Source organism: Saccoglossus kowalevskii, chromosome 20 (assembly GCF_978046115.1).
Source record: "Saccoglossus kowalevskii chromosome 20, keSacKowa6.1, whole genome shotgun sequence".
In the NCBI taxonomy this organism is placed as follows: domain Eukaryota; kingdom Metazoa; phylum Hemichordata; class Enteropneusta; family Harrimaniidae; genus Saccoglossus; species Saccoglossus kowalevskii.
The window spans coordinates 19803642-19947820 of NC_140660.1; the positions used below are offsets into that span (position 1 = coordinate 19803642).

At 36.3% G+C, this 144179-nt stretch overlaps 7 protein-coding genes and 2 non-coding genes across 14 annotated transcripts; 4 read left to right on the forward strand and 5 right to left on the reverse strand.

Moving 5' to 3' along the window:
- Positions 1-2183: 2183 nt before the first annotated feature.
- LOC102806876 (E3 ubiquitin-protein ligase TRIM56-like) lies at positions 2184-5017 on the reverse strand. Its single transcript, XM_006811773.3, has 2 exons — positions 4781-5017; positions 2184-3196 (listed from the first exon to the last, which is right to left on the reverse strand). Exon 2 carries the CDS (start codon positions 3160-3162, stop codon positions 2272-2274), a length of 891 nt encoding a protein of 296 aa, XP_006811836.2. The 5' UTR covers positions 3163-3196; positions 4781-5017; the 3' UTR covers positions 2184-2271.
- An 8174-nt stretch (positions 5018-13191) lies between these two features.
- LOC146730103 (tripartite motif-containing protein 2-like) lies at positions 13192-26656 on the reverse strand. 2 transcript variants are annotated; one of them, XM_085494253.1, is made up of 3 exons: positions 26272-26656; positions 25979-26150; positions 13192-15640 (listed from the first exon to the last, which is right to left on the reverse strand). In XM_085494253.1, exon 3 carries the CDS (start codon positions 15577-15579, stop codon positions 13399-13401), a length of 2181 nt encoding a protein of 726 aa, XP_085350379.1. In that variant the 5' UTR covers positions 15580-15640; positions 25979-26150; positions 26272-26656; the 3' UTR covers positions 13192-13398. The 2 variants fall into 2 exon arrangements, with proteins under 2 accessions (XP_085350379.1, XP_085350380.1); XM_085494254.1 differs by lacking the exon at positions 13192-15640 and adding an exon at positions 19831-23097 and having other exon boundaries at positions 26272-26652.
- A 12963-nt stretch (positions 26657-39619) lies between these two features.
- LOC100368256 (coatomer subunit zeta-1-like) lies at positions 39620-58943 on the reverse strand. Of its 4 annotated transcripts, none has more exons than XM_085494575.1 (8): positions 58867-58943; positions 58574-58642; positions 56371-56452; positions 53002-53149; positions 49377-49454; positions 48653-48743; positions 46438-46458; positions 39620-39921 (listed from the first exon to the last, which is right to left on the reverse strand). In XM_085494575.1, exons 1-8 carry the CDS (start codon positions 58882-58884, stop codon positions 39874-39876), a joined length of 555 nt encoding a protein of 184 aa, XP_085350701.1. In that variant the 5' UTR covers positions 58885-58943; the 3' UTR covers positions 39620-39873. The 4 variants fall into 4 exon arrangements, with proteins under 4 accessions (XP_085350701.1, XP_085350703.1, XP_085350700.1 ...); XM_085494574.1 differs by lacking the exon at positions 39620-39921 and adding an exon at positions 42330-43053; XM_085494576.1 differs by lacking the exon at positions 39620-39921 and adding an exon at positions 44735-44795.
- A 2335-nt stretch (positions 58944-61278) lies between these two features.
- LOC100369481 (endoplasmic reticulum membrane sensor NFE2L1-like) lies at positions 61279-71524 on the forward strand. Of its 2 annotated transcripts, XM_002737074.4 has the most exons (5): positions 61279-61359; positions 61475-61618; positions 64960-65869; positions 66504-66653; positions 67789-71524. In XM_002737074.4, the coding sequence occupies exons 2-5, from the start codon at positions 61583-61585 to the stop codon at positions 68481-68483; spliced, it is 1791 nt and encodes a 596-aa protein (XP_002737120.1). In that variant the 5' UTR covers positions 61279-61359; positions 61475-61582; the 3' UTR covers positions 68484-71524. The 2 variants fall into 2 exon arrangements, with proteins under 2 accessions (XP_002737120.1, XP_006819429.1); XM_006819366.3 differs by lacking the exons at positions 61279-61359; positions 61475-61618 and adding an exon at positions 62022-62992.
- Positions 71525-77745: 6221 nt separating this feature from the next.
- On the reverse strand, positions 77746-113155 carry LOC102809874 (uncharacterized). The gene is made up of 22 exons (XM_085494427.1): positions 112942-113155; positions 110339-111635; positions 109382-109527; positions 108076-108239; positions 107085-107165; positions 103608-103760; positions 101687-101816; positions 100716-100913; positions 98322-98570; positions 95899-96127; positions 94950-95106; positions 92334-94555; positions 90814-91027; positions 88316-88443; positions 87333-87439; positions 86917-87039; positions 86391-86549; positions 84728-84922; positions 83296-83519; positions 81579-81662; positions 80703-80870; positions 77746-80360 (listed from the first exon to the last, which is right to left on the reverse strand). The coding sequence occupies exons 1-22, from the start codon at positions 113011-113013 to the stop codon at positions 80153-80155; spliced, it is 6708 nt and encodes a 2235-aa protein (XP_085350553.1). The 5' UTR covers positions 113014-113155; the 3' UTR covers positions 77746-80152.
- A 294-nt stretch (positions 113156-113449) lies between these two features.
- Positions 113450-121659, forward strand: LOC102809978 (cilia- and flagella-associated protein 410-like). Its single transcript, XM_006819368.3, has 7 exons — positions 113450-113534; positions 114628-114722; positions 115181-115199; positions 116693-116963; positions 118925-119117; positions 120250-120346; positions 121318-121659. The coding sequence occupies exons 2-7, from the start codon at positions 114643-114645 to the stop codon at positions 121420-121422; spliced, it is 765 nt and encodes a 254-aa protein (XP_006819431.1). The 5' UTR covers positions 113450-113534; positions 114628-114642; the 3' UTR covers positions 121423-121659.
- A 4304-nt stretch (positions 121660-125963) lies between these two features.
- Positions 125964-139801, reverse strand: LOC100369628 (guanine deaminase-like). Its single transcript, XM_085494178.1, has 13 exons — positions 139530-139801; positions 137748-137836; positions 137140-137311; positions 136920-137007; positions 135971-136085; positions 133331-133466; positions 132958-133065; positions 132084-132178; positions 131849-131916; positions 129652-129801; positions 128874-129007; positions 127848-127875; positions 125964-126495 (listed from the first exon to the last, which is right to left on the reverse strand). The coding sequence occupies exons 1-13, from the start codon at positions 139626-139628 to the stop codon at positions 126368-126370; spliced, it is 1410 nt and encodes a 469-aa protein (XP_085350304.1). The 5' UTR covers positions 139629-139801; the 3' UTR covers positions 125964-126367.
- Positions 134794-134921, forward strand: LOC146730104 (U4atac minor spliceosomal RNA). Its single transcript, XR_014927994.1, has one exon. It is a non-coding gene; the product is annotated as a U4atac minor spliceosomal RNA (small nuclear RNA).
- Positions 135369-135496, forward strand: LOC144356514 (U4atac minor spliceosomal RNA). Its single transcript, XR_013421442.1, has one exon. It is a non-coding gene; the product is annotated as a U4atac minor spliceosomal RNA (small nuclear RNA).
- Positions 139802-144179: the final 4378 nt, after the last annotated feature.

The window sequence follows — 144179 nt, forward strand, 5'->3', positions numbered from 1 at the left end:
GTCACCTGCGCACACACGGGAATTGAGTCCCAAGCGACGATAACAACACATGTTATGGCCATCTGACGCATGCGCAGGTGACGACTCCCTCGCTTTAAGAATTAATATCGATTTTAGATGAAATGGAGTAAGAACGAGGCAACTCCAAATAAATCTTACTGTGCTGGTGAGCAACATGTCTATTGTAAAATAACAACCTAGTGTGGATTTGTTTGGAATAAATATTTGATGTCAGCCTGCAATGCACTAGATGGATCTGTGAAAACATGCCACACAAGACCGCAATGAATTCGAAAATTAGTCCCCAGCTGGAGAAGAAACGTCTCGAGCTGCAGAAAAAAATCTCACTCGAGTCACGAAAATAGATACGATGTACAACAGGGTATTCGCCAGCCATCAGTCCACCCACTAAACGGACTGGCAATTTTTTTTTCAAATTTTTATGTTTTTTCCTATTGTTCTTTGATAATTTTATCAAAATATATCCAAAACCATCTACATTTCATGAAGTTGAATTGATTGGGACTGGCAGTTGCAAATTCTTGGCTAATAGCCCGACGTGCAATATAGAGACTAATAAATACAGACGATATAAACATTTTTTTATTTGTGTATTCACCCTAAAATGAGCATGAACTTCTGGTAAGTCTAAAGTTTATCAATTATCTGTTGGAATGCACATTAAAGGTCAAAAATCCTCTGAAACTGAAAAAAAAATCATTCCATAATCTACCGTGTGCGGCGCACTTTAACGTCACGCAAATGTGACCAATTATTATATATTTTACTTAGTCGTATATTATTTGTAGCTGATGTGTAATTTTTTACTGTGCATAATGAACACATGCAATGTCATCACTTTTTGTTCCGAGAGATATAATTTTCCATTTGAACAATTGGGTGTGAAAGTCAGGTAAATCAGCTTTTGTGGTTAACATAGCGTTTACCAATTATCACATTGTGATTATTATACATTGCCAGTTATTCGAATACAATCACTGACGACCACATGACCCAATCAGTAACAAACACCTTGCACGGATCGTCACGTGACACAGTGACACGATGAGGTCTAAATGTCGTACCCCGGTATATATCACACAGTATCTTTCCATCAGAGTTCAGCTTCCGCAGACAATTCCGATCACTTGCGTAGATATTATTATGCCTATCTATTGCGATAGAGTTGTACGATTCGTTGAGGTTAAGCATCAAAATATGGTTGCCTTCTGGACTAAAAGTGCGCAGAGACTCGCCGTAGTGAACGAGCACATTCCCTTTATTGTTGACAGTCAGGGATTTGATGTGACTCGATTGGTCATCTGATACTACAACCGACTTGATGTGATCGTCATTTGCATATGCAAATATTTCCATGTTTCCTTGATCAGCTACATAAATGAATCCCTTGTTCTCGTTTAATGCAATCGCACTTGGGTTGTGCAGCTTATCCTGGCCAAAGTACCTGACTCTGGTGTCACAGACAACAACTTGGTGGTTGCTATCATCAATTATAATGTATGAATTATGCTTAGTAATTGCCACTTCAATGGGCGAGAACGGTTTGTCAAATCCAACCAGTTGGATATCTTCTTTATACACGCCTTTTCGGTCTAAAATAACAATTTTATGATTCCGGGGGTCGGTAATTACAATGTTACCTTGGTAATCGATGTTTACACTACCTACATTGACGTCATCTACGATGTTGATTTGGTCCGTTTGTCTCCACCGTGGATGGACATCAATGCAATGAGGTGAGCCCTGGATGTGACGTCCAGCTAAGGTCACAGACAGTCGATGCCTGCCTTCAGAGCTACATTTGAACTCGCCAGTTAATCTTCTGTGTTCGCCGTTTGTCTCAAATGAGCTACTTATTTTCATTTTCGTAATGTTGTAGTCGGATAATTCAATCACTTCGGCTTTCATGCTCTTCAAAACTACAACCCTTCCCTTGTTATGCTTCGCCTCTGTAATATATATATGGACCGTTTCGTCTGCCTTGATTAGTTCTGGTAGCAACTCAGTGTCTAAATGCAGTTCCCCGGGATCTACACATGTTTCCTCGCCCAAGTCAGTTTGCAAATCGTTGTAGCCGACAACTCCCAAATGACCAGTCAGCATCACATCACCCAATGTAAAATAGGGAAGCTGGTTTTCTGTATCTTCTTCATCTTCAAAGATTTTCTGTACTCTACGTTGATAATTGAAATTGTCCGTCATTATTGGTTTATCTCCTGATTGTAACAACCCCTCGATTGCTCGTCTACGTCATTTTAAATGTTTATATTCTGATTGCAGGTCTGTTATTTTCATTTTAGCATCAGTCTCAGCCAGCTTACATTTTGTGTTGAAATCATCTAAGAGAGATTGCTCCTCGTCATCCAATTTCTTGGTAATTTCCATACATGTTCTCGTCTTCTGTTGTGCAATCAGGTGTTTCTGATCTTCAGACAGATGCTTTAACCTGAAAAGTGCTTGCCTAGCTTGATTGTCACTTTCTTTTAAACGTACTTCCTCCATTTGCAAATGTTCCACTTGTTTCTTTAATGAAATACATGAGTGTCCTTGTGATGCATGATGTTCATCTTTACATCCACTACACACAGGTGTTGAGCATTGCGTGCAATAATATTCCAATGGCATTCCATCATGCACAGTACACGTGATATCAGGAGGCACCAGGCTTTCATTCTCATCTCTCACTATAACATACTCTTCGAGGTCAAGCACACGATGACCTGCAATGGCGGGTATGTTTGCATGCGCTCTAGCACATGTTTTGCAAATGTTCCTAGTGCAGTCCACACATCTGTGTTCCTGTTTGCATTTCTGACAAATTTCACATTTGGAATAGTCTGTTTTTTTATCCGGACAACTGCTCTGGCTGTCTTTTTCTCTCATTTCAATAATGTCGATGATCCCATTGATTTGCGCACAAGACGGAAATGAAGTGACTCCCCCAGGGGGAATTTTGCACTGATGCTTACAGAGAGGACAGGAAAAGACTGGGTCGTCATCAACATATGTAGTCAGACAAGGTTCGCAAAATGAATGATAACATGGCAGAATTTTAGCGTTTTTGTATCGCTCCATACAAATCGTACAGTTCAAATAACGATCTGCTATTTCATTTTGCGTGTCCTGTAACATGGTAGCCATTTTTTTCAATCTTTGCTGGTGGTCTTAGTCGGATCTGAAAAATAAAATAATAATAATAAAATTATTGATCTATGACCCAATTAGATAATTGTTTTAATCTAATAGTTTGTTTTAATTTAATTTAATTTAGATCTCGTTGTCCGGAAATTCCAATTAAGCCTCCGCATTTAATTAAATGAAAGTAACATAACTTCAAGTATCTGTGCTCCTTTTACTTTTCTACGTCTAGAACCGACGGTCGTCTTTATACTCGTCCATGCAAATTTATTCAAATACGGCTACAAATCTGACAAATGAGTGGCAACCATTACTCTTATGTGTTGTCTCACAATTTCGAGAAGAGCATGAATTATAGCGTGCAGAATTTTTCATAACATTCAGTCGCTCGCACCACTCACTTTCTTTTCTTTTTATTCTCCGGGTACAGAGCATGCCCGGCGGGGCACTTGTCATGTCGAGACGGGCGCATGTGCGTTCACAATTTTGTGAAGAAATTGATATATTTGTTGACGTTTCTGCTGAAAACCCAAACTGAACTGAAAAAATGGTGCAAAATCACAAAGCTTTCCATAAGACTTGAATGAAAACTGAATTTATTATCTGGAATTTTGGCCAAATTGGGACGGCAACACTGTAAACATGAGTTCTGTTAAGGAAAGTAAAGCCCAGTAAAGAAAAAAGTCTGATCAACGTGTTCCTGGTTTTGAAGTGCATGTTATCGGAACCAAATAATTTATGTTTATTAGGGGGGGTTCAGTTTGTTAAGAAATACTGTAAAACATGTCTTTTATCTTGCATGCTATTTTAGCTAATTTAGCTAATTCGCAATTTCGCTAATTAGAATGAAGTATATTCTCACAATGAGACTGTTGGCACTTTAGCTGAATCATAAGATTCGGTTAATTCATACATTGAGTCAAATTCGCCAAAATGGTATGTAGCTATTTCATAGTGTTTTACAGTAAATTCAGTGTTCCTCTAAAAACGTTTTTGATCTCTCAAAATCCGCATTTTATAGAAAATAGGTAATTTTGTATTTGAAAATGATAGGGGTTGTTTTGATATCGCGTATCACGGATATAGCCTACTTATACTAGTCAAGTACACCCCACCCCAGGAGAGCATGCCTATAAAAAATGTACTCGGAGGTAACCTCTCGAGTACAGTTTATATTTATATACCAGCCACATTGAATCAGACCATTGTTTTGCAAACATTGCATACCGGCTACCATAACGCCCCTGCATAACAATTGACTATACCAACATATAACAGGCGAAGTGAAAGTCAAATCGGCAAACTAATTGTTTATGTTACGTCCAGGAGCAACCGCATACAACTTAATCAAAATAAAGGTTACGTTAATTACTGTACAATGGATATAGCCCTGAGCCGGGGGGAGAGGGGGGGGGGGTAAGCGTATTCATCTCGTGTCAGCCACTTTTTGAATGAGGCCACCGAGGTATTCATGTCGTCAGTACGTGCGATACAATGTTCTATTTAGGTAAGGATATGGCAGTCGAAATCGAAATCCTTCTTAATAATGGTGCATTTGACAATAATACACGGTATTTTACTACTGTGAATACGGAATACTGCACAGAACAATCGTACGTACCTGGTTGCAATCCGGTATGTCAGGTTGTCGAAGAGGGTTGCGATAGTTCGTTCACCTTTTCACGCCGGATCGTGTCATATACGGAAAAGTGACTTGGTGACTTGTCTACATTGCCTTCGTGCAAATATATGAAAGTACAAAGTATGCTGGTCCTCAGCGGTACTGCAGGCCATCGAATGAAAAGAGCGACTGTCGGTGTTGAAGCCTACGCGTTGTTAACCAGGGGGTGCGTTGACCTCGTTTGAGGTCACGTGGCATAGTGACTTGACCTCCTTCGATGAACGTGTGCAAAAGGCTTTTCAGTAGTGTAACATTTTTCAAGTGAGTGCGTTCACATAATTACTGCGTTAAAATGTTGCTATACTATATATACATTATTTATTTATTTATTTATTTATTTATTTATTTATTTATTTATTTATTTATTTATTTATTTATTTATTTATTTATTTATTTATTTATTTTAATCATATAGTCGTCTAATCAGAATTCTCTAACGCTCATATGTTTCGTTTGAATTGAAATCTAAATTCATGAATAGTTACCAACAGTAACAGTTAACATCATTCACTGGTTGTCCGAAATAAATGCACGGTATTAAGTTGATTTCTAAAGACATGACACCGATATATAAAGAAGCATTTCGTGAATTGTTTATTCTTAATTATATCGTTATGCAATAATTAACTGTATATGTATTGAAAGCTGGGCAACAATCTGAATGTGGCGTAGATTTAATAACATAGTGCTTGTGAAATCGTACACTGTGTTCAGATTTTTTTAGACATTGGTGTTACGTTGTCAGCGTCCTGACATATCAAAAACATGTACCGAGTCCAAACAATCCATGAACAGGGTCGGCATTTAAGTTCGGGTGGCAGACTTCATTTTTATACCCTCCGCCGGATTATGACATAAATACCCTTATTGATACTACTGTGTATAACGTATTGGTTACTGACACTGCTATGAATAAGTCCGTTATCAATGTTATTACGTATTGGTTACTGACACTGCTATGAATAAGTCCGTTATCAATGTTATAACGTATTGGTTACTGACACTGCTATGAATAAGTCCGTTATCAATGGTGTAACGTATTTATTACTGACACTGCTATGAATACGTCCGTTATCAATGGTATAACGTATTGGTTACTGATACTGCTATGAATAAGTCCGTTATCAATGGTGTAACGTATTGGTTATTGACACTGCTATGAATAAACCCGTTATCAATGGTATAACGTATTGGTTACTGACACTGCTATGAATAAGTCCGTTATCAATGGTGTAACGTATTTATTACTGACACTGCTATGAATACGTCCGTTATCAATGGTATAACGTATTGGTTACTGATACTGCTATGAATAAGTCCGTTATCAATGGTGTAACGTATTAGTTATTGACACTGCTATGAATAAGTCCGTTATCAATGGTGTAACGTATTGGTTACTGATACTGCTATGAATAAGTCCGTTATCAATGGTGTAACGTATTGGTTATTGACACTGCTATGAATAAGCCCGTTATCAATGGTATAACGTATTGGTTACTGACAATGCTATGAATAAGTCCGTTATTAATGGTGTAACGTATTTATTACTGACACTGCCATGAATACGTCCGTTATCAATGGTATAACGTATTGGTTACTGACAATGCTATGAATAAGTCCGTTGTCAATGGTATAACGTATTGGTTACTGACACTGCTATGAATAAGCCCTTTATCAATGTTATATCGTATTGGTTACTGACACTGCTATGAATACGTCCGTTATCAATGGTATAACGTATTGGTTACTGACACTGCTATGAATAAGCCCTTTATCAATGTTATATCGTATTGGTTACTGACACTGCTATGAATACGTCCGTTATCAATGGTATAACGTATTGGTTACTGATACTGCTATGAATAAGTCCGTTGTCAATGGTATAACATATTGGTTACTGACACTGCTATGAATAAGCCCTTTATCAATGTTATATCGTATTGGTTACTGACACTGCTATGAATACGTCCGTTATCAATGGTATAACGTACGTACTGACACTGCTATGAATAAGTCCGTTATCAATGTTATTACGTATTGGTTACTGACACTGCTATGATTAAGTCCGTTATCAATAGTGTAACGTATTGGTTACTGACACTGCTATGAATAAGTCCATTATCAATAGTGTAACGTATTGGTTACAGACACTGCTATGAATAAGCCCGTTATCAATAGTGTAACGTATTGGTTACTGACACTGCTATGAATAAGCCCTTTATCAATGTTATATCGTATTGGTTACTGACACTGCTATGAATACGTCCGTTATCAATGGTATAACGTATTGGTTACTGACACTGCTATGAATAAGCCCTTTATCAATGTTATAACGTATTGGTTACTGGTACTTCTATGAATAAGTCCGTTATCAATGTTATTACGTATTGGTTACTGACACTGCTATGATTAAGTCCGTTATCAATAGTGTAACGTATTGGTTACTGACACTGCTATGAATAAGTCCGTTATCAATAGTGTAACGTATTGGTTACTGACACTGCTATGAATAAGCCCGTTATCAATAGTGTAACGTATTGGTTACTGACACTGCTATGAATAAGCCCTTTATCAATGTTATAACGTATTGGTTACTGGTACTTCTATGAATAAGTCCGTTATCAATGTTATTACGTATTGGTTACTGACACTGCTATGATTAAGTCCGTTTTCAATGGTATAACGTATTGGTTACTGACACTGCTATGAATAAGCCCGTTATCAATAGTGTAACGTATTGGTTACTGACACTTCTATGAATAAGTCCGGTATCAATGTTATTACGTATTGGTTACTGACACTGCTATGATTAAGTCTGTTATCAATGGTGTAACGTATCGGTTACTGACACTGCTATGAATACGTCCGTTATCAATGGTATAACGTATTGGTTACTGATACTGCTATGAATAAGTCCGTTGTCAATGGTATAACGTATTGGTTACTGACACTGCTATGAATAAGCCCTTTATCAATGTTATATCGTATTGGTTACTGACACTGCTATGAATACGTCCGTTATCAATGGTATAACGTACGTACTGACACTGCTATGAATAAGCCCTTTATCAATGTTATAACGTATTGGTTACTGGTACTTCTATGAATAAGTCCGTTATCAATGTTATTACGTATTGGTTACTGACACTGCTATGATTAAGTCCGTTATCAATAGTGTAACGTATTGGTTACTGACACTGCTATGAATAAGTCCATTATCAATAGTGTAACGTATTGGTTACAGACACTGCTATGAATAAGCCCGTTATCAATAGTGTAACGTATTGGTTACTGACACTGCTATGAATAAGCCCTTTATCAATGTTATATCGTATTGGTTACTGACACTGCTATGAATACGTCCGTTATCAATGGTGTAACGTATTGGTTACTGACACTGCTATGAATAAGCCCTTTATCAATGTTATAACGTATTGGTTACTGGTACTTCTATGAATAAGTCCGTTATCAATGTTATTACGTATTGGTTACTGACACTGCTATGAATAAGTCCGTTATCAATAGTGTAACGTATTGGTTACTGACACTGCTATGAATAAGCCCGTTATCAATAGTGTAACGTATTGGTTACTGACACTGCTATGAATAAGCTCTTTATCAATGTTATAACGTATTGGTTACTGGTACTTCTATGAATAAGTCCGTTATCAATGTTATTACGTATTGGTTACTGACACTGCTATGATTAAGTCCGTTTTCAATGGTATAACGTATTGGTTACTGACACTGCTATGAATAAGCCCGTTATCAATAGTGTAACGTATTGGTTACTGACACTTCTATGAATAAGTCCGTTATCAATGTTATTACGTATTGGTTACTGACACTGCTATGATTAAGTCTGTTATCAATGGTGTAACGTATCGGTTACTGACACTGCTATGAATAAGTCCGTTATCAATGGTATAACGTATTGGTTACTGACACTGATATGAATAAGTCCGTTATCAATGGTATAACGTATTGGTTACTGACACTGCTATGAATAAGCCCGTTATCAATAGTGTAACGTATTGGTTACTGACACTGCTATGAATAAGTCCGTTATCAATGTTATTACGTATTGGTTACTGACACTGCTATGATTAAGTCCGTTATCAATGGTGTAACGTATTGGTTAATGACACTGCTATGAATAAGTCCGTTATCAATGGTATAACGTATTGGTTACTGACACTGCTATGAATAAGTCCGTTATCAATGGTATAACGTATTGGTTACTGATACTTCTATGAATAAGCCCGTTATCAATAGTGTAACGTATTGGTTACTGACACTGCTATGAATAAGTCCGTTATCAATGGTATAACGTATTGGTTACTGACACTGCTATGAATAAGTCCGTCATCAATGGTATAACGTATTGGTTACTGACACTGCTATGAATAAGTCCGTTATCAATGGTATAACGTATTGGTCACTGATACTGATATGAATAAGCTCGTTATCAATGATGTAACGTAGTGTTTACTGACACTGTTATGAATAAGTCCGTTATCAATGGTATAACGTATTTGTCACTGATACTGCTATGAATAAGCTCGTTATCAATGATGTAACGTAGTGGTTACTGACACTGTTATGAATAAGTCCGTTATCAATGGTATAACGTATTGGTCACTGATACTGATATGAATAAGCTCGTTATCAATGATGTAACGTAGTGGTTACTGACACTGTTATGAATAAGTCCGTTATTAATGGTATAACGTATTTGTCACTGATACTGCTATGAATAAGCTCGTTATCAATGATGTAACGTGGTGGTTACTGACACTGCTATGAATAAGTCCGTTATCAATGGTATAACGTATTGGTCACTGATACTGATATGAATAAGCTTGTTATCAATGATGTAACGTAGTGGTTACTGACACTGTTATGAATAAGTCCGTTATTAATGGTATAACGTATTGGTCACTGATACTGATATGAATAAGCTCGTTATCAATGATGTAACGTAGTGGTTACTGACACTGTTATGAATAAGTCCTTTATCAATGGTATAACGTATTTGTCACTGACACTGCTATGAATAAGCTCGTTATCAATGATGTAACGTAGTGGTTACTGACACTGATATGAATAAGTCCGTTATCAATGGTATAACGTATTGGTTACTGACACTGCTATGAATAAGCCCGTTATCAATAGTGTAACGTATTGGTTACTGACACTGCTATGAATAAGTCCGTTATCAATGTTATTACGTATTGGTTACTGACACTGCTATGATTAAGTCCGTTATCAATGGTGTAACGTATTGGTTAATGACACTGCTATGAATAAGTCCGTTATCAATGGTATAACGTATTGGTTACTGACACTGCTATGAATAAGTCAGTTATCAATGGTATAACGTATTGGTTACTGATACTTCTATGAATAAGCCCGTTATCAATAGTGTAACGTATTGGTTACTGACACTGCTATGAATAAGTCCGTTATCAATGGTATAACGTATTGGTTACTGACACTGCTATGAATAAGTCCGTCATCAATGGTATAACGTATTGGTTACTGACACTGCTATGAATAAGTCCGTTATCAATGGTATAACGTATTGGTCACTGATACTGATATGAATAAGCTCGTTATCAATGATGTAACGTAGTGTTTACTGACACTGTTATGAATAAGTCCGTTATCAATGGTATAACGTATTTGTCACTGATACTGCTATGAATAAGCTCGTTATCAATGATGTAACGTAGTGTTTACTGACACTGTTATGAATAAGTCCGTTATCAATGGTATAACGTATTGGTCACTGATACTGATATGAATAAGCTCGTTATCAATGATGTAACGTAGTGGTTACTGACACTGTTATGAATAAGTCCGTTATTAATGGTATAACGTATTTGTCACTGATACTGCTATGAATAAGCTCGTTATCAATGATGTAACGTAGTGGTTACTGACACTGCTATGAATAAGTCCGTTATCAATGGTATAACGTATTGGTCACTGATACTGATATGAATAAGCTCGTTATCAATGATGTAACGTAGTGGTTACTGACACTGTTATGAATAAGTCCGTTATTAATGGTATAACGTATTGGTCACTGATACTGATATGAATAAGCTCGTTATCAATGATGTAACGTAGTGGTTACTGACACTGTTATGAATAAGTCCTTTATCAATGGTATAACGTATTTGTCACTGATACTGCTATGAATAAGCTCGTTATCAATGATGTAACGTAGTGGTTACTGACACTGTTATGAATAAGTCCGTTATCAATGTTATAACGTATTGGTCACTGATACTGCTATGCATAAGTCTGTTATCAATGATGTAACGTATTGGTTACTGAGACTGCTATGAATAAGTCCGTTATCAATGGTATAACGTATTGGTTACTGACACTGCTATGAATAAGTCCGTTATCAATGGTATAACGTATTTGTTACTGAAACTGCTATGAATAAGTCCGTTATCAATGGTATAACGTATTTGTTACTGACACTGATATGAATAAGTCCGTTATCAATGGTATAACGTATTGGTTACTGACACTGTTATGAATACGTTCGTTATCAATAGTGTTCACCCGTGAAAGTACACCGCATCACTCGTGTAAATAACTTCCATACGCAACGAAAGCCACGGGGAGGGTGTGGGGTTCTATTATAGTACGTGTTAACGTTGTCATGCAATATTATTATGTCTTTACATTCTGATCACCTAGAGTTAACATTCCAATGTGGCATTCTACGTATGATGTCATAATGAATGTTCTGCATTCTTTCGTTGTAAGTTAAAGAGTTCTAACCAATCATATTAACGGATCGTCATAGTGCCGCTACGTCACGTGGTTGCATGGACTGGGATACTATATATATATTTATTAAATTATTTTTTTTAGAGATATAATATCTAAAGAAAAAGCAAATTGTGCAAACAATCTTTTTTTGTTATTAATCGGTGGTTGATGCTTGCGTGCCGGGCCACATAACGTATCAACACAACTTTCCCAATTATTACATTGGCGTCGTATTTTTGTGCAGCAGTCAACGTATTAGACATACCAGTATCAATCTCTAAATATACAATTTATGGACATTAACATGCCATTGTCATTATAATAATTATTACTTGTTTGATCACACCAAATGTTCACACAAATGTTACTTCAAACAAATGCAATTAATTGTATTACGTCATACCACTTAAACGTGCATAACCCAATGTATAATTGGTCCAGGGCAATATAATAAACAAAGTTTATACAATAAAGTATTACTATTGACCAGTTTTATTATTACTTATATCATGATCAAATAAATTCTAAATAAAATTGAAAATAATACAAATCAAGCACTAGAATGTTCTTGAAATATGTATACAGTACGTTGGTAATACAAAAAAATACTTGTTACACCTCCAACGGCAATGAAATTTAACATTACGAAAATAAACAGTAGTTACGTATTTGCTTTATTGTTGTTGCATAGGCTCTGATACATTACACTCGTGTGTCCAAGAAAGTTGCATTTTACTAATTCATATACAATACATGTAACTGTTTATATGCGTTGATATTTGAAAACATGAATTATTGTGGCAATTATTCGTGTAGAGAACAATAGAAAACAATATAATGCACATATTTATGAACCGCTCAAATTTTTGACTATGAGGGCGCTGCACATTATAACATTATACTGAGTTAAACGTATTCACCATTGTAACTTCCCTGGGAACACACAGTGATTCGTGTTTGCGTTAAACTAATAAGCTTGAAATAAAATGTACAAATTAATTTTACAAATCAACTCAATAATATTAATGTTCTTCTTATTCTCATACTGGAAAATTGTATGTGGTTATGTGTTTATAAATGTTAACATAGTGTGACATAGCATCTTGTTTTGAAATAAAACAGGAACAACAACGAGTGCGGAAAAAAAAAAAATTTGAATTTTTAAAGACAATGAAATTCAAATGAAAAAGCAACAATACTCACACGCAAATTCCGGGCGGTACTGTCTCTTATTGACATATATAATATAACAAATAAGTCACGTGGCTAATATATAGATGTAAAATAAAGAAAAGTTAAATCTTAGTCTCAGTCACCGTTTGGTTGTATACCTCGGCGTCCATATAATATCTTACTGATTAGAGAAAGTTTTCCAATACCTTTTCCCAAGTTTAAGATATTGAAGTATAGAACAAATAATATTAGATAAATATAGATAAAAAGGATTCTAATGATTTCGCAAAAAAACCCTTCATTATTGATTACAAATGTACTTCTAATAAATTGATTGAATTGAACAGCAGAGTCTGTTAAATTTCATCCAAACTTAACCCAATCTATTCAGCTTTCCATTCAACGTATTTATAATTATTCTGAATTATGCGTGCATATTTAATTATACACAATCAATTTCGATTCTTCAAGAACAATTACTTTGCATGGGGTGTCCTTTGTGATGACTATGGCTTTGACTATAGGAACGGGATCTCTAGTTTTTATGGAATATAGAACACAGACACTTTCTTCTCGGTCATTGAACTTCTTTAATGTATAAGTCGTAGTGTTTTTTTGGGGGGGGGGTAATATAATACGCCATGACTTTCTTCTGTGATATCATACACCATGTCAGTGAGATACATATTGTTATACTTATCGATCCCAATGTACATTGAACGAATATGATCCGAAGTATTATTTAGATTTACCTTGGACAGATACTCCCCATATTTATCAAATCGTTGTACGAATTTACTAAAACAAATAAGTACCACCCCTTGGCTGTCAATTGCCAATGAAGAAATATTGACAAGACCTTTAGAAGAAAAAGTAACCGATTTTATATGACTACCATCCGCATATCTAAAAATCTCCATCTTATCTTTTTTCGGTCGTGGTTTATCAACAACATAAACATAACCCACATTCTCATTTAAAGCAATTATGGAGGGCGCACTAAGCTTATACTCTCCAAAACATCTCACACTCTTCCCAAGTACAACGACTTGATGATTAGCTTCATCTGTGAATAAGTACGTGTTATCATTTGTTACAGCTGTTGCTGTTGGTGTGAAAGGTTTGTTAAAACCGAATAATAGAATATCTTCTTTATGATTGCCTTTGATATCTAACACTTCGACTTTGTTCTTTTGTGGGTGAGCAAGTAAGATGTTACCTAACTTGTCCACAGACACATTGGTAATTTCTTTATCAACTTTGATGCTTTGGATTTGTTTCCATTCGGGAAGTATATTTAAAGTGTATGGCGATCCATGAATATGAATGCCATTAACACACACGCTTATTGTATGATTCCCTGCTTGTTTACATTGAAAATTTGCCCACAGTGTTCGATATTTACCTTGTGACTCAAATGAATTACTTATTTGAATGTGCTCCTTCTTACATAGATTTTTATACGTTTCATTCACGATGCCTTTTAAGCCTTTGGCAACTACAATATTTCTTTTGCCGTCCCTTCTTTCTCTAATTGAAAAGTAAACTGTTTCACCTACTCTGTATTCTTCAGTCAATGAGGTTGTATCAAGCATAAGTTCACAGGCGTCAAGGACATTCTCCGAAACAGCAGTTGATGAGACATTATTAGTATTACATTGTACATACCCCAAACTGCCATGCACGGTCAGTTCGTCGGGATAAAATGCTGGTGGTTCAATTGTCGGCATTTGAATGGGTGTAGCTGTTATAACAGGAGCAGCTACTACATTTGGCTTGTCTGCAGCTGGTACATCAGCTTTTGTGTTTCCCTTGCTTGGCATGAACGACTGAAGTGCACTCACACGAGCTTTGCTCATTTTTATTTTTGACTGTAACTTGTTGATTTCCTGCTGTATGCTCAATTCAGATTGCTTTTGCCTCGACTTCAACGTATCCAGCAAGACCTTTTCCTCTTTGTCCACGTGATCGGACAGTTTTTTACGCATTGTAGATGCGTACGTTCGTATCTTTCGCGCCTGCTCGCAACATTTGCTGGCAATTGTTGACAGTTGTCGGTGAAGCATAGTTTCTTGCCGACTCAAAGCATTTCTATCTGCATCTAACTTCTCGAGTTGTGTGCATAATGTCACTGAAATATGTCCAGGTCTTGCATGGCCATCGTTTAGACAGACACTACATACAGGTACTTCACACACAGTACAATAGTGTGTCAAAACTACATTAGAGTGCGTCTCACAGAAACACGTCTTCGGAATAAGGCTAGTGTCATTGTCTTTTATATACTCATATTCTTCAATATTGAGCAGTCGATGGTGAATGGTCGCAGGTATAATCCCATGTGCTTTAGAACATACCTTACAGATGCATAATGCACATTCAATACATCTATTTATTTGAACCCCTTCAAGACAACTTTCACATGATTTTAATCCTGTTGTTGAGCGTGTACACTGTATATCTTCAGTACTCGCTTCTTCATTGTCGGATTTTGTAGAAGGTGTATCGTTATTTTTCATAAGTTCAATAATACCATTAATTGTAACTGAAGGTTTAAATGTACTTACACCTCCCACTGGAACGCAGCATTCCTCTGCACATAGTGGGCAAGCGAATACTTGTTCTTGTCCCACGTGCTTTACCAAACATTCTTCACAGAATGAATGACTGCATGGCAAGAGTCTGGCATTTCTGTATTGTTCCATACAAATACTGCAATTCAAAAACTGTTCTGTTATTTTGTCCTGTGTTTCTGGGAACCGAGCGGCCATGGTCTCTACAGTGTTGTGTTCCTTGATTGTTGGTTGATTTCAGTGTCAATTTACTTCAATCCTGTGAGCGAGTAAAATAAAAGTCAAATAATATCGTATACCAATATGATGAAATGAAGAATACTATATATAAAACATAGGTAATGAATGACCCAGTGAGTAAACATTTTTTCAAATCATTATGCCAGAGAATAAAATGTAGGCAAACGTGTATCGACCAAATAAAAGAATATTTTTATAATTTATTTCTTAAATATAATTGTCCAATGAGATTATTCCAAGTTTATAACAAAAAAACAACAACAAATACTTGTCTTCAGTTATTTTGGGTTGAAATGCGCATTTATCATAACTATCAGTTACAAATAAAGCACTATTTGAACAATGTTCTAATAAAATTAATAATTTGGTGACATTCCATGTTTTAAAAGATTGTATGGGTAATTTTAATTGTTTTAGAATTGGCAGGAAACACAAAAAATATGGTCACAATTATGGTATGGACCATGGATCTTCAAACACTGAATTAAAGGCACCAGTGTAATCACATGACTTATTAATCACATATAAAACAGAATAAATATTGTTGTTTGGCGCATACTACTCGACGCATGTTATACTGTTTAAGGTTTATTACTATACAAATGTACATCCCAACAGAGGTAGGCATACAGTTTTAGTGACCCGAAGAGCTCATTGTCAATGGGCTCTGAGGGTCTATAAAACTGTATGTATACCAAATAAAACTTAAAACATAAATTATGGCACTCGTCATGGCAAACTTCAGTTCACGCTTGTAGATCTGAATGCCTGTATAAACACAAATATACAAGTTGAAAGAGTTCAAGAGCAGTGATTGAATTCTATTAAGTTTTATCAAGAACGTCTTTTTACTTGTATGGTAGTTTTGATAAACTTAATTTCAACAGCTTCAGTCTGACAAAGAATTGATTTTTGCAACAACATCCTGCGCCATTCTGTGCGCAGCTATACGCTACATTGCGTCCCAGTTCGCATTACATGTAGAACACTGAAACGAGCTGCACACGGAGCTGAACACTGCTCGAGTATAGGTTTATGTCAACACCATTCTCTTTCAACAAATACATTGTACATAATGTGTCAATATACTGTCAAAACACACAAAATACGCAACAAATCAAACAAAACGATGCCGTCACACGGCAGAGCCAACGACTCTCAGATTATTAAGGTTGACGCAATCGCAATCGCAGTTCGAATGTCTCAAAGCGCGTAGCTGAGCGCGCTGGCGAACGCACGACAAGCATGACTAAAAATCATGTGAAATCGCTACAAAATCCTAGTTTTTATTTCCAATAAGATAGTCAAATAGTGAACGTAAACCTGGCAAACCAATCAGTTCACAAATACTGCCGCGTATCGTGTTCTCTTAACAAGTTATCGGCGTAAATCAGGTAAATTGAGGAGGAAGGTAGACATACAAAAATGTTAAACTTTAATACGGTAATCTGATTGGTTGTCATGGTCATGAGGTATAATAATGATAAATTTCAAAGCAAATGGATCAAACCTCTAGGTTATAGTAGCACGTGGTTATGAAATAATTCCTAAACCAGTTAAAAAGTCAATATAGAGGAAATGCTAATGTCCACAGAAACAGTATTTTTACATTTTTTACATTATTATAGATGTAGAAAATGATATATTTAAATACTGATTTATATGAACCGCGATAGTCTTCCTGTAAAATTTGTTTTGGTGATATTCTGTTATTTCCCCCTTCCTCACAGGTGTCGATGTTAACTAATTTTCAGCAAAAACGTCGTGTCTTAAAGTCGTATACAGAATATGTGTGAGGGGAAAGTTATACATTGTGGCACAGTTCTTGCAAGATGCCAGCATATCTTGCACATGTGTCAAATTGACAAAAATTTATTTATCCGCAACCCCCACACCTCACAACAATAACCCAGTGGCAATCACAGGACCGAGATATTTTCTAAAAAGGGACATTCAAAGTCATTCAAAGCGTTTCAATTACGCAGCGTGTCGGTTACTGTTTTGGGTAACAATCGTCGTCATATTGGTTACTAAGCACCTTTGTGTGGGTGTTGTGCAATAGTCCATGCAAAAGCAATGGCTCTGTCGCAATATATCAATTTGACAAAGCAATGATTTTATCACTACTCCCACTACAACCCCCCCCCCCCGTGGCAAGCACGATCTTTGACTCCTTTGCGCCAGTCAATGCGTTTCAATCACCAGTAGCGTCCCTGTTGTGTTTGTAGTAATCTGGGTAACAACTGAAATCCGCCATATTGGTTACTATGAACTATTGTTTGTGAGAATAGAACACATATCTCGTGCATACGTAGCGCGACGACGAAGGCACCTCTCATTAATAAAACATGGACTATTGTGACTCGAGCTAGATCGTACGATGGAGGCGCCATTGTGTACTGCGACTGATTGGTCACAGAAAACAAATGCAGTGAATACTGTAGCATATACCTTGTAAGTGGATTAATAGTAAATGTGAATGCAATTTAAGCAGATAATGACATCCTACTTATAAATAAACGAATAAACAAGGAGATCGTGGCATTGCTAAAACTTACCAGACAGGAACTTGAATTCCTTCCTATTCAGTGAAATTCGCGTATTTAACAAATACCATTAGAGTACTACTGGAGACTGAATGGAGTTTTGCGATACAGACCAGTTCCTTAGTTACGTTCGTTGGAACATCAAAAAGTGAACAAAAAGTACAGCCTCGTTTTGGTATATTTCAAATTAATGACTTCTGCTAAACGGTGAGAAATTCCTTGAAAGGGTGAGTCATGAACAGTGCCCTCAGTGTCAACTGTCAAGATGTTTTTGTAGCAGCAGGGATGAAAGATCCGAAATAGACAGCGAACGTGCCAGAATGGATACTAAGTAAGATACTGTTTAAGGTATTTTTTATATGATGCAAAAATGTACGGCAAAGCCGCCACTGAAACGTCGCAGCCGGATTCGCTGCGGCGCATTTTACGCTGTAAGCATTTTTAAGCATTCCACGCCGATGCTAACCAAAAGCGCTCAAAAGCTGTGTTTCTTGTGAATAGGTGTGGTTCTTTAGTGAGAAATAATCTCACTTCCACTACACTCTGACATTTTTATCTGGCGAGTGATTAAATAACTTGCGTTTGTGAATTTCTCAATTATTTCGAAAATGTTATTCTCGGTATATTGAGTGATTCACACTGCTGAAACACGGTTACTAAAAAGAGTATCCGTGGCTGAAAATAGCATTTACTGAGTGTATTTTGCAGTTTTTTTCAGCAAACAATTATGTATGTTATTGAGTAATGTAAAACTTGTTATAATAGATAAAATAAAATATTGCATACTTCAAATATAAGTGTTGTTATTTTGTGGGAGAGCGGGTGTAGGTGGTGTATGGTAGCTGTGGTTGTCATGGTGGATGTCCGTTCGATGTGATGAAATAAATAACACGTGGTTATTCGAGCATAACCATAATATTGATGATGCCCTCGCCTCGGCTCTGGCATCATCAATATTATTATCATGACCACCATCTCTTGGGCAGGCAACAAATCGTGATATTACTCTCACAAGCATGTGTTATTATTTAACGGTATTACTAGAGCATGGACATTAGGCACTGGATGAAAGGATACACTAGGCGAATTACATAGAGATGAGATGGTTATACTAATTCGTGATATAAGTTGCCTCTTCGCTGGCGATCTCAGGAATGGAATCTCTAGGAAGCCTCTATATACCCCTGCACTTACGCGAGCGCAACTGTCGCCCAGTAGTCATGAACTCGTCGTGAACTGCTCGTGTCACCAATGCGTGAAGTACACGTGACCGTATAAGTGAAAAGGCACCAATTCGTGAACATGTCGTGAACTACTCGCGAACTCGACGTGAGCTGTTCGTGAATTATTCGTGGCAGTTCGTGGCAGTCGTGGCATGGCGCGCGCTGCCACGCATCGTCCCGACGAGTTCACGAACAGTTTGCGCATAGTTCACGACCGGTTGCTAAATTTGTAGTGACCACAATTTTGAACATTTCAAAATTCTCGTCAGTTTATTACCAGAATGTGTGAGGACTAAATTATTAATTGTGAACGGAATAAAGCACAGCCAGCAATTCCAGGTCTGTGTCACCCTGCAGTATTTGATGTAACGGGTCATGTACAAATTGTAACCACGCATGTAATGTAATGTTATATTGACACATTATTGACGAGAAATGTGTTATTTCAGGTGAGTCGGGTATTTATTCTCTCGAGTTTCATTTTCAACAATCTTCCTGCGTCGATAACAATATTAACGTCGGGCATAATCAGAATACCTAATAAGCTAATTTACAATCATGACGTAACGCGATTTTCAAATAAGTAACAATGCTGTATCTTGCAAAAAACATGCAAGGTTTCTGTACAAAATAATTTATAATACTTACAATATTGAAATTTGATAATCACACGAAAACAAAATTGGTGTACAGCACAACCATTTAATCAGATAATCGAGTGAAAGCTCTAAGTAAACCATTCATTTAAGCTTGGAAGTCAATAATAGCAAACTATGACATACAACTACTGGAATGAAAATCTCAATTTGCCATTTTACCTTTATGGTTTAACTAAACACATTTTACCTGGAAAAAAATCATACGTTTTAATAAAAGATCTGATTAGTATCAAGTTTCTCTTATCAAGTGAAATGAAAGTATAATATATGCACACATCACCATACAAAGCCAAACAAGAAAACATCTCTTATGAGACGATATCAGTATCGCTTGGAGTCAAAGTGAGATAAAAAAAACAAATATTTGATTTGCATATCAGAAGATGCGGTTTAATTTTAAAGAGTTATTTTCTATATCTATTTAATTTTGATTGTCACATTTGAACATATAGTCAAACTTTTGGATTAAATTAAACACCATCATACAATTACTATAATTAACCAATTAATTATACACTATAACAATAAATCTCTGATAAATATACTAATAACTGATCAATAAATCAAATCAACAAGATTGAAATAATTTTTAAATCATATGGAAAACATGTAGCAATATGCCAATATGTTATAAATTTATAAATGATCCAACCACAATAAGCAGCGGTAATACCCGCATAGCTATGCAATATATGCAGATTTAAATGTACTAAGTGCACTGATTAAACTATATACTTTAATGTTCTACCAGTGATAAAACTATAATTATGGATACATATTCTGCTCCTTGAATAAAACAACACTAAGACAAAAGTGATTCTTTTTATAATACGTTATGTCAATCATTTCTTGCTTTATATTTACATAAATATCTCCCCTAATAAACTGTCGAAATTTTGCTTAGCTGCAATAATTTTGCAATTATCCTCGTCTGTGACATATAGTAAATAAGGACTGCTGTTGTTGTAGTAGTAGCTGCCCCTAATCGTACATATTGGCTTATTGTGTGGATTACATTTAAGAATCTCATAATTCTTAGTAAAATACATGTCATTATTCTTATCGAGTGCCAAATATGTATAAGCATAATCCAATGAGATATTAGATAGTCTTGTATGATCAGAGCTGTATTTACTAACTGTGTTGCCATTGAGGACATATAATACCCCGTCACTGTTAACAGTCAATGTGTTGATTGTATCATACACACTAAATGATGTTTCATAATTACCACTTTCATAGACAAAAACTTTAACAGTTGTGTCGTCACTCACATAAACAACCCCCGTCTTCTCATATAAGGCGATATGACCTGGATTACAAAGTTTATGGTTTCCAAAACATCTAATCTTCTTGTCACACACAACTACTTGATTATTACCTTTATCTAGTATAACATACGTATTGTCATTGGTTACTACGATATCTACAGGGGAGAATGGATTCCCAAAACCGAACAACTGAATATCATCTTTCCATTTACCTGTGCTATCTGTAATAACTAATCTATTATTATTAGGTTGGGCAAATATAAAGTTACCATGTCGATCAACACACATATTTTGAACATAACCTGTGATGTAAAATTGACTGCTTCTTTCCCAAGCTTGGAGTACATTTACAAAGTGGGGTGAGCCGTTGATATGTTTGCCCTGTAATTTAACCTGTAGTTCATAACGTCCTTGATTAATGCATTTGAATTCCCCCGTTAGTGTTCTGTAGTCTCCTTGTACGTCAAACACGTTATTCATTTTCACATCAGTGTTCCCTGACATTGTTGCTTTTATACTTCGCAGTGTAACAATATTATTGTTTGGAATTCTCCCTCGGATTGTAAATCGCACAGTCTCGCCAGCTTTAATTTTTGCTGGGAGTGATGAAATGTACAACACAAGTTCTGAACTATCTATGCTTTTTGGACCTTCTTTGTGTGTTTCCAATAGACCAGACTGTATGATTCCAAGCTTCCCTTCTAATGTAATTTTACGAAGTGATAGCTTGGGGAAAGCACTATCAATGACTTCTCCTATTGACTTGTCACAACCACTGGAATCTTCAGTAACAGGGCAAGTGTCATGATTTAAAAAACCTTCAATAGCAATATGCCTAGACTGGACAAGTTTTTCCTTTGTTTCTAGTTGTTCTACCTCTTCCTCCATGATGGTTTCCGCCTGTCTATGGTTAGCTGTCAATTCATTCAGAAGCGACCGACCTTCATTCTCCACCTCAGTTGATAGTTGTTCCTTTGTTTTGTCCACGTGTGTCTGGATTTGCTTCTGTTGTTCTTGCAACACGTCAGCGGACTTCTTGAGTGTTTCTTGAAGGTTTGTTTTTCTTCTAATTATTCCTTCTTTTTCGCCTTCCAGCTGCTTTGCATAGATTACCATTGTTATGTTTGCATGTTGAGGTGATTGGTGATCGTCGTTCACGCATTTTTGACACACGGGAACTTCACATGTAGTGCAAAAGAGTTCTAGCGCACCACGGTGAGCTGTACAGACAGCTTCAGGAGGGACTAGCATTTTATCAGTGGATTTTAAGATATCATACTCTTCAAGCCCAAGGATGCGGTGGGCCTTGGTTGCTGGGATATTCGCATGTGATTTTGAACACGTCTTGCAAATATTTAAGTCACACTCAATACATTTATTTACTTGTTGGCCTTCTTGACAACTTTCACATCTTTCCCAAGTCACATCCTCCCCTGTTTCGTCTTTGTTGTATGCGTAACTTGTATTCCCGTTAATGAGTTGAACTATGCCATTTACTGTTACCGACAATGGTAATCCAGTCACCCCGTCCCCAGGTACGTGGCATTCCTCCTTGCACAGCGGACATCGGAATGAGGAATCACTCCCAACATACTCCACCAAACACGTTGTACAGAAAGAGTGATGACATGGTAGTATTCTTGCATTCTTAAACCGTTCCATACAAATACTGCACTTTAAGAATTGCTCTGACAGTTCTTCGTGGGTGTCTGGGGATTTTGTAGCCATATCACGTTAGTTTGTCAGCCAAAAAGTCTTTGCTGAGATTGCTAAATATCTGCAAAAGAATGTGCACAATATGAGTGATAATATGTCTATGTACACATATGTGGAACACGGTATGAACACCCATGATTACGTAAATTCAGAAGAATCAAACTTTCACACAATGTTGTTCAGTGGTTATCTACAGTGAAAAAGCATGTAATATTGACATGCCTATGTTCCATAAGCCCTATGTTTCGAAAGCTGTTTTTCACGTCTTTTAGGCGCTTGACGGCTGGACTTTGTAGTTTTGTTCAGCTTAGTTTTTGTCCGCCAGCAAAACTTAGCCAGTGCCATTCAACAAAGGTGCTACTGCTAGGTGAGTAACGAGAAATATCTATGACCTCGTGACTGTATGTTTATTGGCCTATCCTAATGATAACTAAATGCAATCTGACTTTATGAAAAAACGGATGACTGAACTTAATAAAACATCATGTATACAATACTCTACACAATACTACGGAAAATATTCCAGATTTAGTTCAGAAACAATGATCACCAAAAACTAAGGCTGGAAACTTGAAATACCATGTACATTGTTTTCCGAAGATTGGACAACAACATGTTAGAAGGACATTGACAACACACAACACCAGGAACAAGAAATAAAACAAAATACATTCAAATAATAAAATTGGTTCCAACACACAACCTGTTTGCTAATCTCCATTATGTCCGAAGTTGTAACCTATAGAATGAGATTAGAAGCACAATACTAGTATATACATCAGTAAAATATATTTTGGCGGCAGGGAGGAAGAATTTTTGAGCGTCTGGGTGGGTATTTATATTCATATAGTAGGTAGTTTACAATGAACCACTAACCAACTCCCGAAATTCACTACGGCATATGTATTGTTGTCAATGTTTACGTTCGCTACACTCAGAAATCCTTCAGAGATTTGAACCTCCGTCCCATTAGCCATCGTAACGACCATTCTTGTCATTTTCCGTCTGTGAGTGCAAAAGCTGTTAGTATTAGACAAAACGTTCGGTAGTGGGAGGGGGTGCACGCACCACATGCAGTGGGGAAAGATGAAAATTATTAAAGAGGGCATATTTTTTAATCCATATTGGGAAGGCATTTTCTGAACCAAACTGCTTTGGGGGTACCCTAATTTTCCTTAAAGATATTGATAGAGACAACGACGTGGTAATTAAAAATATGTTTCAAATGGATTTGCATTACACATATACTTAATTAATGTCATGATGTTCATGCACGAGTTTTTTTTTTACTTTCGCTTCAAATCTTTAATGGAAATTTACGTCATAGTGCTGCTGTGAACACGGTGTTATGTTCGGAGAACTTTGACCCGCTTAGTCGAGATACCAGATTCAACCCAAACGAATGCACATTAGTTCATTACATATAGTCCAGCTTTATTCATCCGAACCGTCAGCTGGTGTCACGCCGCACTGCCCACTTATCTCCTTCTGTTACAAAGTCTTGCAAACTCTACAATAACACTCTAAGGCGTGGCAGAGTTAACATGCGATCAGCCAATCGCTGCAGTCGTTGGGCGATCACGTGATTCCCAGGGACGTGTCTCACGGTTAAAGCATCACAAAGTTGCCACTACTGAATACATTCAGTAAACAATGTATTTCTAACATTTCTGTATATGTTTATAATGCGTACTTTAAACATGCAAGTTGTTGGTCTTAATAATACTGCAACGTCGTGTGTACCTAACGTGCGTACATGATAACGATGCTATCGTACTGGCGTGCTGCATGAGAGGTCGCCAGGTGAACCCAGTGGGTGGCGAACCCGGCGAAGTAAATACCGCTCAGCACTTGCCATATGTGTGGTAATCCAGGATTTAATCCAACTCGCCCGATACCAAAACGCCCGAACTTAATTTGCCAAATACATCACGGTTTTTAGTAGCCGTGAATACATGTACTAAACGTGGGTCGTCGGGTCATGCCATTTTGATCACGGCAGACAATGACATAGTGTGGGCGGAAATTTCACTGGACATTTTAAAACTCTGGTTTCCATATTACAGGTATATTTGTTCAGGAGAAACGTGAGTTTTTTTCTCAGTAAACAGACTTGAACACAGTCGATAATATTTGAATATGTAGATAATTTATGTCAAAAGAAGTTGTGAGTGATGATGAGTTCGGTAATGGCGAAGATAGTTAGTTGAATAGTTGAGTTGCTGTAAAAGAGCGACTCCGCAATCCTATGGAAATATATGGCCCACGGATCGACATCGCCATCGGCACTTTTTACGTTGAAATCGACAACACTAAAACCCTGGATCGGAAATCTACAATGCCAGTACTGTTTTACGTTGAAATGGTTGAAATGACACCGGGGATTTTACAATGAAAACGAAATCGAGTTGGTTTCGGGCTAGTTGGTTAAATGCGACTTATCTAGTAACCATAAATTATCCAGCGCTGTAAAAATAATTCCCCCTAATGGTAATTTGATGGTTCACGGAGAGAAGCAGTGGCACTTTTCCTAAATACTAGTAGTTTGCCACGCCCAGTGTAACTGCCGACACTGGCCGGGTTTGGCTGACGGACTTAAACAAAAATAAAACTAGACAAATCCTGACTTATAAACGCCTGAACACGCGGAAAACCAGCTTTCGGAACAAAGAGCGGTCACCAATATCTCGTGCATACGTTGCGATGAATGCACATTTCTTTGTTATATATATGTAGACTGTTGTGGTCCGAGGTTGTACGGTGGAAGCGCCATATTGTGCGTACTCCTATGTGCCGCTAAAACCAAATGGAGCCTATAAAGGGTTAGCATTTACCCTATAGGCCGATTACTAGTGAATGTACATTTTTGGGCATACAATGACAACTCACTTATAAACAAACACTGAAACAAAAAGATTGTACGTGGCATGACTGAAACTTACCGGGAAGGAACTTGAATTCCTATTCAGTTTTAACAATTACTAGAGTACTACTGGACAGGAGGGACTTGCGATACAGACTAGTTCCTTAGCCACGGTTGACGGATTATTAACAAGAACAGCCTCGTTTTGGTATATTTAAAATTAATGGTTTCCGCTAAACAATGAGAAATTCCTGGAAAAGATGAGTCAAGAACAGTCGATTACTCGTGAAAGTAAATGCAATTGTTTGAGAAGACAATGACAAGTTACTTATAAAACACTGAAATAGCGTACGTGGCATGACTGAAGCTTACCAGACTGGAATTCAGTATTCAGCTAGATTCACGTATTTAACAACTGCAATTAGAGTACAACTGGAGACTGAAGGGACTTTTGTGATACAGACCATTTCCTTGGTTACGTTAGTTGGAATATAAAAGTACAGCCTCGTTTTGGTATATTTCACATTACTGGCTTCCGTTAAACGATGAGAAATTCATGGAACAAGTAAGTCATGAACAGTGCCGTCAGTGCCCTTTTTTTCTTCACATAAATATATAACACTAATTGTGAAACTGACCTGACAATGTTGCGTGAATTGCGCCCTCCGTGGTGCTACAAACCCAACACAGTGAGGTCTGATGCTGTTCGCCTGTGAAACATTCGTAAAGTGTGATTAGGTAGAGCCCTGGTATAAAACACTGCGATCAAGCGGTAATAGCCCCTGTATTTACATAAATGTAGTGTTATGATAGCGACTTCCGTTCGCACATTCGGTTCACACATAGTCAGACTATTGTTTAGAATCAACAATTTGCATGTTTAGGGTGGAGAATTTTATAAATAGATTGTTTACTTATTGCATTTAGTAGTGGCAACTTTGCAAGGAAAATAAATGAGTCACATCCCTGGTAATCTCATGATCGTGCCAACGACTGCAGCGATTGGCTGGTCGCATGGTTGCTCTGCCACGCCTCAGAGATTTCACTTTTAATATAGAGTTTGTAAACTTTTGTACGGGGAACGATAGAACGTCACACCGAGAGGTTACCTCGGCTGACTGCTTGTGTAAATAAAGCTGGACTGTCTGTAATCATGGAAGGTACTAACGTTAGTACCTTCCATGCTGTAATGAACTAATGTGTATTCATTTGAACCGAATCTTGTATCTCTATGTGTAAGTGACATCAGCCAATCGAGACGAAGTTTCCTGATCCCTGAACACAATGCTAGTGTTCATGACAGTAGTATCAATTACTACCAAGTATCACTGGATATTTTTGCAGTCGTCAGTCACAGCAGCAACAGTATTTTACGGTTTTAATATTGATAATGACAAAGCACTAGAGGCACAAGAAATTGAAAATAGTGTTTGAATACGTAGATTAGATAATATTTGCAAATCTTCATGTTGATTCGCTGTGAATGAATCCATTTCTTTACTTGTGCTCATTTTAGTTTTTCTGTTGAATTTATTACTTTTCATTTGTTTGTTTTTTTCGATTTCATCCGCACAGCAGAGCTATGTAATAACATTTGCCTGTATCAAAAGGAGACGTTTTGTTGTTTGTATATCAATTTCACAATCAATTTCCCCACTAACACTATAAATACCGCTATTACTAGAGCAGAGACATTATGGGCTAGATGAATGGGGATACGTAGAGATAAAGCGGTTGCATTGGGTGGAAGGATACACTAGGCGAATTACATAGAGATGAGATGGTTATACTATGAAAGGGGTATCATAGAGAGACACTGAATTATTCGAGTTACGAACATCCAGTTACATAAATGACCATGCTCATATTCTACAAACCTGACCAGAGGCGGCGGCACGGAAATTTGCATTGGGAGTAAGATCTCAAATCGAGACCATTTGAAACGCTATTTCCTGCATTTTGAAGGGCACATTTAAGCCTGATTTCGGGTGGGCACCCCCAAATAGTTTTTTGGGTGGGTGAGCCAAGCCTCCTTGTAAGTAGCTTCGCATTAACTTCACGAATTAATTGTTTCTCTCCTAGGTTGAATAACCTTAATAATGAACGCTGAAATTGAAGCCCTTCCTAGACAATTTTCCCTGAAACAGCAATTGCCTCGACAGCACTTCCATGTACAACTTAACATCTCTGTACATGAAAGATCTTCAAAACCAGCATTACATTCATTGCTCTATCTCGCGATCGATTTGGTTCCCATAGCAATGTATACAGCACCTGCAAAATACATTCAAACATGCGTTGCATTATGATTGTAGCGCTTATATTGCAAGAGAAATCAGCATACCTATCCTAGAATAAACTTAGGCAGAGGGTTCTCCGAACCCGCCTATTCACATAGTTCATACCCACCATAGACTCCGGTCAGTCAAAATGACTATTTTGAACTGTAGGCATTAATCAGCAATTCTGCCAATGACGGAGAGATAAAATATAGGTCAGGGGGAAGCCCCATGACCCAAGATTCTTTTCCCTCACGTCACAAACCACGTGACCGAGGCCATATGGCGGCGCCAATATGGCTGGCTAATCACTCTAGCCTAAATTCACTATGTTCAAAATGACTATTTTGAACTGTAGGCAGAGTCAGACGCCGATAGGTGGTGGGTTTTCCGAGCAAACAGAAAATGATGAAGGTCTTTTCCCAGTCCAGAATGAAACAAACTACAATAAACTCAACATCTTAGTTAAGACCAAAAAGGGGTGGTGTCTTACCTTTCCTGTGCTGTCCCCGAAGCAAGAAGCCAAAATGCTGCTACGGTGACAGGGTTCTGTGTCCCGAGAAACCTATACCCCAACCCAATTCTGGGAGTAGTAAGCTTTCGAAGTAAAGACCGAAACAGTTCTGCATGAGGGCATAGGCCGAAAAGCGGGCCCTGGTAGCTTCCAGGGAGTGATGATGGTATAGAAATCTGTCCACAAAAAATGCCAAGACTGACTTATTGCCTATGCACAGGGACCCTTGTGATCGTTCGGGCTGGGTCAAGACTGACCCGCTACGACGGGATCCAACCTAAAGAAATTCCTCAATGGATTCGGTGTCTATTAGGTGGTAGTTGATAAAGACGTTCTGCATTCTCCAGAAGCCTGCCCTCCGTGTATGCTCGAGGGGGGCACCTGACACTAGCACTAGCTGTCTCTGCAAGCTCTGTGTCACGGAAGTTAAAGTATTATAGACCACTAAATACAGTTGCAGTAAACACTTGGTTATGGAAGTTGGGGAAGCCACCCTATCCTGCCTGCCTGGGTCATAACCCAAAAACATGTGCCTGGCACCCTGTCTTGAATCCGTAGTATGGTTTGGTAGCAACTCTGTGCTCGAACCGGGCAGAGAAGCATTTCCTTATGACCCTCCGGGCCGACAAACTTTGACAGCTGGGGGATGCCGATTGAGTGGGGATCGTGTCCTGGGATATGGTTCTAGGAAAGAAACCCAATTCGTGTCTTTAATACAGCATAACGACGGTACATCATCCGAGAAGGACAATGCCCCTGGCTCTGGTCAACGCCAGCCTGAGGCGAGGGCAAGTAGAAAGACCATTTTCCACATCAAAAATTTGAGTGGTGCTGATTGGAGAGGCTCAAAGGGTGGTCTGCGTAGAGCGGACAACACAGCCGACAAGTCCCAGTTGGGTGATTCCCTTGTAGGGGTCTCAGCATCTGGAAAGCAGTAAATAGTCCCTAATAATAGGACAATCAGCTAGTCTTGTTCCTGTATGTTCTCAATGGTGGGGGACAAGGCCGACCTGTAGCTAAGGTGGACGAAGGAGCCTGCTATCTGGCCAATAGAGGGATGGTATGGATCAATCTTCCTTCCGCTACACCAATCAGTGTATGCTCGCAGCTTAGAAATGTAGGCCGCATTGGTGGAATCCCTGTTCGCCCTGGCCAGGACGTTGGCAGCCCACTCAGATAAAGCTTTCATATGTGCAGGTCTACTGAGAGCCTCTATGCATGTAAGTGATACCCACTGGGCTAGTTTGTAGTATGCTGTCGAAGTTTTCTCTGGGGCTCGGTGAACTAGTGGGAAGGGAGGGAAGGCGTACACAACTAAGTGGGTCCATGGAGTTAGCAAAGCGACCCTGGCCCAGGAGTCGGCAGGAGTGTTATGTTTGTCGGGAGCTTGGTGTTCTTGGGAGCAGTAAACCAGTCTAACTGGACCGTCCCACAGCCAAAACAGTCTGGAGGCTACCCACTGGGGAATCAGCCACTCCATGTTCTGGAGACGGAGCCGTCCTAAAAGGGCGTCTGCCATACTGTCGCTAACCCCTGCAAGGTGGTGTGCGATTAGCTCCACATTGTATTCCAGGCACCAAAGGAAGATTTGCTTCGTTAGGACTGACAAATATGGGTAACACGTCCACCCTCCTTCTTGAAGGAGACCATCGCTGCATTGCCTGTGCGGAGCAGGACTCTGTGATCTCGAACTACGGGTAGAAAGCATGGTAGTGCTAAGTACACTGCTTTCAGTTCGAGCCGGTTGATATGGTCATCCCGAAACTAATGCGGGGGTCATATCCTTGGGCTTGTTCGTCCAATAGATGCGCTCCCCAACCTTGGGAGGTGGCATCTGTTACCACAGTCATACCTGTGGAGAGTGGGACCACCAGGGCAGGGCTTCCTTCACTTGGTCGGAGATCAAAACCCACCTATCGAGTTCCCATAGGAGAGCTCGGCGTTATAACAAGCGTTATATCGGGTGGCTGCATGGTGTGGCCTGGGAAACGTCCTTTTGAACTGAGGTCATCATTCCGATGATTCACATTAGTTCTTGAAGGGACACTGAGGGAACGCTGACTAGGTATTGGGATAGGCTGCTTAGCGCTAAGCAATACGCTTGAAATAGCTAAGCCAAGCTTACCTCTGTGTCAAAACTCCATGCCCAGGGACACCAACTGTGCATTGGGTTGAGATGGGAATTGTAGATTTACTAACGAGCCCAACCGAATGACGGGCACCCGAAATTTGAATACTTGGGCCAGCTGGGCAATTCGAAGGAGATGGCAACTTGCTGGGTGTATCGGTATGTGCAGGTAGGCCCCGCTTAAGTCTTGTGGGGCAAGCCAGTCGAAACAGTGGATGGAGAGAAGAACCCGAATGGCATCTCCATGTGGATCCGATTGAGGAGCCTGGAACTGGATGCACTTGTAGATTTGGTACTACAAACACATTTGGGTAGAAGCCTGGACTTAGTTCCGGCTGATCTACCCTGTGTATGGCGCCTTTTCCCAGCAAACTGCTACTTTCTGCCTGATTGCAGGAGTCCCCTGGTGGTGCCCAATAGGGGAGACACTGACAGGGGAGATGGAGATTTCAGTGGTATCCCATAACAGGATGTCACCACCTGGAAAGATCCAGGGATCGGTCACTCACTGTCTCCAAACTGGACTACACCTGCGCAATCTTTGTACGACAGGGATATGTGGCCATGGTTCGGCAGTTGTGAGGGGGGTGCTCTCTTATCCCATGAGGTGAGTTCCCCAAGGCCTGAAGTAGTCACTCAGTTGTGACCTGGCCACTCGCCGAACACATGCCTGTCCTCCCAATTGCAGAGGTAAGCGTCAAAACATGCTTCCTCCGCTGCTGGGGTAGACGATCGCCTGAGGAGGGTAAGGAGTCACCACCTGGCTCCTTCCTCCCTGGGGGTGCGCCACTACTCTTCCCTCCCGTGGAAGGGTATGAGCGCTTGCCTCCTGGCTGACTCTGGCTAGCGGACGACATCCCAGAGCGTTGTGTATTCTGTGCTTGGGGTGCCCTTCGCTTACCCCTGGCAGGGCCAACTGGCTAGCGGATTCGATCTGAAATTTCTGGTTCTGGTTGTACCCACCAATTCATGAAAGAAGAGGGTCGAATATGTCCAGTCTGCGTCACTGAGGTGGGGGATGTACCCCTGACTCAGCTTTCCGGCAAAACACACGCGTCTACGGCTGTGTCTCATTGCGCAGTAGTGGCCCCGGCCAAGAGAGCTAGGTGACACTAGGGGATGTCGCACTTAGATGTGCGGTGGCCCACCAGTAAATGTGTCGCCTGGTCTAGGACATGAGCGAACTGTGTCTCTTTTCACTTTAAATATGTGAGAGAGAGCGTGTTCGACTGTGCGTCTCATGACAGGGTCGGTTCCTTCTGGGGACGCCCGTGGGTCGGTAAGAAGGGAGTCAAAACCCACAGTGGACACAAGGATAAATTCGTTACCGTTGTACCATTACCACACGACAAACCTTGGCTGGCTGAAAGTAGGGGGGTCAAGGTGTGCCCTGCCCTGAAAGCCCTGCCCCAAGATCGAAGACTTGGCTGCCAGCACCCCATTGGCATTCAGTGCCCGAGGCTCCAGAGGAGGCCCGGTGCAATTAGCCTGAGCCTCGGCCTCACCCAAAATAGTGGGAGAGCCGCAGATGGGAATAGGGGTTCCCTGGAAGAGACGTGTTTGAATGCAAACATGCTTTCGTGTTTCTTCCTGCTTGCCCACCGGGGCCCACAATGAAGACAGCTTGCTCCGACTGCGACTGATCTACCCGGTCCTGATCTACCCGGTCTGCCAGGGACGCAATTGTCCCGACAATCCTTCAACCAAAGCCCTCAACTCTGAGGCAAACCCGACACCATGTGAGAAATAATCTACAAAGGGACCAGTGGGCCCCCTAGGAGGAAAAAACCTCAAGGGGCACAGCCTTGCTGTAGCCGTTAAAATCGGGTAAACCACCGCCTGAAAACACAGACTGTGAGGATGCCCTCCGATCAGTGGGGGGGGGGGGTCGAAAAAATATTGGTACTTCCACTGTCGGGCCTCCTCCTCGACGTCCCGGTACGCGAAGCACCGGTAGCTGAGTGTGAGGACTTTCCACTCATGCCAAACACACAACTCACTTTAACCAATTTTTACTGGACGTGGTCAGTCTCAGCGATTTTGATGGCTCTGAAAAAATATCTCAGGCCTCAGAACTCCAGTGAAAAACACACGCCTTCAAGGCAAAGACCCCGAACCTTGCACACAGTCAGGGCAAAAAGCAGCAGTGATTCATGGAGCTGTCATAACATCTATTCATTTCTAAATACGTAGATCAAGCATAAAATGAAGATGACATGCATGAGGGAAGCGAATGTGATGTAACGCAAGTAACAAGTGATTAAGTTTTATTGCTTTGTTGTGAAAAATGCTACACACAAAGGGGAAAACGACACAAGGGTAAAAATGACTTATCCTACTAGCTACAATGCCGCCCAGCGGCAACAACCCAGACAGGAAAAAAGCAAGCGATCCAGGCAGAGCCCCGCTAGATTTCATCTCCAATCGAGGCGGGGAAGAAATCAGAGTGATTAGCCTGCCGTATTGGCGCCACCATATGGCCTCGGCCACGTGGGTTCGTGGCGTAAGGAAAAAGAATCTTAGGGTCATGGGGCTTCCCCTGACTTAAATTCTATCTCTCCGTCATTGGCCGATTAATGCCTACTGTTCAAAATAGTCATTTTGACTGACTGGAGTCTATGGTGGGTAATTGAACGTAGTGAATTGAACAATGCCAAATGACATGCTATTAGAAAACATTCTAATTAGGCAGAAGTATTTTGCTCATTGTTTGACCTTCTTTTTGTAGTCCTTTTTAGTGCATTTCTAAACAGTCTGACAATGCTTGAAATCAAGTCAACTGATCTTTGATAAACCCTGGGAGTTTAGACTTTGCTGGCTACCAGAAACAATAAAAACATTGATCGAAAACTCTCAAAAAATTAATGTACTTTGGGATAGTTGTTGAGACTCTCCTGAACAGTGTAACAAGATTACCCCTGCGTGTGCAACATAGATAATTTGGTTGTTCAGGATTGTAATATAGTTTAGTTTGTGCTGTTTTCTTGACTTTAGCTGTTTTCACAGCAGCTCGTACAGAAATACATGGTACAGTGGTGCACGTCTTAGCAACATAGAACGTTTTGACGTAGCCCTGCCCCTAGAATAAGAAGACAAGGAACAGACAAACAGAAACTATGGTAACTCAACTTTATTTCCCTATATAAGAGTTACTATATAAACAATAATCCCATAGAACTTGGAATTTTTTTTTCAAAACAAATACATCTCATCAAACTACAGATGTGCTGTATTTCCTTTAATTTTTTGAATTCATATATTTTTTTCCCAGCATAATTTGGAGCAACATTTATCACATCTTAATTCATTTTTTTTAATTTCTTTGTTAAGTTTGGACCAAATGCAAACAATTTTACCATTGAATGATAATCTTGATCAAATTTGTTTGACGAAAAACAATTTGAATAGATTTATTTTGTGAACAAAAATATTAAAAAGTTGATTTTTGTGTTCAAAACGATTATGGAACCATACTGGTACATGAATGCCAAAGTGTGATTACAGTAGAAATGTAATTTTAGAATCAAAACTTTCAGGGTACTAGAAAAAAAATGTACCTAATGAATACTCCACAATATTGTTAAATGTTCCGATTACGAGATCATATTAAAAAGGGAACTGACATAATCAGAACACGCAGTACAGGGTGGGAAACAGATAAAATGTGGAAAACAAACATCAACAAAAAAAGACAATTTCAATTGGTTGCCAGAAAACTTAATCCAATATGGCTGTCTGAAATTCAACACCATAACAGTAATATTACTTTTTTAGTTTTTGTTTAATTTTCTGTCTATAAAATCAAATATTTTCACGAATAATTAATGAAGTCATAATGCTTAATAATGTTATTGGAAACAAACACTACTGAATGCGTGTGACCACTATTAACTTATAATCAGAGAATCATATCTGAATCCAATATGGCTGCCAAAAATTCAAAATTTTAAAATCTCAAACACACCAGTCATAAAATAAATCTCCATGATTTTTTTTCCACAAAATTTCGATCAACACATTTCCACAATTAACAATTTTGTCAATTTGATCAAAAATTCACAAAGAAATTTGATAAAAACACATAAAAAAATATGCGAAATATTGCAACATAATTTTGGAAGGGAAAAAAATGCATTCAAATGGATTGAACAATGCGTTTAGGACTGCTAATTTTCACAAACCAGTAACCAGAATTCTGCTAAACACCAATGAAATAATGCTATAGAAATTTTTTAGAAAAATTTTAATAATAGTCCTCAGAAGTGTTGATCTAGCTATTAACATCTTAAAGATGCAATATGGACAAAGACATGTAATATTTAATATATTGTTTTCCTAATACTGTATATTATAAGGTTATTATGAGAATACCTCAAAGTATGCACAAAGACAGTGCAGCTGCAGTATCGACCGACGTGCAGCGGAGGTCGATGCATGCCCAACTGTCTGAACGCAAACTTTGAGATATTCTCGTAATAACCTTATTAATATACATATTTTTCTTCCAAGAATACACTATGGGAATGTCGAAATCCAAAATGGTTAGAATAGAATCAGGGAACTTCTTTGAATTGAATCGGCAGCCATGTTTGTCGTTACAATTAGAGGGAGCTTAATCATTCCATATTTGGAATTCACATTTTCTAATATGGTAGGATGAAAATACCCTGTAAAATACCGCAAATTTACAGGACGCTGTAACTTATGGCGGTGAAAGATGTATAACAAAGCATATTACCGGTACATTAAACAATGTTTTATCAGAACCTGAGGGTGCACTTCTTGTAACACATGTCTGAGTACTCGTTCAATGATGCACTGACATTTTCTAATACACATGTGCACTGGTAGTTTTTGTATGTACATTCACTGCACATGTATAATACTGTGGATTACTTTATTTTCGCTAGAATTAATTTTCGCTGAAAAGGCTTTTTGGGCGTTTTGTATGGAATTTATTTTCACTGATTTTTGATGAGTTTAATTTGAAATATAGGAAAAAAAAAGGATATTCGCTAATTTTTATTTGTACGGAACGGAATCATCCCTTCAGCGAAAATAAATTCCAAGCCAAAAAAATAAAGTATTCCACAGTAGTGGATTTGATTTTTCATCAAACATTTTTAGTTTATGGAAATTCAAAGCCTGATTTGATCTACAGTATGGAGTATTGAACAGCAATAATAAAAAATATGTGTTTTTGTCCATATTGTATCTTTAACTTACATAAGTGATCACTAAAAAAATGATTTACTAAGCATATTGATTCTTGGATTTTGTGAAACAGAAAAGATGCTTGTGGTATTGATGGGGAAAATAAACAATTTTTTTTAAAAAATCACATGAAATTTTTTGAAGTTGCAGCTCCAATCTTGTCTGTAATTTCTTCTATTTCAGTATTCGATAAAAAATTATCTGTTCCAACAAACCTCATTTTGAAATGAAAAAAAAAGTGCTCCCAACAATCCATCCCAATAAGAACCTGTTTCTGGAGAAGGGACTGATTTATATTATAAGTTTCTAGTTTACAGATGGTTTAGTTTAGACTGAAAAAAATATTCGATTTAAACAGACTTAGATGGAGTTAAACTGGTTACAACAGGTTTGAAATGGTTTGAAACTGTTTTAACAGGTTTCCAGATTACACAGCAGGTTTAAACCAGTTTAAACTGGTTTAAACAGGTTTACAGTTTACACACATGTTTAAGGTAGCGAGAAGGGAAATTTTCACTTTTTTCTTGATTTTTCAAAAATTGATAAAACGGTTACTTTAGACCTTGATACATCATCCCAGGTTTACAAAAGATCGAAATTGCGAAATCACGTTGCTCAAATTAGTGTTTTAAAACACTAGCAGAAAAGACTACAACTGCCGTTTCGTGGATATTTGCATAGTGTTTATCTTTGGAAGGAATTAAATGATAACATCTTATCTGTATACTCTGTTGTTGACGATTCTGATATAACGGGGGATAAGCTTGCAGTTGCAAACAATGCGTGTTTATCTAACGTCCATTGTCAGCATTATTGTCAGTCGAGACTTCGTCGGAGAAACATGGTCATACAGTACTCATTTCGCCCAACCTTCCGCTTTTACATCGACCGCTTATCGCTTAATTTCCGACCACGCGGTCTTGTCCGACCGGAAACCGACCGCATTTTAATCGCGTTTTTTTTTCGCTCGCTCGCTCATTGAAAACATTGACCGCTCGCCCAAACACTGAAAACTGACACATGGGTGGTCGAAATGGTGGTTTTGATAGTAAAGTGTGAACATACAACTAGTATTAACTATTATTACATTCTGAACGACAGTTCAAATCTAATAGCTGTATTACACTTGTATCGTGAAAGCAACTGAACTGGGACTTCTTGTTACGTGTTTTGGGTGCTTGTTCTAGATGTAATATTGTTATTTTAATGAGACAGTTACGTGAAAAAAAGCCTAGGTAACTCCTTTTGACAGAGCAGAGAAACGAGGAAATGTTAGTGATTAATTCCAAAAATAACGATATCGAATCCACATCGGTCCACGTCTGGTAAAATTTGACATTCAATTTTTAAAATTAAGTCACGATCATTGAATGAGCTCGGTCTATACCGTATACGTACCGCAAAAGTGCTCCCACAAAAAAATATTTTCGACTAAAAACGGCCACATGCCCTGAAAAAATCGAACAGAGCTTGACATGTATGAATAATTTATTGGGCTTAAATGAAAAACGTGTCAAATTTAGTTATAGCCATAACTATTTGGTGGCCAGTCGATGAACAATTCAAAGTCCTTCAGGGCTGAAAATCATCGACGCTACTCTGGTTTACTTTATTTCACAACTTGCAGAGAAAACTGATTCGCGTGAGCTCTAATGTATCTTAGCCTAGTATTTTCTTTTTGAACTAAGGTCAAATTCCATCAGTTTGTCAAAATATATGTTTTTCAGCGAATAATTTTGAAGCTTGTCTCAGCACAAACAACTATGTGAATCGAGGCCGGTGATTAGATTGTACGACGACCCTTCAATTAGCGTCAAATATGCTTTGTTACAACATCATTGATTGGCTGAGAGTCACCTGATCGGAGCACGAACTGGGTCACAGAACCATATTTGTCCGTATTATCAACAGGACTTTGCAAAATAACCACACCCACATTTTCAATCATTTTTAGCGCGGAAGTTGCCAACAAATGTAAAAAAAATCGTGAATTTCATGGATTCGAATAAAGAAAAAAAAGCGATTGATAAGGATGATTATTAATATTTTCCCCGATGCTCTTCGAATTTTTATTTTTTGTATTTCAAGGCAAGAAATGGCTAGCTGAAGTTGCATCGTCTTCAATGCGGTTGTTTAACCGCGAACAACTCTAGCTCTGTTTTGGGCATGGTTTAGTTTTGCGATGTAAAATAAAATATATATTAAAATAATAATACTTGATTAATTATTTGGGGTTTCAGCCCACAAATTACGGACATGATCTCCATGAATTACGGTCAATGTTTGTCTTCTCTCGGCTGATTGTCACGGTGTTGATCGACGCCGTTCCTAAACTCAGTATGGAGAAACCAACGGGGATCGACATTCCAAACAAACAATCGAAATTATCAACGAAAGACGAGATATTTCGGGGTTTGCGCGGTCGAAAATAACGCGGAAATTGTCCGGTCGAATTCAACAAGCGGTCGCAAAAGCGAGAGAAAAAGGTGATTGGAAAGCGGAAGCGGGCGGGAGGTTGTGCGAAAGGAGTACTGTAACTTTGCACAACTTTCTTTTAGATCGTTTTATTTTCCAAGTCAATATTCTATTTTACTAATACATTTTTTTTTCTAACGCAATGGCGAAGAAAAGAAAGAAAGCGTTGACAGACGAGGCAAAGAAAAATCTGCCACTCAGTGTCGCACTCTGACACAGCAATTTTTTTTTCAAACATCGGCCATTTTGTTTCACCATGAAAACCGTTTTATTAGATGTCTTATCTGAGACACTTGAAGGATTAGCTTGTTTGTAAACTGTCAGCGTGTACAGTGGGACAGTAATGTTTGTCAGAGGATTATCCCTCGTTGTTTGTTTGCATAACAATGGAAAACCCGAACGTTCCTGGAGTACGGACTCAAATGCCAGCAGTTTTCTTCATTTTTCGCGCTCGAGCTTGAAATTATTCATTATCTGACACTCTTTATGAGTTCTATATCAGTGGTTAATATGTTTGGCCATTTTTAGTGTATATTTATAATAATGCAGCAAATCTACAGTGTTTTATTAACCAAAACTGTTTTTCGCGTTTTTCTCGAATTGAAGTTTCGATTGAGTACGACTCATTAGGTCCGCCGCCAAATCAAGTGCGTTCGGACTATGACATTCAAACTCGCAGTTATCGATCAAAAGATAATGATGGTGCGAAATATGTCTGGGTTTTTAAAGAAAATGCTTTGTCACAGAATAATAGTCTGTTAAAGGTGCCAAGTATGAAATAATTTGGGGACAAAAAAACAAACCGGAAATCGGAATAATAGGTCGTTTGATTATCGGAGACGCATTTCAATGGACTTGATTACGGACAATGCATAACTTAAATTTCACCAGGAAATTCCGCAGGGTGCTCTCGCAATCGCGCACTTAGTCATTTGTACAAGGTTCGCCATTTTTGATGTCACTTGATAATTATGTAAACAATGTATGTCCAGTTTGTGCGAACTTGCACCTCTATACTTAGTCTTTTGATATATATAACCTAAATTACTGTTCTGAACGAGACAACAGACAGAGAATGTTTTATTTAAAAACGTCACAAAACCTTCTCGCTACCTTAAACTGGTTTAAACAAGTTTACTGCACACTCAATTCCATTCAATTCACATGCATAGTCAAATTATCCACCAATCCACCTTGACATTTAATGAAACAAGACTAAACTTGATAAATACAAATCATAATCTGGCGTCTACTACAATAAATGTAGTAATATAGTATATACATAATGTAGGACTAGATTCTTCTTGTGCTTTTCACACTCAACAGCTTTAGATTTCCACAGCTGTGGAGTCAGTTGATTGATATTACTTTAGTAAAGACCACTTGATCTGTTCCTTGGCAGACTGGAGAACCTATAAAGAGATGATATCGGAATTAGTGTTGTACGTCAAAAGTTTAAAGTTGCATTCACAATTCGCAAATCTGTGAGAAACCATTTCCTGACCAATATGAATGTTAAACGTTGAGATTTTTAATGGGTAATGAGAAATTACCGACAGAAATTGAGTGGATTCTATTAAATTAATTTAGATTTGTAATTAATAGACACTCGCTGATAATTTAGGAGTATTTGTTTGTTCTTTAAAGTCAGTTACATTGTAGGTGTGTTTTACTACGGGATAAGACCGTATTCTAGTATTCTCAAAATAAAAAATATAGAAAAACCACTTTTTAACATTTCATTTGTTTTCGCAAAAACAACATTACACTTTTCGGCTTGTACTAGGCATCATGTTGAAGGCAATAGTCACGATGTGTTTCATGTTTGTCACATGTGACATGTAAATGTTAAATATAAACACCGATTTTCAATTCCTTCAAATGGAAGGTCAATGACATCGTTTAAGTTTACATTTTTTCCAACCAGCACATTCATGCATGATGAAAAACGTCATGCACCAATCAGTACTAGCCCATAATCTACTGATGTGACTATTAAATATTAACCAAAATGAGCAACACCATTACATTCTGATGCAAATGACTGGTTCTTGTCAAGTCAAACTGTTACTGTGTATGTACCCTTGTGAACAATATAAACAAGTACATGTACGTCCTCAGTTTTGGAAAAACAGAATTTTTTCCAATTGTCTCCGAAATTATGTTAATCATTTTACCTATGCTTGAATTTGTACACACCAACATCAGAGTGCCATGGCCGTCATATATAGTCAGGTTATATTCATTGTTTATAAAATGGGGGCACATGAAACGACAAATGCGGTACTTTACGTTGATATGTAATTTTATCACATGACCATGGAGTGTATCATTCACAATAGTGACATTTAGCATTTAAGATCACTAACTGATATGATAAGTAAATGTCACAATATTATGCAAATTGTTGTACAGTATCATTTTTATCAGTGTTAACCCTTTCACCACCAGAATTCCTTGCCCAAATTTGTCTGCACTTTTTTTCTTATAGCCTTCAATATTTCTGGAAATGATCCCTAATTTGGGAGCTTATAGACATAATTTGAGTATCTTTTCAGTTTTTACTCAAAAAATTGACTATTTTAGTCCTTATCCTCTGAAGGAAAATGCAGACTATAAAGAGGACTATTTTGTGAATTTGTGATGAAAAGAGTGAGGTGGTTGTGAAACGGCTAAGTCTTAATAACGCTGATTACAAGTTGAGTATCAAAAAACATCATAAGCCATAACTGACAACCACAATTAGTCATGTGATTAAAAGATGATCACCTGACATCGTACATTCATAGATCTGCTTGATGATACTCATGAAGTCATGGACTGTATTATCCACAACCCTACAATTCATAGATAATTTGGGCTCATGACGTCACTCTTATTAACCAGCTCTACGAACATATAATATCAGGAGATAACCTTAAAGGGGCACTTTCCAGTTAAGCCTAATACCACAACAAATTTACTTTCTGGATTAAAATAACAATGGATAACAAAAGATAGATTAACATTGTAAACAACATAAACAATAGTGTCCCATGATTCTTTGGTGCAATCCATGGGATTGAGCGGTTCCCCTTTAATAATATTTTGTTGTTTGGGAGCAAACAACAAAGTTCACACAATGAACTAGTTACATTTAATAACCTTGATTTACATTATATACATGCCATGCAGCAAATTTGCTTCTAGCCCAGCTAAACTTTCATAGCAGTTAGCCATTAAAAAAAAGTTATCAACGACATCAACGACACAGACGACGACGGTAAAATTGTAGCTTATTTTGAGAAGTGACAACATTTGTGAATAATCAACTATATACATGACCCCTAAAGGTCGCAAATCCTGGTACTTTCACAAAGCCTGGTACTTTCACAAATCCGGGTACTTTCACAAATCCGGGTACTTTCACAAATACGGGTACTTTTACAAATACGGGTACTTTTACAAATACGGGTACTTTTACAAATACGGGTACTTTTACAAATACGGGTACTTTTACAAATACGGGTACTTTCACAAATACGGGTACTTTCACAAAGACGGGTAACAAAGACGGGTACTTTCACAAAGACGGGTACTTTCACAAAGACGGGTACTTTTACAAATCCGGGTACTTTCACAAATCCTGGTACTTTATTAGGATAAGCAAGTTTAAATTAAAGAGAATTTCACCACAGCATTTTTGCAGAAAAAGTGCTCTGAAAAAAGTTTGAAAATATTTTAACCTGGTGAAATTTGAGGTGTAATATTGTCAATTATTATTGGTAAATGGCAACAGAAAGTACCAGGGGTCATGTATTTAGCTTATTACTGAAAACTGTTTTGTTTTTTTTAAATTCGTATTGTTGGTTCATGCATAGACCCTATATTTTGGGGTCTATGGGTTATGCAACATTTGACATTTGTAGAAATCCTTCAATCTTATCGAGTGGGACAGGCTTGAGAAATGTTGTTTATCCACCCATTCTCTCATGTAATCACATCCACTGTTTTAATTACCATGGTTACATAGATGAAAATATGTAGAACTTTTACATCTTGTATAGAAACGTAAACATGTACACTATTAAAATAGAATTGTTGTTTAAAACAGAGAATTGAAGTTTACGTGGAATGAACAAATTTGATAGGGGTCTAGGAGTCAGTTGACGCACAAGTGCGATATTCACTATATGGGGGGGGGCACCATATTGAATACGACTTGAAACTAAATAAATAGACAAGTTATGAAACGCGATTTTCAGATTCTTACAAATCAGAAAAAAAATATGTTGGGGTAATATTAAGCCAAACGCTAATAAGCTTCAATCGATTTTGATATGTGGAAAAATTCTATGCATACAAACGCTTACCCGGTAATTACAGAAAGAACATAGAAGACTTTCCTGTGGTATTTGAAACCAAAAATTGTCATTCCAACTCAGCAGCCAATCAGCAACTACCTTACAGTTAGATGACAATATAAGGTTTCAAATACCCCGGGAAAGTGATCCATGTTCCTTGTGTTCCAAGCCTTCAACCAATCTGGTATAAAAGCAATGGGCCTAGTGGTGTTCAAAAAAAAAATTCCAATTGTTAAAGAAATGGGCGATGAACAATCACCTAACTGAATAGCTCCACACATCATCAAATCATTAATAACAAAGCTAAAAATTTAATTTATAAAATTGAAAAATATAAAAATAAAATGTATTTGGCATCTGGTGATATTTTTTAAAATTTAATTTTTTGCTTTAAACTTGTTTGTATGGGTGGTATCATAGTTACTACGAAGATTTGATTAGAATTACATTTATACATTTTAATGAGTTCATGTGACAGCTTCCTTTAGCCAAAGGCTATCTGTCATGGAATTAACAATTTCAGAAAGCAGAGTAGAGCACAGTATATCAACAAGTGCTTTGAAATTAGACAACAATTATGGGATTAATATGCTTGTTTCTTTCAGAAGGAGATGTTTTAGTGTTTTTTTCTATTAATACTTTATTTTTGTAGATTAGTTTATTTTTAGTCCTTCCTTTTCAGTGTATTACTTTTACTATTATCTGTAACCATTGCTATTCCCTCTGAGGAGTGAGTATGCGTTAATAAAGGAGTTAGAAATACCTAATAACATCATTGTAGTGTTGTCTTATTCTACACTATATTGATGTTAGTCTGGAAAATGTCAAATATATTGTATAAATTGGGTACACTAGACACTGATACCATCAAATACACTATAAATTCATTTATTTTCACTATTTTAATGTTTTGAGCATATTCGTTGTGTTTTAATTTCACGAATTTGTCATGGAAACAATGAGCTTTATTGTTATTTTAAATGTTCATATAGGTGTAATTTAGATCAGTGAAAATAGCGAAATTAAAACACAGTGAATAATGCATTTATTGTAGTACCTTGGCTACCTTGTAAATATCAGATTAATCTCATCAGAAAAATTTTATCAGATATCTGAAAATGACAATCTGATAGAAACTTCTGTGGTGCAGTCAGATTTAATCTGATGGCAATAAACATATCGGATTTTTGAAAACTTTGCTTTTTTCACATTCACTCCCTACTTGCAATCATTCTGAATGTACATCACATTCAAATGTTAATCCTTTGACAACCAATCAGAAGCCATGGTATAGATTCTTGCACAGAATAATGTACATTGTTTTAGTAAGATCTATTCTGATTGGTTGGTATCAGAGAAGCAGTCACAAAATAGAATTTCACATACCGGTAGTTAAAGGGAAAAAAAGATGAACATTCATGCATACGCGCAACTTAAAAAAAAAAAGATTTCTCGGAAATACGTAAACTTTTTTGAAACATAATTGTGCGGGACAAGAGAGCTAGCTGAACGTAAAGTTACAATCGACATGCATCCACATCCAAGTTCAGTATTTCAAATTAAATATTTAGAAGAAATATTCTACAGACAAAGGTATCTAAACGGCCCAGTTATTGCACAGCATTCTCTATGAGGAGCTTTCTAATTGGCCCAGCTATAGCACCCAATAACCAATCACAGCATTTCTATCATATACATATTTACATTCCCATATACAATTTTATAAAACCATTCCCCGGAGAACTTTTAACAATTTCCCTGAAAATCACCAGTTTACCACATCCATTACCAATAAGTTGACATGCACCTTCGACCTTTGACCTGGGACCCCAAAGACATGCATTGAGTCATCTGGCAAGATGAGAAGTAAATTGCACATACGATTCTGATCAGCGTTTTGTGAAAGGTCACGAGGTCGTACAGCCAGAATTATCAAGGCATATCTGTGAGGGTGGTAACATAGATGTGAAATGAGTGTAGTGCAGATAATTTGTAACTTGTTGCATGAATATTTTGTCTCAGTTTCCAGAACTAGTTTCTACTTGTGACACTAATTATCGTTTTTTTCAACAATCAACATCAGCGTATCATGATAGAGCTAAAAGTAACAAGTTATTCGTGGCAATCAAAACTGGCGTATCATGGGACAAGGAATATGCGCAAGACCCTCAATATTATTGGTTCAATACCCAAATGGTCATGACAAATTTTATATCAGCCTAGGGCCAGGGAATCAGAATATGCGCAAGACCCTCAATATTATTGGTTCAATACCCAAATGGTCATGACAATTTTATATCAGCCTAGGGCCAGGGAATAAGAATGTGCACAAGACCTCAAAATTATTGGTTCATTACCCAAATGGTCATGACAATTTTATATCAGCCTAGGGCCAAGGAATCAGAATATGCACAAAACCTCAAAATTATTGGTTCATTACCCAAATGGTCATGACCATTTTATATCAGCATGGGGCCAGGGAATCAGAATATGCACAAGAGCTCAAAATTATTGGTTCAGTACCCAAATGGTCATGACAATTTTATATCAGCATGGGGCCAGGGAATCAGAATATGCGCAAGGCCCTCAATATTATTGGTTCAGTACCCAACCATGCGAGAGAGCTCAATATTATTGGTTCAATAACCGAATGTCCACGACAATTTTATATCAACATGGGGCTAGGGAATCAGAATATGTGCAAGACCTTCAATATTATTGGTTCAATACCCAAATGGTCATGGCAATTTTATATCAGCCTGGGGCCAGGGAATCAGAATATGCGAAAACCCTCAATATTATGGGTTCAGTACCCAACCATGCGAGAGACCTCAATATTATTGGTTCAATAACCGAATGTCCACGACAATTTTATATCAACATAGGGCTAGGGAATCAGAATATGTGCAAGACCTTCAATATTATTGGTTCAATACCCAAATGGTCATGACAATTTTATATCAGCATGGGGCCAGGGAATCAGAATATGTGCAAGACCTTCAATATTATTGGTTCAGTACCCAAATGTTCCTGACACTATTATATTAACCTGGGCCAGGGAACTAGAATATATGTGAGAATCTCCATAGTATTTTTTAGTGTCTAAATAAATGAGTCTGACAATCAGTCTGTTGCCAGGGAATCTGAATAAATCAGAGAATCTCAATATTATTGAAACTATTGGTTAAGTACCTAAACTACCAATTTGACATTTAGTCTTGGGCCAGGAAGTCTGAATAAATATGGGACCCACAATATTAAAGGTTCAGTATCCAAACAATAGGTTTGACATTTAGCCTAGTGCCAGGGAATTTGAATAAATAGAGAAACCACAATATTATTGGTTCAGTACCCAAACCATGGGTTTGTACATTTAGTCTAGTGCCAGGGAATCTGAATATAAGTAAGAATGTTCAAACTTTTTCTTCCTTACTCAATATAATCTGTCTGTCACAAGTACTGGAAAGAAAGAAGATACTGGAAACTAGAAACAAAATATTACTAGCAACAAGTAAAAAAAAATTAACTTGAAAGTAAAATTGAAAGTAAAAAAAAGAGTGGAGAAAGCAACATGAACAAACTTACTTGCAGTTTGTTAGTAATGTGCTGATTGTAAAGAAATAAATAAAAAGTTATGTGAGCAATTTATAAAAAAAGATGTGAAGGCGATATGATTATTTTTTAAATAAAATAAAAGATAAATGTTATTTGTGTCAGTCACATGACTTGACTGAATATTATTCATGCACAGATTTTCTTCCCTTGTCACATGACTTGATGTCCCATGACTTGAATATAACTCGTGCACCAACAGTTCAACGCCCTACTTTTGTCACATGACTTTATATGTGCAATTTATTCAACATCTTACTCTTGTCACATGACTCATTGCTTGACTTGACACAGAATTGGCTACCTCAGTCACATGACTCAGTCACATGATTTTATACATCACATGATTCAAACAGTGAGTAATTACTACAAATCTTCAATATTTTTTAAGTTTCTAATTTCAAACTTGTTTCCATGGAAATTGTATTTACATATATCACCAGGGTGATAATGTTGGCCATTTTGAATTTGTGTAAAAGATCTGGATTTTAAAATATTGAAAAACACATTAATTTCATGTCTTGGCATGGCAGTTAGTTTATTCACTTTTCCACAATTAAATGTTAGAATACCCTCGTCTGTCCGACGGTCTTCACAATGTTTCTGTCTTACATAAATTTGGCACATTGTCTTTAACTTGCTAAATAACATTACCTCTTTATAAAATAATAGAAAATGTTGTTCCTAAAAATTTTTGATGTCATACATTAACCTTTTCACCACCAGTTCCTTCTTTTCATCACAAATGCACTAAATAGTTGAGCTTATGGTCTGCACTTTCCTTCAGAACATTAGGACTAAAATAGCAAATTTTTTTTTAGTAAAAACTGAAAAATTACTCAAAGTTTGACTGTTATTGAATATTGAAGAAATTAAGAAAAAAAAATGCATACAAATTTGAGTGAGAAAGTGGTGAAAAGGTTAGATATTGAAGTATTTTCTGACCAAATATTTACTATAAAATCTGTATTAGGACAACTGAGAACCAGCATTTCACCATTTGATGCTCTAATAGAAGCACTGTACCATTTCAATTAAAGCCACAGCTTCTAATACAGAATTTACAGTACTAGCACATTGCTTGTCTGTTTTCAGGTGAGCTGTTGCTATAGTATTAGTCAGAATCTTGTTCACGCACAGAACTCCATGGACAGGTGAATTACAAGGTCGCCCAGGTACTAAAACCACTATCCTTGGGGGAGGACATCTGGGCATTTTCACCGCATGGCTACCATCACGGTGAAAACAAAGGCCGAAAACTATCAAAAAACAGTACTTTCGGATGGTTGTTGAGACTCCCCTGAACAGTGTAACAAGATTACCCCTGCGTGTGTAAACGCACATAAATTTGATTGTTCAGGATTACTTCAAAGTTGAGTTCCTGTTGTTTTTTTGAATTTTCACCGGCTCTTCACTCGGCGAGACCATAGAAATACGTGGTACAGTGGTGTGTGTCTTCGCAACGTGGAACGTCTTGTGACGTAGCTCCGCCCCGAGGATATGTAAATATTTGACATTTATTGTTTTCTGTTCTCAATTATCATATTTACGAACACTCATACAAATCCCGAGAGCACCCAGAACCATGCATAGAATCACAAGTTAGAGATTTTTTTAAGAAAGAAAATTTGTCTGGGGATCAGACTAGGTCTAGTGTTTACAAATTCTAACTCGCACATCATGACGACCGGAGAGTAATTATAATGACAATAGAACCATTGTTCATGTCAGCAACATTTTTGTGGTGGTCATTAATTCTGAGTGTTCGTCTGGGTCGACCACCAACAGTCAGTGTGGTGAGATCTTTGCATTTGTGAATGTTGACTTTGGCATTCAAAGGCTTAAAATAATGAATACATTATTATGCGAATGTTGATGTCATCATTGTTCAAATTTGGATGTCTGATGTCATCATTATTCAAATGTTGATGTCATCATTATTCAAATGCTCATGTCTGATGTCATCATTATTCAAATGTTGATGCCTGATGTCATCATTATTCAAATTTTCATGTCTGATGTCATCATTATGCAAATGTTGATGTCTGATGTCATAATTATTCAAATGTTGATATCTGGTCGCATCATTATTCAAATGCTGATGAATTTATCATGAGCATTTGCTACAATAATGATGTCATCATAGTGTAAATGATGTCATAGATCATCATGTTATTTATATTCCTACCTGTGCCACTGTTTGTTCTGTTAGTGGTACGTCATCCATTCTTAATGCTATTCTTGACACCACAGCATTAGGATCAGCTTCCAGTATGATTCTGTCAAGCAAATACAATGCATACTATCATCTATGTAAGAAACAGTGCCCTCACAAAATGTTAAAGCACCCTCTAGCTATCATTCTGAAAAATCTGTTTTTTTTTATGGGTTTACATTTGAATTTTTATTATAATGTTATGTTATGGACAGTAATTTTAGTTTGTCCTCAGCATATGTAACAGGAAAAATTAAGTCACCGTAAATTCAAAATATCTCTAGTGTCGACATTTCATCAATAAATATTAATAATGAATATTCTGAAAAAATCAATCAGCCACATTTTGAGATATGAAATTAATACTTTGGAAAAAATGAGGGTACCGGTACTACCTTGCAAAATATATTTTTTACCTAGTTTTCAGCAATTTTGTTTTTTCCACAATGATAATGCTATAACAAAAATTTATTTGTGTGTGATTGTTCATTTTTTTTCCATAACTTTCCCTGTAGAATTTTTTTTCCTAATATTCTTCTTGCAGATTTTTTTCCCTAATTCCACCCTAACTTTATAACGATCAACCCCCTTAATGGTAATGATCCATATTATAAACAGTAAAAGGAAAATATAATTTTTTAGTTCAGCTTGACCCTCCTTCAATAATATTCACTGCTAATATGATCAGTGGACTTACCCGCCATCTATAATCTCATCAACTGCTAGCATCACAGCGTCTAAATGGTCTAATAACATACGCTTTTCTACATTTTTTCTGGAACAAAATTGAGAACAACATTATTTGCCATATACAGGTCATAAACTCTGCAGAGTTTATTACGAAGATAGCTCAAAGTATGCACGAAGACAGTAAAGCGACAGTATCAGCCGGCGCGCAGCGGTGGTCGATGTGACAGCGTACTGTCTGAGTGCATACTTTAAAGTATTTTTGTAATAATCTTATATTCTACATCTTTTCCTACCAAGGATACATCATGGGAATGCCGAAATCTAAAAAGTTTAGAAAAGAATAAGCGAACTTCTTTGTATGGAGTCTGGTCAAATCCTGGTGGCAGCCATGTTTTTATTATGGTAGGACGCTTACACGCATAATCATTCCATATTTGGAATTTGTATGTATTTCCCAATATGGTAGGATGAAAATACCCCATAAAATACCGCAAAATTACAGCACGCTGTAACTTATGGCGTTACGGATACAGATGAATACAGAATATAAGCAATCAGTGGTGTTTTATAATAAAAAATATTCGAGAAATCCACAAGTCAATGAAAATGACACAGACTGTCCTAAAACTAATCATGTCTGTAAGCTACAGGCCTCAAACAGCTTGTCAACTCTTCCTTATCTGCCTTATTTAATTGTTATAAAAAGGCATAAAAATGTTGCATATACATGTATGATTGAAAGTGGATCTCATTCGGTTGATGAATCAGTGCCGATAACGATACAAAGATAATTTTCATCACATCTGAAATATTTAAATTCTAACATATTTGGAGTTTCTTTTTTTTTTTTTTTTTTGGAAGGCTTCAAAGTGATTTTATTCATTTTTCATACTTTATAACTGCAGGGTTCGATATAACAACAACTTTGGTCAAATAAACACTCAAATCTACCAACTTTACAATCGCTTTGGACAACTTTTGGACTTTCTTAAAGGGAAACTAAATAGAGTCTATTTTGGTGTTTGTATTTATCAAGTTATGTATATTGATAATAAATTTGAAAAAAAAAATTAAAAAAAATGATTATCTTCAGAGTTATGATGATTTAAATATGAGAAACCATAGACCTGCGAAGGACTTCCGTTTGCGCCATCCTGCCATACAAAAACACCCTCATAAGGAATAAACAGGTAAGGTAACAAAGCATGATGACGAAATAGTATCTGATTAAATATAAGCAACTTAGGGAGCCATAGCTGGCTGGACTGGTGAATTGACTTCTAGTCTAGGTTGTTTCGACTTTTACGTTAATGTTATTTATAAGCGTATCAACATACAAACATTATGGATGTGCGATTGATCGAGACAGGCATTTTGTTTTGTTTTTTGTCTGTCTAATAAATGCTGTTTCCAGTACTGCACTGTGCGGCGTGCAAATTATTCAAAGTCTGGATGCTGGAGTATGCTATCTTGAGTTTGTAGGGTGGTGGTGGAAACATTTTCGTCCATGTATTCACGGGGCTGCACTGGCAAATCATGGGACAAGTGCAACAGGAACACCAAGCAGATTGTTCACAGACTTCCGTGTAATTTGAAATAAAACTTTCATCCGAACAAGGGGCATCGTCGACGATATACTCTCATCACTCACACTGGACTGATCTGAATCTTCACAGTATACCGTACTTCCCTGATCATAAGCCCGGGGGCATGAACACGTAAAGGAAAAATAAGGGATGAGCTTGTACTCGAGGACCAACTCAGAAAAAATGATTTTGTTTTGAGGTTAAACACTGTAACCATCTTGCAAACAACGAAAAATTATCCAAAAAAAATATTCGTTCACCACGCCAGGCTCGGGAAAATAATACTTATTTTTGAAAAAAAATGCGTCATTGATTTGAACGATACTTACAATGAAGAAACAAACATGTTCATAAAAAACACACACATTTTATTACAATACGATTTACATACCGTCTGAAGACGTTTATCATTATCTTCGTTTTGGTATGTTTTCGATCGTACGCAAACTCTCGACGCAAAACAATTTTCCACCATGAGGTTTTTCAGCACGATTTGACCTGGAACAACTTCCTTTGACATAACAGGTCATGTCTTTCATTAACCAATCAAAATGATGTGTCGTAATGATGAAATTTTCCGATTATTGACGATGATTTTTTTAGCGCAATGCGGAAGGAAGTGAATTACCGCAATGTTAAAATGCGATCTGTAGCACTGATTGCAACGAAAAAACGATGATTTTTTTCCCTAAAAACTGGCGATTCGCAATTTCCGAAATATAAACGACGGTTAATAGTAACCGTGGGTAAACTGAGTGTGGAGGAAGAATTTAAACACCTTTCTCGGTCGCCAACATGTCTCATCGTTCAAACCCTAGGCCTTTCATTATAGTCTCAAAGTAAACCATGCCCAATATCCAGGTACACGCCTTGACGATCACATTTTTGGCTTTTCGAAGGCTACTACTCAAAGAAATATGGATTACTCCAGAATTGCAACATCGATGTTCATCCTGAGTAAATGACAGAATAGAAACGATGCGAATCACGTTGTGTATGTTCGCCATGCACTCTGAACTTGAAATTAATGCGAGTTTTCTCATAAAACTAAAAGCATGAACCAAACTAACATGCCAATCACGATTATTATGAAATGAAACACACCTTTTACACGCATATTTTAAAGAATATCGTCGACGCCCAGTAAAAACACTCTGGGCTTATAATCGTGAATGCCCTCAACTCGATAAATACCAAGTAAAAACATAGGGATGGGCTTCATACTCGGGAGGGGCTTACGATCGGGGAAGTACGGTACTTTAACGCAATTGGGCTTTCACTCTCAGAATACTGTGGTTCAAACGCATAAGGCTCTAACCCAAGTTTTAAAAAGCACATTGTGCATATAAAAGTTGAGTTTATACTAATAGCACACAATGCTTGGCAGCATGAACGGCTATGTACAATGGCGTATACGAATGCGATCAGATACTAAAACGTCATAGCTTTGAAAAGTACCCGGATGTTAAATATGTTCGTTCGTTAATTATTCCCCTCCATGAATGGCCTCCATGGCAAGCACTTCAAATGTCTATCCAAGCTACAGTTATAATTAAAACAAAATTAAACCACTGCAATATTATTTCGAATACAGTTTAGAATATACACAACTATAAATTAAGGCCGCATTTAGGTTCGCTTTAATGCATTTGTAAAAAAAAAAACAATTCTGGCAAATTTTTTACTTGACTACTGATTTTTCCAGTTGCCCACCAACAACTTAAAATTGGTTGCCAATGGCCACTGAACAAAAAATTCAATTTTGAAGACTGACTTAGTATGTTTACCACCAGTTCCCTCTTTTCATCACAAATTTACAAAATAGTCCGGTTTATAGCCTGTACTCTCCTTCAGAAAATTTGGCCAAATAGCCAAATTTTTTGCGTAAAAATAAAAACTCAAATTTTGTCTGTTGGCTACAATATTAGGGTTCATTTCCAGAAATATTGAAGAACATGAGAAAAAAGTGCAGAAAATTTTTGCCGAGAAAGTCTGGTGGTGTTAAGGTTAGACTGTACTGTATATTTATCATAAAAAACAACTTACCTTAGCATTTGACTAATTGAATCATATAAGCAATTTAAAACACTGACAAGAATGAGTTCGTTTTCATGTGATCCGCCCATTACATAGAAAAACAGGTCAACGTTACTTCTATACACACATGTCACGCCTTCTAACATTATAATTTCAGCTGAAAAATACAATTAATTATATCTATAAGTTAGTATCAATTTTTCGTTGATGTTGATTCGAGAATAGGTCACTTTCATGACCTCTAAAAGGTCACACATCCTGGTACATTCGATAGTATATTTCTTAGAGTTGATTATTTGTTTTGTCTACTTGAGTAAAATGTTCCAATCGTGTATGTTTGTGATGATGTCATACCAACAAAAGTACCAGAATGTGTGACCTTCAGGGGTCATGAAAGAGTCCTATACTGGGAGGCATGAATGTAGAGCTCTTGGTTTTCTCAGGGCTGATTTGGGAACAAGGTTATTACGAGGATACTGCCACGGGAGTGGGAGTATCAACCAACGTGCAGCTGAGGTCGATGCGACTGTGTACTGTCCGAGTGCATACTTTGCAGTATCCTCGTAATAACCTTATTATTATACATCTTTTCCTCCTAGGAATACATCATGGGAATGTCAAAATTCAAAAAGTTTAGAACAGATTTAGTGAACTTTTTTGTGTGTGGGTCTGCTGGTCAAACCCTGGGGGCAGCCATGTTTGTTTTTATTATTAGAGGACGCTTACATGCATAATTGTTCCCTATTTGGAATTCACGATTTCTAATATGGTAGGATGAAAATACCCAGTGCAATACCGCAAAATTATGGCATGCTGTAACTTATGGCATTACGATGATAGATGTACAATAATATTAAATAAATGTATGACTCTACATACATAAATAATAAGGGAAATACTTTTAATAGGTCTAGTCTAGTCGACCCATTATTTTTATTATGCTGGACCGATAATAACCACTGCAGCAATCATTCAACATTTTTACTGGTAGTGAATCACAAAAACCCTTGACACATTTGTACTTGACCATGCACTACTAGATGAAATACAGTACAGTATCTAAAATCCCACCAAACACAATTCCTTGGTTCACATGCACCTCAACTGAAGATGCGCTTCTTAAACACAATACAGTTTTTACATTTGATTTCATGTATAACACTGATCTTGTGGTGAATGAAAAATGGTCTATTAAATGAGTGTGAAGATATCGTTTGGTTTGATTCGTGTTCGTTTCGTGTTCGATTTGCGTTTGATTACATTCGTTTCACGTTCGATTGATGCACGTTTTACGTTTGATTGACGTACAAATTGAAATATCTATAATTTACAAAAAAGTTTATATATATATCATATTTGGTGTAAGAAAAATAGAGATCAACCCATTTCTTTTGGAGAAAATCAAGATTATAAATAGTCATACAGTCTCGCTCACATCGGAAGTCACATGGGCTTAAACCAGTATAAAATAACCCTACAAACAGGCGAGAAAGGCATAAATATATTTAAAGAAAATAAATCTTTTGTAAAAAATTGTATAATCACAAATTATCACCACTCAATTCAAAAACAAATAAAATCTTTGAAACAAGGACGTTGATGATGTTTTTATTTGAACACGAATTGAACGCGAATCGAACCGAACACTCGTCTTCATACTCGTGTCTATTTACTGTCAGTGTTCTCCCCAGGCCTCTGAAGCGACACGGTACCGTGACGCTTGGAGACTCGGTCGTGATGCTTGCCCTTTGTCCGTGACGCTTGGTCACTCGCCCGTGATGCTTATGTTTTTGTTTACAAGTGTCAGTCTCGTCTTGCATGTATTTAAAACAATAATATGTATTGATCGATTTAGGTAATCCCGCTTTTGTTAGCCATACAAAGACAGTGATAAAAACGGAAGTCTGCAATATGTTGCGAAGTCTTTCAAAGGTGCAGAGCCTCCAAATCAAAAAAAAAATAACTAGAGTAGCAATAATTTGCCCATTGCACGCAACGGCAACAATGTGACAAAACAAGTCACGGCATACGTCGGGAAGATCAACCCCATTTTTGCTGCACTCTGATTTGTTATCACTCAATCGCCGGTGACATTAATTACCCCAAAATTAAAAAAAAAAAAACAAGTGAAATTATGTCGCATTGGAAAGAAAAGTATGAATAATTCAACAGCAGACGAGACGGGTTGAGAAAAAACGAACTCTGACCTCTGGAAATACCCCATTCATAGGGTGCCTCAGTACAGAAAAACGCCGCCCTAAGGCGACATAATGCACGTTGCAACATTGTGACCGGTGCATGCTGGGTTACCAGGGGTTCTGATCGAGGTAACAAAGATGGCGGCGTAGAATGCACGAGTTTCCGCGATGTTTAAAAACAACATCTCGTTGGCGATTTTGATGTAATGCCTATGATAATCGTCAATGAATCGTTTTAATAAACAATTTGTGTATTTCACACCAAAAAGTCAGATACCGATGATCGCAATAGCAGCGGTGAATACCCGTCCAACGCAATGCCGCCAGCTGACAATGTTACGGTGATCGTAGCGTTGTACTCACAAGGTATATTGCAGTGAAAAATCGCCGAACTGCCATTGTAGAATTTTTTTTTAATTATTGATTTATTAATTTCAACATATTTCGATATTATGCCGACTTTATAAATTTAACCAAAAAATGTATTCCTGACGTTTATATGAACCGACATTGACATGGGCTCTAAAAACTTATACACAATGATGAACCAGTTACATCCATGGATAACAGTATATTCACTGACTGGCTATAACACAAGTTTTTCAATTTTTTTTCCTTTTTATGATGTTCCATTTCAAACTTTATTTGACTTGATACAAAAACATAAAATACAATGCAGTAAAATGATATAAAATTTATCAGATATAAAAATATCTTGTCTTTAATTAATTGTAGATTGACAATATTTGTTGAAAACAACAGATTACTATGCAAATAAAAATTATGCAAATTAGATGCATTGTTATGCAAATTGGCCGTGATGCTTGACATGAAGTCTGGGGAGAACACTGTACTGTAGAATACTTTATTTTCGCTTGGAATTTATTTTCGCTATTTTCGCTGAAAGGATGATTCCGTGAAAATAAAATCCAGCGAATATACTTTTTTTCCTATATTTCACATTAAACTCATGAAAAATCAGTGAAAATAAATTCCAAGCAAAACGCCCAAAAAGCCTTTTCAGCAAAAATTAATTCCAGCGAAAATAAAGTATTCCACAGTATTAGTTCACATGTACCTTAGCTGGTGACACACTTCTACTGTAAATACTAATAGAGCAGACACTGAAATGTGTTTCTAATAGAACACGGCAAAGTAAATGTAATATAAAAGTACATACCATTGGCTCTGTGTGTTTTGTTAAATAGATTTTTTTCAAACACCCTTTGCTCCTTAGATGACGGGAATGTATCGTCATAATACTGTAATAAAATAAATTACAGGTACAATGGATGATTTTCATTTCAACTGTCAAATCTTGCAAGTTGTGTAAAAGATGCATGCCAAATGCCTACCACAAAAATCATACGATTTGATTTTGAAATCAAATTTCTTTACTTCGTAGCTCAAATCAAAAGGCTGATCCTTGACAGGGGGATATTGCAATACCCTTACTTGTGGAATGCCTCGCGATGTTTACCATCACTACAATGTTATGACTTTTGTTTGTCCAATTTTCATGTTTGATTTCACGCATAACGCAGGAAATGGACAACTCATCTATGTTTGGGAATTTGCTACCCACATAACACAGCAGTACGGTCTAAGTGTAACTTAACATTTAATTAGCTTTTATCTTGTTGAAAGCAAGTATAGCTTGCTTTCAAAACTGCCACATAACTACATTGTACAGAGTAATTTGCCTAAATATGTCTTACTGTAAAATACTTTATTTTAGCTGGAATTAATTTTCGCTGAAAAGACTTTTTTGTATGGTATTTATTTTCACAGATTTTTGACAAGCTGAATGTCAAATATAGGAATAACAGTATATTCACTAGATTTTATTTTCACTGAATCATACCTTCAACGAAAAGAGCGAAAAATAATTCCAAGCAAAAAACAAGTTTTTTTACAGTATATGCATGGAGCTAAAAAAAGAAGGAGAGGACCCTATTGTCTTTCCTGTGTACCACGTTAGTTGGTTCTTGTTTGCTTAGCCAAAAGATAAACAATTCCTTCCCTGTTGTCTGTTTAATCCCTTCTAATTGGATTACGTGATTCGTGTATATTCGGAACGCATTCGGTATTCGCCGGCACACTGTGTGCAAAGGCCTCTGGGACGGAGAACACGATTAGAGTTGACTGCGCATGCGCACAGTAACAAACAGGTACAGTAATCTTCCAACCTAGCGGCGAACCATCGACATATGAAATGCGATCTTTACCGATCGCTGGACGTCGCTCGCAGAAAATGAAAATAGAGTCTAAAAACCAACTTCACAACGATAATAAATCAAGTTGAACTGTTTTGCAAATGTTTGCGGAAAATTTGGTAATCAAGCCTCGAAAATCGTCAACTCACGAAGGACAAAAATGTTGTAAATTGACGCCAATTCTTGAATAATCGTCCGACTGTTGTGCTTCCGGTCTTCAAATACGCAGAATGACCTAATGTACCAATCACACGCCACTGCGCATTCAATTTTATGAGAGGGGCGTACATCTCACTTGAAATACAGGACTACGGCACGTCTCACTGTGCAAACATACACCAGCTATCGTGGATTTCCATAGAACGAAATTCAATGCGTTTAATTGGATAATCTGGGCGTGAAACAAAGGGAGTTTATTGGCTTATATTGCGTCCTCTCTCCTTCTTTTTTTAGCTCCATGGTATATGCAAATACCAGAAAGAATAAGTTGGAAATTTTGATGGCAATACTCAATTTGAAATAAAAAGTGTTTATGAAAGGCTAATAGCCAGCGTGGAAATTAAGTTATGTCTGGACAGTACTATTAGCATTAATTTATCCTCTTCACCATGTTTCCAGTGTTTCTGTTACATGCATGTAACGTGGAATGTAATGTAGTGCAAATAGTGTATCCTTTTTTGTTATTTGTACCATGTTGTGCAAAATAATAGATGGATTACTGTTAAATAGACACTACTGCGGTGTGAATAGTCTCCACTTTTTTTTTACCACTTGTATACGGCTGACTGAGTACACTCAAGAGGAACCCCCACATAAGTATAAAAATCGTCCCATTTGCCCACAGAATATATTGAAAGTTTCAGTTCATTTTCTCATGGAGACTAGCTTAGTAGCTACACAAAAAAAGCTAACGCAATCCCAACTACCTATTATGCACTTTACCAGTAGCGTTCATCCTCTGACAAGACTCAACCAATCACAGTACAGCTTAATAAACCGGTATGAATTATCGTACATTCTGACTGCTGATGTAGTTTGAAGCAACAAAATTGTGAAATAAAAAGAGACCGGAGCCTTTACCTATGTCAGACCTGATAATATTCTTATTATATTTCATTTGAAATAACGTCTTCCATTGAATTTTTACATCACAATGCATATATTTACCTTAGACAATAATCTTTCTCCATCATTATCAAGAATAGCAATCGCTTTCACAGCATACAGCGATGGTTCCTGTTAAAACAACAGCATTTTAAAAAGTCATTCAGTTACATTCGGCAGTGGTCGATCGACCGGTAAAACGCTCAGACCGGAAGTGAGAGTTGTGCGGTCGTTTCACAGTGAAATAACGCTGGTAAATGCCACTCGTTGGCCATTTATCTACATGAGCCCGGTAACAGTGAATCTAGTGCGCTTAAAATATCATAAATATCACAGTTTTCAGTAAATTCACTTACATGAAGAGGAGCGTCCATGCTGGCAATTTGTTGTCATCAAAGTCGACGTGTCCAGATCTCGCGTTTTATCGCAAACTGCGAGTTTTTCAACACAGAGCTCCAGAGGGCGGTACTTTCTAGACTCCAGTACATGTACTTCTCGGAGTCTCTTTATGCATAAAGAAACCCACAGAAAGATATGGTTTCTTCTGTTTCAGTCAAAGATATTCAATAAAAGAGTCTACTACTCAACCTTCAAGGCGTATTACTGAAAATCGTTGTTTTTCCAGTCGGAACAGGATTCAGGATTTTTTTTATGGGGGTCCAAAATTTAAAATCGCAAGACTAAGTTAATGATTTTGTTATATTATATTATATTATATTATATTATATTATATTATATTATATTATATTATATTATATTATATTATATTATATTATATTATATTATATTATATTATATTATACAAAAACAAATTGAATACATTTTTCAACGGGGGGGGGGCGGACCCCAAGAACCACCCCCACCCCCTGGATCCGCCACTGGAGTGTCACTGGCAACCAACGGCAACTTTGACATTTGTTCTTATGATTTAAACACAACTGGAGACTAATAGTGGCAGAAAGAGGTGACTTTAAACAATTGATCCGACGGCCAGTGAACACCGTCAGTAGAAAATAACAGACAGAAACCTGCCGATAACTCAATCAAATCGAGACTTTGTCCATAATTTGTAACATTTGGATTTTTGGCGTAAATTACATTTTACGTGGAGGTCTCAAGATTTCCGTCCTAACAATAAAAAAAACTACCATGTTAACATTATTTTCACAGTATGTAAAAATAGGTTTTTCACACTTTACAGATAAACCAAATTTCTAATTACATTTTTATACTTTGTTTGATAATTTGTGTTTAAGAATCAAAATTGGAAATTGCGTACGAATCCTGACATTTAATGTGGAAAATGTTTTATACGTTTAGACTTGCGCGACACATAATTATTTCGACCACGGTCACGTAATTTAATCACACCCAATTTATGAGCGCCATGGCTAAACCTTGATGTACCTGGATATAGAACAGAATCTCATTCCATAATTAATTTGAAATAATGAAATGTTGTAAACAAACAATGTATTTTACACGCAAAAACAGTTCATTATCACTGATTTTTTTTGAAGAAGAAAAAATGTCTCTTTTTACCTGTACCTCAGGCTGTAGCATTAAGTTTTTAAAATATGGGATCAGAGAAAAATATTACGAATGGCAGAATGCTGTATTGTATTCTCTCGAAACTGTCCTCAATTTGGCAAACTTTCGAATGTCCCAGCAGAATGTTGTTGTTCGACATATTCGACGAACACGTCTCAAATAATTTAAAATTATTCAGGACAAATTTAAAATTATCTTTCATTGCGTTTGTCCGCGAGTCGGATGAGTGTTGGAGGGTGAGACCCCCCCAAATAATAAATAAATATTATTTTTTCCCCGAAGCAAACGACGACGCGTGGCTACAACACGAGAAATATCTCAAATTTACTTGGATACGAGTAACCATTTTTCAGCGAAAAAAATCAATAACTACCCTTTTCAGTGGGACACAGATCTAAAATGGGAAACGTGAGGGTGGGCATTGCACAGGCACTTTAAAATACAGTGAAATAACAAAACAAACGAGTCAGTGACGAAGCTAAAGCAACCCAGGGAAATGTTTGGTACGGTGAATACTTTCAGGGCGTGTCAGTAGCAAGTTAGCGACGAGGCCAACCATTAAACTAAAAATAAATATATACAAGGTCCTAATTAAAAAAAAGGGCAGGCGCAATTACATCAAGAGAGTAAGGCGATTTTATAACGTTAGACATGACGTCATTTATTGTTGTAATCACGGAGGCCTCAGTATGTTTTACGCAATCTACATTAATGTGTACACATATTCTTCGACAGTGTAAAGGGAAATAAAATAAACTACAGCAAATAGCAAATGATTTTGGTGTACTAATTTTGTTTTGGAGTTTTCCCTTTTTGTTTGTTTTGTATTTTGCCCAAGCAACTTCGGCGTTTTCAAAAATACGTGAGCACCTTGTCCGAATGCGTGTTACGGGCAGAAATGTTCAAAAAAATAAACAGATAATATCCATATCGTTGAGATAACATATTTGGCGCATGGTAGTATTTGTTTTGTAGTATATAATTAAATAATTTCAAGGTCACTTGTAGTGGAACGTGGCGAAATAGTGCTAATATAACTTGCATTATAATAAAATTATAGCAGCTAATATCTCACTTAATATTATAAATTTAAAATCGACGTTATATAAAATATCTGATTTTCGAATAAGAAAGTACAGTTTATACTTGACTATCATGGAATGGCATGAAGTCACGTGACCATGCATTACTATGGCGCTGTTCCATTAGTTGGATTCACACACTCCCACCTCTGATAGACATAAGCACAGAGGCAATCGCGAAGTCGGCAGGGCTGCTACACTTACTCGGCGATCGGGGTAAGTTTTTTCTTACAAATTTTATTTTCTGGTGTATACGTTAAGTATACAATTCTTTGAAGACGGTGGGAAGTGTTACTGACGATTTATCTTTCGGTATTTTTGGTGTTCACAGGCTGACTGAGTTGTCGGGATTGGAAACTGCAGAAGACTAGATCGACCGTGACTCCACTATCACAGAGTCCGCAGTCTTGAACCAAATTATTGGCCAATCTTGTCCAAAATGACGACAGTTCAAGTAATACCAAGTCCGGCAAAGGTTAGTATTTTGTGTTCGATATATTATATAAATGATGAGTAGCCGTTTTCGTTTAAATTTGGAATCGAAATGTAAACACTGTGTGGTTGTGTGGTGACAGATGATACTCGAGCTCAGAGTCGTACACTACAGTAAAGACCTCTTCACATACGATTTTTAATGCGGTTCGTGCATTTTCAAGTAACTTATCAGTGTACGGAAGTGAGATATAGTCTATAGGCGATTTCTGAATGACATTTTAGGCATTTCAATGTGAATTATGTTTACAGTTTTCGGTTTTCTATGGCATATAAGGGGAAAATAGGGGTCGACTTGTCCTGGTGACCCCACAGCAAAATACTCTGCCATATTAAGTGATCTGAGCATGCGCGGTTGACATATGACGTCAAGCAATATCTGCTGAGTCATTTCTGCAGTTCTTGGCTACCGACGAATATTCTAGAATTCATAGACTTTTGATCGTATTTTTCGTTGAAAATTATTGTTTGGATCCACAAAGACTTATAAATGGCAGGAAAGGCCATTATTCAAGCAAGAAGATAATATTTTACCGTTGAAGTATTTTTCGCCGCGCCAAGAAAAAGTCACGTTTTTTGTCTGTTCGTCCGCTCGTGCCTTTTGTTGGGCCTCGACTTCCGGGCCGAGATATATTAGTAATTTTCTATTTTTAAACATTTCTACACCTCGCCTTGTTAACTGAACATCAGCTTGCCCAGCTTCCTAGTTTTTACCTCTCATTCAGACGATTATGGACTATATTTTGCAATGTTTTGAAAATATGACATGCATGACAACCTGCTGATCGTCCGCAACGCATTATGAATATCATTGCCAGAAAGAAGACGTCGCGTCTGTGAATCGCTGAAATTTTCCTTTGTCAGAAGCGAACAGCAAACAATGCAGAAGAAACGGTGGGCAGAGAGTATTCTCCATCTAACGATATTGCTGAGTTTATCTCGCGTGGACTGGGAGTCTTATTTTACCAACAATTTGCGGCAATTTCCCGAGCTCAATGAACTAATTTTGGGTCAGAATTTAGCATACACGCAAACGCAGTTTCACAATATTTACAACGAGTTTGATGGAACGAGCATCCATCCCAAACGTATCAACAACGAACAATTCAATGAAGGTATATTCAGGGAACTCCAGGCATTACATCGTCGCGAGTTTGAGCCGGCGGATCGCGATATAACAGCCTTGCTGCTGGACAGGCCAGAATACCGGTTAACTAATGGCGACCAAAATAACAATGACGATGAAAACGGCGGAGAAACTGAGACAAACAATGGCGGTGACCATCACCATCATGAGGACAACATTGATTCGTTGTTGTTTGATTTTCTGTGGCCTGGGAATGAGCTCACTTTAGAGGTACAGCAATGAAGGCCGGAATCTAATTGTTATAATTATTTTGAATTTGTGCAATTTAATTTATTGTGCAAATGTGTGGAAAGCAGTATTTCATTTCACACCTTCCTTTGTTTTTTCAAGTATCCTGATTTCATTCATTCATTCATTCATTCATTCATTCATTCATTCATTCCAACTATTCTAACTGATTTTTTCACTCATTCATTCAGTTCAATCAATCAATCCCTTCATTAATTCATTCATTCTTGTTTTCTTGCTTGTGCATTCATTTCCCTCACTAACTTTTGAAGTATTCAGAGTAAATAATTTCAACTCAAATGTTGTTTCCTGAAAACTGTAATGGAATTTACTAAAATTGACTAAAATTGTCAATAATTTTGATGGGTAACTGTCACCCCCAACAATTTGTATGTTACCGAAACATAAAAAAAAAAACATTAGGGAGAAAGCATTTTCACTGAAATTTCCATGTCTTGATTCTTGAGAAAAGAATTGGAAAAATTCATGTTTTCTAAATAGTGACAAAGTTAATGCTGGTCTTTTCTTAATGGGGTCAAGTCAGGTATAACAGGGCTTGAATATAGTATTCTGATCAATGTCAGTAGCAACAATTCCAGACATTGCCTAGTCAATCTAAAATTAATAACAATACATATGTATTTCAATGCATTAGAAGCTTTGTGGCTGATGAATTTTAAGCCCTGATATGGTGCCATATGGCTGTGTATGTGATATGATGCAACAATCAGCGCTTTTGCCAAGACTTGCTAACATAGTTAATACTAATGGAGAAGTGGGGTAATATTAACTGCAGATTACACTAGACGTTAAATAAATATCTGTGGGTGTGTAGGAATAGCCACTTTGTCTTCCTCCTGCTTGAATAACTACACTGATAATGGTGACCCAAAATACAGGCTCTTAATAAGAATTATATTTTCTTTACCTGGGTTAAAGTGATGTATAGTGACAGGGCTAGCCTCTTGTGGAAACTAATGTACTGTAAAAAGGGTTAATTATTCACTGGGGTTTAATTTTGCTGACTGGAAAATGCGCTAAGTTAAAACCCAGTGAATATGTAAAATTGAGCATAGAACACATCTAAATGATAAAACCCAAAAAAACCACTGAAGATCTCTGAAATGCTAAATCAGTGAAATTTAAACCCAGTAGAAATTAGTCATTTTACAGTATGTTATTGTCCTGTTATATGGTGTATATTGTGCTCTAAAACGAAACATGTATACATAGTAAATCATTGATCATCTGCAGATATGATAAGATTATTATTCCCTTCGGACAAAGTCGAAAACAGTGACTTATAATTCGGTCTCCATCCGTCCATCCAGAGTCATATTCCAGAATCCTTACATATGCACATGCAGTGGTTTAGCGAATGATATACAAAATAGTTTCAAAATTACAGAATGTTGTATGTGCATTACTCTTTAACCCTTTGTGCACCAAAGTCAACTTCACACACCATACACAAAATAATTCCATGTGTAGTCTGCTTTTTCCCCGCGGAAAATGTTGAATAAATTTCAACTTTTTTTATCAAAAACTGGAAGCATTGTAATATTTTGTCTGAAATTAAGATTGAATTCAGTGAAAATTACAGAAAATGTTAACAAATTTGTCACATTTTGAGTGGGAAAACAATTTGGCACTTAATATGAAAGGTAAATTTGAGTAAAATGAAAGTAGCACGATGCCAAGGCAATCAGATTGGCTGTGTGAATTTAAAGCCGTCACTACTAATGAATAATGATTATGGATTATGAATAACATTAAACATTTGAATGTCGGAGTAATTTTTGTCTATTTTAACATTTTTTTGATTAAGAATCGTAGGCAATGGGAAATTAACACATAAAAATTTTGCTCCAAAGTTTTGGGTTTCAGTGGGTTAAATCAGACGTTCAAGTTGTTTTCCCCCAATTTATTCAGTATTTAATTTTTTTCAGGACATGGATCTCATAGATGTACTGTGGAAGCAGGACATTGACATGGGTGTGTGCCGTGAAATCTATGATGGAACATATCGACAGAAAGAACTGGAGAAAGAGAAGCAACTTGAACTAGCAAAACTGAAAGAAGAAAAGTCACCGAGTATTGGTGATGAATGGTCTGGATTGGAATATGGCGTTGACAGTGAAACTGGGGAGTATTATCTTATCCCACATGTGCATGAGCCAACATCAGAACCCGAAGCCACGGCTGCAGACATCCCTCTTGATCCAGATGCAATTGATTATAATCTCGATGAGTGTATTCAGATGTTGCGCGAGCATGCACTTCAACAGAATGGTCCCCAGGCTGTGGACGACGAGGGCCTGCCCCTCTCTGTGGGTATTACCAGTCCACAGATCCTGCCAGCAGAAGATAATGCCACTGCTGAACAGCAGTGGCAGGACCTGGCTAGTCTTACCGAGTTACAGCTTGGGTTGCCTCCGTTGCCACCACAGAATGACACGTATGCTGTAAATGCAACAACGAATGGGAACGTCAATCTACAGAATGCTAGCATGTCACCGGAATTGAACAATCTCACTGACTTCATGTCTGTGGGTGCATCGCTGCTTTCCCCAGTGGTACAAACACCAGAAGACTTCACCTACAACGCCAACAACACCGATTCCTTACTAGCAGCTCTGCTGAGCGGTGCAGTGATCGGAGATATTGACCTGATGAATGACATAACCATGGACGAAACACTGAGTGCATCGCTGGATGACATTGATCCATTAAACGCATCTATGGAAGATGAACATGTTCCATCAGAGAATGGTGAACTCACCACATTACTGCCTAGTGTTACAGATGATGCTGATTCTGCCGTATCTGTTAATAGTGGAAGTGTTAGCAGCGGAATTAGTAAGTAAAAAATGAAATATAATTAACTTGCCATAATGCTGGAACGAGTTCCTTAAGGCCCCCCTCACCCCTAACATGAACCCTAACCTAACACTCCAGCCCCCGAATGTAATTCAATATGCCCCTTCAAATTATAAGTTACCCAACGAGGTGTATATACAATTGAAATGGAGGAGGAGTACCTGAGGGAAAGTGTTAGGATTAGTTATGGGTGTGGGGGCCCCTAAGGAACTCTTGCCATAATGCATTTATGTTAGGAAGATGACCACTAAACACATGCAGGGCTTGAAGTTAAAGTTAAAAAAAAAATTGTGAGGTCATAATTTTTCAATGCCAAAATTTATAAAGCGGCCTTAGTATAGATAGATAGATAGAATTTTTTATTTGGAACATACCAATGAAATCTTGAGTAAACTCCAACAATAACAATAACAAAACAAAACATTCAGAACAACAAAAACTTACAGTACTAAAACATACCAAGAATATAGAAAATAAATTTTGCAAAAATGCCTGCCAACCATTCTCCAACGACAAAGTGCGACTCTTCATTAAATGCTTGAATTTGAGAAACAGTCTTGTGGTTGTTACCCTATTTGATGCTAATTAATTTGAATTCAAATTTTTTTTTCAGATTCTCCGTACAGTTTTGATAATGACTGGAATGACACCACATCATCACATTGCAATGATACCAGTGATGACGGTATCTATGACGACATGGAAGGAGCTACCGCTATGGATTATGATAGCGCTGATGATGATATGAATGCATACTTTGCCGGTGAGTTGAAAATTTGGTTGTGTAATTTGTTGAAATCATCATGAGTGTTAGGCATCTGTATAATAATTGCCGTAGTTGGTGCTTTTTCTACCATTGAGTTGAGGCTGGCATATACTGGAAAAGCTGATTACTCGCCCAATCTTTGGGGCGGACATCCGGGCATTTTCACCACCTGGCAACCATCGCGGTGAAAACAAAAAACTTGCAGAAAACGGTACTTGGTGATGGTTGTTGAGACTCCCCTGAACAGTGTAACAAGATTAGCCCTACTTGTGTAACATATATAAATTCTGTTGTTCAGGATTACTTCAAAGTTAAGTTTGTTTTGTTTTCTTGAATTTTCACCGGCGCGACCGGCGTTCCACAGCAGCGCGCACAGAGCCCATAGAAATGCATGGTACAGTGGTGCGCTACTTAGTAATGTAGCTCCGGAGGATACACTTTTGCACTTTTAGGTTTTGTTTGGCGAGATCTGTTACTTTCCGCCGGAAGATAAAATAGTCATTTTTCAGTATATCTGCACGTGTTCCTTTTAATAAAAAAACATACAGGCTATGTTGTCACAGCTGAATAAGCGCTTATAGCTAGCTGATCAGTGAATTGTTACATCAAGCAAATGTCATAGCACTATGGCCTTTTCAACCAACTATTAGCATATCACAGCACTTGTATACGCTTTCTTCAGGAGAGCTGTTTCTAGTTTGGCAGAATTTTAAGTTGACAGGCCAGCAGGGTTATAGAGTACTGTAAAATCTGTATTAGAAGCCGCATCCCTAATAAAAGCCGTACCCATTCTTTTTGAACAATTGAAAATAAAAAAATTCACCATTTCTTATATGTGTATATGCTGTAATAGAAGCCACATCCCCTCTGTTGCATTGTACCATTTTAATAGAAGCCACTTTTAATACAGATTTTACAGTAGGAGTTCCCAACTGTTTACTTTCGGATAAACGATAGAACCAATTTAGCATAACAATGAATACAATAGAATTCATTAACATCCTATATGATTATGCAAATTGTCTGATACTGTATGCAATTTTTTCTGAAGGAGAAGACTGGTCTGAACTCCTGCCCCAACCCAATTGTTGAAATAATACTCATCATGTTATGAATTTTTCATTCACTTCAGGTAAACAAGTCGTGAAAGAAGAAAGTCAGTACGATAAATACCAACGTTTGAGTACGCAGCCACCGAACATGGATAACATCAAACACAACCACACCTATCCACAGCCCCACGACTCGGAACAGAAACAACAAAACAATAAAGGCAATCATAATACTCCGGGCTACAGCGGTTCCTCGTCTAAGAAAGACAAGAAGCACAAGCTGTCGCGCGATGAGAAACGTGCCAAGGGTCTGAAAATACCGTTCACCACTGATAAAATAATCAATCTCCCCGTCGACGATTTCAACGAAATGTTATCAAGTAGCTCCCTGTCTGAAGCGCAGCTAACGCTGATCAGAGACATTCGCAGACGTGGGAAAAACAAGATAGCTGCGCAGCATTGCAGGAAGCGGAAACTTGAATCAATCTCAAACCTGAGTGATGGCTTAGCGGAGCTGAAAGCAGAGAAAGAAAGGCTATGCAAAGAGCGGCGCATGATTGATAAAGAAACCATCAGTATGAAAGATCGGTTTCAAGTTCTCTACCGGGAAGTGTTTGAGAGTTTACGAGATGAGAGGGGAGCACCATACGACCCGGAAGAGTATTCATTGCAACAATCTACAGATGGTAACGTCTTCTTAGTACCAAACACTGCCACTCAAAGACAACAAGAAGATCGTAAAAACAAAAACAGAAGAAAGGGCCGCTCCAAATAAGGAAATGCTTCTGTTTTGGTGGGGAAGGTCAAATTTATTTTAAGCTTTTTTTCTGATTGGGGATGACTTTACAGATATATATTCTTGCTTTTATTTTGAAAGGTTATTCTTGAGTTATCAGTTGCGAGGTCAAAAGAAACCTCAATTTTACACAGAGTGTAATAATTTTCTTTTCAGCTTGCAGGGTACCGTAATCGTTTCATCTTCAACTGATTTTCTTGCATAATATTCTTTGAAATATATTGGCTTCCATTGTATTCTGAAGTATTTCACCAAATGAATCATAACTGTGAAGTCTAACCTCTAATACGCACATGGTTGATATCATTTTCATATCAATGAAAGGCATTACACGTTGGGCATTGCAAACTCCCCGCAAATGCGACCAAACAGTCGCTCATTCAGTGCAGTAACTTTGAACATTATGCATTTCCAGCAAGTTCCGTTAAAAGATAGGGTAGCATGCTAGAAAACTGGCTCACTAATTTGCTGACAACTTTTATTTTGATTATTACATGAACACAATAATTTTATAATCATTTTGGTGATTGATATTACCCTGAAGAAAGGTAACTCACTCAGACATGGGCTTTTCTTCTCTCACTATCAATTAATCTCTAAATAAAACAATATTGTAGTTTAGGATTGAGCAGCATATAGTTGTGCAGAACTGGTGTGACCACTTTATTAGAAAGTAGGCCATCTGACTTGCTGCCCCAATTCTGAGATTTGCTGTAATGCCACACCTGCTCTGGTATTTAATGAACCAGACACCTGTTTGTGGTACTTATCCATAGATATATACACCTCATAATTAGAATTCTTGATTTATATACCTTTGATGCAACTTCACTGTTCCCACCACTACAGTAGGATCCGTAAAACATTCAGCTACATGTAGCATTGACTTGGCTTAACCTTTTCACTACCAGCTCCCTCTTTTCATCACAAAATAGTCTTGTTGATAGTCTGTACTCCCCTTCAGAAGATTGGGACAAAAACAGCCAAATGTTTGGGGTAAAAACAGAAAAATTGACTAAAATTTTGTCTGTTGGCTCTAAAATTAGGGTTCATTTCCAGAAATATTGAAGAATATAAGAAAAAAAGTGCAGAAAAGTTTGGGTGAGAAAGTCTGGTGGTGAAAAGGTTAAAGCTAGCTTACGTTACGTTTGAATCAGCTAAATTGAGTAATCTGCGTTACTGTCTCGTATTACCGGTAGTAACATTTGTAAATATTACAAAGAATAAGTTGAAATTATTAATGAAAATGATACTTTGAAAAGTTATCATAGGAAAAGTCAGCTGATTGCCAGTTAGTGAGTTAAGTTGCACTCAGACTACGTTAAATAGTTTTTACACTATAATGTCTTCATTTTGTTTTCTTGTGTTTTGAAAATTAAAAAAAAAAACAGGAGCACTTAATAATTATATTAAATTAGTTATGAATATGGCTATAAGTAATCGTACATTTATAAAATTAATAAATTTGGTTTTAATGTTGCATTAATACATTGAATTTTTTTTGAATTTTTTTTTGACTACAGCTGCAAATTTGAAGACGTTGTGGTATTTTAAGTTTGAGATCCCTATTCTATATGCATTGTCTTAATCTGGCACAAATGTTTTATGCTAGCTCTGCGTACAGTGTTGTGTGTACGGGGACGCGTTCGGTTGATAGATTTCCCCACCACAGCCTTGCGTACCTCCATAAACAAAGTCCGGGAGCGCACAGCAAGTTAAAAATAAGTAGTTTCCCAGCCGAAATCGGTTGAAATAACAATAGTTATCCGTAACAACCATTACAAAGTTATCTGAAACTGAAATGTCTTTAAATAACAACTAGTAAAGACGGACGCGTAGGAATTATCCACCAAACGCCGCCATTTTTAATTTCATTCACGCGAGAGAATGCGTTTGTTTTTAGAGCAAAGTAGCCGATTTCATCCACAATTGGTCTCCGAACTGGGAATTCTGGATATATCTGGTAATCGATCTACATTTTTGGTTACTGGGCATGTTGCATTAAAAAAGTTTATATTTCAAAGTCCGGGACTTTGTCTGTGGAAGTTCGCAGGGCTGTGGTGGGGGACATCTATCAACCGAACACGTCCCCGTACACACAGCACAGTACGCAAGGCTAGTTTTATGCATACCCCTCCTAAAGAACCAGACATTTTGCCTTCCATGTGTAAATATTTATTGTAAATATTTTTGTTTGAAACATACAATGTGTTTTTTTTTTTATATAATATATACTTACATGTATAACCAAAATAATTGAACTTGGCTAAAATTTCTTTTTTCTGAGTTTAGCTTGTGTATCAATATTATTTCGATTCACACAGTCTAAGATGGGTTAATAAGTCTTTTTGTACTGCTATGTGGTTTAAATATGTACTAATTGGGGGAAATATTGAGAATTTTTTTGGAATATGGCAAATCATTGATTCAACATGCATTTGAAGACTGCGAATGCATTTATGGTTTGATTTTTAACATCCAAACAAGCAGAAAATTATTGACATTTCAATGATAAGAGTTTATGCTTATTCATACCATGAAATAATGTAAAACATTTTATTTTCTCTTCTAGTAATTATTGTGATTGGATGATTTTGTAAAAGTCACCGACTCTTGCATTGTAGAACCCAGAGAAATTTTGAATGCTACGAAATTTTATGATTATCAAAGTTGTGAAAATCATGAAATTTTGTCTCTTGAGAAATTAGTCGTTTATTGTAGTTCCAAGAAACCTTAAAAATATCTTTTTCTGTTTAATAGATGTCGAGCAAAAGGGTTACAATTAGTGTATATTTACTTCCGCAATTTGTTCAGAATTGATTTAGAAACTATTACGTTGGATTGTAATCAGACAGCTTGCTTGCTTGCTTGTTTGTTTGTTCTCGTCGCTATGCAAGCATTCTTGGAGAAGGCTGCGTTGTTAATTTGGTTAGCATTAGATACATTTACAGAAATAAGAAAAATGTATTGAAATTTGTGGTTTAGAAAAATGTAAATAAAACAAAATCTGTTTTCAGTAATGATTGTTGTGTTTTTCAGTGAATGGGTTTGATATGTTCGATTGACTGTGTGAGTGTGAAACTGAAGATATTGAAGACCAGAAACTGGTTTCATCTCGAAAAATTTTCATTCGACCCAAGATGTCAGTGGTCGCTAAACATTGATGAGGCCATATGACTTATTTTTGTACACATAAATAGTGCTCTGTTCTACCTTGTCATCACTTCCAATATTTTAAATACTGTTGGGAGTGGCGGTGTAATCCTTGTGTTTAATTTTAGTACTGTAGGGATATTCACCAGTGTGTGAAGTAAACAGTACGTTCTATTAACTTTGGATATTCACTGGGTTATAATTTAACAAATTTAGCTATTGGTGAATTAAGGTAGAAGCCTAGTCATAATTTTTGAAAAAATTGGTCATAAATCGCATGACAATGTTAATTAGTTTATTATGTACAATAATGAAGCTAATGTCCTATGGTACAATGAAATAGCATTATTTTGTGTTTCACAGTTATGCTTTTTGAGAAACTTGTCCTAATATTTCTTGAAAATTGCTATTTTTAGAACAATTTCATAGAACACACTGTTAAAGAAAAATTGTATTTTTTGACATTTTTTAAAACCCAGATTTTTTAAATAATTCAGAACAACAAGTACTCCATCATTAACAATATATGATTTTTTCAGCCTATGTCACCAGGCTAGATTTTGAGATATTGCATAATATCTCTGCCACAGGAACCTGTGGTAAAAGTGTTATAATAGTGTCAAAATGGCGACTTTCCACTAAAATACAACCATCAATTTTTTGAAAAAAAGGCTGGTGACCCCCAACTTTTTTTAGGTCAATATCCTTATATTGCCTTAAGAGTACAATTTATTGCAAAATGAATAAATTCTGGGTTTTTAAATTCATGAGTCGGCTTCTACCTTAAGCCAAAATAAAGGGGACATTGAATTTTCTTTTGCGATGTTCTCGCTTTCTCTGAAGACAGGAGCCCAGGGTAATTCGACCATCCACAAGTTGCTTTCATACTGAAATGTGCCCATAGAACTATTATACATTATGAAACTATTTCAAGCCTCTGTTTTTTTCTATCCTTTGCTTAATGATTATGATTGGTTGGGGTATATATGTCCTTCATAATTTTGGCATAAAAACATAACTTTAATTCTTTGTCCATCCAAAAGTGAATACTAGTCTTTAGGCACGAGTTCCCTTTGTTACCCCCACATTTGAAGGATGGTTTTCGTTGCACAGCGTGTCTGAATTTCATGTAAACAATATATTTTACACACCTTGTATACATCGCTATGAGTCTCATATCAAACAGGACGTCTGGGGGCAATTACCCCTAACCTTCAGAACTCCCCAATTTAATTTCGGTACATATGCCCCTCCAAAGGACCTATAGTTATCTAGGTGTCATATGCAATTGAATTTGGGTGGGGTTTAGTGTTAAAAATGGAGCTCTTCCTATTTCTAGTATTTCATCTACAATTCACACTATATACCTGTTTTTTGACTGTCTTACCCAACAGGTAGAATACTTGACTGTAAAGATAATATTACCGAATCACTCCCCAAGTAGCAATATATATTGATATTACAAAAAAACAAACAAACAAACAAATGCTGGCGTTGTGTAGCTAGAATGTACCGGTATCACACACAAGAAGTCATCATCACCACCTCGTAGCTCTCATGCACTATCAGATACGACAGGTGTCACATGGAGTTCTTATCAAGTGCTTGAGGCATGGTGTTGGGATAGCTCACTGAAAAGTTCATCTTCACGGAGTATTTAAAAATATTTATCAGGTTGGGAACTTTGACCTGCCTTTGCATTTCAAGGTCACATGAGGTCAACTGGAATCTAATCTTCTGATACTACCGGTAGTTTGATTCAGGGTTTACTACATTATTTACAAGTGAATAAACTTTATAAATGGCCAGATATTTTGGATATTGTTAGATTAGGGTTTCTCCATTTGAAGTAGAGGGAGGACGTGAATAAATATAAAGAGTGTATAATTAAAAATATGCCTCCATTGTATGTAGGTAAATAGCTCCACTCACTTAAGGTAGAAGCCAAGTCATAATTTTTGACAAAATTGGTCATAAATCACATGACAATGTTTATTAGTTTATTATGTACGATCATGAAGCTAATGTCCCATGGTACAATGAAATAGCATTATTTTGTGTGTTACAGTTATGCTTTTTGAGAAACGCGTCCTAATATTTCTTGAAAATTGCTATTTTTAAAACAATTCCATAGAACACAATGTTAAAAAAAAAATTGCATTTTTTGACACTTTTTAAAACCCAGTGTTTTTAAATAATTCAGAACAACAAAAAGAACTTCGTCATTAACAATATATGTTTTTTTCAGCTTATGTCACCAGGCTTGATTTTAAGATATTGCATAATATCTCTGCCATAGGAACCTGTGGGAAAAGTGTTATAATAGTGTAAAAATGGTGACTTTACGCTACAATACAACCATCAATATCTTGAAAAAAAGGCTGGTGACCCCCAACTTTTTTTAGGTCAATATTCTTATATTGCCTTGGCGTACAGTTTATCGTGAAATGAATAAATTCTGGGTATTTTAATTTATGAGTTGGCTTCTACCTTAAAGGCGGTAGTCGTCGCGCCATGTATGCGCAAGATATATGGGTCTCAGATGTAGCCCTTTAATTCCAGTTGCCTTTAATTGCCTTCAGCTTGTTAGACAAGCAACCAAAGGGTCAACCAACTGACCTGTGGAATTTGTTTTTGCTTTCTCTTATCTGTAAATTTTTATTTCTCATTTTGTTCGTGTAACACCATGTATGCACATTTAGTTTTTGCTTGCAATTTTTTTCACCTCCCCGGATTTTGAATAGACCATTTTCCGTTCACTGCGAGAATCACACGTTATGCGTGAAATCGAACGTAAAAACAGGACAAACAAAGGTCATATCATCGTAGTCGCGTCAAGCATCGCGTGGGATTCGACAAACGCGAAAGTATTTCGGGGACATTTCCATGCTCAATAGTGTGCTGTCCACATTTGATGATACTCAATTTTGATTAAGTAAGGGTATTCGGAAGCAATATTCCTCTGTCGAAGATCGGCCGGTCAATGTAAGCTACGAAATAAAGAAATTCTAGTTCAAAATCAAATCGTTCGATTTTTGCGGCAGACGTTCAACGCGCGTCTTTCATGCATCTCGCGAGATCTCGCAATTGTATGGAAAATCACCTATTGACAACCTCCAATTAAGAGCTTGTGTGAGGCACACTCTAATGATTTTATTAGCAAACATCTGTCAAAAGTGAGAAACCCACAAGAATTTTCCATTGTCACAAAATACCATGGTTACATACCGGTAGATAGAGGAACAGTAAAAAGCGATGAGAGAGAGTGGAATATTTGAGATACAAGATAGTTCCATCTTTTCGTCAAATTATTTTCTAAATTTACATGTTATTTTTTTTCTTGTATAATAATGTAGTCATTGCTTATTGACTAAACAGTTTTTTTTTTATAAAAATAAAATAAATAAAAAAAATTGTTTTAAAATTTGGTTGTCCCATAACAATAAAGGGTTGCCCAGGACAACAGCCAATTTTGAACTTCAGGGCCTACACATTTTGTACACTTTTATCAGAATGCTGCTTTTCCAAGTTTTGCAGTATACCATATCTACTTTATTCTGTTAACAACTATTTACTATAGCACAAATGTTATCATTTGCACTTTGAAGTATTTACGATACACTGTATCACTGTTAAGCACTTCCCAAGTAAATATGGAGTATTATAATCATGGAAATTCATGGGGCGGATTCATGTTTTGACACCAAGTATGCCACCCAAAACTGAATTATGTTTGGTTCTTTGTGACAAATCTGACTTCCACACGAGTAAATGCCTGTACCCACCCGTGGAATTATGGGTAATCTCGGACACTGGACACCATTGATGAATAATTAATTATTACTCTTGCTTGGACCAAAAATTATAGGGTGCATACTTTCATGACCCTCTGATTTTTTGTTTTTACTGACAGTTTGGTGCAACAATTTTCAATATTATATGTATTTATTTTTTTACATCTTTTGCACTGTAAATGATAAATTAAAAATGCATACAAGCAAAGCATATACTGTAAAATGACTAATTTTCACTGGGTTTAAATTTCACCGATTTTCCATTTCAGGCATATTCAGTGGGTTTTAAATTCACGGTTTTATCACTTAGATAATGTGTTCTATGCTAAGTTTTACATATTCACTGGGTTTTAATTTAGCACATTTTTCAGTCAGCGAAATAAGCAAAATTAAAATCCAGTGAATAATTAATCCTTTCACAGTATTGGATTTCACCATTACATACCTAATTCATTTATTTAAACCACATTCACTATGTGCAAAGACACAAGTCTTAAATAAAAAAATTGAGAAAATATGGAAACTTATTATGCAGGTAAAGTATTTCAAAAGTTGAGATAAGAGAAAAAAATTGAATTAATTCATCTTTGTTGTTTTTGGAAAATGCATGCATTAAATAACTGATTAAACCACTCACAATTAATTGCAATAATAAATCCATAGTTTTAAAATCACAGCGACAAAATAACATTACCAACGTTCTAATGAAGAATACATTACCAATTGTTTAACAAAAAAAAACAATGTAAATACGGTCGAGCTGACCCGGATAGCAGTCAACAAACTGACATTGTTGTCATGGCAACTGTCATACACTGAGCAATGGTGAGAATAGCTTGGCGGGAACTTACAATAGCGAGGTACATACACTACATTCTTGTATGCAACACAAAAATACAAGCACAAAAGACTTCTATTTTATTGTCGCAAGTGAACATAGACTTTTAAATGTTTAAATTTCAAATGTAGGGTCTTGTTCAACACACAAATGAACTGCAAGGTGCAGTCTGTCTATTAATACTCTGTCGTTGCGAGTCTGGACTGGTTGAAATCCAACGGATCTACAGGCAAGAATCCAGTCAATATTTGTTTATCCTCGAGTTCGCCCAGTTCTCATTCAATTATCATTTGAAATTGACCACTACTAAACCATGATTTGTGAATTACGATTTTTAAATTAAATTGTACCTCTAAAGAGGGTTGCAACAAAATCATTGGTGTTGAATTTGACACAAATTAGGCCAAAAAACAAACTTATGTTGCCCTGAAGTCGGGGGGAAAAAAATGAATCGGTCGGTCGGATTTATTTTTTAAACTCGTGAAACCTAAGGGTATCGTAAAATAGCCGAGGTATATGGGAATCAAACGCATGCTAGATATCAATCACAAAAATCAAAGTGTTTCTTTCAGTCTTTTGTATTTAAATACAGATCAACCAGAGGTTCAAAGTCGCCACTTATCCCCCAGGGACCCTGGGGATCAAACAACGGTCCGGGATTGTTAAATTTTAGAGGAAACACGTTTTTACTGCTTAAAATTGCCAGTTTTTTATATTTGGGCCTATTTAAAGAAAAAAAGAAAAACGCGACCCGATATTTCATATTTTTTGATCGATCGCTGAGGGCAACAAAACAATTTTTTTTTTGGCCTAACAGTAAACTGCTTCAATTTTGCAGCAATGATTCATTTCTTGGGAGTCCTTCGACACAGAGTTTCAGCAACTGCTTCTTCAATTATGCAGTTAAACCATGTCTACAGCATTTTCATTGAAACAGACTTCATGGACAGGTGGTCTTTATAGGTTGAATTATTTGCGGTACCCGGCAACAAAAACGCCATTTATAAAGCCGATTAAGTAAGATTAGTTTGTAAACAGTATAATAACAGTTTATCCAAAGGAGGGTTATAGCCAATTTAAAACTTTATCGAAATGAAAGACTAGTCAAACCAAAGACTTGCAAGTGATTTTTTTCATGATTATTTATGCTCATTTTGTAATTTACTGGCAATTTTCGTTAAAAATTGAACAGGTCTGTATAAATTATGCCTGTGAAATGAAAAATGTGGAGTTCCCGTTTAAAATTGACAGGTAGCTGGCTGAAAGCTTGATCAAAATGTGAAAAAAATATTGCTGAATGTGAAGTTACATAAACAAGTGATCTTTATACACAGACTGTGTGTCTTGGGACTGCCTAAAAGTGGTCTCCAGAAGCTATATACCGGTAACATCACTCAGGACTGATTATTTAAAAAGCTCTAGAAAAATAACTATGAACAAAGACTAAACACACAAGTAACAATATTTTAGTTTAGTTTATTAAATGCAAAATTCAGATGTAATCTTTAAATAGTTGAACATTCTCAGACCAGAAAAATATGTTGGATTAATTGCATAGAAATGCGTAATTTGTTTTCATCTCATGGTGGGTACACTTGGAATATTTTGATAGAGCACACCTGTGCACACTTCTACAGAAATGTTTGATTCAGCCTGAGCAGAGTAAACCTAATGCATGTCCTGATGAAAGCCTCCACGGATGGCCAAGATGAAGAGAAAAAATTGTATCAGCAGAGGATGTGCTAATCATAGACACGAGAAAACATGTTGAATGGCAGTGGTCGTCGGGTCGCACATGTGCAACATCTATGTTGATAAACAGTGATTTTCCCATAATGCATTCAATGCACTCTTCTAAGGGATATCACAAGCACAAAGTTTTGACCCGGGGGCAATGCGCAATGGTTGACTTCTTCGATACCTTCCTATCACCAAAGAAAATACATACTGTAGAAGGGTTAATTATTCACTGGGTTTTAATTTTGCTGACTGGAAAATGCACTAAATTAAAACCCAGTGAATATGTAAAATTTAGCATAGAACACATTATCTAAATGATAAAACCATGAATTTCAAAACCCTCTAAATAAGCCTGAAATGCTAAATCAGCGAAATTTAAGTGAAAATTAGTCGGTTTACAGTAGTGAAAGCTTTGTAACGTCTTAGTTTAATCCCATTGGTCTGTGCAACCGTCAAAGTTGCCATCTTTGTTCATAGAAGACCCATATCTCGCGCAAAAGGAAAGTTACCATTAACCTCTTACCTTTTTTGTAGGAATGTATTTAACAGTGCAGAGCTTAGCCATGTTACTCATGTTTGGATTCTAAGCATTAGTATTCTGTACATTTATTTAACAGTGCAGAGCAAAGCCATGTTATTCATGTTTGGATTCTAAGCATTAGTATTTTGTACATTTATTTATTTATCAAATTAAAATTTGTGGAATATTAATCATTCTCTCTTTTCACTTGTATCCAGAGTGTAAATTCAAAGACAGACATTACAACGAGGAAAACACTCCTCACATTCCTATGAATCGTGCCCACTTCTGTGATGTAAAAATGACGCAAGTTGTCTTATATGAATAACATGTGCAAATACTACAAAAAATAACTATTATTGATGGTGATGAAAATTGTTTTAAAAGTTGTAAGTTTTTAAAAGGAAACCTGCTGATAGCCAGATTGTAAGTTACACCCGGCCTGTACTGTAATAGATCTCTTAAAAAAAAAGGCCACAGATCAACAAAATAGTGTTCATTATTTATTCCAATTTAAGTCACAGAACAGATTTTCTGCAAGAGGGCGCAATTCATAGGAACGCATCACTACGTATTCAATTGTTTTTCTAGTGTCTGAACTAATTACGAGGACCGCTATTGTGTGCAATGTTAGACAAAGCCCAGTCAGCCAGTTAGTTTAATAGTAAAACACAGATAATGATAAATTAAAACTTCACGGTTTCGTCATTAAAATAATGTGTTTTATGCTAAATTTTACATATTGACGGTGTTGTAATTTAGCGCATTTTTCCAGTCAGCGAAATAAGCTAAATTAAAACCCAGTGAATAAATAACCCCTTTACAGTAACAGCTTATTGCATATCTCTAAGACAAACATTTTAAAAACACACTGAAAACAGACTATTCACTTTTAAATAAATTCAACATAAAATGCACAATGTAAATAAATAAATACTAGCTTCACTTCATTAAAAAAAAAATAATTGACAAAATTCAGTTAAATGCTGACTATTCTCGTATCCCAGTTTACTTTAATTACTTTATGTGAATCAGAAATTAAGTACGAGTTTCATAGTTTGGCACCAACTCTACACCAACTGGAATTCCCGGGTGAAATATCCAAGAGGGGTTCACCAACCACAATTCTTGTTACAGGTTGAGATGCATACAGTGCGAGGAACCAATTAGATGTGATGTTACAAGGAATCAACAAAAAGATTACCAATCACATATGCAGTTATAAATCAAAATGTGATCAACTTGAAATGTCGCATCTGATTGGTCATATGTTTGTAATGTAATATAACAAAAATTCACAAAGACTGTAAAAACGACTACAGTAAAACCTCTAAATCAACCTTTGCATTTAAACTCTGGAAACCTCACTATATTCATTATTTACAATCTTATTTGGTGATTGGTTTAGATCACATAACTCATTGTCTTGCAGCAGCTCACGGCGACACATACATAAAATACATTCTGACATTATGACCATCACAAAATGAGAATAAAATCACACAAATCAGAAGAGTAGTTATATTCTGAAATGTCCATATGTGACAGAAGCTATACCAATCAAATCACTTGTTATAAGGACAACCACCAATCAGATGTCTTGTTACATTCTGACATGTACAGGTAGTCCATAAGCCACAGGAGCTGCACCTATCAGGTATGGCATTTTACAACAGTTCCTTGCTTGGTTGATATGGTACAACAAATCAGTTATCTGTCCGTCGCCTTTCAGCCATGATTTCAACACCGTTTCCAGATATCGATCAATGTCCCTGTCTGTCACGCTCCATAAATTACCAACAACACATGGACTGAAAAGATAAAGACATCATATTATTACTTTAAAATATAATAATGTATATGTCACTTAAATATGAACGGGACGGGGACGAGTCATTGACAATGACTTGTTTTCACTGATTTTTGACAAGTTGAATAAAAAATATAGGAAAAAAGGTATATTCACTGGATTTTATTTTCGCTGAATCATTCCTTCAGTGAAAATAGCAAAAATCAATTCCAAGCGAAAATAAAGTTTTTTACAGTATGTCAAAACTGTACTGTTTCATGCTGTGTTTACTCACTTGGTAAAGTTAATTTTGATTTAGTATTGCAAAATTGGCCCACATCAAAACACGATTAACTGTACTTACCATCCAGCTAACAGATAATTGAGTACCATGCCTGTGGCTTCCATATCAGAGTTGTTAGTATCCAGCTGACCACTACTGCACCCCATTAATAATGACACACTGTTACATTGTAACCGCAAGATATCATCACCACTCAAATATTGACCACCGTTACCATGACCACAGTAACTATGGAAACAAATGAAACACACAGATCCTTTCAGTATTAGTGTCTGTATGGTGCGCTTCAACCAAGGATAGAACAGAATGATGGCTAATGCTATTTTCATTAGCCATTTGCCTAGCCACCTGGTAAACATGAAGACAACAGGTCCAATGAGTTTGCTTTAGTGCCCTTAGATTGTGGCTTGACGACTGAGCTGTATTTTATCAGGCATTGCCGAGCAGGTTCGATTTGTAGACTTGTGGATAACGCAACGTCTCGTAGTATGTAACTCGTCTAACACCGTTTATTGTCAACTGAATAAAGTTTAGAACAATACAACAACACTACACTCGTGAGCTTGTGAAAACACCAAAAGAAGAACGTAATCGAACAGTGATAAAGTTGGCACACTGAAACTGATATGCAGCTTCTTTCTGGTCTCTGATTGGTCATATTTATTGGTAATATTTTGCGTTCTCGCTGCATCCAGCGACATAGATATTATCTGAAAATGGACACCCTCTCAAATGTGACATTCAAGCCCTGACCTAACACTATTATTCAAATTCATGTAGCAAATTGAAATAGTGATCCAACATGCATGAATATATAATGATTCTCTTCTGTTTCGAATGACTATGGGACGCAGTTATTTAAAACAAGGCAGACTCCTGACGAATCATCTTTGTTTTTGTCCTGCAAAACCATAGTAAATGTAACGCATCACTTACATAAATAAATCATTGTTCAAGAGTGCTGCTTTATATTCATCGCTGGTTGGTATCCGTCCTGATATTCCGCTCCATCCTTCAACTCTGAAATATACATTTAATATCAAGATGTTAGTGTCCAGTAATGGTTCAGTAAGTCAGTATTCAGGCCATACTACCATAATGCAATATTCAAATTCATTTTGAATGCAGGAATAGTATAATAACATTTCCTGTATTGTTAGTAGGTAGTATATCTCGAATGAAGACTAAGGGAAAATATCTCAGTAGCAACAGAACATGGGATTTAAAATTGAACTATCATCAAAACTGCACATGTGCCTGCTTTCATCCTGCACACTATGTATTACATCACACATACTTAACACTACATCATGCACACTATGTATTACATCACACATACTTAACACTACATCATGCACACTATGTATTACATCACACATACTTAACACTACATCATGCACACTATGTATTACATCACACATACTTAACACTACATCATGCACACTATGTATTACATCACACATACTTAACACTACATCATGCACACTATGTATTACATCACACATACTTAACACTACATCATGCACACTATGTATTACATCACACATACTTAACACTACATCATGCACACTATGTATTACATTACACATACTTAACACTACATCATGCACACTATGTATTACATTACACATACTTAACACTACATCATGCACACTATGTATTACATCACACATACTTAACACTACATCATGCACACTATGTATTACATCACACATACTTAACACTACATCATGCACACTATGTATTACATCACACATACTAAACACTACATCATGCACACTATGTATTACATCACACATACTTAACACTACATCATGCACACTATGTATTACATTACACATACTTAACACTACATCATGCACACTATGTATTACATCACACATACTTAACACTACATCATGCACACTATGTATTACATTACACATACTTAACACTACATCATGCACACTATGTATTACATTACACATACTTAACACTACATCATGCACACTATGTATTACATTACACATACTTAACACTACATCATGCCAACTATGTATTACATCACACATACTTAACACTACATCATGCACACTATGTATTACATTACACATACTTAACACTACATCATGCACACTATGTATTACATCACACATACTTAACACTACATCATGCACACTATGTATTACATTACACATACTTAACACTACATCATGCACACTATGTATTACATTACACACACTTAACACTACATCATGCCAACTATGTATTACATCACACATACTTAACACTACATCATGCACACACTATGCACTACATCACGCACACCTAGCACTATTTGTAGTTAAAAACAAACACTGTTCCCTGTCATAACTGACACAAAAATCATGAGCATAACTATGAGCAAGCATGGCACATGATTTTGACAATTGTTTACCATTTTTCATTAAAATGCACAACTGGTTCCATTATTGTGAGTCCTTCCTGTGTATATGCATAGCTCTAATGACAGTGCCGTTTTATGTACTGTAGAATACCTTATTTTCGCTTGGAATTTATTTTAGCTTTATTCCAGCGAATATACAATTTTTCCTATATATTACATTAAACTTGTCAAAAATCATGTGGCCATGCACTCTTAATATATAAAACCACTACCCGATTGACGACTTACTTTTTAAACCAATCCTCAAATGCCTTCTGTGTATTAGCAAGATCACCACTTGGATTGACAACATACGATGTCTTGCTGGGATTGACACCATGTGACAATACAGAGTGTTCATTGGATCGTTCTTGTAGATGTGACAGTATGAACTGTATTGATGGCATCCTTGATATTGACTGTTTACTTGCATTTATTATTGATAGACTTTCCCATGGTAACTGTTGTACATGCTGGACAAAGAAAACAATTTGATTTATTAATAACAGATTAATAAATAAAAATGAATATTCATTGCAGTATTGTAGCCATAGCTTTGGATATAAACATGACATACTCTAGTACAAGCTATACATAATAGCGAAACCCCTGTGTAAACCCAAACCCCTGTGTAAATCCAAACCCCTGTGTAAACCCAAACCCCAGTGTAAACCCAAACCCGTGTAAACCCAAACCCCTGTGTAAACCCAAACCCCTGTGTAAACCCAAACCCCTGTGTAAACCCAAACCCCTGTGTAAACCCAAACCCCTGTGTAAACCCAAACCCCTGTGTAAACCCAACCCCCCGTGTAAACCCAAACCCCCCGTGTAAACCCAAACCCCCCGTGTAAACCCAAACCCCCCGTGTAAACCCAAACCCCCCGTGTAAACCCAAACCCCCCGTGTAAACCCAAACCCCCCGTGTAAACCCAAACCCCCCGTGTAAACCCAAACCCCTGTGTAAACCCAAACCCCTGTGTAAACCCAAACCCCTGTGTAAACCCAAACCCCTGTGTAAACCCAAACCCCTGTGTAAACCCAAACCCCTGTGTAAACCCAAACCCCTGTGTAAACCCAAACCCCTGTGTAAACCCAAACCCTGTGTAAACCCAAACCCTGTGTAAACCCAAACCCTCTGTAAACTCAAACCCTCTGTAAACCCAAACCTTCTGTAAACCCAAACCCTCTGTAAACTCAACCATGTGTAAAACCAACCCTTGCATAAACCCTACATTGTATAAACCCCACACAGAATGATGCCAACCGTTTGTAAACCAGAAATGCATATATCAAACCCTGTGTAAAACCAATTCGTCATAAACAACTCCAGAAAACTCAAACCTTGTGTAAACAAAACTACATATTAACCCAACTCAAGAATCCAATCCCACGAGTAAACCCAATCCTGTTTAGATTTAGGTTCATTCAATACAATACAACTTGTGCTGTGTGATGTACATAGGTGCAAAGTATTACTATAAAATCTGTATTAGAAAGCGTAGCTACTATTGAAATGGTACAATGCAACAGAGGGAATGCAGCTTCTATTAGAGAATCTACACATATGAGAAATGATGAATTTTTGGTTCTCAAATATTCAAAAAGAATGGGTGCGACTTCTATCAGGGATGTGGCTTCTAATACAGATTTTACCGAAGTAATAACAGAAGGAATACAGTACCTTGTCTAATACCAGAATAACTGGACATCTCTTGATGCTTTTCATCTCAAATTTAGCATCAATCTCATCTCTAAGTGTGAGAATTTCATTGCACATTGTATTGAGTTCATCTGAATTCATTGGTATACCAGTAACAGCTGACAATCCTGACATTATGTGGTATCTATCCAACCATGTCATACCATGTAATAAATACTGTAATGAAAAAGAAAGGCAATGCATATTCAAATTTCGCGGGAACGATGTACTTGTGTTGTGTATGTCACATTAGTTCCTTATCTAAGCTTAGCTTGTCTGTATTTATTTGTTGAATAAGTTGAAAGTATTGTTGACAATGATACTTAATTTAAGTCGACAATGTTCATTGGTTTATTATGTAAAATCATGAAGCTAATGTCCCATGGTACCATGAAATAGCATTATTTTGTGTGTTACAGTTATGCTTTTTGAGAAACATGTCCTAATATTTCTTGAAAATTGCTATTTTTAGAACAATTCCATAGAACACAATGTTAAAGAAAAATTGCATTTTTTGCCACTTTTTAAAACCCATAATTCATAACAAAAAGTACTCCATCATTAACAATATATGAATTTTTCAGCCTATGTCACCAGGCTAGATTTTGAGATATGGCATAATATCTCCGCCATAGAAAAAGAAACTATAATCCTGCCAAAATGGCCACTACCGTAAAAGCTCAATCAATTCGGCCACTCAAATAGTCCGGCCACCTATTTTTTGCGTCATGGTTAATTTTAAAATGTATCCGTTTAGTTTGGCCATCTGTCCAGTCAGTCTATTGTTTGTATTCAATTAGTTCGCCCGGTGATGACACCGCCCGATTTTTACGTCACTCTCTCAACAAAGGTATATTTTCACACATCTATCACGTAAATACAATGTACATGTATAAGCATTTACATCCATGGTATAAGCAATCTGGATATCCGCCAGATGTGCAGTCATGGTGTCAACCGTGGTTGTACAAAAGACATGTGAAATCTCTAGTACGTCCATGGTGAAATATACTCTGTTGACAAAACAGCAGGTGGCCTGGTTGCGTCAGATTTCTTGAACGCGCTTGTAGTTTGTTTTAAAATTGGGTCAAGTCTCAGACTAGTACTACACCTTTACTCTAATCTCGGGAAAACGATATATTTATTCAGTTACCAGTGATACACACTTCGAACCCAGTTTTAAAACGTTGAAAAATTATTCAAACAAATCGACCACTTCGGAAACATATTTTCTATATTTATTCAGTCAATTGGACCACCCCCAAAAATATTTATTTTTACATGGCCGAATTGATTGAGTTTTTACGGTAACCACTGAAATACAACCACCATATTCTCGAAAATTAAAAATAAAATCCAACAAATATACTTTTTTTCCTATAAACTCATCAAAAATCAGTGAAAATAAATTCCATACAAAACGCCCAAAAAACCTTTTCAGCGAAAATGAATTCCAGTGAAAATAAAGTATTCCACAGTAATAGTTTTTGAACTGTTTTCAACATGACATTACTTTGACGACATTTCATGAAACAGAGTAAAACGCATGTATAAGGTACCATGTGTACACAATATGTCAGCATTCAACTCAGTAGCAGAAACACGATCACAAACACAACTTGATCGGTTATTAACACAACCATACCTGTAATAGCTGTGACTGCATAGCTTCAAGTTTGTACAATTTAGTAAACTTTGCTGTAACCATGGTGATGTGTTTGGCAATCTGTTCATCCTCACTTCTGCCCAACAGCAATACTTTCCAGCAGCCGAGTAGTTCATTCTCCATGTTGCTTAGCAACGCCTTAAAAAACAATATCAACAGTTTAGGTTTCGGTGATTGTGCTTATTTTATCTATTTAAAACACTGCACAGCATTCAATTGTTAAACCAATTACTGTAAAATACTTTATTTTCACTTGGAATTAATTTTCGCCATTTTTGCTGAAGGAGTGATTCAGTGAAAATAAAATCCAGTGAATTTACCTTTTTTCCTATATTTTACATTGAACTCGCCAAAAATTAGTGAAAATGAATTCCACACAAAACACCCAAGAAGTCTTTTCAGCGAAAATTAATTCCAATAAAAATAAATTATTTCACAGTATACTTTTACTAAAATCTCGTGATCATGACGATATTGAAATCGTCTAACAAATTTTGAACGGTACCTTCAATCTTGTGTTCAAATCTTCTCTAATTTTCCACCATTTCTTTTTGTTTGTCTCCTTCATGTTTTTATTTTCCACTTGTATCTGTCGGAACTGATCGCTGATGTCACGCAAAATATCACCCTGTGAATAAGAAAAACACTTTTTAATAGTTAATTAGAAAAAAATAAGTGAAAATAACAAACTGCCATTCATCTTAGCTGCTCCCAGAATGTCTTACACCTGCTGGGAGATTCCATTCTGCTGCTGGGTATTCATAGTGTTATGAGGTTTGAGTTACAAGGTTGAAATGTGGTTGATTTCAAAACAGTTTACCACGAATTACCCAGTATTATACTGTAACACTGACACCAATGTAAGATTAGTAAATAGGAGACTAGTAAATAGACATAATGTTTTACGATCATCATACTCACTTGTGTTTTATCTAATGGGATCCTCAACACAATAGGCTTGCTTTGTTCTTGTAATACTGACAACAATAGGCTATTGTCTATCACAGTGATGTTACAAACTCGCCATCCTAGAACAAATCAATAAAATAAATTTTTTTTTTGTTAACCACTACATACAACATACAACAGTATACAACATTTTATAAGACAATTTTCAACTTCAGGACAATTTTACGCACGTTTTCATGAATAACAATAAAAATGTAAACCCTTTAAGTTAACCTTTTCACCACCATTTCCCTCTTTTCATCACAAATTCACAAAACAGTCCTGTGCATAGTCTGCACTTTCGTTCAGAAGATCGGGACAAAAATAGCCAAAAGTGAAAAATTTAAATTGACTCAATTTTTTTCGAAGATAATGATTTGTGTCTAAATCGATAAACAGTTTGAACACAAAATAAAATGATAATTTTTTCGCTCTAATTCAAAAGGTTGAATAAATCCTGAGTTACAGATACAAACGCTGCAAGGTAGTGTGTTAAGGCAGTTCAATTCAAATTTAAAATATGGGAGAGAACTTTCTATTGTATATGATTGAAAACTATTATCCATCTGGAAAATCACTAAAAATTTCAAGTTTGAATGTCACAGAATATATTACCGGTACCCCATAATTTGAAAGTATGAGGATAACATTTTGATTTTACGAACAACAAATTTTCTGAATTTCTCAAGTCAGTCAAATAATGAAATTCGTTTGGAGGGTCCTATGACACAAAGCGTCAGGGCTTTCACAAAACTTTATCTTCTTAAATGGCACAAAATCCTCAAATTGTGAGAATTTCTAGCTCAGCAAAAAATGGTTAACAGTATACACTATGTATCAGCCTACCTCTCCTCTTTACACTGCCTGCTGACACCACTTTTTTCCCCCCATTCATTTCGGTTAAACGTAAAGACTTTCAGCCATCAGAATGTCAAGCTCAATGAAATGCTACTTACCTGGAGGAAGGCACTGTACAGTCTCATCTATGGAGGCATCAATATCTTTTTCCTTCCACACAAAACACTGATTTTCCTCCTCAAGTCTAGTAATCTTTTTGGGGTCTGATCTCTCCTTTTTCAGTTTCCTAGCAACAAAACAATCATTCCACCTTGAATATTACTACATTAGGTCAGAGTCTCCCAAAACACTACCAAGTAGCAAGCAGAGTTTCTTCCTATTACCTGTATACACACTACGCCAATATACATATACCGGGTAGTACCGTAAAATCTGTATTAGAAGCTGCATCCCTAATAGAAGTCGCACCCATTCTTTTTGAATAATAGAGACCCAAAAATTCGTCATTTCTCATATGTGTAGATGCTCTAATAGAAGCCTCATCCCCTCTATTGCATTGTACCATTTTAATAGAAGCCGCGGTTTCTAATACAGATTTTACAGTAAGTTTTTTTTTTTTATAAATTGCAAGGAAGTATTGATAGCTTATCTGTTCAAAGGGCTGCCAATTGAAGTACAAGAGAACATCATGCTATGTATACAAAAAATACAATGCAGAAAAAGGGAAGTTTTTTTCAGCACTTGCTTTGTATTATTTTAGATAAAAGATAAATGAAAATGTTTTAATAGGAAGGTACAAATGTACCAATAAATGTGTGGTCAGTCTGATTAAAATAAAGCATAGGTAGAAAACTAATTGTTTTCAGTACAGATTCTGATCAAAACTTGCATTTCCAAATGACTTTTACTAAGGCATGCTTTTTTTTTTTTAAATTATTTTTGTGCCAGGCGGCAGTTCTGGACATTGAGTGTGTCTGTTGTCTCTCCTGACTTTTTTTGTTGGTATGTGCAAATTGCAAGTGCTAGTGCTGACACGGTGCATTTTGCACGGAAGTCATACCGGGTATTCATGTTTGGGACTACATGACAGGGCCATGTGGCCATCCATCTCTCTGTCAAATGGCAGGCTCGGTCGAACACAAAACCCCAAGTCGCATTCGTTAGTGAATGAATCTCGGCCAGTGGAATTGGCCTTCCCATTGAGTCAGTGGCACACTCACCCAGGGTAGGGGGTCGACCCTTTGATGTTCAGCCTAAGGTAGGATTTGAACTTGGGTCTACCGATCATGAGTCTGAAGCAACAACCATTATGCTACCAGTGACCAAGGCATGCTTTAACTGGTAGGCAAATCCCATCAGAGAGAATCTGCCTGAATTCATATTGGTATCCTATTTCCTCTATGCGCAGCTCTTCTTTAAGGTAGAAGCTTATTCATGATTGCAAATACTCAGAATTTATTAATTTTCAAATAAATTGTACTTCTGGGCATAAGGATATTGACTTAAAAAACGTGGGGCCACTAACTTAGTTTTTGAGAAAATGATGGTTATAATTTAGTGTATAGTGGCTATTTTGGCAGTATTATAGTGCTTTTTATTGTTATTAACACAAAAAAAAAGTAAATGGGGTTGGATACTGTTGACAGTTACGTCATTTTCTGTATTGATTGTGTCAGTTTCACTATGTTTATCAATTGGAGGTCCATGACGTATGTTTTCAGTATACCCATTTTTGCCATTACGTTATTAAACCATGTTTACTAGAGGAAAAAAAAAAAAATAAATAAAAAAAAAAAATAGTGCTTTTACCATTGGTTCCTATGGCAGAGATATGTGCTGTATCTCAAATTGTAGACTGGTGACGTAGGCTGAACAAATATACTGTGAACGATGGGATACTTATTGTTGTCCTCAATTATTTAAAAAATCTGGGCTTTAAAAAATGTCAAAAAATGCAATTTTTCTTTTAACATTGTGTTCTATGGAATTGTTCTCAAAAAAATCGATTTTCAAGAAATATTAGGACATGTTTCTCAAAAGCTTAACTGTAACACAGAAAATGCCATTTCATTGTAACATTAGCTTCATGATTGTAACTAATAAACTAATGAACAAATGCAATTTATGATCAACTTTCTACCTTAATAGAAGCAACTACACATAAACACGAACATACATCCCTTTCAAAATTAGAGTAGGTCACAGGGAAATAAAAGAAAACAGTTGAGATGTGCTGTATCTCAAATTGTAGACTGGTGATGTAGGCTGAACAAATATACTGTGAATGATGGGGTACTTATTGTTGTCCTCAATTATTTAAAAAATCTGGGTTTTAAAAAATGTCAAAAAATGCAATTTTTCTTTTAACATTGTGTTCTATGGAATTGTTCTCAAAAAAAATCGATTTTCAAGAAATATTAGGACATGTTTCTCAAAAGCTTAACTGTAACACAGAATGCCATTTCATTGTAATATTAGCTTCATGATTGTAAATAATAAACTAATGAACAAATGCAATTTATGATCAACTTTTTCAACTTTCTACCTTAATAGAAGCAACTACACATAAACACGAACATACATCCCTTTCAAAATTAGAGTAGCTCACAGGGAAATAGAACAAAACAGTTGAGATGACTTGAAAGAATTTACTGACCTGAGTTTTTTGTAAATATTTGCTAGTTTTTGATGTCTCAGTGTAACTGCCGATGACTGTTGCAGGTAATATACAGACTGGTATGGTTGACTGTCACCAGTACACTTCACTAATGTGTGGCATATATCACGAAATAACTTCATAGGCACCGTGGAAAGACACAGTGTGTAGGCAGTCTTTAATAAATCTATTATTGCACTCAAATCAACATGACCTGAAATATCAACAGATTTGTTTAAAGGGTGCTGTATACGTTTTTGGTATTGATTTTCTAACCTGATGTTTTCATATAAAATATTTACTGAACCACACAAAGCTATATATTAATGGAAAGCCTATTTCACAGTGGGTATGAAATCGACAAGATAGTGTGTATATGGACGTGTATAGTCACATGATCTCTGTGTAAACACAGAAAGCCATTTTTGGGGAAAAATAATTGAACCACTGAATAAATGAATTTAGTAGAACATTTGTAAAAACTGTACCAGTTAGAAGTTCAAACTAAAGTTTTGTAATAGCCAGGGAGTTAAAACAGATTTTCAGTAGCTACAGAGTTCAAAAATGACTAACTGTGAATATGGTAACTGTTCATTCACAGTGGCCGATGAGTGGTACAAATGAAATACACAAAAATAAAATATTTTTGAGGGACTAAAAAACGCAAAAAAAAATAAATGTTTGTCAAATATATACCATTTGACCCCTCGCCAGAGATTGCGTTAACCCCATATTTTGCTTCCCGGACTCCAATTATTGAAGAGGGACCCAGTTTTTCAGGCATGCTGGGGTCCAATCTCTAATAAAGTTATCCAGGGTCAAATTTCAATTTCTTAAAATTTTGTAAGTGGGACTCGTCTTGTCGAGACACTAGTGCAAACTCTGGCCCCTTGCCAAACAAAATCCCTGTCGTTCTTTGACTATTAAACTTCAACACCCCTATACTTAATGAATGCAATAATTGTTATTTTGCAAGCAGTTTCCACACAACAAAATTTTTTAAACCCAAAGTGACCATCAATAAATGCACGTCTTCTTTTGATACATCATGAAATGTGAATAATAAAATGATGATTTTTCTTTTAGAGTAAACCCCTGTCTTTTTTTAAAGATACAATAATATACATCATTGGCCCAAAATTGACGTTTGCACTAAAGTGCAGATCTTTTACCCAAAGTTACATGTATGAAGGAAAATATTCTCCCTGCGTAAGGACACAATGTTCATATTCAGGATGTATTATTTTATTAGATTCCTCTCAGATTATAAATAGGAATTTTAGTCTCCAAAACAATGACATTCCATCAGCAGTGAATAGAGAGCTCAGTCATCTTGAAAAAAAACGTTTTCTGTATGGCACATAAAAGTGTCAATGATCATTACACATCAGAATTTCATATTTTGAACCATGTATTAAACTGCGTGAACGTGAAGGCGTATAATACGAACAGAGCCAAAAAACGTACAAATATAGTGAAAATGTAAATTAACCCTATAGTAGAAACAAATACGTACTTACTTGTCATCGCAGCTGAGTTAAGTTGTCTGCATTTTGAGGTTCTTTTCTTTGGCAATATTAAATGATTATCGGCTTCAATATCACTATCATTCCCTCTGACAAGCTCAATATCATCAATCTCATCATCCGCATCATTGTCCAGAGGACAAAGTTGTAAATCATTTGTATCAGAGAGATAACATCCCTGCAAACCTGTTAGAAGAACTTGACTCAATTCATTCTCAATGTTAATACAGGATAGCTTTTTCCTATGAAGACTAGTACACAACTGTGGGCTCTCTATTCCTGATGAATTTCTGTTAAAATCATCCATACTCAGATCCAGCACCTCATCCTCCTCATCATGGTAATCATCGTTTCCATGGCCACCCTCATCTCTCACTCTTTCTACATTCTCAGTTCTTGTTGCTCTGACTCTCCCTTTTCTTTTTTCTTTGGGAACTTCTAATACAATTTCTTCTTTTGTCACATTTTTCCGCGGTCTTCCCCGCCGAGCAGGCATGCTCCTCTCAACAGTCACTCTGTTATCTTCCACCTCTAGGCTTTTCTTGGATGATTTTGTGTTTCTACGTCTAGTTTGTTTTTTGTTCTCTGGTTGCCATGCTTCATCACTTTCAGAATCAGAAAGATCATAAACATCTTTCCCATCATGCAACATCTCATCCTCGTCCTCGTAACAAACTTCTTTCAAAGTTTTACCTTTCCTCGTATTTCTTGAACTTTCCTTCATGTCCTTGCTTCCACCTCTTGCATTTCTTCGACTTCGACCCCCTGAACATTTATCTTTTTCAACCTCATCCTTGTGAATGTCAATCACCACTTTGCAACTCCTTGCTACGTTTCGTTGCTTGCTTGTCATTTTCACAGCTTTATTTTCCAAATCTAAATGCTCATAGGTATCATTATTACGCGGCTTGACCTTGCATCTTGTGGGTCGTCTCTTCATTTGATCTTGCTTCTCGTTCTCGCACGTCTCTGTGTTTTCGGAATCTGATGCACTATACTCAATCATCTTTTTACGTGTCTTAGCCCTGGTTTTCTTTTTTGGTTTTGTTTCATCAGTAGTCTGGAAATCATATTCCGTACTCCCATTGTGTTCGACTATTATTTTTGTTGGTGAATATTCAATGAAATCCTCATTCTCACTGACGTACTGATGCAGAGTTTTCGACCCTTGTGCTCGAGCGGCATTTTGTCTACTACTGCTGCTTATCTTTTTTGCACTCTGAGTGAGCATCTCCAGTCGACCAATATCAAATGATGATAGTTTTAACACCGTGTTTGGTTCACCATCTAACTCTGTGTCTCCTCCCGTTGCCATGGTATCTCTAGCATCATCAAGAATTTTAATACTTTTCTTTGAAGTTAATTTTTCTGTTTTTTTCATCATCTTCACTTTGTTTTTCATTTTCGTATTGGGATCAGTACCGTTGATCGAGCATTCCTCTAATTTCTTAGTAATTGCATCCAAATCATCTTCCTCTTCAGTGTTCGCAGACTGCTGAGTTTTAATTTTCCAAACATTTGCCAACAACTCCTGAACAGAGCATCCATTTTTCTGAGCTTCTATTTGAAGGAGTACAAGTGATTTCTGGAACAGCATTTTTGCTTCCTGCAACCCAGTTGGACTCAACTTACAGAGCTCTTCTACCTTCTTCACACACTCCCCAGCTTTATTTAAATTACCATCAATCCTACAAATCTCAGCATGTCGGAGATGTACATCAATGATCGGATCAACATACAAATTACCATGCACAGCTCCCTCAATCTTTTTTTTGCCCTTTCCTTTGTTTTTATCTTTTTTCCCCACAATATTGTCCCAGGTATCAGTCAGAACGGCATAGCTATGATCAATTAACAGAACAGCGTCACTGAAGACTTTCCTGATCGCCAAATCATTTTGTCGTAATTTCAAATAATCGATGTAAGCAGATAACATAAGTAGCTGTACCCGATTGACGATGACATCACCTGACAAAACTGGAGACCATTCTAGCGATGGCGATAAATCTTGATTACTCCCATCGTCAGAAGACTCATTCAACGTAGATATCGGTTTACTGATGATGAAGTTGTCATCGTCATCGTCTTCGTCCGTATCAGCATTGCACTGTGATTTTCCAGAGATGGCGTTCTTGGCGTTCAGTAAGTAATTGTGATTGGCTGCTTTACCAGCTTGGGAGGACAGCATAGCGAGTTCCACCAGGAAATGAACACACCTATGGGATGATATTAATAAAGCTGATCACAATTCAACGTTCTTAGTAAAAAAATAAGTCATATTTTAATGATTCAGTGTGCAACAAAACCAATTTTGGGTTTATATGCATATCTAAAGCAAATTGAATTGATTGACCTACGTTATTCTTTTAAAGCGGGAGGAGTCGTCACGTACGCATGCGTCAGATGGCCATAACGCGTCATTGTTTACAAATCTACCCATGAGCCTTTGCATTTTTAGCATGTGTTGTTATCGCTTGGGAGTCAATTCCGGCGTGCGCACAGGTGACAACCCTTCCGCTTTAAGTCTATGCTAGCAGAAACACCATTTATTCAGCTGTATGACTCCAACTACAGTAATGACCTTAATAAACACACTGAGTTTGTACTCACCGAATTGGTAATGCCAGTCTATCCGATATCAGTAATCCTTGCAATAAATAACACTTTGATTCTCTGTAAGCGCCTTGTATGTTGTACAGATAGCCAATTTGATATAAAGACTGCAGCAATGCATACCTCACTGACCACATATCAACACCCCATTCAACTGCAATTAAAGGATCAGGTTGTTGACGGCTCATATCATTAAAGGCAAATGTCGTTGAAGACTCGCGCAGTGAAGACTCGTGTTGTTGAAGACTCATGTTGTTGAAGACTCATATGATTAAAGGCTCATGTACAGTACTGATTTTGTAGGAATTCTGAATCAAAATGGCATCCCTGAAAATCTAGTCGAGCCAGCTTGTTGACTGCAGGGGAGATCAGTCCTCGAGAAGATTTGAGACAGAAACAAAAATTTGTATGGCCTCTGATTTCTTTTGTATTTATTGTATTTTGTATTTCTTTTTGTACTTATTTTGTTTATAGAATGTGAACTTTATTTTACTAAATTACAAATTTTATAACTATAGTTTAAGATTACTATATCAATGTAGGATTTTCGTTTGCGCCAATGACAGGCTAGTAAATTGGTACAACTAGTTGCATCATATCAAATATGTGTGTGTGAGGGATGTGTCATTGGCCAAGAGGGCACACTGCTCAAGTCATTAAAGGTTTATGTTATTAAAGGCTCAAGTTGTCATAGACTCAAGTCAGTAAAGGCTAATGACATTAAATGCTCAAGTCTTTGAAGGCCAATGTCATTAAAGGCCAAGGTAATTAAAGGCCAATGTCATTAAAGGCTCAGGTCATTGAAGGCTTAGGTCATTAAAGGCCAATGACATTAAAGGTTCATGACATTACAGAATCAAGTAATTTAAATCCCATTCCATCAAAGGCTCATGTCCATTCCCTGATTAAATATGAAGCAAATAGACACAGCAACACGACCACCCACCTTTATTATTTCCAGTACACATATTGACAGTAAGACTTTCCACGCCCTGTCGTAGTCTCATCACATCGTATTCTAATTCCTGCGGTGTCTCGCCCACCACTCCTGTAGCCTGGATGTAATTGCAGCGTAATTCTTTACACTCAGCTTTCAAGAGATATGCCCAGCGTTGAGATCGTTCCAAGTTACTGTCCTCTTCTATTTCTAGCAGCAGTCTCTCAAGACTTGAAAACTTGAAAAAAAAAAAAATGAGTCTTTATCAATGACATAGCCCCAGTTTGTATTTGGCTGAATTAACATTTGAGTGCAAGAAATGATAATGGACAGATCCAAAAAACAAATCCCTGTTTCAGACTAGGTTCGATATCGATATAGTGAATAAATTTATTTCTCTAAGGCAATTCCTGATACAGAATCCACTGTCAGTGCTGGGAAAACATCTAAGTACTGATGTGGAACAAAAATGACACAGTGCAAATTATGCATGCTAATTTTGTCAGCGAGCCAAGATTAGCCATGGATAACCAAAGGTAGCAGAGGATAGTCGTAGATAGCAGAGGATAGCCATAGGTAGCAGAGGATAGCCGTAGGTAGCAGAGGATAGCCGTAGGTAGCAGAGGATAGCCGTAGGTAGCAGAGGATAGCCGTAGATAGCAGAGGATAGCCGTAGATAGCAGAGGATAGCCGTAGATTGCAGAGGATAGCCGTAGATAGCAGAGGATAGCCGCAGATAGCAGAGGATAGCCGTAGATTGCAGAGGATAGCCGTAGATAGCAGAGGATAGCAGAGGATAGCCGTAGATTGCAGAGGATAGCCGTAGATAGCAGAGGATAGCCGTAGATTGCAGAGGATAGCCGTAGATTGCAGAGGATAGCAGAGGATAGCCGTAGATAGCAGAGGATAGCAGAGGATAGCCGTAGATTGCAGAGGATAGCCGTAGATAGCAGAGGATAGCCGTAGATAGCAGAGGATAGCCGTAGATAGCAGAGGATAGCCGCAGATAGCAGAGAATAGCAGAGGATAGCCGTAGATAGCAGAGGATAGTCGTAGATAGCAGAGGATAGCCGTAGATAGCAGAGGATAGCCGTAGGTAGCAGAGGATGGCCGTAGATTGCAGAGGATGGCCGTAGATAGCAGAGGATAGCCGTAGATAGCAGAGGATAGTCGTAGATTGCAGAGGATAGCCGTAGATTGCAGAGGATAGCCGTAGATTGCAGAGGATAGCCGTAGATAGCAGAGGATAGCCGTAGATAGCAGAGGATAGCCGTAGATAGCAGAGGATAGCCGTAGATAGCAGAGGATAGTCGTAGATAGCAGAGGATAGCCGTAGATAGCAGAGGATAGTCATAGATAACAGAGGATAGTCGTAGATTGCAGAGGATAGCCGTAGATTGCAGAGGATAGCCGTAGATAGCAGAGGATAGCCGTAGATAGCAGAGGATAGCCGTAGATAGCAGAGGATAGCCGTGGATAGCAGAGGATAGCCGTAGATAGCAGAGGATAGCCGTAGATAGCAGAGGATAGCCGTGGATAGCAGAGGATAGCCGTAGATAGCAGAGGATAGCCGTAGATTGCAGAGGATAGCTGTAGATTGCAGAGGATAGCTGTAGATAGCACAGGATAGCCGTAGATAGCAGAGGATAGCCGTAGATAGTAGAGGATAGCCGTAGATAGCAGAGGATAGCCGTAGATAGCAGTGGATAGCCGTAGATAGCAGAGGATAGCCGTAGATTGCAGAGGATAGCCGTAGATAGTAGAGGATAGCTGTAGATTGCAGAGGATAGCCGTAGATAGTAGAGGATAGCCGTAGATAGCAGAGGATAGCCGTAGATTGCAGAGGATAGCCGTAGATTGCAGAGGATAGCCGTAGATAGCAGAGGATAGCCGTAGATAGCAGAGGATAGCCGTAGATTGCAGAGGATAGCTGTAGATAGCAGAGGATAGCCGTAGATAGCAGAGGATAGCCGTAGATAGCAGAGGATAGCCGTAGATAGTAGAGGATAGCCGTAGATAGCAGAGGATAGCTGTAGATAGCAGTGGATAGCCGTAGATAGTAGAGGATAGCTGTAGATTGCAGAGGATAGCCGTAGATAGCAGTGGATAGCCGTAGATAGTAGAGGATAGCCGTAGATAGCAGAGGATAGCCGTAGATAGCAGTGGATAGCCGTAGATAGTAGAGGATAGCCGTAGATTGCAGAGGATAGCCGTAGATAGCAGTGGATAGCCGTAGATAGTAGAGGATAGCCGTAGATTGCAGAGGATAGCCTTAGGATAGCCTTAGGTTAGCTTTATGTAATGGTGTGCTCGAGTCACATTGTATTATTGTCAGACAGGTGATCTTTTATGGATCTGAAGATAAGAATGGCTAGACAAATAAAGAAATAACACCCCACCCCAAACAGATGACAGGCTTTCCCTACACTTACCTGTTTGGAATACAGCAAATAATAACCATAAGATATCTTATACACCAGCTCTACCATTCCTACTGAATTGTCATAGATGAAAGACAGGTTGGATTTACTTTGTTCAAGCAAGGTATGCGCATGTGACAGGTTGCCATGGTAACTGATAAACTTGGCTGCCTCGGCGTAAGCCATGGTGGCAGTGTGGTAGAGTTTGCCAGCGGCTGCAAACTTCCCAAGCAGCTGTAAACAATGAATGACTTGCACCTCCTATGAAAGAAACAAGATTACATTGTACTATCTTCAAAAGTGGAAACCATCTTGGGGAGGGGGGGTTTACTCATTATCACAATTGCTTAATATCTAGGTGGCTGTGTTTGATTCCCTTAGCTTCAGAGCTGTAATGGGCGATTCCATTTGTTATCTGCACCCCAGTGTTGAGTTTTGTACACGAACATGTCATATTAAGGAGTAGATCTCCTGAGTAGAAAATAAATTACAAGATATTACATGATTACTGCAAAATACTTTATTTTAGCTGGAATTAATTTTCGCTGAATAGACTTTTTAGGTGTTTTGTAAGGAACTTATTTTCACTGATTTTTGATGAGTTGAATGTAAAATATAGGAACGATATATTAGTTGGATTTTATTTTCACCTCATCATTCTTTCAGTGAAAATAGCGAAAATTAATTCCAAGTGAAAATAAAGTATTCTACAGTAGTATGGTGTGAATTTTATGGCTTGCTTGGATTCACGCCTTTTTATAGTGAAATATTGGTTGTAAGTCAAGGCTTTTATGATCAAGACATGCATGGTAAATGTTTTTGAGTATAAAGCACTATTCTCCCCAGAAAAACAGCCTACTGTAAAAGCATTAATTTTCACTGGTATTTTAATGTAATAAAAATCGCTAGTCACTATGCTACAAGAATTTCACATAAGGCCAGACTTTTTTTTATTCCTTGTTTTGCGAGTTTTTATAAGGCAATTTTTTTGAGGAGGGGGGAAAAAAATAAAGTTAAATCTTTTTTCCCCATCAGATTTGTGTGATTCTCAAAGAATTGTAAGTGAGATAATTGATCGGAGAGAAGAAATGAAATAAAATTTTATTCCATGTATAACCTTGTTTCTCATCTGCGCGAGACTTCGGTACTTTGATCATGATACTGCCACGAAAATGCATCTTGGATTTGTTATGCAGCAGGCGGTAAAAAAATGAAGATAAAAATAATATTTTTTTAGCATTTTTTCGCGCTTACAAGTCGGTGGGCGCGAAAAATTACGCTGAAATAAAATAATATTTTTATTTCATTTTCGGCTCACGTTCATTCGGCAGGTTCGCGAAACAATGGATAATAAAAGTCTGGCCTAAACATTGTTCTGCACATGTATTGAATGGGTCGCATGGAACCCATATCAACATGACATAGCTCTGAAATATATTTTCAAATATTTTCACATGATAGTCCCCAAAGCAACTTTTAACAAAATACAAGTGTAACGTACCATTAAGCATGCTTTCAAAACTGATACATTTCTAAACTGAGCAGCATAATCTGTCTTGCATCAGTAACAGGTAAACATGCTGAAATTATTTATAACAAGTATACTCGCTTTAAAAATTACGAGTTTTTGTGAAAAGGCAAAGCCAGCTGAAAGACAGCATGGAAGTTAATTTACGCCTAGCCCTGGATGCACAGCGTTGTCAGAGTGGACGTTATTTACATTCTAACTGATTGTCCATACTCAACAACTTATGCAAATTACATCAAATTTGAGATTTTTACAGATAAATCAAGGTTCTGACAGTTACTGTTTTTTTGCGTCTGCTCAATCAAAAACAGTGCACATCAATTTGCTGTATATTCACTTTATTTTTCTATATCAGGATCCATGGCGGTACTGTACAGTAGAATACTGTGGAATACTTTATTTTCGCTGGAATTAATTTTCGCTGAAAAGGCTTTTTGGGCATTTTTTATGGATTTTATTTTCACTGATTTTTGACGAGTTTAATGTGAAATATAGGAAAAAAAGTATATTCGCTGGATTTTATTTTCACGGAATCATCCCTTCAGCGAAAATAGGGAAAATAAATTACAAGCGAAAATAAAGTATTCTACAGTACTTTATTTACGCTTGGAATTAATTTTTGCTGAAGGAATAATTTAGCGAAAATAAAAATCGAGCAAATATACCATAAATTTCATACACAACACCTAAAAAGTATTTTCAACGGGAATTTATTACAGCTACAGTATGTTACAGTATTTGAGCAGACAGCCAGTGACTGAACATAAATATCGCGATGAGATCCAGGGCTAACGTACGCTCAGACAGTACGATAAGTGGGATGGTCGAATTGAGCGCGCTACCCGATGATCACAGTTGTACAAATTACGATGACTCACCCTTTGTGATAGTTTATATATTGATGACAGTACTGTCATGGCTTCACATGTATCCTCCATCACATAGTGTGATTTACAATTCTTCCATATATCCAATGCTTTATCTAGATTCCTGTGTTGATGGATTTCATTCGGAATATCACATGTAATGTCAATCACATCAGTAGTTGTCTCATCAATGATATTGGTTTCCATAAACTGTAATGTAGAGACAAAATCATTTGTTACAGGTCTCCACCAATCAAAAACGAGAATAGACCAATTTGCATAACCCCAGGGGTTTTTCTAAAAAAAAACTGCAAGAGGGAGCACTGCAATTCAGCGGCGCCATTAAGAGGGGGGGGGGGAGATACGGTTCTCCCCACCAGGGTGTGGAGTTTTTGATAATTCCAAGTTAAAATGGAGCATTCTATGGGATCCTTGGGGCCAAAATTACTATCAGACAGGTCACAGTTGAAGACTGTGGCCACATGTGATCCCTGGTCAATCAGAATGTTATAGTTGCCAGAGGATCAGCCATGGCATGAGGGCGCTGCACCCCTGTTCCCTGTGATTACCTCTTTTACCACAAGACTTTTTTTACCCTAAATTTTCTTTACTTTTTTTTTATATATATTCTTCAATACTTCTGGATATGAACCCTAATTTTGAAGCCAACAGTCAAAATTTGAGTCAACTTTCATCAGTTATTGTTGTCCAATTTTCTGAAGAAAAATGCAGACTATAAATTGTGAATTTGTGATAAAAAGAGGGAATTGGTGGAGAAAATGTTAAACATTTATTCATCAAAAATACTGGGTTCATTTTCATCTACATTTAATTTGTATATGATAAGCAAATATTTGCATATTTATGACTTGTCCACCAATCAAAATCAAGACTGGGTTCATTTTCATCTAATTTGAATATCATTAGCAAATATTTGCATATTTACATGTATGACACGTCCACCAATCAAAATTAAGTCTTACCTTAGTTTGATGTATAATATAATTCCATACATAAACTACAGCGAGTAAATCTAGTATTTTATCATCTTGACTCTCAGATGTAATGTCTTCTAAGATATTCATTGCTTCCTCACAGCATTCATGCATTTCACTGAATAAATCAAGTAAATAATTTTTTTAAACACATTACCAGTATTTTGAATGATTGATTAATATGAGGTTATTACGAGGATACCTCAAAGTATGCATGAAGACAGTACAGTGGAAGTATGGGACGCGACGGCGTACTGTCTGAGTGCATACTTTAAGGCAACCTCTTAATAACCTTATTATTATTAGGATACATCATGGGAATGAACAGAATCTGCAAACTTCTTTGTGTGGAGACCGATCAAACCCTGGTGGCAGGCCTGTTTGTTTTTATTATTAGAGAACGCTTACGTGCATAATCATTCCATATTTGAAATTCGCATTTCCTAATACGGTAGGATGAAAATACCCCGTAAAATTATGACATGCTGTATCTTATGGCGTTACAGTGACAAATGTATAATAATATATTGTATTTGTGCTATTACAATCAAATTTCCATTAAATGTGTACATAAACAAAAAATTTCCATACACTGTTTTTGCTCAATTACTAGGCACGTACATTCTATGGTAAAAAAAGTAATACTTTAAAGACTCAATATTCAACAAACGCAAATTTTTGTTTTTAGGTATTAGAGCAAATAGAGAATTATATAGCAGATAATCTCTCATTTACATCTCAGCATATATACATATAATATCTACACATCATAATTCAAAAACCAACAATGAAAGTGAATCCCACAGACTCAATGACATTAGGGTGCCCTTTGACAGATCGCCATTCTTCAAACTAGCATAACAGTCTTGGCTAGTGCATAAAACTAAAACTAAAGTACTACTACAATTTTCGCTGCTGGTAATTTTCCAGATTCGATAATTTTATAGCTTTCGTGGAGGAAAATGTCTGAAAGACAAATTTTTCAATGCTACAAAAATATACAATTTTCATTGACACAAGGGTATTTCCTCTCTCTAGAAATTAAAGCAATTTATAATATTGTCAAAACAACTGTAAAATATTTTTGCTTTGGATTTGTTCTGCTACCGTGGGGTATTTTCACTGAAGGGATGATTCACCGAAAATTGCTCAAATATACCCTTTTCCCGCTATTTTACATTCAAAATAAATTCCATATAGCACATCCAAATCATTTCAGCAAAATTCAATTCCAGCTAAAATAAAGCATTTTACAGTACTATGCTGAATGGGCCAACCACAAGATTTTAACCTTCAATTTTTCGGATGCTCAATACACACACTAGTTATGCCACATATATCAGGTATCCAGTAATCTTCCAGTTGTCCGTGTGCATCAAATAACAGTTCACATATAGCGCTCAGTGCAAGATGGATTAGCAACCAATCAGTTACATGTTAAATGACATTACTTTATTTTAGCTGGAATTAAATTTTGCCTGTTTTGTATGAATTGAATGCAAAATATATGATATAAAATGCATCTTCACTGCAATTTATTTTCGCAGATTCATCTTGCCAGCAAAAATACTGTAAAATACTTTTTTTTCGCTTGGAATTAATTTTCACTATTTTCGCTGAAGGAATGATTCAGTGAAAAATAAAATCAGGCAAGTATACCCTTTTTCCTACATTTTACATTCAACTTGTCAAAATTCAGTGAAAATAAATCCCATACAAAACACCCAAATAGTCTTTTCAGCGAAAATTAATTCCAGCTAAAATAAAGTATTTCACAGTAGATTTCAAGTGAAAATAAAGTACATGTATGGTTACAGAAACTATTTGAGTTCTTCAACCCTAGTGTCTTTTTCACTCCACAAAAGTCTTTGGTATACAGAGACCAGTAAAACTTGTTTTTTATACTTACTTAGCTGACTTGTCAGACACCATATCAGCTTGGTATGAAAGTTTAGATAACTGTAGTAAGTAGTAAGCTCTCTGTTCTTTGTTATTGTGGCTGACATTATAGATATCTAATAACCCATGAAGCACACTGTACTGCTCCACTGATGTATCGTAACTAGGAAAAGAAATAAAGTAACTGGATTGGTCATACAGCTAACTAGTGTTTTCCCCCAGAAAATACTGTAGAACACGTTGAAATAGCTGCATGCAATTTTAGCAGATTTGACTCTTGGCATGAATTAACAGAATCTTAATTTAGCTAAAGTGATTACTGTAAAATGATTAATTATTCACTGGGTTTTAATTTTGCTTATTTCGCTGACTGGATAATGCGCTAAATTAAAACCCAGTGAATATGTAAAATTTAGCATAGAAATAATAAAACCGTGAATTTAAAACCAACTGAATATGCCTGAAATGGTAAATCAGTGAAATTTAAACCCAGTGAAAATTAGTCATTTTACAGTATCTCATTGTGAGAATATACTTTATGTTAAATTAGCTACATCTTGAATTAGCGAAATTACAGATTACCGGTAGCTAAATTAGCTAATATTACATGCTAGCTAAAAAGTTGCATTTTACAGTAGTATTGGCTAATTTACATAACAATAGGATATGTTAAAGACTGATATTAGTATGCTAATTTGGGTCTATTGCTGCCCAAGGGAGAACCCTGCTAACTGTGTACATTGGACAACTAAATCACCAGACTTCCATGCATGTTCAAACATGGCGACCAAGTTACATATAAAATAACATATGGAGCACTATAATATTGCATGGGAGAGGGGAGATGTTCAAGATGACCAGTTTTAGTCACTCTCATATAGATGTCAGTGTTCTTTCCAAAAACATGACAATACCATCACATTGCAATGTTTTACCTGTCACATTGGTCTGATACTGCCTTAGTGATTTATTACCACTGCGCCCCCTTTGTACATGTACCAATCTAATAAATTTCTGAGAACTGGAAACTTGTGTGTAGTTGTACATTCTTGATTTAATAAAAGGTAATGTAATGTACTGTAATGTAATGTAATGTGTAGACTGGCGCAGTCGGGCGATTAATTTGTTTTTGTAGTTCAAATAAAATAAAAAAATTCGCGAAATGGAGGTGTTAGCGTGAAATCCCCTGTAACTGTGAAATCACCCCAACTGGTTTATTCTGCATGGCCCTCTATCGACACAGCAGGAACCCGTCGATCTTTCAACGGGTAATTATGTTAATGTGTCCTAATTGACAATCATCTAAGCCAATCACAACGTCTCTTAAACTGACCTCTGACTGAGAAGACGTCGGCTTGTTGTAGCAGCTGATTTTTTTTTTTAATTCTACGACTAGTACGAGTTACTTTTTAACACATTGTGATGAATTAGAAACGACGACTACGACAAACTCAAATTTCAACGTGCCGCCATGTTAGGTCTGCAGTGTGACCTTTACCATGTTGACCTAATTCTGTACGTATTTCCGCGCCCACTTGTAGGCATCATGACTATTTAATAGCAATGAATTTCCTGCAGAATAAACCAGTCGGGGTGATTTCGTGCTAACACCTCCATTTTGCATTTTTTTTTAATTTTATTTAAACTACAAAAACAAATTAATCGCTCTGACTGCGCCAGTCTATGTAATGTACTGCAATGTACTGCAATGCAATGTACTGCAATGTAATGTACTGTAATGTAAGGTAATGTACTGCAATGTAATGTAATGTACTGCAATGTAATGTAATGTACTGCAATGTAATGCAATGCAATGTAATGCAATGTACTGCAATGTACTGTACTGCAATGTACTGTACTGCAATGCAATGCAATGTACTGCAATGTACTGCAATGCAATGTAATGTAATGTACTGCAATGTACTGTAATGTACTGTACTGCAATGCAATGTAATGTACTGCACTGTAATGTAATGTACTGCAATGTAATGTACTGTAATGTACTGCAATGTAATGTAATGTACTGCAATGTAATGTACTGCAATGTAATGTACTGCAATGTAATGTACTGCAATGTAATGTACTGCAATGCAATGCAATGTAATGTACTGTACTGCAATGTAATGTAATGCAATGTACTGCAATGCAATGTAATGTAATGCAATGTACTGCAATGTAATGTACTGTACTGCAATGTACTGCAATGTAATGTAATTTACTGCAATGTACTGTACTGCAATGTACTGCAATGTAATGTAATTTACTGCAATGTACTGTACTGCAATGTAATGTACTGTACTGCAATGTACTGCAATGCAATGTACTGCAATGCAATGTAATGTAATGCAATGTACTGCAATGCAATGTAATGTAATGCAATGTACTGCAATGCAATGTAATGTACTGCAATGCAATGTAATGTACTGTACTGCAATGCAATGTAATGTACTGTAATGTACTGCAATGTAATGTACTGCAATGTAATGTAATTTACTGCAATGTACTGTACTGCAATGTACTGTACTGTAATGTACTGCAATGTAATGTACTGCAATGTAATGTAATTTACTGCAATGTAATGTACTGCAATGTAATGTACTGCAATGTAATGTACTGCAATGTACTGTACTGCAATGTAATGAACTGCAATGTAATGAACTGCAATGTAATGTAATGTACTGCAATGCAATGTAATGTACTGCAATGTACTGCAATGCAATGTAATGTACTGTACTGCAATGTAATGTACTGCAATGTACTGCAATGCAATGTACTGCAATGTACTGTACTACATTGTACTGCAATGTAATGTAATGTACTGCAATGTAATGTACTGCAATGCAATGTAATGTACTGCAATGTACTGTAATGAACTGCAATGCAATGCAATGTACTGTAATGTACTGCAATGTAATGTACTGCAATGTAATGTACTGCAATGTAATGTAATGTACTGCAATGCAATACAATGTAATGCAATGTACTGCAATGCAATACAATGTAATGCAATGTACTGCAATGCAATGTACTGCAATGCAATGTACTGCAATGTACTGCAATACAATGTAATGCACTGCAATGCAATGTAATGTACTGTAATGCAATGTACTGTAATGTACTGCAATGCAATGTAATGTACTGTAATGTACTGCAATGCAATGTAATGTACTGCAATGTAATGTAATGTACTGCAATGCAATGCAATGTAATGCAATGTACTGCAATGCAATGCAATGTAATGTACTGCAATGTAATGTAATGTACTGTAATGTAATGTACTGCAATGTACTGCAATGCAATGCAATGTAATGTAATGTAATGTAATGTAGTGTAATGTAATGTAGGTGAATAATTGTGTATTGTGCAATTGTGTTGATCATCACAATTTGTTTAAAATAATTATGCAAATTGTATGCATATTAGTATGTAAATGATTTAAATTTCTGGGAAGAACACTTGGAGTTACACACTGCTACATAATTGTTACCTCTGTTCTTTATATACTTCATATTCCAACTGATAGACATCATGACAATCACTGTCAAGGTAATCCTTTAGAGTAGGTGTGCTGAAAATAATTAAATATATTTATTACAGATGGGAGGAGATAGTAAGATTTGAATAAAATTTATAAAAGATGGTGGTCGTCATGCTGTACCCATTTAAATTTCAGGTAAACAATAGTGTTCTCCTAGGAAAAATTGCATACAGTATTTGCTTAACAATAGTATATGTTAATGAAACGTAATGTAATCTTTTTTTTTTTTTGTTATGCTAAAATTGGTTCTATTGTTAAAGCGCGGTGGTCGTCGAGTGTTTGAATTTCATGTAGATAAACAATGTATTTTACATGTGTTATATACGTCACTATGAGTCCCATATCTAACAGGACGCGACACAACTGCCGCCCTTTAATATAAATTTTAACAGTTGGGAACCCCTACTCTATAATGCCCTGGGGAGAACCCTGCAATGTATTTTCACACAATGTACACATTGCAAGCGATCCATAATTTGACAAGTCAAAGTCCTCAGACAAACATTTCTCCAACAATGGGCCATTCCTGTTTATATCTGCACTCCCCCCTGTTGATGTGGTCGGATTTCCAGCACTGTATCATGGGGAAAATACCCCGGAATTCCAAATGTATATGGAGAAACAGAATCTGGAAATCCAGACGAGTATGGAAAAAAAATTCCTGGAAATTTTGAACTTGGTAAATTAGCATATGATGAGTTATATTTGGAAATCCTACTCTGTATGGTGGCACAATGGAACTCATCAACACCATAAGTAGGAACTATAGTTTTGGATTTCCATTACTGTATGGTGAATGGTGATTTGGAAATAAAACTTTGAATGACTTATACACCCATGGAAATTATACCCTGTATGAAGTAAACACACAAGCTCATCAACAGGGGGGTGCAGATATAAACTGGAATGGCCCAATACAACTTTACATCTTTCCTCTCACCTGAGATCCAAATCATGTTTCGCCTTCACGAACATTACGACAAAGTTCTTCACAGAATGTCCAAATAAGGATATTGCTGACACAGCCGTTTTGATGGCATCTTCAGAAGATTCAGTCTTTCTTTGGCAGTCAATCAATAGTTCATATTTCTTTCTCAACTTCATCTGTTGGGTGAAAATTCTTTGTTTTGTTAACCTGTATCTCTGAATCAACATTATAGACAGTAAATAAGAAAACGCACGTCTAAAAACTTAAAAAAATGAAAGATATACATGTAGCAGTTCCTAATCTGTAACCAAAAACTTACAATCAATTTTCTCTGATTATTTATGTTTATTCTGTAATTTACTGGTAAACAAAATTGGATTCAGTCAAAATTTTTCAAATCAAATGTGGAGTGCCTGTCTACAATGTGGCTGGCAAAAAGGCTGCCCTGAATATTGCTCTTCATACGCTTATTGTACTGTAAAATTCAGCGAATATACCTTTTTTCCTATATTTTACATTTTATTCATCAAAAACATCAACAAATTTGTTACAAAACAAGAAAAATTAATTGCAGCAAAACTTTTTTATTTTTTTCATTCCTAGAATTTTTCTTGTTTTTTGTCATTTAGACGAGGGACTAGATTCCTCAAAAAACAGCTCAACACACAAAATGGCTAATTACAATTTGTACTTTGTATATTTCAAATTCTTATGGTCCTTCAACTTCAACCAATAATACTATTGAGTAAAATTGGATTTTCAAAATTTTAAAAGCAGAAAATGACTGAAAAGTTAGTCGTTTTGGCATACGGCTGAGCAGTAATTTCACCAGCAACAGTTAGGTATAGCCAGCAGTCATCAAGTTTATACATCTGAACCATTGCATACCTACTAATACACTATTCTATATTAATTACTGTAAAATCTGTATGAAACACAGCGGCTTCTATTAAAATGGTACAATGCAACAGAAGGGGTGCGGCTGCTATTAGAGCATCTACACTTATGAGAAATGATGAATTTTTTATTCTAAATTATTCAAAAACATTGGGTGCGACTTTTATTAGAGATGCAGCTTTTAATACAGATTTTACGGTGATACTGTAAAAGATTATTCAGCTTGATTTTAGCTGGAATTAATTTTCCCTGAAAAGACTTTTTGGATGTTTTGTATGAAATTCATTTTCACTGATTTTTAAAAATTTGAATGTAAAATATAGGAAAAAAGGTATATTCACTGGATTTTTGGATCATTCCTTCAGCAAAAATAGCGAAGCGAAAAAATAATTTCACTTCAACACTACATTATGTGACTTACTTTATCTGCTCTGTTCTCATCCAACCTATCATCATTTGTACTACAGTACTCGTATATTTGTTGGCATGACAACAGTAATAATGGTAAACAGTCAACATATCTTCTATCTTTATATAGTACAACAGCAAGATTGTAACAATGCACACCTATAGGGAAAATAGAGAGTAAACAACTTTTAAGTTTGATGCTTTCTGGAATCATGCAAACTCAAAAATAAGCTATATTCTCCCCTAATAAATAATAATTAAGGTAGAAGCCTAGACATAATTTTTGACAAAATTGGTCATAAATCGCATGACAATGTTCATTAGTTTATTATGTACAATCATGAAGCTAACGTTCCATGGTAAATGAGAAACGTGTCCTACTATTTCTTGAAAATTGCTATTTTTAGAACAATTCCGTAGAACACAATGTTAAAGAAAAATTGCATTTTTTGACACTTTTAAAAACCCAGATTTTTTAAATAATTCAGAACAAAAAATACTCCATCATTAACAATATATGATTTTTTCAGCCTATGTAACCAGGCTAGATTTTGAGATATTGCATAATATCTCTGCCATAGGAACCTGTGGTAAAAGTGTTATAATACTGTCAAAATTGTGACTTTCCACCAAAATACAACCATCAATTTCTCCAAAAAAAGGCTGGTGACCCCAAAACTTTTTTAGCTCAATATTCTAATACATGTATTGCCTTGGAGTACAATTTATTGCAAAAATTATGAAATTAAAGTTAAACCTTTTCGCTGGTAACTGGCTGAGAAGCCTGGACACCATGAGTGAGAATTCTGGGCAGCTGACTGAGAATTCTGGGTGATTGACTGATAAACCTGGGCACCTGACTGACAAACCTAGGCAGCTGACTGACACACTCTGGCAGCTGAGAACATTTCCTGAAAATAAGACTCAGACTTGCATGTAGAGGGAACGCTGAACCTGAAGTACGACTTACCAAATTGTGCTCTTTCGTTGGCTGCCAACATACCGCCTTCTCCACTGGCAACAGTCGATATAATATCCAGCGTTTTATGACAAGTTGGCAAACAATACGAATACAAATCCAGTTTGGTGGGCAGCTGTTGAAGCAGTAATTGATAAACTAAATCAAGACATAGCATTTGTTTATTAGTGTCCTGCTGTTGAGCAGACCTCGATTCCGTAATCTGTTTATTTCGTTGATGGACATCCACGCACAAGGTGAATAACTTGATGATTTCTTGATAGAACTCGGTTGACTTTTTTGAGAGATGGTCGCTGCAGTTCAGGCCTTCTGAGATAACTTTACGAAGCAGGTCTGTAGATTGTAAAACTACTTGAAACATTTCAGGGGTGATACTTTTGTATTTCTTCATCGCTGTGTAAATAGACTGCAGTAGCGATATAGTTTCTGCATCCGGCAACTTGTCCAAAGCAAGATTTAAACTTGCATGTAAAATATCACTACAAATTTGCAATGACGTCTTCAGTGGTTGTGCAGTACAAAGTTTGTAAATTTGTTTCATGTGGTTCCCGAGCCACGTTAATGCAGTTTTTGTTGACCCTACCGAGTACATACAATCTGTGCATTTCATTGTCCATCTCATCAAGGCTACAATGTCTATTTCCCCAAGGGTTCCTCTTTGTAGTTGGTGCTCAAATTTCTCAAGCATATTATCAAAAACAGTCTTGTAACATTTATGGAGCACAGTATGTGAACTCTGCATTGATTTCATAAATTGGGCCACGGCTTTTGACGCTTGCTCCACGACCCAGCTGACTTCAGAAGTGCTCAGTAGAGCAAACCGCACAGCCGAAGTCCTGAATTCGAGAACCATCACAGACACGCCCGTCAAAGCATCACCGGCTTGTGACTTTTCAATATCAATGGCTGCTTTCCACGCACAATTAAAAGACTGCTTAGCAATATTATCAATTTCACCACCACAGTCGGGATTTTCATCTCGGCTGCAGCAAAGCTGTTTATATAGATGCGAGGAAAATTCTAAACAATCATCGTAGCGTTGATATTTATATGTGTGTAATACAACATGAAATAACAACTTATCCAGCAACATAGGATTGGTACTACCGAATGAAAGAACAGACGTACACTGATGAGCCAGCCTGCACATTTCAATCACGTCATCAAGATCATCAGTGCTGGCAGCTAATAGTTGAACACAGTGCCGGAGTACTTTTAAACTGAAGACACCATATTTTTCAGATTCCTTCTTCGCCACTTTCTTCTGTATCACTGGTCCCAGGTACATCTGGCAAAAAAGATAAATGCTCATTTACAAGGCTGCATGTTTTATCACAATCTGAATGATAATTCTCAAAGAGGAACTAGAACAGGAAGTCAGTAGATGTTGGTTAGTGTGGAGGAAAAACAGAGGTGTTAATCCAAAATTTTTTGTTTGTGATTGGGGAAAGAGTTCCTTTTGTACCCCCATCCCTAACCCTACCCTCCAGCACTCCTCATTTAATTGTACATGCCCCCTCCTAAGGACATCTATAGTTATCTGGAGGGGACATATACAAATGAATTGGGTAACTGGGAGTGAGTGTTAGAGTTAGGGTTAGGGTGTACAAAAGGAACTCTTGCCTAAAGCGAGAGGGTTGTCACCTGCACACACGCGGGAATTGAGTCCCAAGCGGCAAAAGAACACACGCTAAAAACGCAATGGCTCATGGGTAGACGCTTGTTTATAAACAATGACACGCTATGGCCACCTGACACATGCGCAGGTGACTACTCCCCCATTTTAATATTTGAACCTACGGTACACCTTTTAATGAAAGATGGCATTTCGCTTAGTACATGTATCTTGGCAGAAATACGTTCCTCCATGATAGAATGTAATTTTGTTGTGTGGGTATTTTACTTTAAATGTAATAGATACCAGTCTCAAAAGTAAGCCAACATGTGATTCATGGCATGAGCAGATGTAATAAGCTGATCATCAAAACAGAACCAGTTATGGGTGAGGGGCCCCATGAAACTCTTACAATGTACCTCATGTAGTCCTACATGAAACCATAAGGTTACCAGAAAAATTGATATCTACATTCGTTAGTGAACTGTTCACTGAAACACACCCACAGAACTTTTTTGGAATTAGTGAAAGACTTATCATTTATTAATATTAATTTTATGAATTAGTACATGTATTATTAATATTATTTATGTTAAATATTCAGGGCTACAGTTTGGCTAATCCGATTGCAATGTATACTGTACACATAGACTACGAAATTGTGTTGAATAAAAGCGGGGGAATATGGTATTCCTATTCCAAATAATAATAATAATTGAGATTTCTAGACGTTACGGCCCCTTCTCATTAATCATATTATCAGCCAACACTGTTCCTGTCACAGCATCATGCACTTTATTTCAGTGATGTTTGAATTGAAGGTGAATACAGAGTATATTTCAAAATCTCCAAATATAAGAAATGTTTTTTTTTACCAAAACAAAAATATTTCAAAACATCTAGGAACTCCGAGTTATCGAACTGCGCTATTATAAACCAATTCTTTGTTGACAAGTTCAAAATCCAAAGTAAAACGAACCTTGACGTCTTCCAGCACATCGCACACCGACTGACCCTCCTTGAGAGCCTTCAATATTCTTTCTTCCTCCATATTCAGTCAGTTCATTCTTGCAGTGTTGCTCAAAATACAGAAATACGAGCGAATATACCGTTCTCGGCAAAGCAAAGCTTAGCTTCCTTTACAAAAAATTAAAATGGCCGCCAAATACTCAACGAAAAGGGTTTCAGTAGGCTGTATCTGATTGGAGGATATTTTTTGTTGCGACTAATCACACACTGCGTTTTATGTCTTCCTAATGCTGCATTCTGGGTCTAGCTAGGTTTTGGTAGATTAATAATCAGTTTGTAAATAAACTATAATTAACTTAAATTTTTGTTGAATTCAAGTTCTATTAAAGATTTAATTCATTATAAATAATCCAATCTAAATATTGCTAAATTTGTATGCAGCCTTCAATACCTCATAATTTGTTTAATCGAGACGTTATTTTAAGGTGTACAGTACCTGGGGTCATTTACTGTTTTTTCGGGGTCAGATAAAAAAACATACCAGTGAGATCGCTTACAGGCTCTTCGCTTGGAGTCGTTTGTAGGTAATTTGTCTGGGTACATGTAAGTATGCACGCTTAATCCCGGAATACGCTGATTTACCTTTTGCACCCACGTTTGGTGCGCACTGCGTTCTGATTTTGATCGTCAAATAAGAGTGTCGTCAATATACCAGAATAATTTTGGTCGGTCTATCAGAATTTAAACATCGACCAATTCATGGTTATTATTTTTTAGTAACCGCAAACACATAGAGTTGGGAGTTATTCGCCTTTGCTATTGTGCTTTAGTTCTGTCTAGCAAATGACCGTCGACGACGGTTTGGTTTTCCATCTGCGAAACTTTGATTAGGTTACGTTGTCATGGAAATAATGCGTGTCAAAATGAAACGATAACATGAGAGGTTGAAAATAAAAAAAAAAATGCTATTTCTAGGGTGGGAGACTGTATTCCACTGGCTACAGGACAGGTCTTGGTAATTTCAAAAAAAATATATTAAAGGCATAATTTAAACTAAAAGTTCCTTGTTTAGACAAAACTAATTTGGTGTTTCCTGAGGAGAAAACACTGCTCACACAGGGCATTATAATAAATCAGCATTTATCTGGTGTCTACAGATTTTAAATATGACATATAGATAAATTAGTTTTGGATTCTAGTATTACTGTAGACACAGTCCCTCTATCAGGGACTGTGCTGTAGAATACTTTATTTTCGCTTGAAATTTATTTTCGCTATTTTCGCTGAAGGGATGATTCCGTGAAAATAAAATCCAGCGAATATACTTTTTTTCCTATATTTCACATTAAAGTCATCAGAAATCAGTGAAAATAAATTTCATACAAAACGCTCAAAAAGCCTTTTCAGCGAAAATTTATTCCAGCGAAAATAAAGTATTTCACAGTATTTCCTTAATTCAGCTCAGAGTTATTTATTCACTAAACAAATATTACACTAGCTACTTAGCATAAAATTAAATATTTTTTAGCTCATTTGCATAAAATAAACTTTTTGATTTTTTTTTGGAATATGGGCTAGTAGCGTTACCTGGAAAACACAGGATTATTTTATTTGGTTTTATACAGGATGTGTTTTGAATACTGAAAAAGTTTCTCATTAAAATCATTGATTTTGTAATTTTATCTTTTATTTTCAGATCATAGTGTGCACAATGGTTAAGTTAACAGAGAAATTAGTATTAGCAAGAGCCAGGGCATCTGATTTGGAAAATGTCAAGAAATTAAACTGTTGGTAAGTTTATTAGTTTCTCAGGACTTTCTAATTTGTTTCCAAAATTTCTGATGCTTGCAATCATCTAAAATTACTCAAACTGCTCTTCTGCCTAATCAATTTTTAAACCACCTAAGTTTCTCAAGAATCTTTACTATCCACCTCGCTCAAGATTCTTTTGTAGCTCACTTATTTAAAGCCCATCCAAGTTTCTTAACATTTACAGTCCACTCAAGTTTCTTAACATTTACAGCCCACTCAAGTTTCTAAACATAATTTACAAACCACCTAAGTTTCTCAAGAATCTTTACTACCCACCTTGCTCAAGATTCTTTATAGCTAACTTATTTAAAGCCCATCCAAGTTTCTCAACATTTACAGCACACTTAAGTTTCTAAATATTATTTCCAGCCCACTTAAGTTTCTTAAGATTCTTCATAGCCCACTCAAGTTTACACATTTTTTTGTTTTTATTTTAGGGGAAGCGAATTGACTGATGTAAGTAAAATGTATATTCCTTGGTTTTTGATATGATATGTACCGTAATTCATGTCTTGCTGCAAAAATTTTCTGGTATTTTTGTCAAAACTACTAAAGGCATGATATGCCACCTAAAAAACTTGTAGAATGTTACTGTTCATAATGTATTGCTGTCACTGTGCAATTAATCCACGGTTCAACAAATTAAACAACAAATTATTGAATTAACATACTGTAGGATGGGGAATCTGTTTATACCTCCATGATTTTAGTGAAGACTACTTTAATACTAATAATAACGTAGTTGATAAACAGGCATTGCGATGGATTTCGATCAGTATAAATTGAAAATTGAAAGGTCTTTCAACTAAATTTTGTCCGCAATACAACTTCAAGGCCTTTAAAATGTTTTAAATACATGTATGTTTTTCATGAGGTCATAAAAAGGTCTAAAAATATAAAGATGTCTGAGTGTGGTGGGTTGTATGTTAGTCTGTGATGTAATTGTGATCTTTTTATGTTTATATTATGTCATAGGTCAACTACTATAAAATAATTTATTTTAGCTGGAATTATTTTTCTTTGAAAAGTCTATTTGGGTATATTGTATGGAATTTATTTTCACTGATTTTTGATGAGTTGAATGTGAATTAAATATAGGAAAAAGGCATATTTGCTGGATTTTATTTTTACTGAATCATTCCTTCAGCGAAAATCTAGAAAATTATTTTACAGTATTTTACAGACATATACAGTATAACCTAAGCATAACATTTAACTAGCTTTAAAAACTGCCACATATCTAAATTGTGCACAGTAATATCTTATATTAGTAACATAGATAAATATTATAAATAATAAATTCAAATTATTGATAACAATGATACTTTGAAAATTATAAGTTTTTATGAAAATTCAAAGCTAGCTGATAGCTAGCTTGCAAGTTAAATTATGCCCGCACTGTACTGTAAGGTAATTATATATTTAAAGGGGCACCTTCCAGTTAAGCCTAATCTCACAACAAATTTACTTTCTGTATTAAAATAACAATGGATAACAAAAGATAGATTAACATTGTAAACAACATAAACAATAGTATCCCATGATTCTTTGGTGCAATCCATGGGTTTGAGCAGTTCCCCTTTAACCTTTTTACAATCAGTTCCCTCTTTTCATCACAAATTCACCAAATAGTTCTGTTTATACTCTGCACTTTCTTTCAGAAGATTGAGACAAAAATAGTCAATTTTTTTTTTGAGAAAAAAATGAAAATTGACTAAAATTTTGTCTGTTGGCTCCAAAATTACCGTAGTGTTCATTTCCAAATATATTAAAGAATATAGAAAAAAAGTGCAGAATAATTTGTTTGAGAAAGCTGGGAATGAAAAGGTTTGATGCTAAAATGGGCTTCAAATTCACAAACAACAACAACACACAGAGTTCATTCAAAATCTGTCCGAAATCTGTTGGGATGAAACATGTTATTTTAACTTCTGCTTGTGTATGTTTAGGTGTCTATATTCCGTGAGATACCCAATATAGAAGTCATTAGTCTGAGTGTCAACAATATAACAAATTTAGAGGATTTCAGCCACTGCGCTAACTTAACAGAACTGTACGTCAGGAAAAACAATATTCAAGACTTATCACAGATCTATTATTTGAAATGCCTTACTAAACTGAGAGTGCTTTGGTTGGCTGACAACCCTTGTGCAACTGGGGAGAAATATCGAATGACTGTTTTAAAAATGCTACCGAATCTTCAAAAATTGGATAATAAACGTAAGTATGCATTTTGGTGAAGTCTTAAGAGTGGTATTATCAGATATATTTTGTGTGTTGTCTTAATAATAATAATAATAATAATAATAATAATAATAATAATAATAATAATAATAACTTTATTGCATCCTTAGAAATACAATGTTTCTATCAGTTAATAGCAATAAAGATTAGTTGTGATAACTACTACTACAAAAAGAAAGTTAGTTGTTAATAGGATAAAGCAAGTGTTACATATCAAATGGCATTTTCATTCCTTGATTGAAATGCGTTATGAATATAATTGCCAATCTTTTTTATTATTACATCATCTTTTGAAGTCATCAAGAACTTAAATTTCTGGAGATCATCCTGTGTTTCTTCTGGAAATGTAATGTCTTGAATGATTTGTTGGCGTATTACTTTATATTGTGGACATATCATGACAAAGTGCAGTTCATCTTCTATTTTATTCTGTGTACATTGTTTGCAAATTCTATTTTCAGTAGGTATTTTTGGTTGCATATGCCTCCCTTTTTCTATTGCTAGATTGTGATTACTAGTTCGAAATTTTGTCATTGAAATTCTTTGCTTCAAATTCAACACATCCAAGTATTTTTCAAAATTATAAGAGTCTTTGAATTTTTGATAAGTTCTCAGTTTTGTTTTTTCGGTTATATTTTTTCTCCAGAAATTTATGTATAAATTTATGTCTTTGATGTATAAAGTAGTATCACCATAATTTACAGCGTGCAGTAATTTTGCCGTATTGCACTGCGTATTTCCATCCTACCATATTAGGAAACACGAATTGCAAATATGGAACAATTATGCGTGTAAGCGTCCTCTGATAATAAAAAAACAAACATGACTGCCCCCAGGGTTTGACCGGACTCCACACAAAGAAGTTCGCTGATTCTGTTCTAAACGTTTTGGATTTGGTATTCCCATGATGTTACTATTGTATCTTTGTAGGAAAAGATGTATAATAATAAGGTTATTACAAGGATACTGCAAAGTATGAACTCAGACGGTACGTGGTTGCATCGACCTTCGCCGTGCGTCGGTCAATATTCCTGCTGTACTGTCTTCGTGCATACTTTGCAGTATCTTCGTAATAACCTCATAGTATGTGTCATATTTCAAATGGAACAATTACGGTATTGGCAAGATATCGGGGTCAGATATCATTAGTAAATCGCCGAACATCACCAAGCATTTATGTACATTCATCTGTGATCGAAGGGAATTAACAAGTTCATTGATTCCATTGATGTCTTAACATACTACAGAGAATAAGTAAAAATTATTGATCACAATGATATTCACTTTAAAACTTGTAAGTTTTTACGAAATGACAAAGCTAGCTGATAGCCATCTTGCAATTTAAGTTACGCCAAGACTGCGCTGTAGCCCAGCAATACAGGAGTTTCCCAAGGAGTAGTATTTCACATCGGCTTTCAGGTGTCATTTACAGAGCCACTTTTCTAATAGAGAGAAGATACTGTGGAATATTTTATTTTCGCTGGAATTAATTTTCGCTGAAAAGGCTTTTTGGGCGTTTTGTATGGAATTTATTTTCACTGTTTTTTGATGATTTTAATGTGAAATATAGGAAAAAAGGTATATTCGCTGGATTTTATTTTCACGGAATCGTGCTTTCAGCGAAAATAGCGAAAATAAACTCCAAGCAAAAATAAAGTATTCTACAGTAGTATCATGAAAAATTGCAAAATTGTTTAGATTCATGGAGCATAGAATTCAATTTATTTACACTGTAATAATTTGAGTCACCAACTGTCAAGCAGCACAAAATGCTTTTTCCACCTGGTGGTCATTTACTTATTGACGTTAGTCAAAAACACTGTGATACCTACCATGCTGAATTCAAAGTTCAATGACAACATTATTAAACAAAACAATATAATTTTATTTATTTGAGAGAAATTAATAATTGTCACATTTTGTTTCCATGGTTACAGCCGTACAACCGGAGGAAGTAAACCAGGCAATAGAAGAAGGTGAGGTTCTTGTAGAGCCGAAGTCTAGCAGTCCATGCGAGCCTGTGATCAGGAGACGAGGCAAACAAGGAAAAGTTGTATCACCTGGAAGCCCCGTGGAGGAAGAGAAGGCAGGGGGTGATGGTGCTACTGAACTGAGTCTGATCGAAACCAAGTAAGTTGGAAATTACGGTAAATTGGTTGAAATATTCCTGCTGTGTTTCTGTTCATGATTATTAAAAAAGTCACAAAGTAGTAGATTTTGTGAGATAACGTCTTTTCTGATGGAGAGTAAATACATCTTTCTTATGCATCAAGGTTCGCTAGTGAAGAAGAGTTTCTATGACACGACTATCGTTCAAAGCATTGATACCATTTTGATTTGTAGTTGTCCATTAGTGAAGATATGTTTGAGAGATTTTACAATGTTCTGGATGACAAGCGACTACGTTATCAAACACAATATTCAGTTTGACGTTATAAAAGTACTGCGTCACTAGAGAGCGCGATTTATAATAATAGTGTACACAAGTTCTTCCAATGAGAAAATAAATTACTGATAATATAAATGGAATTCATATCAGTCATAAATGCAAAAATCACAACTGTTTTTTCTTCTTTCTGGTCATTTGCCAATCAATGTTTGTCTTTTGCCAATTTTGCATGGGAATTCGATGCACGTGTTTGTAACATCACAGATTGGTGTTTCCCACTGAGTTGATTGGAGACTAGGGATTTTTTTAACAAGGAAACAAGGGCGCAGCGCCCTCATGCAATGGCCATGGTCCCCTTACCCTGGGGAGCAGATCCTCTGGCAACAATAAAATTCAGAATGACCAGGGATCATATGTGACCACAGTCTTCAACTGTGACCTGTCTGATAGTAATTTTGGCCCCAAGGAAGCCATAGAATGCTCCATTTTAACTTAGAATTATCAAAAACTCTACACCCTGGTAGAGAGAAGCCTATCACCCCCACTTTGTGGCACTGCTGAATTGAAGTGCTCCTACTTGCAGTTTTTTCTAGAAAAACCTCTGGAGACTATGCGTGGATCATCAGACCTTACTTTCCATGGCGATCAATGTATATGGTGATAAAGTCAGTAATATACAAAGAAATAGTTGAATTGGCAGTAAATGGCCTTGATGCTATAAACATGCTCCAAAAAATAACAGAAAATGTCCTGTCTAAACTAAACATCAGAATCTGGAGTTTCCCTCAATAACGTGCATAATTGTTAGTAAGAACATTATTATGATAAACCCATTTTGTAAAAATATTTTTCTTTGCATTTTTGTGTTCACAGTAAGATTCGAGAGGATCTCGGCCTGAGACCCCTACCAGCTGAGAAACTATCACCGGCCAAAACGTTGCGACATCACGCACATACCAGCAAAGCTCGGGTAAGTGACATTCTGTGGAACTCTAAAAACAACCTGCCATCTCCCTTCAATATAGTTATTTGCTGGCATACAGTCATGTTTTTTAAAAAAAAGAGATGCTCCATTGGTAGTGCATAAATTATGATAATATTTAAATGATCCGGCATAAACAAATGTGATTCTTATTTTATATGTTCTTCAATTGAAGATATCCTTCTAATAGAATAAACACAGTACCATCTTTGATTTGTACTGTAAAATGACTAATTTTCACTGGGTTTAAATTTCGCTGATTTACCATTTCAGGCATATTCAGAGGGTTTTTAAATTCACGGTTTTATCATTTTGATAATGTGTTCTATTCTAAATTTTACATATTCACTGGGTTTTAATTTAGCGCATTTTCTATTCAGCGAAATAAGCAAAATTAAAACCCAGTGAATAATTAACCCTTTACAGTAGCACATGTGCTTATGTAATTGACATAAGTACATCTCCTATTTCCATAAAACAAAAATTGCATGTATTGTATGCTGGATTATTAAATGGTGAATTCATTATTTTGACCAAAGACGTACCTCTGTCAGGTTTTTTTTAGGAAAAAAACTGCAAGAGGGAGCACTGCAATTTAGCGATGCCACCAAGTAGGGGAAATAGGATTCTCCCCACCAGGGTGTGGAGATTTTGATAATTCTAAGTTAAAATGGAGCGTTCTATGGCTTCCTTGGAGCCAAAATTACTATCAGACAGGTCACAGTTGAAGACTGCGGCCACATGTGATCCCTGGTCAATCAGAATTGTATAGTTGCCAAAGGATGGCCATGGCATGAGGGCGCTGCGCCCCTGTTTCCTTGTTTAAAAAAAATTCCTGCTCTGTCATATATGTATATAAAGACGTCTTATTACATTTGAAACTTGAACTTTTGGTGGTAATTGGATACAAGGGGTATAAATTGGTATTTTTGATTGAGATAACTTTTATTTTATTACAGAATGCTAACATTGTATCCGCTGTATTGTCACTTGTCAAAGAACTTGACCATGATAGTCTGCAGACGGTGATGAACGCATGCAAAGACCGGATGGAAACATTTTAAATATGTTAACCCACACACCCCTATTCAAGTAATGTTATTACCCATACTATTGTAAAATACTTTATTTTTGCTGAAAAGACTTTTTCGGTGTTTTGTATGGAATTTATTTTCACTGTTTATTGATGAGTTGAACGTAAAATGTACGAAAAAGGGTATATTCGCTGGATTTTATTTTCACTGAATCATTCCTTCAGCAAAAATTAATTCCAAGCAAAAATAAAGTATTCTACAGTATAATGTTGTATTCTATTGATAGATTGCACTATTTACAGTACAGTCTGAGTGTAAATTATCATTAAGCTAGATTTAATCTGGCTTAAAGCTACTTTGGCTTTAGATTAGCTTAGCCACATAACTGAATTAAGTGAAGTAATCTGCCTAAATATGTCTCATATCAGTAATATAGGTAAATACTACAAAGACCAAGTTGAAATTATTAATGACAATGATACTCACTTTTTTTTTATAAAAAAGCAAAGCCAGCAGAGTGTAGTCTAAAAGACTGATAAATATAATATATAGTACCGGTAGATAATATTTGGTAATCGTAGTCCTAAGTCACTATTAAAAATAGCTAGATGTTTAATGGCCATGGCGTAAGAGCCATTGCTCGAAACGTCTAGCTATTTTTAATAGTGACTTAGGACTACCATTACCAAATATTATCTACTATATATCAGAGTGTAGCCTAGAAGTTACTGTAAAGGCATTAATTTTTTGCTAGGTTTTTTTTTCGCTATTTTCACTGAGAAGTGAAACCTGCTAAAATAAATCAATAGCAATATGTAGACTTACAATAGAACTCATTAATTCTCATGCATATTCATGATTTTATAACCAAGTGATATGCTGTAAATAATATCAAAATAGTGGAATTAAATACCAGTAGAAATTATATACTTTTGCAGTAAGTTATACTTGGACTGTACCATAAAGATATGGTCAGATTACGAGTCAATTTTAACCCACCTACCCCACTGCTTATTCACTGATTGGTATAACCCAATGTTATTTTCTATTAATGGGTTACACCATTTATGGTTATAGGGGTGTCATGATATCAAATTGGTCATTGGAAAACTTTATATCATATTAGCTTTGATAAACTGAAATCTAAAATATGAAATCTATCAAAAAAGGTCAGAGGTCACATTCTCATTGTTCATATGCTGTAATATATTTTCTACTGCAATCATATCATCATAATATGGTTAATGTATTCTCAATTTTTTCTACTGTTTAGTCTTGAACATTTTTCACGTGAATCGCTTGTCGTGACATTTTGAAGTGCCTCAGTTGTCGTGTAGTGCATGTTAAAAATTTATATACTGAAAAATACTTTATTTTCGCTGGAATTAATTTTCGCTGAAAAGACCTTTTAGGTGTTTTGTATGGAATTTATTTTCACTGATTTTTGACTAGTTGAATTTAAATATAGAGAAAAAAGGTATATTCGCTATATTTTATTTTCACTGAATCATTCCTTCAGCGAAAAAATCGAAAATAAAGTATTTCACAGTAGTAAACAGACATTTTATTCAGTCCTCATTGTTCAGTACAGTCTAGGCGTAACTTCCAAGATGGCTGTCAGCTGAATTTGACTTTTACATAAAAATTCTCACTTTTAAAGTGAGTATCATTATCAGCAATAATTTCAATTTATGTTTTATAGTGTTTACCTTATTTACTAATATGACACATATTTAGATACTGTGGAATACTTTATTTTTGCTGGAATTAATTTTCGCTGAAAAGACTTTTTGAGCGTTTCGTATGGAATTTATTTTCACTGTTTTTTGATGAGTTTAATGTGAAATATAGGAAAAAAAGCATATTCGCTGGATTTTATTTTCACGGAATCATTCCTTCAGCAAAAATAGCAAAAATTAATCCCAAGCGAAAATAAAGTATTTTACGGTACTTGCCACTGGAGGTGGTTGTATCTTGCATCTTATTGCTGTATTATTAATGCCGAAAATAGCGAAAAAAAATTCCAAGCGAAAATAAAGTATTCTACAGTAGATTATTCTGCACAATAATTAGTGCTTTTAACCTTCTTTTCATCACAAATTCACAAAATAGTCTTGTTTATAGTCTGCACTTTCCTGCAAAAGATTGGAACAAAATACAAAATTTTCTGAATAAAAACTGAAAATTGACTCAAATGTTGGCTTCAAAATTAGCGTTCATTTCAAGAAATATTGAAGAAAAAAAAAGGGCAGAAAAAATTTGGGTGAGAAAAAAGGTTAAGAACATGCTGAGCTCACCTTTAAGCCAGTTCAAAGCTAACTAAATGTTAAATTACGCTTGGACCGTACTGTGTTTGTTGCATGGGACCCACACCAAACACAATGTGATGACTATTAAAACTTTAAAAAACAACTAATTTTCATTTCATTTCCAAAACTGGACTTTTATAAGCTCATATTTATTCATTTTTCAAGATATCTGATCTTCTATCGTTCTGAATATTCAAGTTGTAAACCGCATCACTTTCACTGCTTGGAACTATCACGATTTGATAAAAAAAGACTTAAAAAAAACTTAAAAGTAAAATTTCACAAAAGTTTCTGACACTCTCAATCTTTGGATTCCAGAAAACTTTTCAATGCTACAAAATTCCATGATTTTGACCAACTTGTGAAACATTTAAAAAAATGTTCTTTCTTGAAATTTAACCTTTTCACCATCAGACTTTCTCGCCCAACTTTGTCTCCCCCTTTTTTTTTTCTTATATTCTTCAATGTTTCTGGAAATGAACCTGAATCGTGAAGCTACCGGGGGGTAACAGACACAATTTGAGTCAATTTTTAGTTTGTTCTCAACAAATTTGTCTATTTTTGACTCAATTCTCTGAAGGAAAGTGCTGACTATAAACATGAATATTTTGTGAATTTGTTGGAAAAGTTAAGCGGTATCAGAGGTGCATTACTTGGGGTTTGCAACTACGGTGACATGATACCAAGATCCCGTTTCAATCTTGCTCTCGCATAAGCGTCCCAACTCAGAAAAATGCGAATGCGCATGCCCGAGGTAACTAGGATACTGGGATGTCCAGGTGGATCAAAATAGCTGCTCACGATATGACGGATTACGATAACTATATTTTCTGTACATTTTCGATGTATTACATTTTTTCACTATGAACGTGGTAGTACACGTTTTATTGTTTTATTACAAACCACCTATGTCATGTCAGAAGGTCGTAGCATCAGTCTCGCTATCTACGAGATGAGACTTGAATGGGATCTTGACATGATGTCACCATACAGTAATATGTGCGTTGCAAACCCCAAGTAATGTACCTCTGGCGATATACAGTATGTTTTTTCTGTGTCTTACCCCCTGGTTGCTGTGAAGCTCGGCTTTGTCATACCATTGCAGTGAATTACAGCCTCTTGTGGGGTTTCTGCACAGCCTGCCTTTCTATACCTATTTTGTCACCATTTCAAATAAATTGTTATCAAGACCTGTGGGCATTATATATTTGGTCCATAATAAAGAACCAACATTTTGGCGGAAATGATAATGGCATTCAGAGGGAGAGAGTTAGTTCATGAGAAATTGATAAAAAAAATAAATTCATTCTAATGTATTGTGTGATATACAAAAACATTCCAAGAAACAAAAGTTTAGAATTATAAATTTTATTATTCATTTAAATATACCCACCACCCCTGTTATGCACAAAGTGGAATAGTCTGCACCTACATAACAATAGGACCACAACATCTATAACAGAATTTTGGGTGAGTGTGCTACATAAATGTGAAAAAAACATTTACTCCCAAAGCTATAAACCTTGCTGTAATGTTATATTTTTGAAGATTTTTTATTAAATTTTCACAAGATGTTTTTAATGTTAATCATTAAAATTTGTTTTTGAAATTCTCTGTTCATAGAGAAGAAAATAAAACTTGTTTTCTATGTTGTACATAATTTTTAATGTGTTTGGAGCATTTGTTTAGTATGTGTAGGTCTTTAACCTTTTGAGCGCCAATGTCAACCATTGTCACAAATTTTATTAAACCCACTTTTTTTTTATAATTTTACCAAAATTTTGATAAAGACTTGAAGCCAATTATGTTCATTTGGTCCAAGTTATTTGAAATAAATATTGAAAAATACATAAAAAAAAAAATGTTGCCACACAAAAGGTTAAACAGGACATACTTTACATAAAGTGGCAAAATTGATCAATACAATGTATTTGACATCCCCTGGAAATTTGCTCGAGACTTGTATTTTTATTTCATCATAATTAAGGTAACAACGAATGAAACTGCTACTAGTAATTGGTATCAAAAGCCCCATTTCTTGGGAGGTCTTCACCTGCTTTTGAATTTCACAGGTCTCTAAATGCCCCTTGAATTACACTTTCCGGATTCTAAATAGTAATTTCATTGGCATTAAAATGGTATTAAAAATTCTCGTAATGGCTGCAGGAACCCTGAGTCCATAGGTTGAGGGCAGTATACAGCCTATGGGTGTCTCAAAATTGGTGAAAGCTGCTAGGACTAAAAAATTACCAAGAACTACAATTACTGTAAAATACTTTATTTCCGCTTGGAATTTATTTTCGCTATTTTCGCTGAAGGAAAATAAAATCCAGCAAATATACTTTTTTTCCTATATTTTACATTCAACTCATTAAAAATCAGTGAAAATAAATTCCATACAAAACACCCATAAAGTTTTTTCAGCGAAAATTAATTCCAACTAAAATAAAGTATTCCACAGTACCTATTATACTGGCTAGCTATGGTTATCAATGTATTAGATCTAATGTAATCTAGTATAATTAAATATACTTTCTAAATTACTTAATCTTGAATCTAGCTTATCTAATATCACAGAAATGAATAGTAATGAAAAAAGTTACTTAGTTCTAAATATGTTAGTATTTAAATTCAGGTTATTTCATTTTTTGAGAGGGGTGTTTGGCTTATTTACTGAGGGGAGTTGGTAACTTGTGTTTGATGTCCTGCAGCAGTTCTTGAGGTGTGTACATTGATTGCTTGTCAATGATTGCTTTGCCGGCGACGATGACTTGTACAATGTTGCGATCGTCCCCTGCAAATAAAATGGGTAAAGATTAAGAAACGTCTGTGTTGACTAGCAGCACTTCCCACAGAGAGTATGTAATGGAATATGCTGTTCTAAATATGTACAGGTCTAAGTTTTCATGTCTGATAACGAATGCAGTTTACTGATTGGCCCTGGATCGCATTCTGCTGTGATAACATTGCCGTAAGTTGTTTTATTAATAGGAACACATTGCCATCCCTGGCAGCATAGTGGTTGTTACATCAGACTTGTGATTGGCAAACCAAAGTCCAAATGCTAGGCTAAACGTCAAAAAGGTTGACCCCCTACCCAAGGTGAGTGTTCCACAGACTTAATGGAAAGCTAAGAGATTCATTCACTGATGAATGTGACTTTGGGGGAACCTTGGTTAAGGTCTGCAGGTGATAGTGTTCGACCGAGCCTGGTTGACGCCAGGATAGCGCATTAAATTGCTGCACAGCCCTGTCATGTATTCCCAAACGTGAATATAACTTCTGTGGCAAAAATGCACTATCAATATGTGTCAGCACTAGCACTTGCAATTTGTACATAGAAAAAAAAGTCAGGAGAGACAACAGTGACATTCAATGTTTGAAACTGTTGCCTGGCACAAAAAATATTTAACAAAAAAAAAAATAGGAACACATTCATGCATATGTACAAGAAAAGCAAACACCATCATTTACCTTTGGATGTGAATGATTCGTCACAGTGCATGTATGCAAAATCTGAACAAGTGCCTTCATTTGCTCTACCGGTACTTAACATTTTTCACTAATAGTGAAATCATTTTTATATGCTGAGGGTATTTGCGATGATAACATTTTTATGAAAGTGTCTTTGTCTAAAACTCTCTGCTAAACATTTTTTCTTGATTGAAATTACTCTCTTAAGAACAGGTGTACATTAAAAACAGTTATATTATTGTGGTTTGATGATTTAGGAATGGTAAAAGGAGTGTTTTTCTTCTTCTAGTTCTTGTGATTTTTATTGATAGTCTTTTACGTTATTTAAATGCGCATAGAGCTCATTTTAGGAGAATATGCGCATGCTAAGTCCTCTAAATTCCCAGAAAAAGTATGAAATACAGAAGTATGATCTATCACAAGGTCAGAGGTCACCTTGTTATCATTCATATTCTAATGTTTGTCCTAGAATGTATTATCTTATGTGATCATATCATCATATTTTGGTGAATTCTCATTCTTTTGCCATGAAATTCATTATAATTTCAAGTCTACTACAAAATTATCCCAAAACTTCCCCTATTGGCATGGAATAGTTGGCAAGGTACACAGCACAGAAAAACCAAATGAATCTGATTACATATGCACGTCAATTAATATTGACAAACTTACCAGTGAGAAGAAATTTGCATACTGTATCCTGCAAAATATAATAAATATTGAAATAATAAATATTATTATACATCTGTCATGGTAATACCATAAGTTATAGCGTGTCATAATTTTGCGGTATTTTACGGGGTTTTCTCATCCTACCATATAAGGAAATGCAAATTCCAAGTATGGAATAATTACATGCGTAAGTGTCCTCTAATAATAAAAACAAACATGACTGCCACCAGGGTTTGACAGGACTCCACACACAAGAGTTCGCTGATTCTTTTCTAAACTTTTTGGATTCCTGCATTCCCATGATGTATGCTTGGACAGAAAAGATGCATAATAATAAGGTTACTACGAGGATACCTAAAGTATGCGCTCAGACAGTACACTATCACATCGACCTCTGCTGCGTGTTGGTCGATACTCTCGCTGTACTGTCTTGGTGCATACTTTGAGGTATCCTCGTAATAACCTCATATTATTATTCATCTGGCGGTAAATAGAGCAGTATGTTTCAAACACTTTTAGTTTGTATTTGAAACTGAATTTACAAAAGTGAGATAAGACATTGACACATTTATGATCACCATGCCTTCGCCAGACAAGGGTCACTCAGCCATAACTACTCCATTATACTTGCAGATCCTGTTCAGTGAGTGTAATGTAATTTGACATCCAATCATTTTGTTTTATGTCCATAATTGCTATCGGTATATCATCGAATAAGTCTTTCCTGTATGTTTCAGAGGTGTATCCAATCACATCCATGAATTTGACATGATGGCATGTATTCCTAATTTTCATATCATATATATCCAATTTAATGAAACAAGTCAAGTTTATTTTTTCTGAAAACCATTCTTGGATAATTATGGGGAGTTGACGTCAGAATTTCTAATTTCAGGAGGAGGTAATAACAAAATAATTTGTACTAGATTATTGTTTACTGTAAAATTGATGACACCCCCCCCCCCCAGTTTCTAATGGTCTACCTCTTATGCAAGTTTGCAATGTGTTTATACAAACGACTCGTACCTCTGCTGTAGGTGGGCATTCATCTACTTCCTTGAAGACATCGATGACACTGTGTTTCGTATTGACGTCAATCAAAAGTGCGTCAAGCTCTTTACCTGGTTCAAAGTTACCGATCTTATTGTCAATTCCTAGAACTAGAATTGAAAAAAGATGACTTTAATTTAACACATACAATACCATAAAAGCTGGGACATTGAGCAGAAACATCTCAAGATGTACTCTCAGTACTACAAATGCTTTTCCTTTATCTTTATAAATATTCATAAATTTCAATAGCAGTTGAATCCAACCAACCAGTCAACGAGCATAGTGCACAACAATATTTGATAACAGTCCAGTGTTATTCAATCAGCCAAGAGAAACCTCTTGTTTCAGTTTGAATTATGAAATTTAAAAATATTTATAAAGATGAAGGGAATGCCTATGTTGCGCCAAGAGTACACAAAGTAGTTCTTTCACTGTATCATTCACTTACATTAGTATTTTTAAAAATGTCTGTTTGTGGGATGTTGTGATCATCTCACAATTTGCGTGACTTCTTCAATTCTCGTGAGATCTTCATGCCATATCACATTGCTTGCATAACCTCATCTTATAAAGCTTTGAAACGACTCATTTTAACCAAAAAAAACTCTGATTTATCAAAGTGTATGCACTTCTAAGAGCACAAATACGATGAGCATGCTACAAGAACAGTGCATATCAAAAGTGAGTTTTATTAATGCATGTGAACATTTTTTTAAATTCAGTTTAAATTCTAACATCGCAATGAGCTTACCCTGGCTGCCACCCAGCGTGGCCAACATGAACGCTTCTTCCAATGTAACACTTTCGTAGTCTTGGCTTTTCTGAAAAGATAATGCCTTGGACGCCATCACAGTGTTACGAATCGTCTCCAATAGTGATGAGTTGTAACCGCCACCAACATCTATACATGAAAGAAATATAGATTATTGAGAGCACTGATCTAGAACATAATAATATTAATAAGGGATAGACCATTAGTGGTGAGGGGGGGCACTATATATACACCAGGATCACATACTCAACTAAAAATTTGTTCACAGTCATAGCATAATAGCAATCTGATTAAAGCATTGTTTACAAACAAGCGTCTACCCATGAGCCTTTGTGTGTTGTTATCGTCACTTGGAACTCAATTCGCTCGTGTGCGAAGGTGACGACCCTCCCGCTTTAAAATCTAATATAGATATAGGATCTATTTTTTTTTAATTCGTATATTTTTTTTATTGTTATTTTTGTTTATTTGTCACTGATTTTTCGGTTTTGGTGGTCATTGTGCAGGCATGTTTGCATTTCAAACAAAGAATGTATTTTACATTCTTTGTGTATATCTATATGTGTAACACATATCGCGTAACGTAGAATACTTTATTGTAGCTAGACTTAATTTTCGCTGAAACGACTTTTTGAGTGTTTTGTATGGAATTTATTTTCACTGATTTCTGAAAAGTTGAATGTAAAATATAGGAAAAAAGGTATATTCACTTGATTTGATTTTCACTGAATCATTCCTTCAGCAAAAATAGCAAAAATTAATCCCAAGCGAAAATAAAATATTTTACAGTACTTGCCACTGGAGGTGGTTGTATCTTGCATCTTATTGCTTTATTATTAATGCATGTGTTTATGTGTATTGTTAGACTTTACATTAATTTCACTGGGAAGATTGTTTTGTAGATTTTTTTTAGATTTTTTACTGTTTTTGGCTGCAATCTGTCTACTGTAGTATACTTTATTTTAGCTGGAATTAATTTTCGCTGAAAAGGCTTTTTGGGTGTTTTGTTTTGAATTTATTTTTACTGATTTTTGACAAGTTGAAATGTGAAACATAGGAAAAAAAGGTATATTCGCTGGATTTTATTTTCACTGAATCATTCCTTCAGCGAAAATAGCGAAAAATAAATTCCAAGCGAAAATAAAGTATTTTATAGTATCAAACAGAGCGCAGCAATGAATACTGCCCTCTAATGTCAATAGAAGTAAATATTTTATTCCAAATTTACAATACAAGAGAAGCAAATAATGGTACAATTTTTGTTTGTTTGTTTTTTGAGAGTGGGGGGGTGAGGGGCTGGCTAACATCTTGATTTTTGTCATTATTTATTACGCAATAAAATAAGTTGCAAGTTTGTTGAAAATATAAGGACAAATTTGTGCAGAATGTTTTGTCAATATTTTAGCAGGAAAATTATGGTGGTCAATAGGTCAGTGACCTCGCAGTATACAGGTCAGTGACCTCGCAGTATAGAATCATGACATTTTTGAAGAGTAAACATATTTTTTTGGTGTTGTGACACACTATTTTTTCTTTTTTTGTTTTGTATTTTTACAATAATCAGGCAAATATCAGACCAGAATCATTTTTTTGGGAGCTGTAAATTTTGTTGTAGTTTGACAAAAGCCATGTCTTAAAAGCACTTTGAGATAAATTTCAAATCTTGTACGAGCTACTGAGCATGTACGCGCAATGCATTGTGGGAGAAAAAATCCTATTATATAAAATGGAAATACCTATCCCACCAGAATGTTACTAAATTATAAATGTCATTTTTATTGAAATTTTGGGATTAATAATACATAAAATTTTGAGATACTGTAATACCCGAGTAATACTGAAAGTATGAATACAATCATCTTCTATTCTCACAAAACCTTTTAGTGCCAAAGTCAATTTTTGTTGCCTTTTCGCAATTTTAAATTTGTTTTTTGAAATTTAGATTAAACCAATCTAGCCAATAGGAAACCGCATATATTTAATTTAAAATTCTCACAAAATTGAAAAAAAAATATATTCTAGTATATATATATATATATATATATTACAGAAACATTTTTGGAGGAAAAATTGTGGCACTCCAAGAAAACAATTCAGCGATTTTCCCTGAATCAAGAAATTCATGAACTTTGACCACACGAGAAATTAAAAGAAGTTTACAGTGCAACATCCATACCTGTTCCTAGTCCGACTTTAACTCCACTCTCAATCAGATTTCTGACATCACAAACTCCACAATACAAACTGAAAAATGAACAGTTGGTGTTACTATATTTTTAACTACCGTACATACGGTACAAACATTTTCACCTTACACCCAATCGATATCAATATTGATTGAGCCTTTTTGGCGTTATTTATACCATTAGGTCACTGACCATTAAAAATGATTTCTGTTCCTGTATACTTACGATAAATTTGATGCAGGACAATGCACCACGCCCGCACAGTTACGTTTTACAATTGCTATGTCATCATCGGATAAAAATACACAGTTTGCTATCGTCTGTAATAAATTAAAAAGAATAACGCTTTATCTGAATGAGTGTTTTGGGGGTAAGTAGAGCACTGCAATTCAATTCCAAAAACACAAATTTAATTGCATGATATTTTCATGTAAAGGGTTTGTGGGTAAGGGATGACGTCAAAAGATCGATGTCGGATAAAAAACTTAATTCCTTTAGTTTTTTTCCAAACCCCCTTACCCCGCACTGGAACTTAATTGATAAATATTGATCATGGCGTCAGACTACATTCACCATTAAATACAAATTGATAATCTGACAGTAGTATTGCGTAGCAGTTGGTTGTCGGGTGGGTGTAAAAAGATTTTACAAATGCACCTCATTTGACGCACAGATTTACACTCGAACCAAACCATTTTCTCGTCTTGGATGTTTTTTTTTTTCCTTTTCGGTTATTTCTGTCCATGATTGGATAGAAAAAAACGAACTACAAATACTCCAAGATTTTTTTGACTTCATTAAAAAATAAAATCGTTTTTGTAGGATGGAAACTTTTTGAGGTGAAAACCCCCCACCCCCAAACTAAAGGAAATAAGTTTTTTATCCGACATCGATCTTTTGACGTTGTCCCTAAACAAACAATTATCAATATGTTGAGTTCGGTGTATGGGACCCACATTGATCCAGTTCAACGATCTTCACTGTTTAAAATGTGGAAAACAAAATTTGAATTTTACTTTCTTCAGCAGGAATAAATATTTATGACTGGTAACATTTTCAATTGCTGAAACAATCAAAACAATGTCAAAATGCTATCTACCTTCCTTAGTACGCCATAACGATTTAATAGTTCAAAACCACTACTACACTTGCGGCCATGGATACGGACAGCATCATCATCATCGGATTCATCTAGTGATAGAGATATCTGAAATCAATCACAATGCATGATGGGTACATACCAGTTTAATTTGCGGGAGAAAAATTTTCTGTGAATGTCAGTAAAAATCATGAAAAGCAGTTGAAAATCTAATCAACTTTTGTGATTTTTTTTGTTTTGAGAATGCTATAAAAATCCTCAAATCAAAAATTAAGTGCTTTATAGAACGTTGACAAATTTCCTGTAATTTTCTAATATGTTACAGCTTCTCCATTGGCCAGAATAATATCCAATAGAAACACTTGTTACATACCTGCATGGAAATCTCGTTTATTCGCATAGAATCATACAATCCATTCATCAATTCTGGTGTGACAGTGGTCAGCGCTGAGGGCGATATAATCGGTGTAATCAAGGGAGACTTTTTTTGTTTGACGTCATAGAGAAACCTTGAAAGAACAAATAAACTGTTAGGATGTACCAGTTAAAGGGCGGTAGTCGTTGTGCCGTGTCCTGTTCGATATGGGACTCATAGCGACGTATACAACGCGTGTAAAATACATAATAGTAGTTTATAAATAAATAAACGCTGCTCGGACTGATAAATATGATATATAGAAGATAATATTTGGTAATCGTAATCCTAAATAACTATTAAAATCTGCGTGACTGCCAACGCGCTTTAAACACTTCATTGGAACGCACATCGAAAAATTAAATTACAGAAAAATAATGTATTTATAAAACATAAAACAACCTAAACATTTAATTAAAAAGGGATTGAAACATTCCTCTGAACAAAGTGAAGAGAATACAGTTGCACATGTTTTTACCTCTCCCTCAGTATCCAATCGTCAACCCCTAAATATATCACTTAGAGTAGGTTTCTCTGCAGTGAATCAAGTCTACAGAAAGGCGTTTATAATGGTTTTTAGTTGACAGCTGACACCACTTTAATGTGTCTTTGCATGTCGGACTGAATGTCGGTACAAGGTACAATGTTGTATAAATAATGCTGTGACAGATATTTTATTTAGATTTAGGGGTCGGTTTGAAATCATAAGGGTTGCCATACGATTTGTTAAAACAAAAAGTACAAGCTAGAAACAGAGGGAAAACAAATTGCACGCTAGGAAAAAATGTTGGCATATTGAAGAAAAAAAGAAGTAAAAATAAACTGATCATATTCGTCAAGTCACACTCCCGTGACATCAAATGGTCGACCCTTAAATACAGTCTCCATCAAACCAGGCTTCTAACTAACAGCGCCCTCTTCTGATCGTCAGTGTCAATGGACGTATTTCTAGACGATACAGAGATGTGTTGTTTTGTTTAATTTTAATTGCAGCTAATAATTCTACATAATTAGGAGTAAGTTACTTTCATCATTTTATATTATTATTTACAAACCTGACCATGATTGAGATGAACGTCATCTAGTCTACACTATTCGACCAGGAATTTCCAGAGGGGTCAGCCATATTAAACACAACAGCCGTTATTTGTCGGTCGTTGCCCTCCATGAAAAATTTGAATAATTTATTTCTTTTTCGTTTTTTTTTTTTATTTAATCGCACATTTAGGGAATATTTACAATATATAACTGCGTAAAACACTGTCAATAAATAAATATACAGAACAAACAGGTGAACAGAAGTGAAAACAATATTTTGAAAACGTATTTTTATATATATCGGGTTATCCAAAATTAAGAAACCGTTACCAGTTGTTTGTTGCTCTCGTTACATATTCAGACGGACGAAACCATTTCAGTTAACCGTCTTTGTCTCGGGGTGGGTGCTCATTCTATGATCGTATAGTGAGAATGGGTCTGCTGACAACGAGAACAACACCTAACGCACCGCCCCTGCAATGCAGTGGGTATGGGTGCAATTTTTGGAACCCCTCCATAAAAGAGAATATTACAATGTTAGATATTAATGTTACTGCATGAAAACACTGATAATAGATAAATATGCAGAACAAATCGGCGAATAGAAATGAAACCTTAATTTAAAATCGTATTTGCATATGTATCGAGTGATCCGAAATTAAGAAACCGTAGACTTGCTTGCAGTCTGTTGCAATTCCGATGAAAAATAAATATAAATTGCGTAAATGAGGGGCGAACGCGAAAGTCATGTGACCGCGATGGCTGACACTGATGGCAAGTCTGTTGGGATTTCGCAGTCACATGACTTTCCCGTTCACCCCTCGTTTACGCAATTTATATTTATTTTTCAAGAATTTTTCATCGGAATTGCAACAGACTGCAAGCAAGTCTAAAGAAACCGTTACCAGTTGTTTGTTGCTCTCGTTACGTATACAGTCGGACGAAACCATTTCAGTTAACCGTCTTTGTCTCGGGGTAGGTGCTCGTTCTATGATCGTATAGTGAGAATGGGTCTGCTGACAACGAGAACAACACCTAACGCACCGCCCCTGCAATGCAGTGGGTATGGGTGCAATTTGTGGAACCCCCATTACAGAGAAAATGAAAATGTCAGATTTTGATTATACCCTACATAAAGTTTCTACCCTACTGTGGTTAACCTACCAGTTCAAATATTATTACGCTTTGTATTCATACAAGAGACATATCGCCTTTAAATAATTGAATCCGTATTTTCAATGAACCCATAGGCCTAAATAAATTAAATACTTTTACAAGTTTTACTATCTATTGTTGACCAAAAGGTAGCCCAATTCTCTCATATATGGTCAGAAGAGAAGTGGCAGTACATGTGTATGAAGAGTATGTTTCACCCACTTTCGCTGTGCAATAGCTAGCGTCACCATGGGCTACTCTATGCCCGACACTGTCGGGGGTCGCGTGAATTACGCCCTCGGTGGCGGCTGTACAGTGTATTGGGCAGTTGGCCGTCGGCTAGGCAAAACCTACGTGACCAGGCCCATTTTGCCACCAAATGTCAAATTTACGTGTTTTACTTACTGTCGGGTTGCCTTCAATGATTCGTTGGTCAGCTCCATGTAAGCATCGTATCCAACTTCGCCACGAATCGTATCGCGATTGCATTTACCAATAAACGCACGCTGGCCAACCTTGTCTTTGAAAAGATGACACACAATGTATTAAATTGTGATTACGTCTTAAACAATGTTGTAATACAATGCAAAAACACAATCAGTATTTGTTGCTATGAACTAAACAAAATACTCAAAGAGCACTAATTATGAAACAATTTTATTGGGGAAATTGTACTAGTAATTATAATAATGTAATAAACTTTATTGATATCGTATCCTTTATAGGATCTTGAGTTAAATTACAAATAAAATAAAATAATAATATAATAATGATGATAATAACAGATATGTCTCGATATTAATATTGTGATTTATTTGGATGGCATTACAGCGTTTACATTACAAGTTTCTATGAATCGCGCCCTCTAGTGCCGAAGTGCGTCTATGATGCAATATATGACATGGAAGTCGTTCAAAGCGTAAATTCTGTTTTTATTTGTAGTCATTCATCCTTGAAGATTACGTATTTAAGAGATTTACCAATATTCTAGATGACGAACATCTACATAACACATAGCTTCGATTTAAACGAAATTGCCTTCACTTTTGACATCGCAGAGCGCTGTCACTAGAGGGCGCGACTTGTAGGAATGTTGTATTGTTGGAGCCAAATTGTTCATTCAATTAGTTCATTCAAACACACTAAATCTCTGGGTCCCTGGCTCAAACATATACAGATTTGGAAGCGGTGTGTTATCATTATGGCATATTGAAGAAACTTTATTTACCGTGAACGGAAAAGAAAAGTTCATTACAATTATTATCGTTTGTTTGTAGCCGCGAATTCGTCTAAGGTTTTTAATTTTTCTTGAAAGAAAAATGGTGAATAATTTTAAGACCCAAATCAAACTCACCAACAATATCCCATAGCTCGATTGCCGCCTCGGCATGTATACCGCTTCGGTAACAGGCTGTGGTGATGCCGTTCTTCACGTTCCGATCCTAAAACGTGCAAACAGTCGTGTGAGGGCGTTTCTGATATACAGTAAATACAGCAATCTAATATGAATATCGCCACCACACGGCAAAACATAATAAATATTCAATTGTGAAAAATAGATAATTCGTACATACCACTGCTTTTGTGAAAACTTTTTTGGCGAATTTCGGATCGTGATACCTAGTTTCTAAGGGCCAGCAACGTGACTTGACAACATCCCAGTACGGCAAGGCCACGGACGTACCGGACAGTGGATACAGCATCACGTTATTATGGACGTCCACTAAACCAGGCATCATAAACTGACTGAAATGAAACTAACATAATATCAACATATTGCGCGCACTCGTATGTAGGGTTCGTGGACGTCGTCAGATCCGCCATCTTGTTCATCCTCGTTCGCGGCTTGCCGTATTATAATAACTAAAACAGCCACTCTCCCATATATGTATCTATTACACAGCTTCTTAACAGGTATTTTCACAACATTCAGAAAACAAAAGCGGTTGTTTGGGATAACTTAGAGCGAACATGTTTCAAGCACTAGTTACCACCAAACTGCGCATAAAACAGTTTTAGAGATTTGCTAAATAAACAAAAAAACAGATTTACGCTCAAGCTTATAAACTTGAACAAATGTGAAAACTATGCATCACCCTTCATGTGCATGACTAAAATGGAATTTAACGAGAATCTTAACGATTTGCTTTATAGCGCCCTCGTCGACAAAAAAATCTCTTACCCTTCTGTCATCTGCTGTACATGCTTTGAATGGAGTCCATATTTTTTCAATAATTCTTTCAAACGGTCTTTTGGTTGGAAGAATAAAATCTGATTTATAAAAGGAATAAAATTGTTAATATGAAAAGAACAAATCGTGAAACGTTTGGGAGATTTAATAAAATTTTCATACAAGTATTATTATGACCACAAACCCGTTCTTTTTTTTTTGTTTCAAGTTTTTTTTTTATTTTTTAAAAATAAATATTTATAAATTTCAATTGCAATTTATTCAATTAACCAAATAAAGAGCACAGTTCGCAAAGACGCCATAACTTTAGCGGATGGATATTTCTCTAAGTTTAACATGTAATGTGTGAGCTGATTCACTCACATAAATAAGCCATGTCACGTGGGCATCCATGAAATATTTGAAAATGTTCAAATCCTATTTTATCGGTCAATAGAAACCTTTATTTTCAGTTTGAATACAAAATTTATAAATATTTAGAAAAGAAGAACAAACAAACAAGAGTACGGGTTCGTAGCTGTGATAGTAAACACATCTACTTTATGAGTTTGGTATGACTAGGTGGAAGGTATTCTCGATCTGGTAAACTAATATTGATTATACTGGCAGCACAACAAACCCTCGTCTATGCCACGGATATTTATGCCCCTCAATTTCAGGATCGCGATGGGAGTGCACCGAGGCCAAGGCGAGGTTAATATCCAAATAATATCGTTTAATTACTAATAGTTCTTTCCAACGTGATAACACAATGTTCATTTGGAAAGTTCTCTCCCATAATGCAATTGACGCATGCTCAGCAGTGAACATTTGAATTCAGGAGTAATGACCAGAGGAGAATGTAGTAGCGAGCGTTTCCCAGATCTGAACTATACGTATTTATCAGAGACCGATATTTGTTATCACACTTGCATATGCTGGTTGGCAAATATATGTAAACATATGACGTCACAGTGCATTGGTTCCATCCGTCACAAACGCCTGGTATTCGTATGTAAATCACGTCGTTATTTAAACTGCGCAAATAAGCTGCAATACGTGTCAACATGAATAATCATATATATAGGACATTTTAATAACTACAATAACAGTGTTCAGAGCAAATTTTCCGCGGTTACGATTTTCACAAAAACAAATACTAGTACTGCGGCTAAAATTAAATGGACCGTATCAGTGCTACGAACGGATCCCAGGAATGTGAATATTCTAAACGGTCGGGTGGCCCATGAAGGGAACACACAATGCGATAAGGGTGTTACGTAATAATGCAAGCAGATATTCACACATCGATGGCAGCTCTAATAAATCACGTCAAGTCTCCTGAAGCGGACTATATTTGAAATAGTTTTCAATTTACAGCATATCACAGAAGGTCTTGCGTTCTGATTTCGTGCTTGCTTGATTTTGTTAAATAACCCCCTCACCCACCCAAGCAGAATTATTGGTTCTGCCCTTATTACATTCATACTTCAATGGTAAGCACACGTAGTTATACAAAACTAACAACGGTATATTACATCGTGCTAGCCGCGTTCATTCCATGATGTGATCTCAATCGACCGCGCATTTTTGCAAATGAATCGTACTATCATAAAAATATAACTTTTAAGTATAGTTAACAGAGAAATTGAACCAAAACGACGATAAACACGCACTGAAGCAAGTAGTAGTGTTGACAAATGCTGCAAAGAGGCGAACACGTAATTGCATTCATTGATAGCAACGCAGCACACGGCTGTTACGCCAATGAAGCGACACCCTGCCATAACGTACCTTGCCATCTTTAACGCCCAGGGCGTAGTCCGTCACTACATCCATCGGTTTATCGTCCGTGGCATGGACAAAGTTACCACAATACACATGGGAGGACATATTGGTCGCTAACTATAGTACTTCCCGGGTTGCTGAAGCGAGAATTCACGATATACCACAAACCACCTGTTGCACCGAGTCGTCTGCAGTACGTTGGCTTTCGTAGAAACTGGCGTATTTTTCTGAGCCACGAATCGCTGTCTCGCACCTCCTATACTTGGATAGTCTTGTCGCGTTATAATAATTCTATTTTAATAACCACTATACACTCTGCACTAATTCATCATATTATATATGGGCCATACAAAACATAATTCTTGTTTAACTTTCTTTTTATAATTATGCAACTCATAAACGTAACACGGGAAAATGAACATGCGCAACTTTTGGAAACGCGGTACTGGGTGTATATGAACTGCGTTTTCAAATAAAAAATAAAACAAAACATGATGTAAAAACACAATATTCTGACTCAAACATGCTATTTCCCTAAAATGAGATATTCATGATGACCTTTCCGTGACCTTTCTGTGTGTACATCTGTTATTATCCGCCAGTCACGTGAAACTTGTGTCCCAGTCGATTACGTCATCGGATCATGTATTTTATCACCGTTCGAGGCTAGTGTAACCCCTAACCCAATCCACCAAGTCTATGTTTCGTATGACACCGAGTGTGTATGACAACAAATTTTCATCGAGTCTACAAGTTGCTGACGCAATGTATGCCGGGATTTCCTATAAGGTGAACCCTTTGCCAACAAAGCGTTATTGTGACGTCAGAATGATGTAATGTACATGAATGCTAACATTTTGTTATGCTGTACTGAACAGCTATCGCAACCTATTTACTACCAGTTCCTTCTTTTCAACACAAACTCACAAAATGGTCCTTTTTATTGTGATAAAAACAACAATTTGTTTATTAGAAAAGTAATATCGAACAGAACTAAATATTATAAGACACTCATTAGATCTCAGACTAGTAATACGATTCTTAAAATTCTTACACAGCTGCAAAGATCAAAATGTCCAGAACGCATCTCCCGTTTTTTTTAAAAATGTCCGGATCCGTTTTACAAAGAAATACACAATTTCCGAAAAAGCGCGAAGTGTGCAGAATATCCAGTGTTCGGTATACTTCGACGGTATCTATGCCAATGCTACAGAGCGTGGCACACATAGCCTATGCAATTGAGCCGATTAACACTTTAAACAATAGGCTTTGCGAGTCTGTTGTATTACTAGTCTGAGATTAGATCAAAGATCAGTCAACCCTATACAAGTAATTTAGACAAAATTAATATAGCTACCATAACAACTTTAAATAAAGACTAATTCAGACCATAACATATTTCACAAAATATTCAAAACCCCAGTAAAGCTAAATGAATGATTTCAGAGTGCATATTTGGGTCCACTTCACTTAATACTCCCTATAATTTGTTCATCAAATATTTCACATAATAGTCCTAAGACCACAGTATTTTGTAGAAATGATGTCAGAGTGCATATTCATAAATCAAATATTTCATATAATGGTATCAAGACCCCAATACAGCTATAGAAATTATTTCAGAGTGAATATTCAGACCATCAAATACTTAAAGGGCGGCAGTCGTCGCGCCGCGTCCTGTTCGATATGGGACTCATAGCGACGTATACAACGCGTGCAAAATATTTTATTTACATGAAATTCGAACACGCGCTGCGCGACGACCACCGCGCTTTAAATATCAAATATAACATTCCCACGACCCAAATAAACCCTTTTAAGTTCTTTTAAAGGAATAACTGGTGTGTATATGCAAAACGATTCCAGTAAAAAAATCTGTTGTTATCGACGTTTAACAAACGCATAAATCTACATGTCCTTCAATGAGTTATATTTAGAATACCGGTACCAGTAATAACCATGGACATACTCAGTAATTATTCATCCAGGGTGCTGTCAACCCTGGCTACGTAAAGTATCTAACGAAGATCAAAAAATAAATAAAATGAATAAACATATATATATATAAATAAACAAACAAACACCAGTCGCGTGGTTTGGAATGCAGCACATCTGAAGTGACGTCATTAAATATTTAGGATAGCATTATACTAAAAAAATAAAGCTGAGAATTTGTTCAATTACTATGTTCTTGGAGTCAAATTAACGGCCGCACCATTACAGTGTCGTCATTACCGCATTGCATGACGGGTAATACCTGCATGCGTTTTAAATACAACCCTCTACCCCAAAACCCACCCTGCCATAGATATGGTGGCTTACTTAGAAGGTGAGTTTGTTTGTTGTATCTTTACTTCAAGAAACTTGTTTTAAAACGTGTTTTAGTGACTTTTGTTTTGTTTTTGTCAGATTTTGGATTTTTTTTTTTCAATTTCAAGAGATGATATCTTTAATTCTCTAAAAGTGACGTCATTACCGCATTGCATGACATAGTGTGACATGGCAGACATGATAACAATAATATAAGTGCGACTATTGTCGAACATCTCGTTTCATCAACACATAAATATCACGTGTCAGCTCAAAATAGAACGAGACTTACAGACTATAATAATAAATTATCTATTTATACATGGCTACCCAGCATAATATAAACATTTGAAATGTACACATCAAATGATAACAACCACGATAGATTATTTCTTAAATTATTTTAATGCGCCATGCGACAACTACTTACAAGCTGATCAGCTTATCACAGACTTTGTACTGATGTGATTTTAATGAAAATCCCGCTTCAAGTCACGTGACTTACTGAGACGATTCCGTTTCAATAGACCATTTTCCATACACTGCGAGAATCACGCGTTATGCGTGAAATCGAACGTAAAAACAGGACAAACAAAGGTCATAGCGTCGTAGTCGCGTCAAACATCGTGTGGGATTCGACAAACGCGAAAGTATTTCGGGGACATTTCCATGCTTAATAATGTGCTGTCCACATTTGATGATAGGCAATTTCGATTAAGTGAGGGTATTCGGAAGCAATATTCCTCTGTCGAAGATCGGCCGGTCAATGTAAGCTGCGAAATAAAGAAATTCTAGTTCAAAATCAAATCGTTCGATTTTTGCGGCAGACGTTCGACGCGCGTCTTTCATGCATCTCGCGAGATCTCGCAATTGTTCGGAAAATCACCTATTGGGGGATGGTCGCAATATTTGTTTGTATTGGAGTTTCGGTAGGTTTCTGTATGTAAATTAGGGGAAATTAAAATGACTTGTTACCAGTAGCATAATACTGGGTAATCCTCATTGAGGCTTAAAGGGCGCCGCGCCGCGTCCTGTTCGATATAGGACTCATAGCGACGTATACAACGCGTGTAAAATACATTGTTTATTTACATGAAATTCGATCACGCGCTGCGCAACGACCACCGCCTTTTAAGGTAGAAGCATATTCATAATTTCTGAAAAAAAGTCATAAATCACATAACAATGTTTATTATGTAAAATCATGTCACATGGCACCATAAAATAGCATTCTTTTGTGTGTTACAGTGACGTTTTCTGAGAAACTTGTCCTAATATTTCATAGAACATTTTACATTTTTTGACTATTTTTTAAAATCTAGATTTTTTATATAATAATTTAGGACAACAAAATGTACCACATAATTAATCAATATATAATTTGTTCAGCCTATGTCACCAGACTAAAATTTGAGATATGGCAAAATGCTAATGGTTATAAAACTGCAGAAATGGCCGCTAAATACAATTAGGCTAGTGACCCCTAGTTTTTTAAGCCATTGTTCTTATATTGCCCCGAAGCACAATTTATTGCAAAATAAGTATATTGTGGGTATGTTATGAATAGGCTTCTACGTTAAAGCGGGGGCGTTGTCACCTGCGCATTTGTCGCAGGTGATAGTCTTAGCGTGTCATTGTTTACAAACACGCGTCCACCCATGAGCCTTTGCGTTTTAAACACGAGTTGTTATCGTCGGTTGGGACTCAGTTCTCGCGCGTGCGCAGGTGACGACCCCTCCGCTTTAAAGGGTGGTCATCGTCGCGTGTTCGAATTTCATATATTTCACACTTGTTGTACACGACGCATACAGAACAAGACGCGCAGTGATCGCGACGACTGCAGCGCTTTGAAGTAAGTACCACCAGCTCCAGTTACATAAATTTGCAAAGACTTCAGTACTGATATAAGAGTACTTGTAATATCGTCTGATTCTGTACAAGGATGAAATACAATGACCAAATATGGACAAAAGTGTAGTAAAGATGTGAGGCAATGACCAAATATGGACAATGGTATACTGTAAAATGACTAATTTTCATTTAAATTTCACTGATTTGCCATTTCAGGCATATTCAGTGGGTTTTAAAATCACGGTTTTATCATTTAGATAATGTGTTCTATGCTAAATTTTACATATTCATTGGGTTTTAATTTAGTGCATTTTCCAGTCAGCGAAATAAGCCAAATTAAAACCCAGTGAATAATTAAGCCCTTTACAGTAGTAATTATGTAATTTAATGCCCAAATATGGATGGTATAGTAATACCCAAATATGGACAAAGGTAAAGTAATGATGTGATGAAATGCCTAAATATTAATGATGGTATATTAATGATATAATGCAA

Excerpts from the sequence above, each read along its gene's own strand:
- LOC102809874 (XM_085494427.1), bottom strand. The coding sequence starts at position 113,013 with ATGGAGGAAGAAAGAATATTGAAGGCTCTCAAGGAGGGTCAGTCGGTG. Across the intron at positions 94,556-94,949 it reads AGACTGGCATTACCAATTCG|GTGTGTTCATTTCCTGGTGG; the intron begins GTGAGTACAAAC and ends ATCATCCCATAG. Across the intron at positions 84,923-86,390 it reads TGCAGTCACAGCTATTACAG|TATTTATTACATGGTATGAC; the intron begins GTATGGTTGTGT and ends TTTTCATTACAG.
- LOC100369628 (XM_085494178.1), bottom strand. The coding sequence starts at position 139,628 with ATGTCCTCCCATGTGTATTGTGGTAACTTTGTCCATGCCACGGACGAT. Across the intron at positions 137,008-137,139 it reads AAGTTTTCACAAAAGCAGTG|GATCGGAACGTGAAGAACGG; the intron begins GTATGTACGAAT and ends TGCACGTTTTAG. Across the intron at positions 133,066-133,330 it reads TAAACGAGATTTCCATGCAG|ATATCTCTATCACTAGATGA; the intron begins GTATGTAACAAG and ends GATTGATTTCAG.
- LOC102806876 (XM_006811773.3), bottom strand. The coding sequence starts at position 3,162 with ATGGCTACCATGTTACAGGACACGCAAAATGAAATAGCAGATCGTTAT.
- LOC100369481 (XM_006819366.3), top strand. The coding sequence starts at position 62,516 with ATGCAGAAGAAACGGTGGGCAGAGAGTATTCTCCATCTAACGATATTG. Across the intron at positions 65,870-66,503 it reads AAGTGTTAGCAGCGGAATTA|ATTCTCCGTACAGTTTTGAT; the intron begins GTAAGTAAAAAA and ends TTTTTTTTTCAG. Across the intron at positions 66,654-67,788 it reads TATGAATGCATACTTTGCCG|GTAAACAAGTCGTGAAAGAA; the intron begins GTGAGTTGAAAA and ends CATTCACTTCAG.
- LOC100368256 (XM_085494574.1), bottom strand. Across the intron at positions 53,150-56,370 it reads CAAAACACACAGAGCCAATG|CTGAAATTATAATGTTAGAA; the intron begins GTATGTACTTTT and ends TGTATTTTTCAG. Across the intron at positions 49,455-53,001 it reads TCAATTAGTCAAATGCTAAG|AAAAAATGTAGAAAAGCGTA; the intron begins GTAAGTTGTTTT and ends ATTTTGTTCCAG.
- LOC102809978 (XM_006819368.3), top strand. The coding sequence starts at position 114,643 with ATGGTTAAGTTAACAGAGAAATTAGTATTAGCAAGAGCCAGGGCATCT. Across the intron at positions 116,964-118,924 it reads TCAAAAATTGGATAATAAAC|CCGTACAACCGGAGGAAGTA; the intron begins GTAAGTATGCAT and ends CCATGGTTACAG. Across the intron at positions 120,347-121,317 it reads CACATACCAGCAAAGCTCGG|AATGCTAACATTGTATCCGC; the intron begins GTAAGTGACATT and ends ATTTTATTACAG.
- LOC146730103 (XM_085494253.1), bottom strand. The coding sequence starts at position 15,579 with ATGGCCGCTCGGTTCCCAGAAACACAGGACAAAATAACAGAACAGTTT.